The 144,179-nt window shown below is 42.2% G+C and overlaps 2 protein-coding genes across 3 annotated transcripts; both read right to left on the bottom strand.

Moving 5' to 3' along the window:
• Window positions 1-60,059: 60,059 nt before the first annotated feature.
• TRAPPC3 (trafficking protein particle complex 3) lies at window positions 60,060-71,189 on the bottom strand. Its single transcript, XM_032227594.1, has 5 exons — window positions 70,979-71,189; window positions 64,289-64,386; window positions 63,962-64,061; window positions 62,761-62,943; window positions 60,060-62,039 (listed from the first exon to the last, which is right to left on the bottom strand). The coding sequence occupies exons 1-5, from the start codon at window positions 71,021-71,023 to the stop codon at window positions 61,920-61,922; spliced, it is 546 nt and encodes a 181-aa protein (XP_032083485.1). The 5' UTR covers window positions 71,024-71,189; the 3' UTR covers window positions 60,060-61,919.
• A 12,114-nt stretch (window positions 71,190-83,303) lies between these two features.
• LOC116515853 (protein argonaute-3) lies at window positions 83,304-143,620 on the bottom strand. Of its 2 annotated transcripts, XM_032228131.1 has the most exons (19): window positions 143,115-143,620; window positions 128,968-129,139; window positions 124,799-124,919; window positions 116,300-116,508; window positions 113,315-113,451; window positions 111,411-111,545; window positions 108,432-108,519; window positions 107,768-107,915; window positions 101,996-102,115; window positions 101,695-101,817; window positions 101,385-101,518; window positions 92,452-92,636; window positions 91,034-91,193; window positions 89,970-90,060; window positions 88,414-88,608; window positions 87,060-87,194; window positions 86,350-86,451; window positions 85,015-85,214; window positions 83,304-83,875 (listed from the first exon to the last, which is right to left on the bottom strand). In XM_032228131.1, the coding sequence occupies exons 1-19, from the start codon at window positions 143,131-143,133 to the stop codon at window positions 83,767-83,769; spliced, it is 2,583 nt and encodes an 860-aa protein (XP_032084022.1). In that variant the 5' UTR covers window positions 143,134-143,620; the 3' UTR covers window positions 83,304-83,766. The 2 variants fall into 2 exon arrangements, 1 of the variants encoding a protein (XP_032084022.1); XR_004256280.1 differs by lacking the exons at window positions 83,304-83,875; window positions 85,015-85,214 and having other exon boundaries at window positions 86,421-86,451; window positions 87,060-87,262.
• Between the last annotated feature and the right edge of the window lie 559 nt (window positions 143,621-144,179).

Below are 144,179 nucleotides of genomic sequence, written 5' to 3'. Positions count from 1 at the left end.
CATAACCTTTGTGGACCTTGTCTTTAAGATGCCTCCAAGAATCCTTATGATTTTGACTAGTGGTAGTTCTTGACTACCAGTTACACGTCTAAGTCATGGCAGATTTAAAAAAAAAAACTACTTGCAATCCATCCTCGATGTTATAAATGTTGCATCAACCCTTTGATCAGGTGATCACATTTTAGGGTTTGGCGACCGGCTTGCATTTATGACTGGTTGCAGCATCCCATGGTCACATGACCATATTTGGGGAAGAACCCGGGCCCAGTCCTGGAGTCTGGGGAAGGCCCTGTTGATGGCTCTGTTGGAGGCAGAGAGGGGGCCAGGGCCATCTGACAGTTATCAGCTGCCTTCAGAGTCAGACATCAGTGAGGCAGACGAACAGCTGGAGCCTGTTCCCAGTGAGCGCAGGTGCAGAGTTGCCAGATGAAGGGAAGAGCTAAAGAACAGGGGTCGACTTGGGAGGAAGGCCACAGGTGGACGATGAATGGCCCCTCCCAGAGGAAATAAAAGAGGAGCAAAAGGGGAGTGGAGTTTGCAGGAAACCATTAGTTCACTTAATTGGTTCCTGACTCTCCGAGACTCCTGGCCAAGTTTTGCAGATATCGGCCTGGCAGCTCTCCAAGCCAGATAAGGTCTGTGACTGTAAATCTTCCCTTGAAAGACTTTGCTGGATGTGAATGAGCAGAATTCACAGTCAATTAATAAAAGGGTTTTTTTTTTTTGTCAGGACAAGGAGTTTGCTTCATGCCCTTGGGAAGCCTGGGTCAGAACAAACAGTTTTGAAGAGACCGGTTGTAAGTCAAGATTATCTGTACTGACTCGAGGCACAAATAACCAGGTTCAAATTATTCTACTTTGGACACATTATGGGAAGATCCTGATCCCTGAAGAAAGGCGTAACATTAGAAAAGGTGGAAGGCAAAATGAAGAGGGTGACCAGTAGTAAGGTGGGTGGACTCCGTTCCATGATGATGGGGGCACCATTGGAAGATCTAAAGGACTAGCTTAGGGATAGACTGTCATGGATAACATCCATCTATGTGGCTGCTAAGAGTTGACACAAGATCCAATGGTACACAATCTATTTTAAAAACCCGACAGTCATTTCCCATCCCTTTCAGAAAGAAAAGTGATAAAATATTTGTCACTTCAGCTAGGACAGCACCTCACTGACCTTGATAGATCTAAAACAGAGTTTCTCCAACTTGGTAACTTTAAGATGTGTGGATTTCAACTCCTGGAATTCCCCTGTCATTCTAAGGTGGTGAGGGAGAGAGAGAACAGGGGCCTCCAACCTTGGCAACTTTAAGCCTGGAGGACTCCCAGATTTCCCCAGCCAACAAACAGAAGGGGGGAGGGATTGGAAACAATTCCGTAAGTTTCTCTTCGTGGTCAACTCTGCACTGAAAAGGTTAATTTAGATTAAATGAACGAGCTGAAGCGCCATAACTCTGAAGAGGACCAAGCAAATCAGAGACTCTTGGATGACAAGTCTCTGCTCTCAGGGAGAGTTTAAAAAAAACAAACCAAAATGGCAGCCTTGACTGCATGCCTGAAGCTCCGTCCTCTTTTGGGGTATCTGTGATGCCTGCAAAAAGAGGTATTGCTACCATCAAGGTTTTTTTTATCCTTCCCTAGAAACTCCCTGTCTCTTTGTAGGTAGCATTGTCTGTATGCAAAGAGGCATTGGGAAGTAATCACTGGAGGACAGAAAAAGGCAAAAGAAATAATTGTCCCAGGCGCTGTTCCCTTATTGGCTGAAAAAAAAAATGGGGATAGGGAAAAAAATGAAAGACCTCCAGTGACAAAGGAATGGAGCCCCTTTCTGGCCTTGTGTCTAGCCGCAACTCCCTTATGTCCTGCTGAGACTTATTTTCTCCCTGAACTTTATGATGCCATCTTAAAACAATGTGCATCATGATGGCATCACAGAAATAGCATTATGATGTAAGTCATCCTTGGCTTAGATGTTCAAAGATTTCCCACTTTCCTCCCAGCATCATCCAAGGGCCATTACTGGAGGACAGAAAAAGGCAAAAGAAATAATTGCCCTAGACACTTTTTCCCCACTGGCTGAAAAAAATGGGGGTCGAAAGAAACCCACCACTGTTCTCCCCAGTGGTGAGTTGTAATGCTCTCCATCCATCTTTGACTCTGTAGAACAGGGATTCCCAATTTTGGCAACTTTTAGGATGGGTGGACTTCAACACTCAGAATTTCCCATTCTGGGAGTTGAAGTCCGCAAGTCTTAAAGTTGCTAAGGTTGGACACCCCCGTTCTTAAAAATCCTTCCAGCATGATGTTTACTGACCAGTCTCATCCTTCTCTTTTGCAGCAATTCCCCAATTTCCTCTAAGACAAGAGCTGATGAACCTCACAGATGTTAGACCTCTTGAGATGGCCCTTGGATGATGCTGGGAGAAAGTGGGAAATCTTTGAATATCTAAGCTAAGGATGACTTACATCATAATGCCATTTCTGTGATGCCATCATGATGCACATTGCGGGAGAAGGCGAGAGAGAGGAAGGGAGGGAGATAAAGGGAGAGGGAGGAGGCGAGAGAGAGGGAGGGGGAGGGATGGAGGAGGTGGAAGATGGGGGGAGGGAGAAAGAGAGGGGGAAGAAGAGAGGGGGAGAGAGAGGGGGAGAGAGATCCTCCATCAACAATTGCCAGTGGGAATGATGATGCTCAAGACCAAAATTCAGGGAGATCCAAACAGACTTTATTATAACTTAAACTATTTGTCCCAACTTAGCTCTGCCCAAATTTGCAGGACTATAGTTCCCATCATCCTAAGTAATCAGAACAGAATACACCTGGATGAACCAAGACTGAAAAATGCTGCTTTCAGCTAGTCATTCTATGCAAGCCAATGTCCTCATGCAGATTCCATTACTTACCAAGATGGGCTGTCTACACCTCATTAAACCCTCTGGCTACTCCAAGTTCCTGGCTCAAATTCCAGGTCTCCCTCCTGCTAAAACATTTCATCTGCTTAAAGACAGGCCAACTTTTCCAGACTGTCCTACCGAAGAATATCCATTTCCTTCGTGTAGTAGACTATTTTCAAATTTTTCTGACTGTCCTACAGTACTTACTGGCTGGATTCTGGCAACATATTAAATTAGGCTAAGCTGGGATTTGGTAGTTTGTGGTTTCACATGTTGTGGGAACCCAGGGAGTCTCTCAGCCTGTTGCATGAGCCATGCAAGTATGGAATTAAGCCATAGAATGGTTTGGCCATGACATAGTATGCAATTCTGGACTTATGACCACAACTGAGCCCAAAATGTGTTGCAAAGCATGTTCTGTCCCATTTTACGATCTTTCATGCCACAGTTGTTAAGTGAATCACTGCAGCTGTTAAATTAGTACCACGGTTGTTAAAGGAATCTGGCTTCCCCATCGACTTTGCTTGTCAGAAAGTTGCAAAAGGGGATCACATTGCCCCCCCCCCCCCAGGGCTCTGCAATCGTCATAAATACGAGTCACTTGCCAGGCGTCTGAATTTTGATCACACGATCGCGGAGATGTGCAACGGTCGAAATGTGAAAAATGGTCAAAAGACTCTTTTTTGTAGCTCTGTACAGTCACTCAACAAACTGTTATAAGTTGAGGACTATCTGTATTATAGCCTGTTACTTGCATTTAGGGTTTGGCACATTCCGTGAATCAGTGGTGGGTTGCTAACCGGTTCACTCACGCTCGCACGCATGCGCAGAAGCATCCGAACAGATGGGCGGAGGCTTCCACCGCCGCCACTACCAGTTTGGCCGAACTGGGCTGAACCGGGAGCAACCCAACTCTGCTGTGAATCTACCTCCTGTGTCACACATTTCTATTTCCAAATAACGAAGGATAAAGAGGCAACTTTTTCACAAATGACAAAGGGTACTTGAGAGACCGCCTGCTGCCAATTACCTCCCAAAGACCCATTAGATCACACAGGGTTGGCCTCCTCCGGGTTCCGTCTACCAGCCAATGCCATCTGGCTACTACCCGGGGGAGGGCCTTCTCTGTGGCAGCTCCGGCCCTTTGGAACGAACTCCCCGCTGAGATTCGGACCCTCACCTCTCTCCAGGCCTTCCGAAAAGCCGTTAAAACCTGGCTGTGTCAGCAGGCCTGGGGTTGATGAGTTCCCTTCCCCTCTCGATTGTGTGTCTGTTCGTTATTTTAAAGGCTTGTATTTGTAGTTCTTGTGTTTCCCTTCCCCTCTTGGGTTTGTGAGCCGCCCTGAGTCCCGCTGGGAATAGGGCGGCATATAAATAAAACGAAACCTGAAACCTGAAATGACAGTTTTGACACCTGCTAACCGACCATCTATTTTACAGAAGGAAAACTGAGGCCCTGGTGCATTTTATTGGGGAATAATGCCCAGGAAGTCCTTTTGTCTGTGTAAAATCACACTGCAATGTGACAGAGATGCCTATTGTAAAATCTGTTTGTCTCCCCCACCCCCAGAGTGAAACTTAGTTTCCTTCATTAGGATGACCATATCTGGTTTGTATAAAAGTCCAGACATCCACCAAGAGGCAACGGACGAAAGATGCAGAAAAACTCTTGTATCATTTTTTTCCACCGCTTCACTTGAATTTTGCATCCCAGGCCTGGCAATTCTCCCATTTTGAAACAAGGCCTTTAAAAAAACACCTGGCTAACCTTGGCTGATCTTGAAGAAGCTAAGCAAGATGAGGTCTTTGGGTTGGATCTCTGTTCACAGGAGCAACGAGCAGCCAAAAATGGGGAAATCCTTGGAAACAGATCCTTTGCTTTTGTTAATCTAATCTGCAGTTTTCCCAGACCGAGTCGCCATTCCTGAGAGGTGTAGAATTCCAATTTTCATTAGCTACTGCAGCATGCTGTCTGGAATGATGGGAAATATAGCCCAATGCCTCTGATAGAATTCTGCTGCTTAGCCTGATGTCTCACTCAATCTTTCCTGCGGTGAAATGAGATGCTGAGTTCCCATTGCACGTGGGAGCAGTTTTCCTCAATCTAGAAGCCTCCAGACACTTGAGATCATCTGGATCTCCAAACCATGGATGGATGGATGGATGGATGGATGGATGGATGGATGGATGGATGGATGGCATTAAGAGTTGTTAACCTAATTTTGCGAAGCTTCTTCTCCAGTAACATTGTACTGCAAACTAGGGCATACAAAACCTTTACCAGACCAATTCTCAAATACAGTTCATCTGCTTGGAATCCACACTGTAAACTAATACGATCAAGCAGGTCCAGAGGTACTTCACAAGAAGAGTCCTCCACTCCTCTACTCACAATAGTATTGCCTATGCCACCAGGCTTGAAATTTTGAACTTGGACAATCTGGAATTATGCTGCCTGCAGTATGATCTAACCACAGTACACAAAATCGATTGCTACAAGGTCTCACCCGTCAACTATTTCTTCAGCTTCAATCTCAATAATACAGAGGCAAACAATCAATACAAACTCAAGGTGAACCGCTCCAAACTCCATTGCAGAAAATACAACTTCAGCAACAGTGGTCACCTGGAATGCTCTACCTGACTCCATTGTTACATCCTCAAACCGCCACAGCTTCAACCTTAAACTGTCTACCGTGGACCTCACCCCATTCCTAAGAGCTCCGTAAAGGGGGCATGCATAAGCGCACCAGCGTGCCTACCGTCCTTGTCCTACTGTCCCCATCTATTTGTATTATTTCTTTTGTTTATATCCATGTTTATATTTATACCTGATATCTTGTACATGTTTGACAAATGAATAAATACAAATACAAACAAGCTGGCAAAGAAGCCCTCCTTCTTCTGGTGCTAACACTTCGACCAAATAGCATTAATGGTCCTTTGAGAAGTGCAGTACAGAAGCAAACAGACAGTTCATGGATATCTCAGGAGCCAAGTTTAGCAAATAAGGATTTTAGAGCATGTATCACGAGCCATGTTCCCTTCCCTGCCCCTGATTTATTTTCTGTCTGGTTTTCTGTTATTAGAGAGGTTCCTGGGGGGAATGAGGCCTTTTAAAAGTAATAACAGGCAGAATTTGTATGTCATCGTAACATGTCTATGGTTGTTAATAGCTTAAAGAGACTGAAAAACATACCAGAGATGCAAAACGGTGCTCCTTTTGAGAGGCAGAAAGCACTGGATTTCTGTCCTCACTTTTGACACCCTACGTTCCCTGCTTCTGAGGATCTCATTCCCTTCTCCCTTTCCTCCTCTTCCTCAATGGTATTTTTGGTGAATGAATGAATGAGTGAATGAATGGAATGAATATCTCTGGGAACTAAAACAGGTATTGAATCAACTGAAGACTTCTGAATTTACAACCAATACCTAACCCTAGTAATGACACTTGTCCCAAGGGTAAGATCAGAAAGTCCACATGAATCAGAACAATAGAGGTTTCTCAGCAAAATTTCTCTTTATGGCAAGAACAAACATTCTTGAGGTTACACAAGAACACAACATAATTAAAAGATGGCAAAAGGAGACCACTGAGCAAGGAATAACATTGAAGGAGGTTATAGCTAAAGGACCTGACCTCCCTTATACTATTTAGAGCAGGGGTCACCAACCTTTCGGACCTCAGGGACCACTAAATTCATAATTTTAAAACCTGTGGACCACTAATGATCTGTCTAATGAACGACTGGGTGGGCATGGCCAATTCAATGTCACTCACATCGAGGGGTACCTTGCTAGTTTCTACTCACCATTCCTCACCTGCCCACCTGAGCTAATTAGGGCCCCAACAGGAAGTAGTTGTTGGAGCTAAGTAACAACATGAGAAAGAGTAGGAAAAACAGCTCAGTTCAAATTGGATCTGACCGAGGAGGAGGCTCAGCAGAAGCACCTCTCTGAGGACTATAACCATAGGCTTTCCATGCAGAGGAAAGACCTGTGGATATCCAAGGCTGGATATCGGCGCCTGGAGGCTCAGCGGGCTGAGATGGTCAGCCAGTTCCAGACCATGATGCAGTCCCACTGGAACGAGGCCCTTCGCCACCAGCGGTGCTTCCCTCCAGCCTTCACCCAAAGCCCCACACCAGGAAGCTGAAGAAGACCCCAAGTTGGAATTTCTGCCCCCCCTTCTACCCACACAAAAAGACCCGAAGGGGGAAACTCTCTGCAGCAACACAAGCGTTCATTAAATGTATCCATCCCAGGGGTGTAGTTTGAGGACCCCTGATTTCGTGCAATATAAAAAATGCAAATAATTTTTCTGCGGACCACCAAAATTTTCTTGCAGATCACCAGTGGTCCATGGACCACCAATTGGTGACTGCTGCTATAGAGGACCCTGAATAGGTTGGAGTGCCTGTGTAAAACCAATATGCTCAAGGCTCTTATGAATAACAACACATGGTGTGAATGTGGAGAGACACATAGCCCGGCCCGGCCGGCTACTACCAAAAACATGTACCGATAATGACGTTGGTGAAGACAAAGCCAAGAAGGTAGCTTCATTCTGGCAATTTAAAGTTTGATCTAGGCATGAAAGAAGAAGAAAAAGAACAACGTTTCCCAAAGAAAAGCTTCTGTTTTGTCTTCCCCAAATGGATGACAGCCAAGTATTGCATAGAACTGGTTCGTTATTAGAGGGTTATGACAAATCTTTGCAAAGCAGGTAAATCATTTTCTTCGCACGTTGGGTGAACTAGGCCTACATATCAAGACAAAATGGGTTGACGGAGCAGAGCATGTGATGCAAACACAATTGTGTTGTCTAACTTGGGTTTACAAGGTTGCGTGAACCCAACCTATGATCCCAATTTGTAGATTTGTTCTGTGTGTTGAATTCTTAAGTTCACCTGGGCAATCAATATTCCTTGACAAGATACTTGAGGTTGATGAGGACAAAATAGTTTTCCTGTTGCTGGACTGTGTCTCCCAGAGTCCCTAGGGGCCAGGTTCTTATGCTCTGGCCTCCTCACTGATGGAGACCAACATTTATAAGGACTTGCCATGACCTGCAAAGTACTAAATCTATCAAATTTGGGCTGGTTCTTTTGTGTGACCCCAAAATAAACATGAAAATTCCAAGCACAACAGACTTACCAGTCTCATTCTGAGCCCTAGAGTCTTCTTCTTCCACAAACATTTTCACCCATGGCTGAAGAAGCGTTGGGATTCGCCTTTGCTTCATTCTCCAGATGCTTGCAAAATTCTTTGAACCTTGTTTTTGAGTTTCCTCTGTTCTTGCAAATTGATGAAAGAGCTGCACCTGCATTTTTTTTTCATCTGTTACATGTCTTTGCATTGTTTCACAGCTGTTCCTAATCTGGGGAAACTCCAAGAAAGAGACACAGAACTGCAAGGTATTAAAGAGTGATGGCACAATGAAAAACATGGTACAAATGCACCCCCTTCATTGAAGTCTTTCAAATGCATAGCAGTTTCCAGAATTAATCAACAACACTGCCGCTTCTATGGTCTGAACAACTACAGATAGTCCTCAATTTATGACTGCAACTGAGACCAAATTTTCCATTGCTAAACAAGGTGGTTATTAAGTGAGTCACATCTAATTATACCACCTATTTTGTCATGGTTGTTAAGCCAATCATTGTAGTTGTTAAGTGAATTACATGGTCATTAAGCAAATCTGACCTCCCCTACTGACCTTGCTTGCTGGAAGCCAGAGTTGCTTAATGACCATGTCACAAGTCACAAATGGCATTCACTTGACCCTGCGTAGTTTGGACCACTGTAACCATATGCAGGTTGCCAAGTGCCTAAATTTTGATCATATGACTGTGGAGATGCTGTAATGTTGGTAAGTGCAAAGAAGGGTCATAGGCCACTTTTTTTAGTGCCATTGTGATTCAAATGATTGTTAAACAAATGGTAGTAAGTTGAGGGTTAAGGTAAAAATAAAGGTTCCCCCGCACATATGTGCTAGTCGTTCCCGACTCTAGGGGGCAGTGCTCATCTCCGTTTCAAAGCCAAAGAACCAGCGCTGTCCGAAGACGTCTCCGTGGTCATGTGGCCGGCATGACTAAATGCCAAAGGCACACGGAACACTGTTACCTTCCCACCAAAGATGGTTCCTATCTTTCTACTTGCATTTTTACGTGCTTTCGAATTGCTAGGTTGGCAGAAGCTGGGACAAGTAACAGGAGTTCACCCTGTTACGTGGTGTTAGGGCTTCGAACCGCCGAATTGCCGACCTTTCTCATCGACAAGCTCAGCATCTTAGCCGCTGAGCCACCGCGTCCCCTTAAGGTTGAGGGTTACCTGTATACAGTACATAGATCAATGTTTCTCAACCTTGAAAAGTTTAAGATATGTGGACTTCAACTCCCAGAGTTCCCCAGCCAGCATATTGAGGCATTCTGGGAGTCGAAATCTACATACCTTAAAGTTGCCAAGGTTGAGAAGCAACTCAGTATGGATAGGTACTATCAAGGTCTGCATATCTTGAGAACACAGTGTTGGAGAAGATACATCTAGATGGATAATCAAATGTCCCATTCAGTAGAAGGTACTTAGATTTATACATGATGGGGGGAAACGCCACCCAGCCCTCTTGAGAAGTAAACAGAGAAATAATGATGAGTCTGTGGTTTTTCTGCTGATCTGATTATTTTTTTTAATTTACTTTGTTGAAGGGTGATGGATGTTTTCTGGATTGCTGATACTGCAGACTGAAGGGAGGAAATTGTTAACATTTCCATCTCTTTGCAAGAGTGTCAGAGATTTGGTTGATGTTGAGAATTATTGGCATCGCCTTCAAGTTTCGCTTTCCGTTTCTTTGCATCTGATTACTGGGGAATTTAAACTGTAATAACTCATAAAACCTGCCTCTGGTTTCAGCTTACAATATGCAGTTGGCTCCGACCACTCATAAATGGGAAAGAGATGGATTTATCCACAGGAGGAGCTGCCGTAGCTATTGAACCAGCCAAATTGGAAGATTTAGACGGTTAAGATTGATTGCAGAGGTGGCATGTGGTTGGGTCTGTGTGAGGCTGTCTTCCTCTGTGATAGAAAGGGAGGTTCCATCTTTGATGAAAGAAATATGCTGCTGCTTCTCCTGAAACCATTATGGGACCCATCAGTCCAGGATAACTTTCACCTAGACTGCTTTTTTCTAAGGAAGAGCCATGAGGGAAATGGATGACCTAGAACAGTGACGGCTAACCTTTTTTGGCTCTCGTGCCAAAAGGGGGGAGCGCAGGGGGATCATGAGCGGCCGTGCCACACCCATAATGCTATACGCGCACATCCCCCTGCGCACATGAGCCCGTCTCCTTTTGGCATGGTGTCCAGAGACTTTCTAGGAGCCTGAGGAGGGCGAAAAATGGCCCTACAGACAAACCAGAAGTTACTATTCGGCCCTTCAAAAGAAGGCCGAAGTCAGCATCTCATAGGTTCCCCATCACGGACCTAAAGCCATTTCAGACATGTTTCAGCCCTGAGATAGTATTGATAGTGTCCATTGATGACCTCTGAAGTAGCTAGGATGGAGGGAGGCGAGAGTACTGGCCAGGGCTGAAATGCTCTGAAGTCTGGTACCGGTTTGGTTCACGGGCACATGTGCGCCAAACGCATGCTTCAGGTGCATGCGCACTGCAGGTGCTAAGAAGCCTTTTCTGAGTCTGCAAAGGTAAGTAGAACAGCGAGAGGAGGGTGGACAGCTGTGCCGTGTGATTTAGATTCTCTAGGAAGCAGGATTTTCTGCTTTCTAGCAAATATAAAACCTGCGGCACAGCTGATTGTCACACAGCTGATTGACAGAACTTTTTAAAAACTTTTTAAAGCATTTTTTTACTATTTATTCACCCAAAACAGTAGTAAAAAAATGCTTTAGAAAAGTAAAAAAAAAAAAAGAGGTTCTGACGCTCGTGCGGCACAGCTGATTGTCACAGCTGATCACCGGAATCTTTTTTAAAAACTTTTTAAAAGCATTTTTTACTACTGGTTCGGGCGAATAGGTAGTAAAAAATGCTTTCAAGGGTTTTTAAAAGGTTCCGACGATCAGCTGTGACAATCAGCTGTGCTGCGCAATCATTGGAACGGTGTTTTAACTTTTTTAAAGCATTTTTTGCTAGCGGTTTGGGTGAACCGACCTGAACCGGTAGCATTTCACCCCTGGTACTGACCCTCCTTGATCTCACTGCATTCTTTCATAGTATCCTTCTGGACCAAACTATAGGGATTAGGAGGGGAAGGACATGGTATTGTAGTGATTTTCCTTCTCTGTAACCAAACTTCCAGTTAATTGTTGGAAGAAATATCCTTCTGGGTTCAGTTCCAAGTGGGGAGAAAGACACTGGAAACATGGAGGCTGATTGGAAAGTTGGTTTTGATGGTGAACAGGACCACATGGCTTCACGTTCTGGGCAAAAAGGCACATGGAGTGGAGAGAAAGAGAGATTTATACCCTCTGTTGGGATTTGAATTTGAGCTTGTATTCTGATTGGTTGTCAGACTCCTGTGAGCCATGCAGGGGTAACTTTGTAGGTTGTGTGTGTCCCAGGCTTGGTTGACCCTTGTTGGGTGATGATGTAATGAAGGGGCTTTGGGCAACTCCTCCTATGGCTCTGCCTGAAGGAGGTAGATTTTTGTTATGTAGAATAGACTGGCCCAGGCCTTAATGGTCCATTGACAAAGGTGGGGGCTGAGTTTCTGCCTCCCATTTAGGGGAAATATTTCCCAAAATATCTCATTTTCCTAGGAGAGGGGTGGGTGCTAACTTCCTACACTATGTTGATAGGAAGGGAAAGCTGGAGTCAAAACCTCTTGACCTGTGTGGGGGGGGGAGTCACAGGCTAATTACTCTTATGTAGCCTGTACTTGAAGTAATTGGGTGAGGTCACCTGCTAGCATGGGGTCAAGTATCCTCAATACACTGAGGATGCCCTATTAAGGGACTACTAGCACATAGATCCTCTGGATCCAAGGCTACCCTTGAAGACCTCTCGAAAGCTTCAGTTGATCTAGAATCCAATCACGTGGGCAGATATGGTCATGCCACAATATGCCCACGGGATTTCTCTGCTCTCTCAACTTCACCGGGAAATTAATTTTCAGATGGATTGAGCAGTTGAAGACAACATTGAGACATAAAGAAGGTGACCTTGCAGCATCTAGCTCACCGATCCATTGCACATTTTTTATCCGAACATTCCCATTGCAACCCTTGAATCTCAAGAAGTCAATGTTCCTTTTTTCACTTACACTCCTCTGTGAAGAGCAGAAGGGCAAGAGGTTACCTGAGGTCATCACTTATGAATATGTGTTACTGATGGATATGTATGCCTACCTCATTTTCCCTTCTTCCTGAAAGGCATAAGTAGACGTGCATCTCCTCATTTGCAGGAGATTTTCACTATACCAGTGTTTCTCAACCTTGGCAACTTGAAGATGTCTGGACTTCAACTCCCAGAATTCCCCAGCCAGCGAATGCTGGCTGGGGAATTCTGGGAGTTGAAGTCCGGACATCTTCAAGTTGCCAAGGTTGAGAAACACTGCACTATACTTTTAAAGAAGACAACTCCTTCCCCGATACATAAGGTAAAGGTTCCCCTTGCACATATGTGCTAGTCGTTCCTGACTCTAGGGGGCGGTGCTCATCTCCGTTTCAAAGCCAAAGAGCCAGCTCTGTCTGAAGACATCTCCGTGGTCATGTGGCCGGTATGATTAAACACTGAAGGCGCATGGAACACTGTTACCTTCCCACCAAAGGTGGTTCCTATTTTTCTACTTGCATTTTTTACATGCGTTCAAACTGCTAGGTTGGCAGAAGCCGGGACAAGTAATGGGAGCTCTCTCAATTACATGGTGCTAGGGATTCGAACCGCCGAACTGCCGACCTTCTGATTAATAAGCTCAGCATCTTAGCCACTGAGCCACCCTTACATATACTGTTTAATAAACACTGCAGTGAGCCTTGTTTATTTGATTTGGGTCCTGAGTTTTGATCCATGACTGAGAAACCTCTGGGTCCAAGATCATCTATTAATCCCAAACCACATAGAGCCTAACTATTTGAATTCTGTTCCTGTCACATTACTTCTGCCCATCATACATAATCAGATAAAGTTGGTAGACCTACTCTGGGTCTAGGCATGATATGTTAGCAGCCTTCCAAGTATTTTAGGGGCTGTCAGTTTTGGTTGCCATGATGTAAAAAAAAATGTGGAGACTCTAGAGAAGAGTGCAGAGAAGAGCAACAAAGATGATCAGGGAACTGGAGGCCAAAACATATGAAGAAAGGTTGCAGGAACTTGGTGTGTCTAGTTTAATGAAAAAAAAGGACTAGGGGAGACATGATAGCAGTCTTCCAATATCTCAGGAGCTGCCACAAAGAAGAGGGAGTCAATTTTACTCATCTGATATATTGGGTGATTACCTCTAATAAGTTTAAACTCTCTTGAGTGTGTGTGTGTGTGTGTGTGCGTGCGTGCGTGCGTGCACGCTTTATTGGCTTCTTTCATTGATCCTTGTTTCTTTCCTCCATCCACCTATACCATAAAAATAAGGAGGTTAAAAATGGTGAAACTCAAATGAAATATATTAGAAAGGGAAATAACATAAGGAGAATTGTACCCAGTTGAAACTGCTATTAGAAGGAACAGGAAGTTCCAATGTACTGTGTATATATAGTGTATGTCTAAGTTCTCTCTGTGTGTATTTTGTATGTTTGTAAATCATTTTTTTTTAAAAAAAAAAGAAGAGGGAGTCAAGCTATTCTCCAAAGCACCTGAGGGCAGGACAAGAATGGAAGATCATTCAAGAAAGAACTAATCTATAACGAAGGAGAAATGTCCTGACCGTGAGAACAATTAATCAATGGAACGGCTTGCCTTGAGACATAGTGGGTGCTCCACTGGAGGTTTTCAAGGACCAATATTTGTTCAGATCTCCTGCCATGGGCAAGGAGTTGGTCTGGAAGATCTCCAAGGCCCCTTCCAACTTTATTATTCTATGCTCTAATCTTCCAATGTATTAAACAGTGTCATCTAATGGGACTTAGGAAGCAGTCCCATCAGATGACGCTGTCTGGAACAGTTCTCTCCAGATATTTTGGACATTTTGCTCTTTATTACAAGACCCTACCTAGCTCTGTCTTCAGGCTTTGGGGCAGAGTAGGTTATGGTCTCTCCGTACCATCTTCCTTCTGTTGCCTGCTGTTGTTCTATTTCTTTGATTCTCCAGTTTGTTTGTCACCAGGAGTTATTGAGAAGTTGTGTTATTTCTCAACAATAGAAATATCTGGTAGAAATAGAGACGTAAGTAAAAATGGCTGCAGCCTGAGCATCTTCGAAAGAACCCTGGAAGGCCTCGGAAACTTTCAAACCTCCTTTTGTTCCCCATCTTCCTCACCCCTCTGCCTCAACCCATAATGATTCCCAATCATGGAGCCTTACACACCCCATAATTCAGGAAGCTGAGTAATGGAAGAAACAACAACCATTTAATCACTCAGCACTGGTGGTCTCTCCACAGAGAGGTAAGGGAGGGAAGCGTTTCTCAAAAGCTGCGGTTACCCCCCCTCCTGAATTTGGGGTAGAAAAAAAGGAAGCCTTGGGCAGAAGGAGGAGTTCCCTGCACGGAGAGTTGGGGGCATGGCGTGGGAGCAAGCAAAGGGGGTCTTCCCGTGGAAAAAAGGAGCTCCCATCGGCAATCAGCTCATAAGCCAGCTACTGTGGGAGATTGAAGGAATCATGCTAGGCAGGCTGAAACGCCGGGATTTTAATGAAACGCTGGAGCCAAAGAGGTTTTGGCAACCTGGAGCCTTTCAGATCCTGTTCCCAGAATTCCCCAGCCGGAATGACCACGAGGAGCTGAAGTTGCAAAGGAAGGCAGCTATTATGATTTTATATTCAGTAGCTGTATTTCATTGCAGTTTGCTTTTTAAAACAAAACAAGTAAGCCCTTTGTTGAAATGTCTTTGAATATTAGTAACTAAGTCTGGTCGTTATGTTGTTGGTTTGAACTTCAAGCTGGGCGATTTGGTGGCAAACGTTTCATCCCCATTCGAGGAGACATCTTCAGTGTGCTTTGGACAATCCATGTCTCCTCGAATGATGGATGAACGTTTGCCACCAAATTGCCAAGCTTGGACCTCAAACCAACAACCTAAGTCTTTTGGACCAAAGGTTGTCTTAGTGGACAACCAGCTAAATATGAGCCAGCAGTACTGAGCAGCAGCAGCCAAAAAAGCCAATGCAATCCTAAATTGCTTTAACAGAGGGATACACTCAAGATCAACTGAGGCACTAATACTACACTATAAAGCCCTAGTAAAGCCACACCCAGAGTATTGCAACCAGTTTTGGTCACCACATCATAACAAAGATGTTGAAACGCTAGAAAGAGTGCAGCGAAGAGCAACCAGGATGATTAGGGGACTGGAGGCTAAAACATATGAAGAACAGTTGCAGGAACTGGCCATGGCTAGTTTAGGGAAGAGAAGGACCAGGGGAGACATGATAGCAGTCTTCCAATATTTGAGGCGCTGCCACAGAGAGGAGGGGGTCAAGCTATTTTCCAAAGCACCCAAAGGCCAGACAAGAAATAATGGATGGAAAATGACCAAGGAGAGATTCAACCTAGAAACAAGGAGGAACTTTTCTCACAGTGAGAACAATCAACCAATGGAACAGAAGTTGCCTTCGGAAGTTGTGGGAGCTTCATCATTTAAAACTTTCAAGAAGAGATTGGACTGTCATTTATCAGAAATGGTGTAGGGTCTCTGCTTGGGCAGGGGGTTAGACTAGATGACCTACAAGGTACCTTCCAACTTTATTAATCTGTTTAGTTTATGGTCAGTAGCTGCAGGTAGTTCTTTACCTACGACCAAAATTGGGACCAGAATTGGCACTAAGCAAAAAGACAGATGTTAAATGAATCATTCCTGATTTTGCAACCTTTATTGCCACCATTGATAAGTGAGTTGCTGTAGTAGTTAAATGAATCACACGGTCCTTAAGCAAACCTGGCTTCCCCCATTGGCTTTGCTTGTTGGAAGGTCCCAAATGGTGACCAGGTGACCTCAGGATGCAGCAACCATTGTAAATACGTATATGCTGGTTGCCAAGCACCAAATTTTGGTCACATGACCGTGAGGATGCTGTGACAGTTGTAAGTGCAAGGACTGGTTGTAACTTTGAACAGTCACTAAATGAATAATTGTAGGTGGAAGACTACCTGCATATTTTACCGCAAACAAAACAGGTAAGTCCTTAGTGCAAAGAATTTAGGGAGAAGGGGAAAGTTTATTAAGTAACACAAGATGTTTACCTGCGTTATCATTGACCAGCATCAAAATCACTCTAGTAATTTAAAGGTGATTTGTTATTTTAATTTGGAGAGGTTTTTTGGGGGGATTCTTCCAGGTGTGAGATTCAGCCGGTTCAGATCGGTTCAGGTGACCCAGATGCTAATTATACATCTGGTTTGTCAAACTGGTAGTTGGAAGGACTGGCTGGCCCTGCCCACCCTGCCCCTCCTCTCCCAGGAGTCTCCATTCTCCTGGAGACTCCATTCTCCTGGCCCGTTCATCATGCCAGGTAAGTGCAGGGCCTGCGCGGAAGGTCTGGGAGGGCGAAAAACAGGCCTCCTTGAAGTCCGGAAACGGGCCCATTTCTGCCCTCCGGAAGGCCTCCGCAGCCCAAGGGAGAACATTTTCGCCCTCCCGGAGGCTCAAAGAAAGCATTCCAGAGCCTGGGGGGTGAAAACGGGCTCTCTCCACCATGGTGCAGAAGGCCAACTAGGCCACGCCCCCCAGCCATGCCCCCCCCCTCCTCCCAGCAACCGGGCAGAGATTTTTCAATCCCACCCCTGGGTGCTTCTAAGGTCAATCAGGTAGACCAAGATCAGGGTTTTATTTCTTTTTGTTTCTGTATCTGTTGTCCTGTTTTTTTCCCCCCTTGGGCTGAGTTCCAGCAGCTTCTGTCCTTTCCAATATTCAAAACTCCATCAAGAGAAATTTGAAATAAATCCTCCAACATCTGAAGAGTAAGGTTGGAAGGCAGTAATCTCTTTCCCAGCAGAAAAAAAAATATTCTGAGAGGTTTTCAAGGCAAGATTCCGCTAACGGGATTCCAAACTTGCAGAGTTCTTGGATTCCAATGGTTTCCTTTTCCAGGCAATTAAATATAAATTATACATTAAATATACATTAAAAAATATTTACAAATTGTTTCTAGCCCCCCACGCCCCAAATTCATTGCCTGGCTTCACCCAGTTTGAAGAGAGGATGTACCGTAACCCTTTATATACCTACAAAGGGGCAATCTTTGCCCTCACTTACCCCCACACACAAAGTGCTTATTCTCACAAAATATTCCTTTTCATTTTTATTTGTTTGGCTTGCTAATTTGATGGTTTGTGTGTGTGTGTGTGTGTGTGTGTGTGTGTGTGTGTGTCTGTCTGTCTGTCTGTCTGTCTGTCTGTCTGTCTGTCTGCGTACATATGCATGTGAGCAAAGGGGAAACGTATAGGAATAACTGTGCTGTGGAATAAATTATCATCATCAGTCTGGCTGAACCCATATTGTTAAAAATTTTCAAAAATAAATCTGGAAGAGATCTGTCTGGGATGATTTAGGGGTAATTAATTTCTACCTAGGGGGAAGTAAGGTAGATTTTAAAGCTCCCCCCCCCCAATTTCAGTTTCACCAACAGTTATGTTGGTGTCCCTGTTGCATCCTTGATTTCCTTCCTACATTGGCTCCAGGGGTAGTAGTAACTTACTTTCCAGTTTGCAAATGTGAGCGCACGCATCCATGCGTGCGCTCGACCTTCCACGCATGCACTTTGGCTTGAAAACGTGCCTAAATAGGACGACATACGGCTGGGGTGGGTGGGCAAGCCCACCCGTGATTTTCACTACCAGTTTGAGTAAACCAGTTCGAACTGGCTGAATACTCACTCTGATTGGCTCCCTTACACCGAAAGTGACTTGAGCAGTATAAAAACACCTGATGAAAACAAATGCTATTTTGGTTGATCTGGAGGGCGCCTGGTACATGTAGTCCTCGACTTACGACCACAACTGAGCCCAAATTTTATATGGCTAAGTGAGAAATTTGTTAAGCGAGTTTTGCTGCATTTTACAATTTTTCTTGCCACATTAAGGGAATCACTGCAGTTGTTAATATGGCTGTTAAATGAATCTGGCTTCCCCCTTGACTTTGCTTGCCAAAAGGTCATAAAAGGGGACCCACATGACGCAGGGACACTGTAACCATCATAAATATGAGTCAGTTGCCAAGCGTTCGAATTTTGATAATGTGACCATGAGGATGCTGCAACGGTCGTAAGTGTGAGAAATGGTCATAAGTCACTTTTTTCAGTGCTGTAGTAACTTTGAATGGTCACTAAGTGAACTGTTGTAAGTCAAGGACTACCTATACGCTACACGTAGTTATGATCTACGACAGTGTTACTCAACCTTGGTCACTTTAAGAGCTGTGGACTTCAACTCCCAGAATTCCCCAGCCAGCTATGCTGAGCCCAAGGGAGGGATCAAACACATAATCAGTCGTGAGGCATTTTGCACCCACGAGAGAGCTAGGTCCAGCCCACCTTGGATTCCTGGTTTACTGCCAAATTGCCTTGACTGTTAATAGTTCAGATTCTTAAAGAGAGTGTAAGCTTGCAATTAATCTTTATACCCATATGAGCAAGCAGTGTGCTGCGGTTGTCAAAAAAGGGAACACAGTTTTAGGCTGTATAAACAGAGGGATAGAATCAAGAAGTGTTAATACCACTTTATAATGCCTTGGTAAGGCCACCCTTGGAATACGGCATCCAGTTTTGGTTGCCACGATGTAAAAAAGATGTGGAGACTTTAGAAAGAGTGCAGAGAAGAACAACAAAGATGATTAAGGGATTGGAGGTTAAAACATATGAAGAATGGTTGCAGGAACTGGGTATGTCTAGTTTAATGAAAAGAAGGACCAGGGGAGACATGTTAGCAGTGTTCCAATATCTCAGGGGTTATCACAGAGAGGAGCGGGTCAAACTATTCTCGAAAGCACCTGAGCGCAGGAGAAGAAGCAATTGATGGAAACTAATCAAGGAGAGAAGCAATTTAGAACTAAAGAGAAATTTCCTGACAGTTAAAATGAATCAGTGAAACAACTTGCCTCCAGAAGTTGTGAATGCTCCAACACTGGAAGTTTTTAAGGAGAGATGGGACAACCGTTTGCCTGAAATGGTATAGGGTCTCCTGCCTGAGCAGAGGGTTGGACTAGAAGACCTCCAAAGCCTCTTCCAACTTTTCTATTCTATTCTATCTTTCCTAATTTCATTCTATTCTATTCTATTTTACTCTACTCTATTCCATTCCATTCCAACTGGCTGGATCTCTGATTTCCCTGGCGCTTGACAACCTGGCTTGCAATTGGCTGTCCCCAATATTAATCCCTTTCCTGCTTTTCATACTGCTTCCAAGCCATCGCTGAAGGCGTTGGTCCCAACTCGTCAGCATCCATGCCACTTGCTTTAATTAAGGGAATCTGTTTAGCAGATGGCAGGCAGTACAAGGGGAAGTACAAACCTGTTGAGATCCTCAACAGGAACACTGTGGGTGTCAGTCTGCCTGCCTGCCTGCCTGCCTTTTCTAGTGTGCCTTTATAGATAACAGATAACAGACAGAATAGCAGAGTTGGAAGGGACCTGGGAGGTCCTCTAGTCCAACCACCAGAAAACCCTATAGTATCATTTCAGGCAAATGGTTGACCAATCTCTTCTTAAAAACTTCCAGTGTTGGAGCATCCACAACTTCTGGAGGCAAGTTGTTCCACTGATTAATTGTTCTAACTGTCAGGAAATATCTCCTTAGTTCTAAGTTGCTGCTCTCCTTGATTAGTTTCCACCCATTGCTACTTGTCCTACCCTCAGGTGCTTTGGAGAATGGTTGGCAGCCACAACCACCCCTTCTTTGTGTTAGAATTCCCTCCCACCTCATCCCCTTTGAGCATCTCTCAAGTTAAAATCATGTGAAATAACAGATGGGATGACCTCGGGGTGGAAATAACCCCAGAAAACAAGGAGGCAGAGGCAGACCCTATCAGAATTACACAATCAGGTGGCCCTTGTAGAACAGGAATAGCTGTGGGGCAACCAGGTCTGTTCCTTCATAGGCAAAGAAGTCAGTGATTGAAAGTGACAAATAGACCCAAACACAGACACCAGGGTAAAAATTGCTCTACAGAGGCTGTCATAATTGTGCAGCCATTTCCTGTAGGATGGGAGAATTGAAATAGACTAGTTGGCAGGGCAACTAGTTTTTCTACTTCGCCATGAGGAGTGAAGAAGTGATGGAATTGACAAACACATAGGAACAAGCAAATCTGTAGTAAAAGATGTATTTGACGTTCCTTATTATTTTAGGGACACTGTAAGGGCAAATGAGGCGGCTGCAACAGAACATCAGAGCACCAAACCTCACCAACTTTATTTCAAAGTAGTGCTAATACACAAATGCCCTGATATACCCCTTCTTTTACAAGAGCCGAGGTGGCGCAGTGGTTAGGGTGCAGTATTGCAGGCCACTTCAGCTGACTGTTATCTGCAGTTCAGCGGTTCTAATCTCACCGGCTCAAGGTTGACTCAGCCTTCCATCCTTCCGAGGTGGGTGAAATGAGGACCCAGACTGTGGGGGCAATATGCTGACTCTGTAAACTGCTTAGAGAGGGCTGAAAGCCCTATGAAGCGGTATATAAGTCTAACTGCTATTGCTATTCTACTTTTGCTTTTTCTCCAAATTGTACTCCTTGGTAGGAATCCAGCGGGAAGGGGCGCTCAAAAATAAAGAGGGGAGATATTGAAGGTATGAAAGGAACTCAGGGGAGAGATAATAAAAAGATAATAAAATAAAATAATAAGTAAATAATATAAGAATAAATAAATAGATAAATAAAGTAATTCTGTATTTATTCTGTATTTAAACGCAGTCGCTCAGTGGCTAAGATGCTGAGCTTGTTGATAAGAAAGGTCAGCAGTTTGGCGTAACAGAGTGAGCTCCTGTGACTTGTCCCAGCTTCTGCCAACCTAGCAGTTCGAAAGTAGATAAATAATGCAAGTAGAAAAATAGGAACCATCTTTGGTGGGAGGGTAACAGCATTCCATGTGCCTTTGGCGTTCAGTCATGGTGGTAACATGACCACGGAGACATCTTCAGAAGCACTGGCTCTTCAGCTTTGAAACGGAGATGAGCACCACCACCCTAAAGTTAGGAATGATTAGCACATATGTGTGAGGGGAACATTTTACCTTTATCTAATTCTTGACTTACAACACTTCATTTAGTGACCGTTCAACGTTACAATGCCACTGAAAAAAGTGACTTATGACCAGTTTTCACACTTAAGATTGTTGCAGCATCCCCAGGGTCACATAATCAAAATTTAGGCACTTGGCAACTGAGCCATATTTATGACGGTTGCAATGTCCAGGGGTCTTCTGATCCCCTTTTGCAACCTTCTGACAAGCAAAGTCAATGGGGAAGCCAGATTCACTTAACAACCATGTTATTAACTTAATAACTACAGTGATTTACAACCGTGGCATAAAAGGTTGTAAAATGAGACAAAATTCACTTAACAAATGTTTCGCTGAGCAACAAACATTTTGGGCTTAATTGTGGTTGTAAGTCGAGGACTATCTGTAAATAAACAATAAAAAGGATAATTTAAAAAAGAGATAATAAAAAGGAGATAATAAAGGCAACAGAAATATCTCTTTAAAAAAATTGAGGATAGTCAACAATCTCATGTATACATGGCTTTATCTAAATGCCCTTATCTAGTACTAGTTGTGCCTCAGATAGATGGATGGATGGATGGATGGATGGATGGATGGATGGATGGATGGGTGGGTGGGTGGGTGGGTGGGTGGGTGGGTGGGTGGATGGATGGATGGATGGATGGATGGATGGATGGATGGATGGATGGATGGATGGATAGATAGATAGATAGATAGATAGATAGATAGATAGATAGATAGATAGATAGATAGATAGATAGATAGATAGATGATCGTTTGATCCCAGGTTTGATCCCAGGTGTGGTTGCAAGTAATAACACCTCCCTCCCTTATACTAGTTGGAGGGCCCTGAATAGTTGAGGGTTGGAGTGCCTGTGTAAAACCAATATGCTCAAGTGGAGGCTCTTAGAAGATAAACAACACCCTGTGTGAATGTGAAAAGACACAAAGACTGGTCCATCTGCTGGTATGTCGACTACTATCGGTATCAGACACATGCATCAATAATGATTTATTTTTGGCCAACAACAAAGCCAAGAAGGTGGCTTCATTCTTACAGTTCAAAGTTTGATCTAGACAAGGAAGGGGAAGGGGAAAGAAGAAGGAGAAGGAGAAGGAGAAGGAGAAGGAGAAATAATAATAATAATAAATCTGCACGCATCAGGCTAAAATTCCAGCATCGTGATTATTGTCAAAAACCAGGTTTGTTCCCTTTTTTTGATAAGAATTTGCCAGAAGGGGGCATCAGGGAGGCTCAAACATGATATGGGGGAGATGAGCAATTTGCTTATGAGTGTATTTTCCCCACTTCAGAATAGTTGCCAGCAAGGAAAAGGGCAAGGGGAGAGAACTTTCTCCTCTCCCATGTGTTCAACAGAATAAACAATCTGGGGGTGGGGGTGGTGTTCATTAACGATATAGTTGTAGATAGAAACATGGTCTTAGGGGAGAAGATGGAGGAAAGGAGGGCAAGGGATTGAATCACAACTGAATGTAAATCTTTAAAAAATGAGAAATCCCCCTTCCATACAATCTCAGGCAGAAAGGAGCAAAATTTTGATGGCCAAGTTCTATTTTGGTCCACACAGTCTCAACTGGGTTAGTTATAAACCCATTTGCACAATATGATTTATTTTTTAACCTTGGTTTATTGTGGTTTAGCCTGCTGTACAAACACAACCCATTTATCCAATCTCTAACCCACTGTTTTCATTACTAAAAGCAATCCCGGTGGCTTGATTTTTAAAGGAAGTTATGTGGCTTCCTCTAAAAATAGCTTAGTCAGGTCCCTTGCAAAGCTAATGTTTGTCTTTATATCACATGCTAAAGCAGGTCAGTTTTGTGCGGTTTAGCTTCTTTGGTCTGCTCTGTGAGTGCCTTATGCAAATACAGAATTTTGGTTTAATCTGGTAAGCAAGGCAAGCATGTTGCACACCAGGAAATCACCTCCACTAGAGGACTAGAATCAACTTTGTTGAGATTGGCTATAACAACAGCATTTGCTACACGCTTCTTCCTTCATATACTGGTAGTCCTTGACTTAAAACCGCAATGGAGCCCAAAGCCCAAATTTTTTGTTGTTAAGTGAGAGATTTGTTAAGTGAATTTTGCTCCATTTTATGACCTTTTTTTGCCATAGTAGTTAAGTGAACCACTGCAGTTGATTAGCTAGTAACCCTGTTGTTAAGTGAATCTGGTGTCCTGGGTGGGGGAAGGAAGGGAGAATACGGAAGAAAATAATAATATATAAGTAGATATTCAAAAGTAAGATACAAAGGGGAGAAACACAATCGGGATAGATTTGAGAAGGAAAGGGAATAAGAAATGATATTCAACTATTTTTGGGTCTGCGGAAATACCATCCCAAGAAAATAAAAATTAAGAGCTGGAAGAGACACCTACAATAATAGAAAAGAGAAAGGAAAAGAGGAAAGAAGGAGATGATAGGAAGAGGAGGGAAGGAAGAGGTGGAAGGAGAAGGAGAGAGGGCAGGAAGAGGAAGGGGAAGAGAAGAGTAGGGAAGAGGAAAGGGAAGAAGGAAGGGAAAGGAGAGAGGAAGGAAGATAGAGAGGTGAGGAGAGGAAGATGGAAGGGAGAAGGAGAGAAGGAGAGAAGGAGAGAGGGCAGGAAGGGGAAGAGGAAGAGGGGAGGAGGGGAGAGGTAAGGAAAGAAGGAAAGGAAAGAGGAAGGAAGAAAGTAGAGAAGGAAGGGAGGGAGAAAAGAAAGGGAAAAGAAGATGGTGTCAAAACAGGCGAGGGATGGTAAACAAAGCAACCCGAATGGTATATTATAACCCTGTAAATGGAATGACAAATTTATAAGAATGATGAATATAAAAAAGAATAATAGCTATGTGAATATATATCTATAATTGTATATAGAGAACAAAACATAAAAAAACTTTTCGAGAAAAAAGTGAATCCGGCGTCCCCATTGACTTTGCTTGTCAGAAGGTCGCAAAAGGGGACCATGTGACTCTGGGGACACAGCAACGGTCATAAATATGAACCAATTGCCAAGCACCTGAATTTTGATCCCATAATCACAAGGATGCTGCAAAGGTGGTAACTGTAAAAAATGGTCATGTCACTTTTTTCAGAGCCGTCGTAACTTTGAACGGTCACTAAACTAACTGTTGTAAGTTGAGGACTAACTGTAACATTTTTTGACAGCCTTGTGAGACCCTTGGAACAGTTCACTACCTGCAAGTCTCCCCCCCCCCACTTTACTAGCGTTCAATGTCTGACGTCTTTTACCACTTAAGCCTGTTTACCTGTAGTTCAATGAATCAGGAAGGCATCCTTGAATGAGATCCTGTTGGTTAAGCAAATCTTCTACAGCAGGGATGTCAAACTCCCAGCCCACAGGCCAGATGTGTCACATGCTGGCCACACCCACGGCAGGGGTAAAATCCATGTACCTTTGCTACAGGTTCGGTAGCAATGTGAGTGCATGTTCGCATGCACCACCCCTACCCCCGCATGAGCAGGACCTTCTGTGCCAGTGGTGGGATACGACCTGTATGCCCCAGTACGGGCGTACCAGTGCCTGCTGGGAGCACCAGGTACTGTTCTGGTACGGTGCTCTGGAGGGCCCACCCGCCGCCCACACTCCTTAACTGTATTTGAGCTATTCAGGGCTTCTGCACACGCAGATGGAGCGTACAGCACCTGACGACGCTCCACCGAGCAGCTGGAGTGTCGCGGAGGTGTTGCGGAGCCTCACAGGCAGTAATTACCCATTTACATGCTGCACGCGTTCACGTGGTGGACTCACGGTCCTGTTGCACCATACCAGTTGCACCGGCATCCGGAACCCACCACTGTTCTGCACATGTACAGAGTGTCAAAATGACGCCCGGGTGGGTGGACGGAGCCTGCTACTAAGCACACCTGAAAAGGTAAGCGGACAGAGAGGGAGGGGGAATCCACTGTGCCACGCAATTTAGATTAGCTAGAAAGCAGGAAATCCTGCAATTTTTTTTACTACTGGTTTGGGCAAACAGCTGGCATCTTTACAACCGGTTCGGGCACACTGGTCCGAACCAGTAGCATTTCACCTCTGGCCCATGCCCAGTTTAGCAAAGGTGGAAAAAGTCCCGATACATCATGTGATGATGCCGCCGTGACGATGTGAATTTGACACTCCTACAGATAGTTCTCAACTTAGAACCACAATTGAGCCCAAAATTTCCACCGCTAAGCAAAACATTTGTTAAGTGAGTTGCGTCCCATTTTACAACCTTTTTTTGTCATAAATACATGCCGGTTGCCAAGCACCCGAATTTTGATCATGTGACTATGGGGATGCTGTAATGGCTGTAAGTTTGAAAACTGGTTGTAAGTCATTCTTTTTTTAGTGCTATTGTAACTTTGAACAGTCACTAAGAAAATGATGGTCTGCACTTGGTTTCTGTGTCCTTGAGGAGCTACAAATGAACCAAGAATTACTGGGAAAATAACATGCCGAAAGTATTATCGGTTATGAAAGATCAATAAAATGTCTGGCAATAGTAAGTTTCTTTTAGAAGGAACAAACACCAGATGTTCTGAAAGTATCACATAAATATGATATCCAAGAAGGAAAACCCAGGCACACCAAAATAGAATCACTTTCCATGAGATGGGTGGCCATATAATTTAATTAATACAAAGATGATAGATAGATAGATAGATAGATAGATAGATAGATAGATAGATAGATAGATAGATAGATAGAAGATAGACAGACAGATAGATAGAAGGCAGACAGACAGACAGACAGACAGACAGACAGATAGACAGATGAGACAGAGGGGGGTGGCGATAACATATCTGTTGTTATTGATGTGAATATTCCAGGTTTTATTCTGAAGATTTATGAACTGATCATTACAAACGATTTGCTATAAATTCTAACATACTGCACATAGTGCTTCCAGAAGGAAAAATTATACTCTTCAGATAGAGTAATATTTTACTAACTATCTCACTCTTTTATCTTCTTTGAGGTTTCAGTGGCTATGAATTATCCATCATGTCTGGAGGGCACCAAGTTGGGGAAGCTTAAATTATAAAAGTGGCAGGCATTGTTTACTATGGAAAAGATGCCTCTTATTAAAAAAATGTTGTTGTTGTTGGTTGCAAAGTAGTGTCCGGCCGATCACGACCCCACGGACAACGTTCCTCCATGCCTTCCTGTCCTGTACCATCCTCTTGAGTCCATTTAAGTTCATGCCGACTGCTTTGGTGACTCCATCCAGCCACCTCATTCTCTGTTGTCCCCTTCTTCTTTTGCCTTCAATCGTTCCCAGCATTAGGCTCTTCTCCAGCGAGTCCTTTCTTCTTATTAGGTGGCCAAATAAAACTGAGGAAGGTGTATATTGCAAAAGCAATCATATATTAAAAACATCTGTTTAATTCAGTTGGGCTCGGACATTTTCACAGACTAGACAAATATTCCCATTCATTAGAATAAGATTACGTTAAAGGAAAATAAAAGATAAGCAGTATTGTTTATGATTTAGAGGTTTCTGGAATATTAACTGGAACTGTATTCAGCTTATTTCAGTTTTTCATTTCACTTGCTGTTCCTCATTTACTTGATAACTTTTTAATGGAATATGACAAGATGTAATTACAGGGCTTCTTCTTACAGCTTTAATACAGTTAGCATATTCTGCTTATTTTAAATAGATATTTAAACCAGATATTATACATTTATAATTTTGTTTTCAAGACAAATCTTTATCTTAAATTTCCTGGCCTGGGCAATGTGTCATTTTTCAAATGAAACGGAAGAGTTCAAAATGCTGAAGCCAGCAACGTGGCCATCAAAGGGAGCTGGAGAAGAAATATGTGAAGGAATTTTTGGGGGGTCACCCAACTCTCCATGACCCATAATTCTTAATGCCGGTTGCACTGGAAACAACGTGTGAGAATAATGCTCGGAATGCATTCTGGATTAATGGGGTATTAAACGGATAAAGATCAACCTAGAAAGATTCCAGCAAAAATATCAAGATTGAACATGTTCTCAGTGGAGGAAGAAACGGGGCAAATATTTCGTATCTGATCCATGGGAAATGGTGGGACGCCCCAGGGGAACTTTATTGATTTTGGATAACTCGTCCCCGACAGACTCAATGAACGCTAAGGGACACAAAGGCACAGTTGCCTTATCATCAAGCATTCCACTTGGTCTACAGAAGACACACCCTAAATTGTGAGCTGATGCCTTTGCCAACCTCACATCTGTCAAAGAACAGAAGGGCATTAAACAGCAGCCAGGGTCATTCCCGTCCCAAAACAATGCCTCTGCCTCAAACCGGATGAACTTTTCTGGGAAGTATGAGACTTCGTGCTATCCCAAGCAGAACAACTACTAGATTCTGTAATAGTTTTGTACCATATAGTATCAATATTATTCACTCTCAAGACTTTTTCCCCAATATGTATTCAAAATGGACTGTGTATTGTAGCCCACCAGCAGAGCTGACAGCAGATTCGGACAGTGAGGAGGTTGGGGAGGAACATGAGCCAGTCCTGGAGTCTGGGGAAGGTTCTGATGAGGGCTCTGTGTTGGAGGAGGAGAGGGGGCCAGGGCCGTCTGACAGTTATCAGCTGCCTTCAGAGTCAGACATCAGTGAGGCAGACAAAAAGCTGGAGCCTGTTCCCAGTGTGTGCATGCACAGAGTTGCCAAATGAAGGGAACAGCTAAAGAACAGGGGTCGACTTGGGAGTAAGGCCACAGGTGGACGATGAATGGCCCCTCCCAGAGGAAATAAAAGAGGAGCGAAAGGGGAGGGGAGTTTGCAAGAGACAATTAGTTCACTTAATTGGTACATGACTCTCCAAGACTCCTTGCCAAGTTTTGCAGATATCGGCCTGTCAGCTCTCCAAGCCAGATAAGGTCTGTGACTGTAAATCCTCCCTTGAAAGACTTTGCTGGATGTGACTGAGCAGAATTCACAGTAATAATAAATTACTAAAACACAATTAATAAAAGGGGGTTTTGTTGGGACAAGACCCCAGGATCAAATGAAGGACCTTGAATCTTACCATCCTTTTCCTTGTAGGAATAATTTTTCTAGGATTTTCAATAAAACATATTAAAAGCTAGGTTCTTAAATCTCTGATTACAGACAATCCTCAACTTACAGCTGATCCTTAGCAACTATTCAAAGTTACAACCGACCTTCCTGGAGGTACTTATGACCCAGATTCGGAGTTCTGATGGTTACCTCTGCCCCACTGTCCTGTGACCACACTTTGGGCACTTGGCAACATGGCCATATTCCGAGCTGTTACATGACCAGGTTTTAAGATGGTTTTGCCAAAAAAACGACATTCATTTTTGGCAAACCATTGATTCACTTAACAACCATAGTGTTCACTTAATGACTGCTGCAAAGAAGGTCTTAAAATCAAGGTCAGTCATGCACGTGACCTGATTTACAACAATCATGAATTATTACCATAACGGGCAGGCTCCATTACCATTGTAAGTTCAGAGCTGCCTGTATATAAACCTTCTAATTCTAGTACAGGGACTCCTGCTTGAGTAGGGGGTTGGGCTAGAAGACCTCCAAGGTCCCTCCCAACTCTTATTCTGCTAATTTAATATTGACTGAGGGATATTTGATACTTTCATTCCTTGTGGACAACCTACACATATGGAGCATTTATAGCCCTTCAGAGCAGGGGTGAAATCAACTTACCTTTGCTACCAGTTTGCAAATGTTAGAGCACGCACCAACTCCGCGCATGCTCAGGACCTTCTGCGCATGCACAGAGCATAAAAATGGGATGAGCCTGCTACTGGGCGTGCCTGCAAAGGTAAGTAGAACAGCGGGGGTGGGGGGGAATCCGCTGTACCAGGCGATTTAGATTAGCTAGAAAGCAGGAAATCCGACGATTCTAGCTAATATAAATCGCGCATCCCAGCTGATCGTCGGAAATACCGGTTTGCCCAAACTGGTAGCATTTTTATTACTACTAACTGGTTCGAACCGGTAGCAATTCACCCCTGCTTCAAAGGGTCAACTCCCATTGTCTTCTCTCCCTGAGCTACCAAATTTCAGTTTCCCATCACATGGAGCACAGTCACAAAAACCACGGCATCGCTCTAAAATAGGATTAACAGAGTTGTTTAAAATTAAGACCCACACTCCCTTCTCCAAAATTATACGGTGGAGATTGTTGCCAGCCAGCCTTTTTTACTCCTCCTGCCATATCTTGTCTTCGTTGCACTTATTACCATATTCCTATTACTAATCAGATCTGCCATGCTTGCTTCAATTCTGGCTGAAAAGGCTATATTTATTGCTTTGATTTCCAGCCAGTCTTGGATAATATTTCATGTGTTGCTGAGCCTCTGATATTGGACATCAGGGTAGCTACGTGGCTGAATGGATAGATTAACCGAGCTAAACTTGAGAGAGAAACAGAGCAGGAGCCAGTTGTACTTGGCAAGCTTGGGTCTTCAACTGGGTGGGAAAAGGGTAAGGAGCGGGGCAAGTTATTTAATTCTTTCATATTTGTTTCTCACATTCTTAGCAGAGAAAGGAGTTCTCTTCCTACTGATTAGCCAGACTCGACTCTAGCTGCTTTTTCAGTGAAAAGGAAACAGGAATAAATTATCAAGATACCCTCTGCAAGTTCTCTAAAGCAAAAAAATCTCCTAGAATCATAGGGCTGAAAGGGACCTTGGAGATCTTCTAGTCCAGTGGTCACCAACTGATGGTCTGTGGACCACAGATGGTCTGCAAGAAAATTTTGGTGGTCCGCAGAAAAATTATTTGCATTATTTTATATTGCACTAAATCAGGGGTCCTCAAACTACGGCCCCTGGGATGGATATGTGCAATGGACATTTGTGTTGCTGCAGAGAGTTTCCCCCTTCAGAGTCTTTTTGTGTGGATTGGAGGGGGGGAAGAAATTCCAACTTGAGGTCTGCTTCAGCCTCCTGGTGCAGGGCTTTGTGCAAAGGCTGGAGGGAAGCACTACTGGTGGCGAAGAGCCGGAGGGCCTCATTCCAGTGGGACTGCATCATGGCCTGGAACCAGGCGACCATCTCAGCCCGCTGAGCCTCCAGGCACCGGTATTAGGAATATAATCTAATGGTTGGGTTGGCAATATATAAATCATATAGCAATGTTATACCTGTTTCTTTAAATCATACTGTAAAACGTGATTGGTTGCTGTTTTCCTCAATCGGCCATAAGAGGGAGCCAGAATGACTGTTAGCTCTCTCTCTGTTTCGTTAGATGCTGGGTTGATCTGATCTGAGTGTTTTGGAAGCTGGCTGTTAGAAAGTGCCATGAGCTATTGTACGTTTTGCAACTGTTAGCAAACTTTGTGTACCGGACTGATTATATGATTACTGAACTAAGTTATTTGGATTATTCCTTAACTGAAAGACATTGATGATTGACTGTCTTATCCGTGTATGACTTGGACTGATTGATGGACTCTGATACCTCTATTTCCATGAAAGTAAAAGCCTATTTAAACTGCAGTGTCTCTGTATGCTGGTTTGTGTGTTCTCCAACACAATTCTCACAATGCTTCACTGAATGTACTCGCTCTCCCAATGGGGAGCTTACCTAACAACTGGTACCTGGTCTTGCACTCCCACAGGTCTTCCCTCTGCTTGGAAAGGCTATGCTTGTAGTCCTCAGTGAGGTGCTTCTATCGAGCCTCCTTCTCGGTCAGATCCAATTTGAACTGAGCTGTTTTGCCAACACTTTCTTGTGGTGGCTGCTTAGCTCCAGCAACTGCTTCCTGTTGGGGCCCTAAGGAGCTTGGGTGGGCAGACAAGGAGTAGCGAGGAAGGGAGGGGTGAGTAGAGGCTGGTGAGGCACCCCTTGATGTGAGTGGCATTGAGTTGGTCATGCCCACCCAGTAACATGACCACCTAGCTATGCCCAGCCAGCCAGTCATTAGGCAGATCATATTAGTGGTCCAGGGGATTTAAAGTTATGAATTTAGTGGTCCCTGAGGTCCGAAAGATTGGGGACCCTTGTTCTAGTCCACAACTCTGCCCAAGGCAGGAGTCCTTGTACCATCCCAGACAAATGGCTGTCCAATATTTTCCTGAAAACCTCCAGTGATGGGCCACCCACAACTCTATGAAATCAGCTGTTCCACTGCTTAAGAGTAGTTCTCAGGGAAGAAATTTTCCCCCGATTTCCAGTTTGGATCTCCTTCAGATGAGCTTCCACCTGCTGCTTCTTCTCCGGCTCTCAAATGCTTTAGAAAATAAAGCAATGCCTGTTTCCCTCTGACAGCCCATCTCGTATTGGAAGAATGCTATCATTGGGGGCTGTGCCTCGAACTGTTGCCAACAATGCAGCAGTAAGAAGGGATCTGCGGAAGAACAGTTCCATATGTTAAGATTCAATTAAACTGGTTCATTGCTAAAGACCTACGAACAGGAATCTTCTCAACTAATGGTCAGTATTTGTTTAGAGTTAGATAAGGGTCAAATATCAACAACCCCAGATATGAAGTTGATACCACTCTAATGGCAGAAATTGAAGAGGAACTAAAAGAGCCTCTTGATGCGGGTGAAGAAGGAGAGGGCAGAAGTTGGCTTGAAACTCAACATTAAGAAAACTAAGATCATGGCCTTCAACCCTCTCAATTCCTGGCAAACAGATGGGGAAGAAATGGAGGTAGTGACAGATTTTATTTTCCTGAGCTCCAAGATCACCGCAGATGGGGACTGCAGCCAAGAAATTAAAAGACGCTTGCTCCTGGGGAGGAAAGCTATGGCAAATCTAGACAGCATACAAAAAAGCAGAGACATCACCCTGCCAACAAAAGTGCCTATAGTCAAGACTATAGTTTTCCAAGTTGCAATGGATGGTTGTGAAGGTTGACCATAAGAAAGGCTGAGTGCAAAAGAATGGAGGCCTTTGAACTCTGGTGCTGGAGGAGACTCCTGCGAGTCCCTTGGACTGAAGGCAATCAAACTGGAGGAGATCGGAATCCGGGGGGAGGAGCCTGTCGCCGAGGAGGGCTCAACCGAGCTCCTCTCAGAGATCTGGTCTATATATCTAAATAAGATCATAGATATCACCCCTTTTTGGCATAAAGGGGCAGGGAGTAGCTCTGTGTGCTAGGGTCTATTCGTAATTCACAGCCTTTCTCTTTTTTTTTGGCTGTGGACAGAGATTAGATCCAGCGTGAGCGGAGCTTTTATCTCCAGCCAGTTCTTCTCAGCTGCCTTTTTTTTGCAGCCCTAGACAGGCGACCCCCCCCCCCCCAGGACAAAGCAAAGTTGTTTGAAGCTAAGATTAATACGGGCGGGTCCCACCCCTGTGAGATTTATGCTTTTATTACTATCGTAAATACCAGCACCATTTGTCTTAGAGGCTTCTTTGTTTAAACGGACTTCAAAATGGCGATTTCTCTCCGTTGGTGACTGATAGGGGATGTACGTAGCCGGTTTTGCCTTCCTGCAGACTGCTCCTTAACAAAATAATTTTGTTTTTTTGTTTTTTTGGAAACAGAGGGGAGCGAAAGCGCTGTTTATTTGTTTATTTATAATGGCACCCAGGTCAAAATCGAAGCGTCTCTCTACAAATGTGCCTAAAGAATCTGTGAATGAACTTAAAGAATTTACACTGGCATCGCAGCCCTTGTCTCCTACGCCCTCTACTGGAGAATTCTTAACACAGGAATTTTTTTTTCAAATGTTTAATGATTTTAAACAAGAAATTAAGGAATTTGTATTGGAGCTATATGGTGATTTAAAGTCTAAAATTGACCAAATGAAGGCGAATACATTTGCAGCCGTGTCTGCCCTGTCAGATTATACCGCTGAAATAGAGAATAAATTAGAAAGTTTGGAAGAGGCTAATTCTAATTTGATTACTAATATTCAAATATTACAACAAAAAATTAGAGACACTCAAGAACAGCTCGTTATGATAAACTTTAATAAGAAGGCATTCGCAATAAGAGTCAGAGGATTCCGCGAAAAGGAGCGAGAGAATCTGAAACAGACCTTTGTTGAAGCCCTCAGCCATGCGGTGGGAAGCCCGGGACTTAACTTTGATTGGCAGATTCGGAAAATTTATCGCCAGAATTCATTGGTAGCGGAACAGTGACAGCTCCCGAGGGACATAATTATATATTTCTCCACAAAAGAATCCAGAAACGCGATCATGCAAAAATTTTACAATAATAGTTTGAGAGTTGATGGCCAGAACTTGATTGTCTTCAAAGAAATACCTTTCCAGATGTTAAAGGCAAGAAGGGACTATACCTTTTTAACTAAAGAGCTTGGAAATCATCAGATTCAATATAAATGGGAGGCCCCAGCCGGCATTACGGTCACATTTGAGAATCAAAGACTTCGTCTCAATTCTGTTTCGGAGGCTCGAGATTTCTATTACAAGACTTTGAAGGCGGGACTTCCTGATTCACTTGGAAAAGAGGAGAGACAAGCCGAAGGAGAAGGCAAGCAACAGACCACATGGCTGCAAGATGGAGGGGGTAGCTCCCCCTCCCTCGGAGAAGCAGAAAAGCGGAGTTTGAGGATTTAGACATTCTAAAATATTCACTAAAGTTGTGGATTGAATGGGGGTTTGCGACCTCTCTCCGGCAGAAAAAGCGGAATTTATTGGTGGGGTGATATTGAATGTATATATGTAAAATGCATGCAGAATGATTTACGCTGTTTAAATCTTGTTAGAAGGGAAAGTTTGAAGAGATTATTTTAAAATAGAAGGTAAACTGATTCTTGCTGAAACTATTATTTGAATATGTGGAATGATCTATGCTATTTAATTTTTATTAGAAGGGAAAGCTTGGTGAAATTATTTTGAGCTAGATTTTAAACTAATGTTTGCATAAATTTGATAGTGGCAAATATTTGAGAAGCAAGGGATGAGGGTAAAATGCATGCGGAATGATTTACGTATATTGGTGGGGTGATACTGAATGTATATACTGAATGATTTACGTTGTTTAAATCCTATTAGAAGGGAAAGCTGGTCGGGATCATTTCAAAATAGAATGCAAACTGATTTTTGTGTAAAGTAATACTTGATCCACGCTGCTTAAATTTTACTAAGAAGGGAAAGTTTGGTCAGATTATTTTGAATTATTGTTTGAAATTAAGGTTAAGAAAGGGAAAGTTTGATTATTCTTCTGTAAAGTAATATTTGAATATGTGGAATGATCCACACTGCTTAAATTTTACTAGAAGGGATTATGTTTGAGTTAGATTGTATATTGATGTCTATACAAATTTGGATAAATGTTTATCTGAATACAAGGTTAAGGAAGAGGAATGGGAGAGTCTACAGGAGGTCGTGGTAAATAACAAAGAAGCAAGAGACGAGAATAAAATATAGATAGAATGACTTATACTATTTAAGCATAGATAAAGATGGGGGGCTGAGCTTAACACAAAGAGTTTCTTTTTTTTTTTTTTTATTTTTTGTTTGTTGTTTTATTTTTTTTATTTTTTATTTTTTGGTTTTTTTTTTCCTTTAATATATTACTTTTATTTTTAATCCATACGAACATAAGATACTTTAGATAGAAGGCAGTGCCAGGTGTGGGCCCTGGGAAGTCGGGAGGAGTAGGGATGGGGATTTATGGGGGGTGGGTGGGTGGGTGTTAACATAGTCGCAATAAGAACAAGAATGCACTTATATACGGTTGTTCTTTTTTTTCCCTTTTTTTCTCTTTTCTTTCTTTATATTTTTTTTTCCCTTGGTTTATTTTACTTTTTATCAGATTATAATAAACAACACTTGAATAAAGGAATACACCAAGGAGGGAGGTAGAGGGAAAGAGGAGGGAGGAGTAAGGAAGGAGTAAGGGGAATGCAAGGAGGGCGTGTTGGGAGTAAGGGGAGAAGGAAGGTTTGAGGGGAAAGGGAAGTAGGAGGGGAGCGTTAGAGGGAGGAAAGGAAAGTTGGAGGGGGTAGATGGGGTGTATGGAGGATGGAAGTGTCAGGTGGGGTTGTGAATGATGAGTTGTGTTTTCTTTTTTATTTTTTTTTATTTTTTTTTTATTTTATTTTTTCTTTTATAGCAAATACCCTGTATATAAGTGATTGTAAAATGGAATGTGAAAATGAATAAAATAGATTTAAAAAAAAAAAAAAACTGGAGGAGATCAACTCTGACTGCTCTTTAGAAGGCCAGATCCTGAAGAGGAAATTCAAATACTTTGGCCACCTAATGAGAAGGAAGGACTCCCTGGAGAAGAGCCTCATGCTGGGAAAGATTGAGGGCAAAAGAAGAAGGAGACAACAGAATGAGGTGGCTGGATGGAGTCACTGAAGTAGTCGGTGTGAGCTTAAATGGACTCCAGAGATGGTAGAGGACAGGAAGGCCTGGAGGGACATTGTCCATAGGGTCGTGATGGATCAGACACCACTTCACAACTAACAACAACAAAGGGTCAACAGCACTCAAGTGGCTGGACATAATTGTCTTGTGGCTATGTGGGGATTCTAGGCTGATGCCCCTTTTCACTCCTTCCTCCAGGTTCTGCCATTCCTTCTCTTAAAGAATCACACCTTCGACAGCCCCACAAGAAGCTGCCCTTGCCCTGACATCCTCAAATCTTATTTTGCCCCCCCCCCAAAAAAACCCTGCGATTCAGGAAAAGGACCCACCCTCTGCCCATTTCAACAAAAAGAAGGGAAGTCTTCCCCCAAGGTGGTTTACACCCACCACCTCCCAGGGGACAAAAGCTGTGTGGGCACGGTTAAGCAGGAGGGAGCTGGCTGCAAGCAGAAAGCAACCTTTCCAATCCGTTCATTGTTTGACATACTGGAAGGCGTTTTTGCCAAAACTACTGGATGTTTTCGTCTGGAGCTCCCTCCCTTTCCACCCAATTGGGTCCCTGGATAAACAGTGATTGAGCGCTTTGGGTTTGCCAGAAATACAACCGAGCTCCTCGGGGACGTAAGAAAGACGAAAAGAGCGAAAGGCCAACCTGATCCTTTTCTATGGAAAGCTGTTAGGCTGAGCTTGATGTTCATTGCCAACTCCTTCCCTTCAAGGCGAAGGAAAAAGGAGAGAAAAGCAGAAAATTATCCAGCTAATTATCTAAGTTTCACACGAGGAAAGTTTCATAATAGTGGATGAAATGTGTGTGCCGCCAACATCTCTGGGCAGTTCGGAACAATCAAAACAAAGACATTTCAATAATTTCCTTTGTTAGACAGCACTACGCGGTTATGCCTTTTAGAAGTTAAAGCTGAGAGCGAGGGTTAAACCCCGGTTAATCAGGGGACTGTTCCATACGTGTAGAATGGGAGCCCCAGCCTTTGAACCTTTCATGATCTGCCCTTCATTACAACCCCGCGGAAATGTACATTACTTAGGAACAGGTCCCACTGAATTCAGCCAGACGTCTGCAAATACCACTGACATCAGGAAACAATATGTATTTCCAAAAGATTCTGTGAGGTAAGATTACTAAAATTCTTCCAATTCCTATAAACTTTCAAAGCTGGCCTCATTAATACAGTTGACCTGAAAAACATCATGCAGATGTTCCCTCGGTGACTTCCAGAGCAGACCCAAGGAAGAAATTGGGGGGCATTAAGCACACTTGCCCCAAAGTTCTTGTGCAATGAACTGGAGAGCCCCACTTTTGAAATAACCTACTTATACTTACATGAAGTTCCAGCTCTCTGGGAGTGGCTCCAAATCAGTGATGGTATTCTGCTGGTTCTTACCGATTTGGGCAAACTGGTAGTGGCTGCTGCTGGAGGCTCTGCCCACCTGCCCCGATGTAATGCATGACCTTCTGCACATGCACGTGAGCACGCTCAGATTTGCAAACCTGTAGAGAAGATAAGTGAATCCCATCACTGCTCCAAATGCTGCAAAAAGCAGGAGGAATGAGAGGAGGATGATCAGCAGCAAGATGAATGGACTCAGTTATGGGGGTGAAGGATGCACCATCTGATAGACCAGGTGAGGGACAGATTGTTATGGAGAAAGCCTGTCTATGAGACAACAGTCGAAAACAACTTAATGGTACCTGCAGGTAGTCCTCAAGCTTTCAAAATTACAACAGAGCTACCTTGGGGCTACTTACAACCTGGATTCCAAATTCTGATGGTCACTGTTGTGTATTGAAATGAGTAGCTGAAACTAGTTGCTGAAGTTCTCACTCAGGTCCGATATTGAAGCGGAAAAATACTTTAATCTGATTGGTTGACTTCCTATAACAGGAGCACTGTTACCCAGGCTGTTGCTGTTCTTCTTATGAACTGATAAAAGGCACTTTGCTGAATTCATTCTCACCTCGTCTCCATTCTCACCACGAACTTAACAGTCACACAAACACACGCACGCACACACACACACACACACACACACACAGAGGAAGAGAGAGAGAGGAAGAGAGAAGCCATGGGATTGAACTTTGGGCACTTGGAAGCATGACTGCATTTACGGCCATTTGCACTGTCCTGCAGTCACATGATCAGGTTTTATGACAGTGTTGCTGAAAACCGGCAATTATACCCAGGTTTTGGCAAAATGGCAGCCTTAGCAAAACACTGGTTTGTTTTAACAACAAAATTGTAAAATCAGTTTTATGGTCATCACAACTTATGACCACAATGAGCCGCGGTGGCGTGGTGGTTAGAATGCAGTACTGCAGGCTACTTCTGCTGACTTCCGGGTGCCTGCAATTTGGCAGTTCAAATCTCACCATGTTCAAGGTTGATTCAGCTTTCCATCCTTCCGAGGTCAGTAAAATGAGGAGCCAGATTGTTGGGAGCAATAGGCTGACTCTGTAAACCGCTTAGAGAGGACTGTAAAAAGCACTGCGAAGCGGTATATAAGTCTATGACAGTGCTATTGCTCTGATGGAGAGGTTGCAAGTCAAAGACTAGCTGTAATCTTATCAATTTTTCCTTAGAATACGGGTTAGATTCTTTTCTCACTTTTGGGGAGTTCCAGATAATTAACTCTGAAGTTACTTCAGAAATCCGTTTCTTCCTAGGCAGCCTCTGAACCTCCCCCAGGGATGGACCCTCTCCCTGGTCCTCAAATACTACACAGCAGAGTTCCCAAATGTTTCTGGCTTTGTGGACTAGCAAGAGGGGAAGGGATGGTTTCTGCAAGTGGCTCGCAAGTGCATGCACAGCCCCATTTGCGCAAGTATGTGTGCCTGCCACTGACACAAATGGAGCTCAGACATCTGTGCAAGTGAGGATGCACAGGTGTATGCGTGTGCTCGCTCACCAGCTGTTTCCATGGCCCAGTTGCAAACCCCTCATGGCCCACTAGTGGGGTGTGGCCCACAGGTTGGGGACCCCTGCTGTACAGCTTTCATGCTGCTGGGAGCTGCAGGATGCTGTTTTTAGTTTCTATTCGGGTTTTTTTTTTAAATAAAAGGTCATTCTAGAGATTCAGCACTTGCTTTGCACGATGCCAACTTCCGATTCCTTTCTTATCTTCGACTTTTAAATAGTCCAAACAAGAAAACCGGGTGGCCCAAAGACGCAGAGTGGATATCCAGGGAGGTGTCTTTGGGCACAGTGACCTTTGCTGTTGTGCCTCATTCTAGATTTGTGGCTTTCAAACAGCAACGCTGGCAGAGCCTGTGCTCAGCCTGACATTTTATCTTGAAATACTTTTGCTTACAGCCGGGCAGCCCTTCCAACAGGAAGGAAGTGTCTGTCGGCATTGCAGCAATTAAGAAAGGGAAGGGCTGAAGCAACATTTCCTACTTCAGGGGCCAGCTTGATAAGGATAACATGTTAAGCACAGAGCCAGTAAGACATTTCCTTGTAAACTAAACATGTCTGGACTGACGGCCTGCTTGTTCTTCTGTTTAAAGCCAAGAATCTCTGGTCTATTTTCAAAGCTGGGAGTTTGTTTCGCTCTATCCAATACAGCCACGTGAATGTAGAATATCTCCAGCAATGAATAAGGCGGCAAAGGAATAAGCACAGCTCCTTGCAGACCAAAGTGTTTTGTTGATATTCTCCAGGTATCAACTAATCTCAAGGCCAGGAGATGAAAAGCCAAAAAGTCCACTGATTTGAGAAACAGAAGGAAGAGGCTGAAGATTTCAATCCTAGAGATGACATAGACAATCATATACACATCCCATGCAGAGTTTGGGTCCTCTGTTTATTTTTGGTTTACAATAAAAGAATGATGCTCGGATGTGGAGTGTCTGCCATATAATTTCTGAATTTCTGAGGAGGAGGAGAAATAGGAGGAGGAGAATTCGTGGCTTTGAGGTGAACAGCAAACATTTCTATTCACAGCTTCCAGCAGGAGTATTTTGCTTGAGAAGGGAAATGTGGGATTTGAAGTCCATCCACCTTAAAGTTGTCAAGTTTGAAAAATTGTTTTACTTTAGTTTGGTCACACTGCACTTTCAAATGCTTTGCCTGGTCTAAGTTAGTACCATGTGTGAATCCACTCATTGTGGTTTGAATTACATGTGAACCTGTAACTTTAGGAAAATGATAGTCCATACTATGGTCTGCAGGCTTTTTCCTTGTTAAGTGAACAAAGCTGTTGTAGATAGAAAACTGCAACTGTTATAAATGGTTGGAATTTGAGCAGGCAAATTTCTGTGGGATCATTGGTGCTCTCCAGGCTCGGCTGTTCTCTTGCAAACGTTTCCTTATAAATCTAAGTAATATCATTAGTGCATGATGTTGGGTAAAAACATCTACAACCAAGCTCAGAGACCAAGGACTTCAACGTTCAACCCTGAGCTACAAATATTCTGTTATAAAACAAATTTCTTTCCTCGTTTCCCTTCCTGCTGTCTTCGCCTCCACTTCTTCTTTACCAGCATATGCCATATATATTTCATTAATGAATGATTCTTGGTAGCCAAATAGAGGGGTTGCAATGGCTCATTGGCTAAGAAGCTGAGCTTGTCAGCTAAGATGACAACCCAGGTTTAAGAGCTGAGTGCCACAGAATGGGGCAAGCTCCCAATACTTGTCCCAACTCCTGCCCACCTAGCCATTCAAAAGCATGCAAATGAGAGTAGATAAACAGGTACCACTTTGGTGGGAAGATAACAGTGTTCTATCTTTCACTGCACTGTCTGCGCTGTGGAGTGATGTCATGCTAGCCACATGATCATGGAAACGTCATCGGACAACACTGGCTGTTTTGGCTAAGAAATAGAGATGGACACCATGGCGTAAAATTGGACACAATTGGACAGGGAAAACCTTTACCTTTAGTCAAGTAGAAAGATGGAATATAAGTGGTGACTCAATTCATCAAACTGAGTTCTGCAACTTTTTCCTGAATCTACGTACTATAATTATTACATAAATCCATACATTCATGAAAAATTCCTCATTGCTGGAAGAATGGAAGACCTATATTGGGGGCATTTTTCAAGTGATCAATATTGAGAGACACTGCTGTAAAAAAACCCATAAAACCGTCATTAGATCCCTGACATGATAAGGGTCAATGGCTAATAGAAACATCTGTCCAACCACACCTTTGGCATGTGTAGACATGTTCCTCTGCCAGGCATGACCAACTCATTGCATCTGCCACTTCCTTCCTGCTATGGGTGAGACCAGGACATTAGTTTCTCTTCCCACAGATCTTTGAATCTCTAGATGTTGCCAACACATCAGAGCAGATTCAGCTGAACCTCCATTTAGCCCAGCATCCTGTTTTCAACAATACCTGGACAAGTCAACCTACTATGAAGCCAACACTGCCTTCCCTGTTGAATAGGAGAGAGTCAGGGTCTAGCATCAAGAAGGTGCTTCTATCCACACAGGTTATGGGACATCCAGTCTGATAAACTATGGTCTCCATGTTCTGGGCTGCATCTTCCACCACACCCAACCAGATGTCCATCAGGATTGTGAGGACCATATTCCAAAGCTTCAGAATTGCCCAAGTGCCCTGTGTAGAGCACACTAGGTTACTGAAAAAACAAACAAAAAGTTACACCAGATATAATATCAGAAACCAGGAGTAAGCCCACCAGGGATTACTTGAGAACTCTGAACCATAACTGCTGGATTGATGGCAGACTCCATCTTTCCCCCTTCCTCTCTGGTCTCCACCCATCCATCTTTTGGGTTATCATATGTTGCATTCCTGTTTCATTGTTTATTTTATTGTTCTATCGTTTTACTTCCGCTCTGTTTACACTCCTTTCATTTTCTTCCTTCTTATTATTGTAAGCCACCTAGAGTAGCCCCATGGTGAGATACAGTACTCTAGGTGGGAAATAAATAAATAACATTTCTACAAAGGAACGTGGTGGCTCAGTGGCTAAGATGCTGAGCTTGTTGATCAGAAAGGTTGGCAGTTTGGTGGTTCGAATCCCTAGTGCCATGTAACGGAGTGAGCTCCCATTACTTGTCCCAGCTTCTGCCAACCTAGCAGTTTGAAAGCATGTAAAAATACAAGTAGAAAAATAGGAACCATCGAAAGAAAATATGCTTTTTGAGATTAAAAATGGAAAACAGTGCCTCTTTTCCTTTACAAATACAAATTTGTATTTTGGCATACTTGTTAGCCATTTGTCTTAAATGTGCAGCATTTTGCAGGCAACAACCTCTTTTTCTGTATTATTTTCATGACGGTGCACATTTTTTTGGGCAGACTTTTCCCCTAAAGTGCATGATTACTTTGACTGACAAAGTGCATGGCAAAATCCAGAGGAGCACAGATGTTGAAAGGACAATCTGTTCCAGTATGTGCTTTTGGTTCAAAAATGTAGAAGAGGTTAGCTTGGAACTTGAATGAGAATTAGATAAATTTTCCTCTTAGCTCTACAATATAGAACAATATCACAATATAATAGCTCCTGCCCCTTTAAGCAAACTGCACATATTTAGATGGTTTTATTTGTCTCCTCTTCTTTCCTAGACGTAAATATGAATGCATTTATCCATGAATACATCACTTTTGCTCATAATAACATTTTTCCCTTAGAGGAAGCTTCTCCACAATGTCGATGGCCAAAGTTTTTGTGGTAATGCCACAGGGAAGTGGGGGCTGTTCAAACTCGGATTTCCAGAGCCGATTCCCTTACTTGCTCATCCCCAAAATGCTTTTAGTTCTGGAGAAAAGGGAACTGTGTTTGGATTGAGTCCAGGGCCCAATGCTCAGAACTGTGGTGAACAAAGAAATGGATAACTTTATATGTACCTCCCAGAACATCTCAGGGAAAAAATTAGATTACCGCTATGGAAAAGGGATGCTTTCCACAACATCAATTTCAGGAGGAGACAGGGTCTCAGCTTCCCATGCAAATGGGTAGGATTGAAAAAATTTAGCAACCGGTTCTCTGCCCAGTTGCTGGGTGTGTGGCCATCGGAGCATGGCCTTCTTGGCCTCCTGTAGCATGCTGGCTGAGGAATTCTGGGAGTTGAAGTCCAGGGATCTTAAAGTTGCCAAGTTTGAGAAACATTGGTTTCAATGGTTGTCTCTCCTTTGGTAATGCCCCAATCAACTGTATTTCCTGCCCTCCATCCAAGGGCCAAAATATTCCCAGTTTGCATCCTAGCCACGAGGCTTGCCAGGGCTCTGCGGAGGAGGCATCCTGCCTTTTGCCATTTGTTTCTGATCAAGAGCACATGGGATCATTTAGCTCTGCGCTGAGAGTGCCGAATTCTGGGCACAGACTCCCTCATCTGCCATAAAGCTACTTGTGAGAAGAGACATTTAATTTGCTTAATGTGCTTTGGGATGCTTATATTCTCCTTCCAAGAGCTGCTTTTGACCCACAAATAAAGAATTCCGAAGGATGGGAATGGACGGGGAAAGCTGGCAGGTTTACCCTAAGCCCCAGAAGGAAGGAGTGTGTGTGTGTGTGTGTGTGCGCGCGCGCATGTGTGCAAATCCTGTTTTCCATGAGAGAATGGTGTAAACCCAAGGCTAGAAGAAGAAGAAAGTTTCCCTTGTGCCATCAGTCTGCTGAACACCTAATTCTCACAGTTCTAATGTCTATGTATAGTGTGGCTGTAATATTATTACTATTATGCAGAATCACCAAGACAAGACTACTGACCAATGTGTGGGACAGTGATGAAATTCAAACTTTTTTTTACTACCGGTTCTGTGGGTGTGTCTTGGTGTGTGTGGCAGGCGAAGGATACTGCAAAATCCCCATTCCCTCCCCACTCTGGGGCCAGCCAGAGGTGGCATTTGCTGGTTCTCCAAACTACTCAAAATGTCCGCTACTGGTTCTCCAGAACCTGTCAGAACCTGCTGGATTTCACCCCTGGTGTGGGACTGTCATGAAATAAGCCTTGCTACAAAGCTCACAGTCTACCAAGTGGCAGGGCTAACTACCCTGATGAATGCCAGTGAGACGACTTGGACCATATACAGGAGGCACACTAGGCATTTGAACCACTTCCACATGACCTGCTTCCGTAGACCTCTGAGGATCCGGTGGCAGGACAAGGCACCAGGCACAGAAGTCCTCTCCTGCTGATGAAAGCCTAGGCACACTGGGCAGGCCATGTTGCAAGGATGCCAGACTATCGCATCCCCAAACAGCTCCTCTATGGTGAGTTGTCTCAAGGAAAGTGATCGCACGGGGGACAAAGGAAGAGATGCAAAGACATATTGGAAGCCTCCTTCAAGTCCCTGGAAATCGACACCACCTCCTGGGAAACCCTGGCATGAGATCGATCCACATGGCGCATGCTGATCCACCAAGGCTGCCAGGCATCTGAGGACAGAAGGACAACCCTAGCACAAGAGAAGTGAGCACTCCACAAAGCCAGAGCTGCAAATACTGCAACAATGGTGCCCATGCATGTCGGCCCAACATGTGGCAGGACATTTCGTGCTCGTATAGGCATTACCAGCCACCTGTGGATACATCGTGGACAGCCCACAACCTGTTAGATGTCAAGGTCCTCTCCGAACACGATGGAAGAACATCATCAGTATTATTGTTTATCCTTTTTATTACATTCTTTACTTCCCCCTTTTATTATAGTTGTTGTTGTTATGGTTCATCACATGTTCAGATTGGATTTGTCATTATTGTTATTATTACTATTCTCTCGGTTGCTTTGCATATATACTGAGACCTTTTGCACCAGAGACAAATTTCTTGTATGTCTAATCACACATAGCCAAATAAAGAATTCCATTCCATTCCAGTAGATCAATGTTTGGAGACGTCTCTGCATGTCTCTTTCCTTGCTCTTGATCTTGCTCTGCTGCTAGCAGCAGACTTTGTTTGCAAATAGAAATAACAACAAGGTCAATTTGTGACAATAAGGCCCCATCAGCTTGAAATCTTGTGAGTTGAAGGTCCCTATCCTTGACATACTATTTGGTAGCTCACCTTTGCTTACTTACTAACTGGGCTTATTATTCCCAATTGTCTCTTTGACTAACAGCAGTTCTGAAGACCCAATTCAAAATATTCCTTATGTGCTGAGATTGTGTATCCTATATATAAAGGGGTCATTGAAACCACAATTCCTATCCTGTTATATTGTACCGTCTATAAGAATTCACGGACCCATTTTATAACACGTTATTTGGTAAAATAGCCTGGGAATCCTAATCTCTTATGTTAAATAACAATATGTTATGTACAATAATAAAAAAGGACGTGGTGGCTCAGTGGCTAAAACGCTGAGCTTGTCGATCAGAAAAGTCGGCAATTCGGTGGTTCAAATCACTAGCGCCGCGTAATGGAGTGAGCTCCCGTTACTTGTTCCAGCTTTTGCCAACCTAGCAGTTTGAAAGCATATAAAAGGCAAGTAGAAAAAATAGGGACCACCTTTGGTAAGAAGGTAACAGTGTTCAGTGTGCCTTTGGCATTTAGTGATGCTGGCCACATGACGTCTTCGGACAGTGCTGGCTGTTCGGCTTTGAAATGGAGATTACCGCCCCCTAGAGTCGGGAACGACTAGCACATATGTGCGAGGGGAACGTTTACCTTTATGTGCAATAGCTGTTACTATCAGACACTGTGATATGGTGTCTTTGAACAATGCTAAATTTTGCTATACTGTCAGCAAAAATTAAAGAGACTGTGGACACCCATTGATGGCATCACCACTATCTATAATACGCTATCTCGTTCAGTTGTGTTTTATTCTATTTTAATGCTTTAATTTTAAATTCTGTTCTGTGACCATAATAAAAGATTGATTATTCCCAATGGAAGGGAGGAAAGCTTTGCTTTATCATTTAATTGATCAATCAATCAATCAGAATAAAACTGGAAAATACCTTGGAGGCCTTCTAGTCCAACCCCCTGCTCAAGCAGGAGATAGTATACCATTTCAGACAAATGGTTGTCCAGTCTCTTCTTAAAAACCTCCAGTAATAGAGCACCCACGATTTCTGGAGGCAAAGCTGTTCCACTGGTTAATTGTCCTCACTGTTGGGAAGTTTCTCCTTGATTCCAGGTTGCTTCTGTCCTTGATTAGCATATAATCCAGAAGGGGTATTCTACCGGATCGGACTGGTTCACCTGAGCCAGTAGCAGAAATGACGGGTGGGCCTGCCACCCGCCCCGGCTCTATTTCGTCTTATTTAGGGATGTTTTTCAAGCAAAGCACATGCGTGGAAGGCCGGGTGCCTGAATGGATGCGCACACCCACATTTGCAAACCAGTAGCGAAGGGAAGTCAAAACCACCCCTGGTATAATCATATATACTATAAAGCTAAAATTATTTACTTATTCTCAATTCTTTGAGAATTCTAATGCAATTCTTTGCATTAGAGTTCAATCACTGTGCACATAAAGCTAAAGCTGGGATAATACTGCTCTATAATCACCTTGTAGAGGAGAGAGACAGCATAGAAATTTAATGAATAAATACTCTTCCTAAAATTAAACACACAACACTTACCAATACATCCCCATAATCAGGACACTCTTCTACCCAAAGTCAGTAATACAGGTAGTCAACGTACAATCCTAACTGAGCCTGAATTATGGTCATGAGTTCAGAAAGTCATTAAGTGAGTCACCACATAACCGTGCCTGATTTTATGACTTTTGTGGTGGCCATTAACAGAAATCGCTGTTTGTTATGGGGCCCTTTTTTCCCCCGCTAGAAACCAAAATGAAACACCAGCAAAACATAATACATTATGGTCACATGACTGACAAAATCCAGCACATGGACTAGCAGTTGAGTGTTAAGTTATACATAGATGGGTCCTCCAAGAGAGTGCCAGAAAAAGCAGGAAAAAAAGAAAGGTTTTCAGTTCATTGGATTTATAACTATCTCAATGCAATGTGAAGTATTTTATGCAGAGGCCTGGATAGGTGAATCTTCGTGTTCTGCTGACCATCCTCCCTTTTGAAGTTTTCCATTTTTGCACAGTGTTAAGCAGGGGTTGGTTGCTACCGGCATTACTGCCGGTTTGGGGCAAAAAAAATTGCACATGCGCGCTGGCTTCGCTCACATGCATGCCAGATGTGCGCTCTGTGCGCATGCTCATTTGTACCTAAAAAGGTCTGCGCATTAGAAAAGGGGAAAAAAATACATTTTTGCAATGAAGATTGTTCTGTGCATGCGCAGAACCAAAAGTCAAGATGACGCTGACGGTGATAGAACTGGTTCGGTGGTGTGGCAGGCCGAGTAACTACCTACTTGGCCGAATCAGGCCGAACCCACCTCTGGTGTTAAGTTAATAACACAATTGTTAGGTGAATCTGGCTTCCCCATCGACTTGGCTTGTCAGAATAGCAATAGCACTTAGACTTATATACCGCTTCATAGTACTTTCACAGCCCTCTCTAAGCAGTTTACAGAGTCAGCATATTGTCCCCAACAATCTGGGCCCTCATTTTACCCACCTTGGAAGGATGGAAGGCTGAGTCAACCTTGAGCCAGTCAGGATTGAACTGCTGTCAGTGAGCAGGGTCAGCTTGCAATACTGCATTCTAACCACTGCACCATCAAGAAGGAGAATGAGAAAGGGAAGAAGGAAGGAAGGAAGGAAGGAAGGAAGGAAGGAAGGAATAGCAATAGTAATAGCAGACTTATATACCACTTCATAGTGCTTTACAGCCCTCTCTACGCAGTTTACAGAGTCAGCATATTGCCCCACAACAATCTGGGCCCTCATTTTACCCACCTTAGAAGGATGAAAGGCTGAGTCAACCTTGAGCCTGAGGAGACTTGAACTGCCGAACTGCAGCTAGCAGTCAGCTGAAGTAGCCTGTAATCCTGCACTCTAACCACTGCGCCACCTCGGCTCAAAGAAGATCACAAAAGAGGATCATATGATACCAGAACACTGTAACAGTCATGAATATTAACCATGCACGGATGCACGTGTGATCAATCTGCATGCACATATACATAACCATGCGGATGCTACAATAGTCATACATGTGAGAAAATTGGCCATGCCTCTTTTTCAGTGCAGTTGTAATTTTGAACAGTCATTAAAGGAAAGGTTGCAAGTTGAGGACTATCTCTAATGAGCAACTTCATCGCAATAGGAAGACCTGATCCCTCAAGGCTTAGGCTGCTTCAAGAGGAGCCGAGCACAGGGAGGTGCTGCTGGCACTCTGGAGCTTTCCCTGTCCGAGTCAGACCGAGCTCTCCTTGTCTGCTCTGATAAGGCAACGGGAAGCCCTCCAAGCCAAGCAGCCAAGCAGCCAAGAGGAAGCAGGGCTGGTGATTTAGGAGGTGGCTCCAAAGCACAGCCAAACCAATGGACGGAACAGCTTTATCGCTCCATCCCACAGGAGCAATGGAGAAGATTTTTGGGAAAGCTTTGAAGGCGCTTTCTGGCCCAAGTAGCCAACGGTTGGCTCATCTGAAGCCTCGGCTCAGGGAGGAGAAACCTCAGCATCAGAATGGGCAGGGGAAAATCTACGAAGATTATGTTAATCTATATATCCCTATCCCTATCCCTATCCCTATCCCTATCCCTATCCCTATCCCTATCCCTATCCCTATCCCTATCCCTATCCCTATCCCTTATCTATCTATCTATCTATCTATCTATCTATCATCTATCTATCTATCTATCTATCTATCTATCTATCTATCTATCTATCTATCTATCTATCTATCTAAATGATTGTGTGTGTGTGTGTATGTTCCAGCATAACTCTGGAACGCCTCGAGCAATTTCAACCAAATTTGGTACACAGATGACCTACTCTCTGGAAAAAAATACCATGGGGGTAAGACACACCTAACAGCCCTCTGTGTGCATGTTTGTGTGTGTGTGTGTGTGTTTGGGTATTCCAGCATAACTCTGGAATGCCTGGCCCGTTAAGGAGAGCGAGTGCGGCATCCTAGAGCGACAATTGTTTGTGATGTCAGTTCCTTCGCAGCTTCCTCTGGAAAGCCAGCCGTGACTTTCGCCCTCGAAGCGCCTGATGGATTTGGGGCAATGTGCCAGGATCATAGACAGGGTGGGAAAGAAGAGCGGGAAGGGAGAGGGCAGGGATGATGGGGATGGGAGTAGGGGGAAGAAAGGCCCCTCTCAATGGCTCCCTGTCAGACAAACACTTCAAATTCTTTAAATACCTAGGCAATGCCGGGTTAACAGCTAGTCTTATAATAAAGTAGAATTAGTTCATCTGGTCCTGTTTTCTATCTGGACTATAGGTAGCCCTCGACCTATAACTACAACTGGACCCAGTGGACTCAAAATGTCCATTGCTAAACAAGACAGTTGTTAAGTGTGTTGTGTCCTGCTTTATCGCCTTTTGTGTAACAGCTGTTAAGTGAATCACAGCAGTAGCACGATTGTTCAGTGAATCTGGCTTGCCCATTGACTCTGATGATCAGAAGGTTACAAGAAGTGATTGCATGACCCCACAACACTGCAACCATCATATGCTAGCATCCTATGATCCTCTGATCAAAATTCAGATGCTTGGCAACTGGCATGTGTTTATGATGGTTGCAGTGTTGGTCATAAGTGTGAAAAAGGGTCACAAATCAATTTTTTCAGTACTGTTGTAACTTTGACTGGTCACTAAGTCAAGAATTACTTGTACCTTGTAAGGCTGACAGTAAATGGCAGATAATGTGGAAGGAAATCTGATTTAAACCCTTTTAACTCTTTCTGGCGCCAAAGAATGGTGGCCTTTGAACTCTGGTGCTGGAAAAGACTCCTGCCAGTCCCTTGGTCTGCAAGGCGATCAAACTGGTCAGTCCTAGAGGAGATCAACCCTGATTGCTCTTTAGAAGGCCAGATCCTGAAGAGGAAACTCAAATACTTTGGCCACTTAATGAGAAGGAAGGACTCATTGAAGAAGAGCCTGGGACTCATTGAAGAAGAGCCTGGGAAAGACTGAGGGCAAAAGAAGAATGGGATGGGAGAGAAGGAGGTGGTTGGATGGAGTCACCGAAGCAGTTGGTGTGAGCTTAAATGGACTCCAGAGGATGGTAGAGGACAGGAAGGCCTGGAGGAACATTGGCCATGGGGTCATGATGGCTCGGACACAACTTCGCAACTAACAACAACAAACTCTTCTTCAACACTCATCCATCCTCAATTCAAGTAGACCTGCTTAATTCAAAATATCGTAGCCCCAGCAACATTGAAAAGCCTGACAAAAATTGTCCCTTGCAATGTTTTGAGTTTTATGAGTGATGCTTCTGGCCATCCTATTTTTGAATTGGCTGACTTTGAAAGTTTCTGGGTGTTCGAGCAACTCTGAGCAGAGGGACCTATATCACAGACACGTTTCTTCTCACTGGACAGTGAATCATTCGCTTTATCTGCTGCAATGGCAGACGTTGTAAGGGCACCCCCTAATGTTCCAATGAATATGTAAGCCATGAACCTTTTTGGAGGAAATTATTTTCAGTGCAAAATGCTGCAGCAAAAGCTCAAAAAGATGAAGAGATGCTCAAACGACAGTCCAGATCTACCGCTTGGCAGAGTTTGAATGACGTGAAACGACTGCCCAATATTAGCCAGATACTTTTGCTATAGTAGTAGTATTTTAATGCCAGGAATGAGAAGAGGTGCTTGCAGGATATCTGTCTCATGGGCCTCAGTATCTCAATTGGAGCAGAGTTTGGACTACCTCAACTTCAGCAGTGGGTTAAGATCTAACTCTGGATCTGCCTGGGTCAGTAAATATATCTGGTCAGCCCTGTTTCTTGGTACAAACCCAAGGGTAAAAGGTAGTTTGTAGTGAAAAGCAATTTGATTTTTTAAAGTACATAGAAAACTATTTATGAAAAACATTACCGGCCACTGTATCTCACCCTTGGAATCTTGAAGATGTGTGAACTTCAACTCCCAGAATCCCTCAGCCAGCATAGCTCCACCACTGGAGGTTTTCAAGAAAGGACCGGAGAGTCATTTGTATGGAATGGTATAGGGCAGTGATGATTAACTTTTTTGGTGCCAAGTGCCCAAAGCGGACACGCATGTCCCAATCCACAAAACACAATGCAAGCACCCCACGCACATGCGCCATGCCCCGACTCATGTGCCCCCATCCTGTGCCCCATTTTGGCTTCCAGGTTGTTGCAGGAGGCTTTCTAGGCCCAAAATAGTCTGTGGGCGGCAGAAATGGAGGAGAAAGGTAGGGTACGCTTGGGGAGGGGGGAACCTGCGGCGATCGGGGAAGGGCCTGCCCCCTGCACATGCGCACCAGAGACCTGAAGACCATCTGACTGGCGCGGTGGAGCTGGACTGAGGTGACGGCTAGTGTGCTCGCAGAGAGGGCTCTGCATGCCACCTGTGGTATGCGTGCCATAGGTTTGCCATCACGGATATAGGGCAGAGGTGGGTTGCTCCCGGTTTAGCCTGGATCGGGCGAACCAGTAATAGCAGGGGGGGGAGGCTCCGGCCACCCGCCCAGACACTTCTGCGCAGGTGCATGCATGAGCGCCCCAAATTGGCAACCCACCACTGATATAGGGTCTCCTGCTCGAGCAGGAGGTTGGACTAGAAGACCTCCAAGGGCCCTTCCAGCTCTATTATTCTATGTTGCATCTCAAAACATTTAGGCCTAACCACTTTTGAGGGATTTAAAACAGTACTGGTTGCATCCAATCAGAGATACTTAGGGCGTGTATGTATGCATTCTTTTAACCCAGAACCAAGCAACCCAATCTACTCCAGAGGTTTTGAATCAATGTATAAGACTTATAAGTCAACAAATAAAGAAGACATCAAAGATAGTCCTTGACTTATGACTACAATTGGCACCAGAATAAGCAAGGTTCTTAAGTGAGTCACACCCGATTTTATGATTCTTTTTTGACATGGTTATTCAAATCACTGTGGTTGTTAAGGGAGTCAAGTAGTCATTAAACAAATCCAGCTTCCACCACTGACTTTGTTTGTTGGAAGCTGGCTGGGAAGGTCTCACATGGTCAGTGGTGGGTTTCAAATTTTTTTAGAACCTCTTCTGTATGTGTGGCCTACTTTGTGGGAGTGGCTTGCCGGCCATGTGACCAAGTGGGAATGGCTTGGCAGTCATGTGACTGGGTGGGCATAGCCAACTTGTAAAATGTGGTGAAACTCACTTAACAACGCTCTTGCTTAGCAACCAAAATGTTGGCTCAGAAACTCTGGCTTTTGAAGCACACAAGTCTTAAAGCTGTCAAGTTACAAGACCCTTGCACCCCTAACCCTTTAGAAAAAAACCCAGGGGTGTTCAAGCTTGACAGCTTTAAGATTTGTGGAGTTCAACTCCCAGAACTCCTCCTCCAGTCATGTTGGCTCAGGAACTCTGGCATTGAAGCACGCAAGTCTTAAAGCTGTCAACTTACAAGACGCTTTCACCCCAATCCTTTAGAAAAAAAAACCCCAGGGATATTCAAACTTGACAGCTTTAAGACTTTAAGGTTTAGATAGGACTCTTAGAGGCGGGCGGTGCGATTAGTGAGCCAGCCAATCAGTGAGCGGCGGACAGGGCAAGCGTGGTGAGGACAGGGGGGGAGGGAGCTGAAACCGGTTCTAAACAGCTTGGTAGATTTGTAGAACTTGTTCTATAGAAGAGATTAGAACTGGCAGGAACCCACCCCTGCACATGGTGATGACCTAATGACTTAACCCTGGGACATTGCAACCGTTCTAAATATATGCTGGTTGCCAAGTTCCCAGATACTGATCATGTGATCATGGGGACGCTGCGACAGTCATAAGTGCGAGGACCAGCTGTTCTGTATTGTGGTAACTTCAAATGGTTGCTAAACAAATGATGGTAAATCGAGGACCAGCTACATGATCACTTTAGTCGCCAAACAATCTTGCCAGAGATATAACCCATCATGATTTCCTACCTGACTATTTGAAATGAAGATGTTTTGGTCAACCCGCCCCCCCCCCCCCCAATTTTCTGTGCGTGAAGCCATGATCCATCCTGCAGGGTTCCTGGTGAGGAATAATGGGAGTTGTGTTTTAGCATCACCAACCATTCCTGGTAGCCATCTCAAGAGGCCAGCAACAAGGCAGAGGCAAATCAGAACCGGACCTTTTCTGCTCAAGTGATACAGTAGACCTTAGCCTCTGACCAGTGGTGAAATTCAATTTTTTTTACTGCCGGTTCTGTGGGCGTGGCTTGGTGGGCGTGGCTTGATGGGCATGGCAGGGGAAGAATACTGCAAAATCCCCATTCCCTCCCCACTCTGGGGCCAGCCTGAGGTGGCATTTGCCAGTTCTCCGGACTACTCAAAATTTCTGCTACTGGTTCTCCAGAACCTGTTAGAACCTGCTGGATTTCACCCTTGCCTATGACCCCAATTGAGCCCAACATTTCTGTTGTGAAGTGAACATTTGATAAGTGAGTTTTGCCCCATTTTATGATCTTTCTTGCCACAGTTGTCAAGTGAATCACCACAATTATTAAGTTAGTATTACATGGTTAAGTGAACCTTGCTTCCTCATTGATTTTGCTTGACCCTGGGACCCTGCAACCATCATAAACATCAGCCAGTTGCCAAGTGTCATTTTGACTACATGACCATAGGGATGGTACAATGGTTGTAAGTGTGAAAAACTATCATGTCCATTTTTTCAGTGCTGTTATAATTTTGAACGGTCACTAAATGAATGTCTGCATTCAGGTGGAAGGGAAGCCTTCCTTAGTGGCATTCTGTTCATGCAAAACCCCGTTCCACCCCAGAGAAAACTGGATGGAAGCCTTTTACTATAGGTAGTTCTCGACTTACAACAGTTCACTTAGTGACCGTTCAAAGTTACAACAGCATTGAAATGATTTATGACCATTTTTCACACTTATGACCATTGCAACATCCCCATGTTCATGTGATTTACATTCGGATGCTTGTGTCGTACCTGAGTCATGTGATCCCCTTTTGTGCCTTCTGACAGGCAAAGACAAAGGGGAAACCAGATTCACTTAACAATGGTGTTACTAATTTAACGACTGCAGTGATTAACTTAACAAATGTGGCAAGAAAAGTTGTAAAATGAGGCAAAACTCAATTAACAAAGAAACCTCTTAATAATGCCTGGGAAGGATGGACTTGAACAAGCACTAGCGTTGGGTGTGCAAGTTGACTGCCTTTTCTATGCCAGGAAATACTGCATTTTCTATGCCAGAATACGGCTTTTCCTCCCATTTTTCAACTTTCACAAAGGAGGCAAAATAGAAAGCAATTTTTTTTCCCAGCCGTCTTTGAATGTGGCGCTTCAGCAGTGGCAATGGCAGCTGCCTCGCCAGTGAAGCAATGATGACAGTTGAGCAACTGCTTTCTATCCTTTTCACAAGATCCCCACCAGAGCAATAAATCATGTCTGCTCCTCCTATCTGGAGCCCAATTCCGCCTCCCTTCCTCAATTACATTTGTTTTGTATTTAAAACTTGTCTCTCCCTTCCCCTATATGGCCTGACCTTGAATAACCCATGGCAGTGGGATTTTTTGAAATGTTGGTGCCTAAGTGCTGCCGAAATCCAACTTGTGCAACAATAACTTTTTTTTTGAGATCCCCATTTGATATGTGTACAAGAGACAGGTTTGACAGTTGTTGAAGCAAGGCCAGTGTAAAACAGACAAATCAATATGTTGCTCCCAAAACTGTTCCTTTCACACATATTGAGTAGATCCAGAGGTGGTATTCAGCCAGTTCTGACAGGTTCGGGAGAACTGGTAGCGGAAATTTTGAGTAGTTCAGAGAACTGGCAAATAGGCTGGCCCCGCCCCTGCTGCCTCCCAGCTGATCTTCTTTTGTTGCCCTGAACAGGAGAATGGAGCTGGAAAGCAGTTAGTGGGTTGGGGACAGAAAGGGGATTTTGCAGTAACATTCCCCCAGGAGTGGGGTGGGAATGGGGATTTTGCAGTACCCTTCTCCTGCCACGCCCACAAAGCCAGGCCCACAGAACTGGCAGTGAATTTTTTTTGAATCTCACCATTGAGTAGATCTTGCCACAAAGGATTGGTTGCACAGTTCAGACCTTCCTCTTCCATTAATTTGCAATATTCACCAAGTTTGTCGATGAAGATTCTCAGTTCTCTGGGTGGAGCTGTCTAGGAGTTGAGTCATGGCAATTGGAGCTTTCTTTTTGGTTTGAGAAAAAGAAAGGAAGCCGTGAAATGCTTCAAAACAAAAAGGAAAGGAGTCCAGTTGTCAGGACTCGACTTCTAGATTCACCAAGACAGTTTTCCAGCCCTTTACAAAACTGTCTTGCTTAAATTTCAGACATTCATACACTGACATGCAGTGGCATGAAAATTAATTATTAGTGTTTCATTACTGATAAGATAGTGTTGTGTTTCTGATAAGACAATAAATGTAGGTTTCTGAAATTGGGGTTAAGTTTGAGGCATGTTAGATGTTGTGCTCTGATGTTGTACTCTGTTCTAAAATAGCTTTCTGCTTCTTCTCCACTTTGCCAATAAGAGGATGGCAAGATTTCATCCTTGGCCCAAACTCGAAGGAATTAAAAAAAATGCAATTCTTTTTGAGAAATATGTCTATTTAGAACCAATGGGAGCCATTTGGCTCAGAATTCATTCCACTGAAATGTTTCACTTCTAAATGATAGGAAACTCTAAGGGGAAATACATCGAGAGGATCAGAGATGATGTGGGGAAGTTTTCTGTAAACAGTTGACTTATTAATTCATTAAAAGCTGAGCATGGGAAAGCAGAGAGGTCCCCAATAGGGTGTTCAATGTTTAAAACAGCATCAACCATTCAAAAATAAATAGCATATACTGTAATTGGACAATTCACCTCCCTCTTCTCAGTAAGCTACAAAGCACAGACTTCTGTCTCTATCACTGGACGTACAGGGAGTCTCTCCAGTCTATGCAGCCGGAACAAATTTGGTTACTATTAGCATCAACCATAAAAAGTTTAGTTATCCATCTTTATTAAGGAAACGTCTTCAACTACTAGCTGAAAACCCAGAGAAGAAACTCAACTTACTGCCACCACAAAATGTTAATTACAACGAAGAAAGCATCCTAGTATAAGACATCACATCACATGATGTTTCATAGAAAGTACAGTAGTGGTGGGAAACCTTTTCTTACCGGTTTTATGAGTGTGCTTTGCGCGCGTGCTCGTGCCTAACACACGCACTCAAAGACCACCCTTGGTGTCAGCACTGGTGAGCTGAACTGTTTTTTTAGCTCAGCTGGGGCACAGCAATCCACGCTGCAGCACGAATCAGCTGAGCTAAAAAACAAGGGAATATAGGACAGGGAATGGCAGGGGCAGGAGGGCGGGGCCAGTCAGAGGTGGTATTTGCCGGTTCTCTGAACTACTCAAAATTTCCGCTACCGGTATACCAGAACTTGTCTGAACTGGCTGAATACCACCTCTGCAGAGATCCATCTTGAAGCTAAATCATTTTACAAAATACATTTTCTATGGGGGAATTTCCAGAGCCAACAGAGATCACTTCTGGAAAGCCAAAATTAGACTGGTAACTATGAGATTATAAAATAAAACTTTAATGCTACAGTTTAAACGTCACCAAGCATCAGCAGTTAGAAGTTTAAGTTGGAAAAGAAATTATCTAAATTAGAAACATACTCTGATTTTTTGTTTTATGTTAATTGAGATAAGTGAAGGGAGGGGGTGAATCTGTTTTACAGTGATGTTTTTGTTGTCCTGGCACAATCCAGCATGGCAGGGTTTAGGTTTCTATGTTCCCCTGCTAAAAACTGGAATCTACAGAAGTATAAAACAAGAATACAGAAAAAAGACATGGCCCAATTCTTACTATCTGTTTCAGTGGTGGATTGCTAGCTGGTTTACTACCGGTTCGCTCGTGCGGGTGCTCATGCGCATGCGCAAAGCATCCGGGCAGGTGAGTGGAGCCTCCCACCGCCACCGGTTCTGCCTAATTTGGCAGAACCGGGGGCAACCCACCTCCGATCTGTTTTCATAAATAGCCACAGAGCTCTCTTTCCATCCTTTTCAAAGACAAGAAGACCAGCTAAAAGGTTTACAGTTAGCATTAGGGACAACTTTATATTAATTGAATGGACATGACCTCCTCAGTGGGAATTAGGCTTAGAATAATAGCCCTGAAACAATTTCTATGCACCTTGGCAAGTAACATCTCCCAAAGTTATCCCTCCATTATTTACGATCTCTGATTTGTATCTTTTAATTTTTAATGCATCTTAAATTTTAAATTGTGTAAAGAGGAGTACTGTAGAATGACAGATAGTATACAAATAATACATTCACCTTTCTACCATTACCAGTTTTTTGAAAAAGAAAAGTAAAACTTCTGTGGTGCAGAGAGCAGCCAGCCCTTCCTTCCAAGTGAATCCTTCTAGATAACTAGGGACATCTAGTGGAAGGCCTATACAATGAGAGAAAGAATTCTGCCACCGCTTACCCTAAGAATGAATTCACTTGGTAAATCATATTTTTGTGTTTTTGCCATCCCAATTATTAGAAGCAGCAGAATGGTGTGGTGCCACTGACCAACTTTTGGGATAACTAGCACACGGTTTCCACTTGTTTCCACAAAACCTGAGTGGCACAATCCAAAACTTGATTGTTCCCTGACTTTGGTCACCACTGTTTCTCAAACCCTCCCCAGGTTCTTGTACCCAATCAACTGAACTTCAGGGTGGCCTGGTTTCCTGCTTTTAAATGCCATGTCAGTCTGTAATAAAGCCTCCTTTGTGTGCAATCTAATCATTGATGAGAGGGCTAACTTGGCATGCGCTGCCAAGACCTGGCTGGATCCAGGTGGTTGTGATGGCTCTTTCAGATTCGTGCCCAGTTGGGTTTCGAGTATGGCATGATCCAAGACTAAGGTAGGAGTGCCAGTTTGATGATCATCATCCAGCAATCTCTTATGTCTTCCAGGGGACGCTCTCCACAGGTCGCTGGATGGGTTCACCGACAAAAGGGTGAACGACAAAACCGCGCCTGACTAAACCGCGGTGACAAAACTGTGTGTTCTAAAGCGCTCCGACGAATGAGCGCTGAATCGCGCCGACAACAGCGTGGCGACAGAAGCGCGCTGTAAAACTAAACCTAACCCTAAATCTAACCCTAACCCTAAACGTAACGCTAACCCTAATCGTAACCCTAAATGTAACGCTAACCCTAACCCTAACCCTAACCCTAAACGTAACGCTAAACCTAACCCTAAACGTAACGCTAAACCTAACCCTAAATCTAACCCTAAACCTAACCCTTACCTTAACTTAAATCACCCCCGTCGACTGAAATCGCCCTTCTGTCTCCGCGCTGTTGTCGCCACGTTGTTGTTGGCGCGTTGATGACGTCGCGGTTTTAGCGACATGGTTTAGTTGGCACGGTTTTGTTGTTCGCCCTTTTGTCGGCTCACGGCTGGATGTGGGATCTTGTTCATTAAGTTGGGCTCTAGGGATCCATTGAGATTGTGGTCATTGTACCAGCTCCCCTGCCATACACCACCTCCCTGCTTGAGCTCCATTTCTGCATTGGCAGTGGGATTCCCCAGTCTTATGGTCTTGGAGGCTTCAATCCGTTTGAGAAAGTGGTTGGGTGACAGCTTCAAAGGACCTTGGAGCAAGAAGATTATCTGGAATCTTGGATTCAGGAATAGCTGTAGGACAGAAACAGCACTGGTTTTACTTTTGGAAGATCTCGATGGCAAGCATGATGGTGGTAGTATGTTGATCCTTGCCCTACTTCACCTCTTGGTGGTTTTCGATCCCATTGGCCATGGTGTCCTTCTGGAATCGCTCAGAGGATTGAAAGTAGATGACATGAGGATGTGCTGATTTGCCTCCTTTCTCTGGAGTTGATTCCAATAGGTGGTGGTTGGAGAGGAGAGGTCCTGCTCTTGGGCCCCTATTTTATGGGGTGGCACAGGGTTTGGTGCTCTCCTCTCCTTTGTATCATCTCTCTGAGGCAACTGGGTGAGTCCATCTATTGCCATGGGGTGAGGTATCATCAGGACATTGATGACACCCAATTATGTAACAGTGTGTGAAGCATGCCTCCTTCAATATCCAAGAAAGGAAAGCCTCAACTCCATTTTAATAAAGTACTTTTACTAGATATGAAGTGAAAACAGCTAAAAGAAAGCAAGATCTGAGCCAGAAAGGCGGGAACATATACATATCAAACGTTTACCCAGTACCCTCCCCCCAATTCCCCAACCTATTGTCCAATCTGCAACTCCCTAAGATGTTGTGTGGGGTGCATCTTCAAACAGCCTCATCAAGTTGGTATGTGGAACGGTTGGCCTTGACCAAATCCAAACATCAGCCACCAGCATGCGCAGAAGATGGTGAGAACAAGACTCCTCCAGTACAATATTCCCTTCCCCATTACTATGCCCCCCTCCAGTTCCTCTGGCAGCCGATAGCAAGCAAGCGTGGCAAGCAAAACAGAGGCTGACACAGTGTCCCATCCAAATTAAGTAATACCATGAATGTCTTATCCTATGGCCTGGAGACTATGAGGGTCTGGAGAGGGAACAACAGTCTTCAGCTCTACACTGCAAGACTGAGTGGCTTTGGGTTTTGGGGCCTAGTGGTTCTAGGACTATTCAATCTTTCGTGGTAGATGGAGTTGCACTGCTCCAGACAGATCTGGTTCACCATCTGGTGGTCCTCAAAGAGCAGGTAGCAGTCATGGTTAGAAGGGTCTTTACAGAGCTTATCGGCTGCCAATTGTGCTATTCCTGATCAGGTGGCTTTGTTCAGCTACTCATGCCCTAATCACCTCCAAAATAGTAATGTGCTCTACATGAGGTTGCCCTTAAAGAGTATTCAGAAGTTTCAATTGTGCAGAATGCAGTTATGCGTGGCCCCAGGACAGCACGATACACATTGGCTGCCACTTTGCTTCTCCAACCAATTCATGGCACTGGTTTTAACTTTTAAAACCCTTTATGGTATGGGACCTCTCCCAATTATATCAGCCCATCCCACTAGACCCAACAGAGAAGACATGCAGCAGGTACCATCTGCTAGAGCAGAGGTGGGCCACTATGATTCCTTTATGACCTGTGGACTTCAACTCCCACTCACATGGCTGGCTGAGGAATTCTGGGAGTTGAAATCATAAAGGGGTCATATATGCCCACCCTCGTGCTAGGAATTTATAGGAGGAGAGAGCTTCTCTGCCGTGACATTTGCCTGGCTGGAATATTCTCCCATCCCTGAATTCAGGTTAGCTCCATCCCTCTTAGCACTCTGGAAGATCCTTAAGGTCTGTTATGTCAGCCAGAGAACCAGTAATATTATAGGATGGCTCCACTAATGTGGTTGATATATTTACTCTCTTTTACTCTGTTTTGTGGTTGTATATTTTAACTTTTAATAATGTTTAATTTTAATAATGATTTATATTTTTATAATGTTTATTTTTATATAGTTAATTTAATTGCTGTATACCATCCAGACATTCCTTGTGAGATAGATGGCCATAGAAATACAATCAATCAATCAAAAATCTATGTTGCTAAAGTGTGGAAAAAGAGAGGAGAGTGAAAATAGGATAAAATTTAATAAAATTAACTATGAATCTACTGCCATACACCTTAATTTAAGAGTGTATTTAATATAAGAGATTCAAAACAATACCTTCAAAAATGGAACATATGACATACCCCATATACAAATAAAAAGGTGTAAATCGCATCTAACTAATCAATATTCACCAATCAGCTGTAGATCAACGTAATTTTTCAAAACTATGAAAAATTACAAAAGAAACAAAAATGATTTTCTCAGGGCTAGACTCCTCCAACAGTCAGAATTAATTATTCCAAAGCAAGTATGCTCAAATTTTTATCCATTATGATGCAAAAAAGCATATTGTGTCTATGTTTCTGCAAAGCAACTGAGAAAAATCATAGAAGAGCGCCGGAAAATGTGACCAATATACCCTTAAAAATGGCCCCACTGTCTTGAGAAAGCAACTGTTTGGTTTTCATTTTCTTGCAATTAGGTAAGCCATTTCATTCTCCCGCTGCACATATTACCCAGAGCATTATTTACAAGACCAAGTCATCAAATAAGTACGGCTCCCTTTGCCAACTTTTAAAATACCATTCAGTTGATGCCCACACAAGTAAATCATAAAGCCTCCCAACCACCAATTAATTTCTCTAGCGAATGAAGTACTGCAATCTTTTCACCAACATCAGCATGGGATAATGGATTCCATTATGCTTTAAGAAGACAGAGATCACCAGAAGCCTCTTGTGCCTTTTCAAGCATTGCAGGCATTTCTATGTTTAAACCATACATTCTCCATGGGATCCTCAATTCAAGGGATTTCCGCCATTTAGTACAGATTTGTCCATAAAATGCAACTAAGGCTGTTCTGTCCAATAGAAAGCTTAGAACCTCATAAGATATACACTATGACGAACTCAATGAATGTTCACTTTTAAGCTCTGCCAAGATACTCTTCAAATTCCCTTCAATCATCCAGCATTTGATACACTGATCAATCTACCACGCAAGGCTGTTTATACCCTTCTCTCTGCAATCTTGAGAGCCCTTTTTCTTAAGAAAAACTTGAATGCACGTGAAACATGCTACTACCATCTCTATCTTCTCAGCACAGATGCCCAATGGTAATATTTTTGAAAACAAAGCTGGTGTGAACAACTCTTCAATTAGTTACCAAAATCAAAGATGTGCTAAAGAAGAGGCCCTGAGAGAGAATATCATTTTTCTGACACTATATAAACATTTGAAACTTGAGCCCTACATCATTGGTTCATTAAAACTATTTTGCCCAACCAACTAGGAAGACAGACGAAACTGGAAACAACCAACTAACTGGGATTCTGTTGAGTTTCAATGACCCACTTCCTTCAGGACTGTCAAAATGGATCCAGCTTTTGATTCAACATACATTTTAATTGTTTTGTTGAATGGCAAAACTAAAAGGACAAGTCCAAATCCATTAGGAGCTCTCAATTCTTTCAAATCATAGAATACATTCTGTGCTATCAGGAATGGCTTCCCCGTGAAGGAAAACTGACCAGCATACACAGAGGACAATAATGGCAGAATTCTTCACATACTGCAGAACGAAAGTGGCATCTGGAATTATTCCAAGGTTCAAAATTACAGTTTTAATATCCTGTATTTTTGCATGGAGCTAAGCGTGGTAACAAGGAAAAGGGTGCCTTGTGTTTCTGATGAATATGAAAAGAGTTCTACATCCTACAAAAGCTTTTAATAGAAATCTGTGGAAATAAAACAGACTATTTCAAATGAATTGACGTCTTAACCAGTCAGTGTCTCAAAGTACACAGGGTACTGTATGCGAATGAAGCTCCGATTCAGTGACTTCATCCCTTCCAGTCCAATATGAAGGCTGCTCAAGACTCACTCCTCTCCAACTGGGAGGTTGTCTTCAATCCGCCTGATAAACTTCATCCTTATTTCTGTGACTCCATCCCCTTTCAAGGTGTCCAGGAGAAATCTGACATCCACAGCCATCTGTACCTATGATGAGAGAGAGGGAAGTCCACACTTTTGAGATGTTTCCCTACAACAGCTCCATAAAGTGCCAAACCCCTTTGAAAAGGACAGGTATTCATGCCAAGATACATCCTGTTATTTATGAAAAGTCACCCTTCTTCCATATACAGTCTTTCTTGTACTGCCTTTATCGACCTTCCTGTCTTGTAAGCGATGTGATTTCCCCTGCTCTCTTTGTATTGAGGATTTGATGGACTCACGAATTGTTCTTAGGACATATCACGAAAGGTTCCAAAGTCATCCTCATTAATACCGTAGCTATCTGACTGTGAGCTACTTAGAATCCTTATAAGAGATGGCCCATGAATGCAATACAAAGAGTTGATCCAGTCCAGATAAATGAGAACACTATTTTGGCCTTCACAATACTACAGTGTTAACAGTCTGAAAACTAACCTTTTTATTAACACAAGTGCACTTGAATATATGGAGGAAATTTTAGAGACTTTTTTTTTAGATGGAAAAGTTGGAAAATACTTAAATTCTTTCAATTGATGTCCTCCGACTCACAGACCTAACGGAAATCTAATATTACCAAATGAATGCTATCCATTACTTTAACATACTGTTGATACTTTTTAACATAAACCCATGTACTTAATGTCCACAATTTATTTTGAATTTTGCATTTCATTAAAAGCAGCCACCAGGGCCATTGGTTCAACTGGTCTCCTCTTCTTCTCACCATTTCCAGGGCTCCCCGGAGCACCCCGCATAAGAGGTTAGAGTAAATAAGAGAGGAATGGTTGTCTGGTAATTCCACAAAATCCACCAGTGGATTGTTTTCCAAGATAAGGGAGAATTCGTCGCCTGCCGGACTCCAGTTTGTGATGCTTGGTGTGATACCCAAGTACATTTTAAATGCTACCTATTAAGAGAAACAGATATGAGAGAAGAACTGGGTTCAAAGAGGGAAAGATTTAGCAAGCCACTATTTTTTACACATCAACAAACAAACGACCACAAAGCAAACCCCAGCAATTCTTCAACGTAACATACTTAAGTAAGCTCTTTTCCACACACCAGATAAGACAATACTGAAGTTATCAGAATCCTGACAACTGATTTTGATAAGCAATTCTCTGCATTTTGTCTGATGCCTTCCCCTTCTAAAAACAGTGGTAACATTTAGACCAGGGGTGTCAAACTCAAGGTCTAGGGGCAGCATCCGGCCCGCAGGGCCGCCCTTGAAACAACAAAGGAACAGCCTGTGGTGCCTCTGCCAATGAAAACCGAGCTCCATTTTAGCTGGCAGAGGGTTGCAGGAGGCCATTGCAGCCAAAAACGGAGCTCGGGAGCCTGTTTTTGCTGGCAGAATGTTTGGGTCACCACAGGCACCCACGTACACAAGACATGTCGAGCTGACCATGCCCACCCTGGCCACATCCACCCCGGCCCCTCAAGGTCAAGCACAACCCTGATGAGGCCCTCAATGAAATCAAATTTGACACCCCTGATTTAGACCATTGTCTTACATGGGAATAGGAGAAATGCTGATCCTGTTTCCTTTTTTTTCCCTGTTACAAAATTATCTCATCTTACTTAACTTCTTGGTAAAAAGTCAGAGATATCCAGCTTTGATAATAAAAACACTTTTAATTTTTTTATTATTATTGATTCACTTCTGTTTTAGGTTAGGGACAATTTCAGAAAACAGCTGAAAACTAGCCTTGTTTTCAGCTGTTTTCTGGAATTGTCTCTATTTTTAAATAAAACAGAAGTGAAACAATACTAATAAACTAAGAGAGTGAAATTTGTTTTGTACTGAGAAAATTGTGTTCCTAATATATAGCTATAATAAGTTCAAAGAAAATAAGATTTAACAGCAACAGAAGCAAACAATAAACATGCAGAAACAAAGCCGAAGAGTCAAAAAGAGGCATCACCTTTGCAATCACATCTGCCGTTTCTCGAAAGTCATGACATCTCCCAACATTGGATCGTGCTAGAAAGTCTTCCACAAGTCGAACACCTATGTTGTAGCCCCTATTAAAGCAGCCAAAAGCAAGATGCCATGAAACTGTGGTCACACCAAGCAAGTCAGACTGGAGGGAAACACTCTGAGGCTTTAGGAAGGAAACCCATGCTCATTTATTTTCCCAAATTCCAAGGAATGGATAAAATTAGTTTTATTCTGCAAAGCAAATAACCCATGGAAAAGGGGTTTCAGGCATTTCTAACCTGAGAACACCCATGTTGTTTCTGTTACTTACATTTTGTCAAGCTGCTTGTTGACATCTTCATCATTCTCGTAGTCCTTACACAGCTGAGTGACCAAAGCCCCATACGTCAAAGTGAAGAGCTCCGAGCTCTAGACAAATTCATAACATATTTAGCATATACCAGACAAAAAAGGGTGCAAATATTTAGGGTCTGACCCAGCCACAGCTTAGTCTGTCACAAGAAAAAAAAATGAACAAGAAGACTTGCTTCACCAGAATAGTGAAGAGCATGAATACTGCAAGGGTCATACGTTTTGAATGAGGGTGAGAAGAATAAATAAAACAACTCTGTCCTAAAGATATGAAGAAGAAATAGAAAATGGGGAGAGACTTCTGCTTTTCCTTAGCATCAGTGATTCTTCTATGACTTGAAGATGGCTACCAACAGATAGCCCATAAATTCTAACCCAATCCCTTAATATTCTTGGCGTAACAACTGCTCCTGTGTTCATTAATCAATACTTGCTTGAGTGAGGATAGAATTTGGCACACAAAGTGATGCTTCCATAAAAGAGACAATTAAGCTATTGGAACAATGGAGTCACATACTCCCTGTGGCCAGACCTAATCAATAGTTTGGCCCAAACATTGGATCAGCAGAACTTTTCAGAGCAAACAATTTCACAAAATTGAATTCCTTGGTTTCAAGATGAAAATGGTCACTGAAAAAAAGAAAGGCATTTGACAGATTCCAAGTGTTCAGTTCTTATAAGAAGGATTTTTTTGACTTGCATTGTTTCAATAATATGCCACTTAAAAAGTCAAAGGAACCACAAAGCTAATAAACTTTCAGCAGAAATGTAGACACCATCAACAAAGACAAAAAATATACTTGCTGTATTTTTCACCCATCCCTAAAACTTAAAGTTGAATAACCAATCCATCAGTTATTGGCTACACAAATGCCTTCCTATTAAGAGCTGAAAATGTAAAGGTTTTAAAAGGTACGGCAGTATATATTGACAAACCCTGCTTAAGACTTTAAGATTTTATTAAAATCTCATTTCATACAGCAGAAATGTCTAGTCTCAGATTAAGAAACCTAAAACCTACCATGAGATGCATAGATGCAGAAGGTGAAATGAATGGCAAATACCAATACTACAGAATGAAAGCAGCAGGCAAGCAGAAAAGGAGAAAAAAAGACATCAGAGTTTAGTGAGACAATAGAAATCACACCACATTCTCACGTGCTGACACAAAGCAAAAACACAGAAGAGACAATCAAGTCATGTGTGAAGTTAAGGTTCATTCAACATGATGCTATTTCTACAGAGTAGCAATATTGAGGGCAGCAATCCAACAATCCACACCTCTTTTTCTGAGTGGTTGCATTTTGCATGGTTTTAGATGTTTTGCAACCAATGTCATCTGTCAAGGCAGCAAAAGGGATTCAGGCTGAGAAAAGTAGTGCATGGCAGAAGCCTCATTCACCCCCACCTTATTTTTTTGCATATGTCACAATAACCCACAGCGGTAGAGCTTGCACCACAATACTGCTTTTATTATAGTGGGGGGGGGGAAGCAAGATCCTCTGGAAGCTACGACTTGGAATCCTGGTATCAAATGGATCCAGAGACACCATAGCCATCAGTCAGCAGAGGATACAGAGAGTTGAAGGTTAATAGGAGATCCAGACTGGCCAAGCTGCTTTATAGAATTAGCATTATAAAGCTACATAAAGCTGTTTTGTAGAATTAGAAAGCTTGGAAAGGGAGCCTGAAGATTTCTGTAACCTAGCTGATAATTGCAGAGTGGAAAAAGAGAAAAAAGTAAAGGAAGAGTTAGTAACACCGCCACATATTTTAATAACTATTGACAAGGCAAATGGAAAAAAACAGTGCATGACAGAATGGAGAATGCTCAACAGCTAACAGTTCGTTTCTGAACATTTTGCCCATCTATAGCTATTAAAAAGAGAGGAATTGTGGCTATTGTTCATAAAGGTTCACTGTTTTGGAGTAAAACCAAACGGTGGCATTGACTTAGAAGCTGCCATTTAGGCTACTGATGTTTGTTCATTACAGGAATCCAAATCAAAGCATTTGACTGGATTTGAACACATCCAACAAAGGGAAGCTCACTCTTATGCAATGTTATTGGTTCCATGGAGAAACTGTTCTTACTGTTAGAAAGTTCTTCACTGCATTCAATTGCAATCTATCTTCCTGTAAATTAAATCTGTTAATCCATGACCTTGTTTAGAAATCTAAACAATTTGGACTTTGAACTAGACATGCTGAAACCATTTTCCAACAAGATGAAAATCTATCACAATTAGTAGCAAAGAAAGCAAAGGAAGCAGGTTACACATGCTTGAGAGATCTGGTTGATTCTTATATGTCCTAATCCCATTATTGTTGAAGTATAGAAACATTTAGATTTTTATAAAAATGCACCTAGGCTCAAGAGAGGAGTCAATAAAATCAGCATTACACCTTAATGTTAAAGAACTAGAACGATCCCAACTGGCAGGATTGCCCACCTCACAATGGAAATCTCCCAGAGTATCCCAGAATCCACCAAATCTATCAATTCTCTCTCTGGAATCCACTAGGTTTACCAACCCTCCCTCCCTCATCCATATCCATGCAGAGGAAGAAGGACCCACAGGCCCAAAGTAACCAAGAAATGATGTGACTTGGGAAAATGAGTTTTTACAAATCCCTGTTCAATCACCCTACAAAAATATGAAATCCATGTGGGCCCTTCAACATTTGTGTTGAGGCAATCTCAGGTCTTGAACTGAGATGTGGACATATCAATGACTAAGTAGGATCTGCCCAATTGTCTATCTAGTCCAACATTTCATAGACACAGTGGCTGACCAAATGCATTCATGAAACACACAGGCATGGACAGAAAGGAACAGTCCCAATATGTTTCCTCAGCTCCTATAATTTAAGTATACTGCTAGGATTCAGGAGGCACTACCCAATTCATAAGACTAGACGCTATTCATTACCTAAATTTGCAATGCATATGTCTAAAACAATCTGAATTGGTGTCCACTATCATATCTGATGGCCTAACTATGCATTACATATAGAAGTGTTTCCTTCTCCTGAATTCCTGATTTCTAATGCTGTAAGAGAGAAAAGCATATCTTGGTCTACATTTGCTACACCAAGCAAAAATGTTTATTCGTCTACAATGTCTACCTCAACTTGTCTTCACTCTGCAACATGTTAACACTTCCCCAGTATTATAGTTTTTGGATATGGGAAGCTGCCATATCTCATGCATTTTGATCACTCTTTTGCCCCAATCCAGATGGCATTTGACACTTGACTTCACCTCAGTTTGATTATAGTTTGGTTTTCTTAATTTTATTGCATTCTATGTTGTATTCTACTTATTGTTCCTTGCGCATTGTCTCTTGTAAACTATCAAGATGAAACATTTTATTTTATGCAGTCATACATCCTGCCAACATTTTCTTTCAGATTTGATATATCTGGTGAGTTTTATTTTGTAACACTTTATATTTTATAATTTTAAAAGTATTTCTGAAGCATTCAGACTGTTCATCTTTTCACTATTATGAAAATGATCTTGTAAACCAGAAAAGTTAGGGGAACCTGCCTATCACTTTAATCAACATTTCTAACTGTATAAACCAAGTCACTAGGTTTCCTAGTGAAATTTTTTGCTTGATTTTATTGTATTCTGTTTGCTTGTTTTTGTGAGATTCAGAGTTGTTGAGATTGAGGGGGAGGGCATGTAAGTTTAATAAATAATAAAATTAATAAATAAAATACCCTAATTACCAAGATGTGGAAAGGTATACAATATTAATATTTCATGTGCATCCATTAATAAGTGATAATGAAAATAATTGCAATTAAAAATAGGAAAGGGACCCCAATTCCATAAATAAGAAAAGGCAAAGGGAATCAAGAAGAAAAATGCAAAAGGTACTATTATTATTATTACATGTTTGTAACAGTATAATAGGATAATACCATAAAGGATAATAATATCATATAACTACATATTAATATATAAATACAGCATGTAAGTCAATCCTATATGATGAATACATGGTGTGTGTGTGTGTGTGTGTGTGCGCACACACGCACGCGCAGGGACAATATTATATATAAGGGATAATATAACATAATACATCATACAGGGCATTATTACTAAATATAATAATATATAATACAACATATAGGACAATATGATGATTACATAAAGCTTGATATTTTTCCTCTTGACCAAATATGCTTTTATCATCTATCTATCTATCTATCTATCTATCTATCATCTATCTATCTATCTATCTATCTATCTATCTATCTATCTATCTATCTATCATCTATCTATCTATCTATCTATCTATCTATCTATCTATCTATCTATCTATCATCTATCTATCTATTTATTTCATCAAGCATTTATTAGATAACATATATAAGTATAAACATGATTCTGAATACATGAAATGGATACCAATAAATGGGGTTGTTAGGACAGGGATGGTAGGCACATTCGTGCGCTTATGCACGTCCCCTTTATAGACCTCTTAGGAATGGGGTGACGTCAACATTAAACAGTCTAAGGTTAAAGCTACGGGGGTTTTGGGATGAAACCAGAGTGTCAGTTAGAGCAGTGGTCCCCAACCCCCGGTCCGCGGACCGGTGCCGGGCCGCGGAGTACCTGGCACCGGGCCGCGCAGCGGCCGGGGGCCATGATCGCTGCAGCGGCCGGGGGCCATGATCCCTGCTGCCTCTTCACCCACACGCGCAGCCTGAGATCAACCCCGGGACTCGAACCCGAGAGCCGCCTCTCCGGTCCAAACCCCACTCCCACCCCGGCCGCCCGCCTGGCCGCCTTGGCAGCCCGTGGAGACGGAGCGCGTTCGGTTCGCCGCTACCTGGGGGTGCCATCCCCATGACGTCACCGCGGAGTCCTCGCCTCCTTCCCTGGCGAGGCTTTCTCCCCGCCAGCCAATCAGAGGCCAGTCCCCGGGCAAGCGGGGACAAGTTGCTGGCCGGCCGAAGCAGAAGCGGGAGATTGGAGGGGGGGGGAGAGAGAGCGAGAGAGCGAGAGAGCGAGCGCTGGGCGGGTGGCAGCGCGTTCCACAGCGGACTAGGCGCGCCGCGGGCTGCCAACCCCCCCCCCCCACACACACACGTACACACACTGCCTCTCTGGCAATTGGCTGCCCAGGAAGGGAGCGGGGAGCTTTCACAGATAGGAACGTGATGGGGTTTGTTTTCTTCCCCCACTCCTGAGCCCCCCCTTTTTTTTTGCTTGCCTTCTGGGGTCTCCGCCGTGGAGCAGCCGAGGTCAGATGGGGAGGCGGAGAGAGAGAGAGAGAGAGAGAGAGAGAGAGATGGGCGGGTGGCAGCTGTCTGTGAAACATCTTCCCCTCCCCACCTCCTGGGCAGCCAATTGCCAGAGAGGCACGGTGGGGGTGGTGGGGGTGGAAGGAAATAAAAAGAGAAGTTGCCCTTTCATTTTGCAATCTCTCTCTACGACCTTGTTTCATTCTCTTCCCTTTTGTTTCGTCCTCATTTCTCAATCTCAGCAACTTTAACACTTTTGGACTTCAACTCCCCAAATTGCCCAGCCAGCTAGAATAGATAGATAGATGGTGGATAGGTGATTGATAGATAGAGAGGGATGGATGGATGGATGGATGGATAAATAGATAAATAGATAGATAGATAGATAGAGGATATATACACATACACGCATACACACATACATACACAGAGAGAGAGAGAGAGACAGAGACAGAGACAGACATGGATGGATAGATATCACAGAAGTGAGTATACCCCCTCACATTTTATCAATATTTAAGTATATCTTGCAGCAGTTTAGACATTAATGGCTGGGGGCCATGATCGCTGCAGAACAACGCCCCCCCACCCCTGCGCGCGCTCAGCGGGCCACGGTAAAATTATCAAAGGCTGACTGGTCCGCGGTGATAAAAAGGTTGGGGACCACTGAGTTAGAGCATTCCAGGCAATGACTTTGTTGCTGAAATGGTATTTTCTGCAATAGAGTTTGGAGAGGTTTACCTTGAGTTTGTATCTATTGTGTGCAATACAGTTGAAGCTGAAGTAGTCGTTGACAGGTAAGACATTGTAGCAGATAATTTTATGTACAACGCTTAGGTCAGACCGTAGGGAGCGTAGTTCTAAGTTGTCTAAGCCCAAAATTTCAAGCCTGGTGGCATAAGGGATTCTGTTGCGAGCAGGAGTGGAGGACTCTTCTCGTGAAATACCTCTGAACTCGCTCAATTGTATTAATGTCTGATATACAGTACAGATTCCAGGCAGATGAGCTGTATTCGAGAACTGGTCTAGCAAAGGTTTTGTATGCTCTGGTTAGTTACCAGAGAAGAAGCTATGCAGGATTAGGTTAACTCCTCTTGTTGCCTTTTTGAAAATAGGCTCTAATTAAGGTCCCTTTCTGACTTTTTAGGACCCTCTGGGCTTCCTCGGGGGCGGCCCGCCTGTCAGCCTCATCCCCACCACCTCTTTTACGTGCCTGCTTCTTTTCCGCCTGGCAAAGGCACCAACATTAGCAGGGAAACCATGACGCGCAGCATCTATTCATGGTGGCCATTACAAACATAGCATATTTCCCCCTCCTTCAAGGCCCGCCAGGCGAACGCCCAACGCCCGCCTTCCTTCGTGTCCCCGCCCCGCCACCGGCCTTTACCATTTTCTTGCTCTCGGAGCCTCCTCGGCTGCCCTGACGTGCCATTTTGCCGCCGCCGCTGCCGCCGCCGAGCCGCTCGCCCGGCAGGGAAGAGGAGCTCCGGGAGAAGCAAACCTCCCTGCCTCCGCCTTGTCGCTTTCCTGAGGCAGAGGACTACGACTCCCAGCATTCAGCTGGCGACAGGTAAACGCCCGCCAAAGAGTCTGCGCGAGAGGGAGGCGGAAGACGATTTGTTGAATTACGCCTGCGCGGGCTTCCTGCAGCCACGATTCCTTCCTACAATTCCTAGCATGCTTGCGCGAGCTTATTCCAAGGCAGCAGGGAATGTTATATTTAGGGGTCCCCCCCCATCGATGAGATCGACATGTTCCTTGTGTCCCAGTAGGTGTCAGCATTTAGCTGCTCTCAAAGATCTGTTTTATTGATCATAAAAGAATTAAATTGTTGATAAATTATTTATCTTAAATTATTAAAGATAGGGATATTAATATAAGATAAACATAAATTAAGATGAGATGGTATGCGAGCAGGGGAATTGGCAATATTATTTCCAAACCACTGGTGGCTGAGCAGAAATGTTTGTTGTCAGTGTTTCTCAATTTTTTTTAAGTTTGTCAAAAAGTTTAGGACGTACCCTCCAGATAGCAACCCACATGGACAATAACGCAATGGTAAAAATCAGACTCTTCACAGGATGTTTAATTTGTGGTTCAAGTATATGGCATCTATGAAAACATTAAAAATATGCTCCTTTTGAATGTGGAATGAACGGGGGTTGGGGTTGTATGTGTGGACTTCAGCTATAGTCTAGTTCACTAGTGTTCAAACTTGGCAACTTTAAGACTTGTGGATTTCCAACTCTCAGAATTCCCCAGGCCAGGGTGGGAATTCTGGAAGTTGAAAATCCACACATCCAAAAGATGCCAAGATTGGACATCCCTGCTCATTACAGAGTGCCGTCTTGCCAGTTTGGGCCACTCCCATAAGGACCCCACTATTCACAAACATCTAAAGGGGTCCATCATAGTTGCTTAACACAAGACCACCGCTGAAGGAAAAGGAGATGTAGATCTGATTAATATCCAAGTTATGGATGTGCATTTACTATGTTCATATGTGTGGACAGCTAGTTTGCAATCACCAATTTCTTTCTGGAAGGCAAATTGGAATATTTACTAATAGTTACTAATTCCCAAGTACAAGAATGCCTCCATTTTTACCCATCTTCAGTTCCCCATGTGATATAGAATTTTAGGCTTCATTATTAGCATTTTAATAAAAGTGACACCAGCGTTTTAGGATGGCATCCATGCAGCCTTTTGAAGTTTAGCACACCATGTTTTTCCTGAGCCAAAGTGAATTCCTTTGATGTGCAAAAACTAGCCCTCCCAGGAGCAATCAAACAAAACAGGGCTTATTCAGGAGTCCCTGATTAAAGTTGAAAGTATTGAGAAACAAATCCAGTTGCGAAAGTAGAAGATGCAACATATTTTAAGGATGTCTGTGTTTTTTCAAATCTAATAAAAAATCTTTATTATTTGATCTGTTGCTTTTCGATTCATCATATATATTGAATGTGTATATCTTTTGTGTCTGTACAAAGGTTTCATCCTGAATAAAATGCATTGTGCTTTGCCTGAAATTCTTGAGGGGGTGTTTGGGGAAAAAACACTTTGCATGGTTCTTTCCAGCTCTAGGCCAGGTTGGGTGCCTGAGTTTTATAAGCAAGACTCAAATTTCAAAGTATGATGAAATTCTGGGGGAAAAAGTGTAAGTATCTATGCAAGATATAAATAATGGCAATTGGGTCTGGAAATACAGAAACAAGCCAATTTTGCTTTAAACAACTAGAAGTGAGAAGATGGTCAGTCCATTTTTCTATACCTCAAAGCCAGATGCTTCTCCGCCTATCACTCTTCAAAGCAGGGGTGACAAACACAAGGCCTGCAATTTGGTCGGATCTGGCCCACAGGCCGTCCTGGAAAATATAAGGGGTCAGCCTGTGTCACTTCGACCCGGTCTATCCAATGAAGGAAACATGCCAGTAGTTTGGGGAGTGGCGTCAAACTGGTCACACCCACCCTGTCACCCATGCCCACCTGCCCCCCCCCCCCGTCAACCACAGCCCTGATGTGGTCCTCAATGAAATTGAGTTTGCACCCCTGCTCCAAAGGAAGCTTTCCAGATGGGATTAATTTTATCTTTTTTTTGGTCCCTTGCAAAAGATCAGATAGGAATAAAAGCTCAACATAACTTTCTTCAAGTATAACTTTCTGCAATTTGTGAGGAATGCTGGATGCTGCAGTCCAGCAACAATTAGAAGGTCAGCACCTACAAGTTAATTAAAAATATGCCCAATTAGAATACAGGTTTAGATATTCTTTTCAAATGTAATGCTTGTAATAATGTAGTAATTGTGGAATGACCCAACACGAGAGCAGCAACTAAAACCAGAAAAAAAGCTTCATGCTTCAGAAATTATTTTTAAACATACAAATTTGACTAAATGTGAATGTATTAAAATTTATTGGGTTGCAACCTTATTTTGACATGAGTTTGTCACTCAAATAGACACTGCACATTTAGAATTCTAATATTGCGAAATCACCCTTTTCTGTCAACTTGATTTAATAATACATTATTTCAACATCTTTATAAAAATTTGGACTTCACCATTTCATCACCGAGTAATGTGTGTTAGCATTTTGGTCCTTTGGATATTGTGATCAGAAAACACTTACGTTCATTTAATATAAAACCATATCCTACCTGCTATTAAATACCCAGCAATGAGTGATCATTGGGAAAGTATAGTAACAGACCCATTCACAACAATATATGATCGAATTACTCTGAACTCAGACATCACAGTGCATACTGAACAATTTATTATTAATACATTTTTTTTACATAAGGTTATTCAAAAAAAATGACAAAATAGCAGAAATTAATGGGCAACACACATGTGGATTAAGGCAACAGGCCAAAATGATACTTGCAATAGGCTCAAAGCTTCCATGACTCTGGAAAAAAAATTAGTGGAGCTGAGTTCATTTCTCCCAAGGGGAAGAAAATTGGCATTATGGGCATGGAGAAACATGGCTGAGCAGTAGGTAGATATACTTGCAGGCCACGACATTTACACTTGCTAAACGGTGGCATAATCATAAACAAAAGTAGGCTGCTTCACCAGAAATCCAAAAGTTTTCTGTTTTCTATGCTTAAGCATTTGCCAATGGCCCAAAGAATGAATTGGTCTCTTTTATAATTCAGTATTGCGCTGACAGAATCTGTTTCATCTTAACTGATGGCTGAATACAAAGATGTCCCAGAATGCCGAAAATTGATATTATATGGGCTTAGAACACAGGTAGTCCTTGACTTACGATCACAATTGAGCCCACAATTTCTGTTGTTGAGTGAGAAATTTGTGAAGCAGGTTTTACCCCATTTTGCGACTTTTCTTGCCACAGTTGTTAAGTGAATCATGATAGTTGTTATATCAGCAACACACTTAAGAGAATGTGGCTTCCCCATTGCCTTTGTTTGCCAGAAGGTCGCAAAAGGAGATCACATGAAAAATACCCCCCCCCCCTCCGGGACACTGCAACTGTCATAAAGATGAACCAGTTGTTAAGCACTGAAATGCCAATCATGGGGATGCTGCAATGGTCATAAGCCACTTTTTTCAGTGCTGTTGTAACTTTGAACGGTCACTAAATGAACTCTTGTAAGTCAAAGACTAACTGTACATTTTCCTTTGCCCTGGTAGCCTGTCCAAATAATCCTGGTTTGTAAAAGGGCAATTTCAACAAGACCAACCCCCAGCCTAGCTAAATTTCCGGCAAAAAAAATAAATTACAGCATAAACACACAACACTGATGGCCAATAATCTAAACAAAATAGAAGTCAAGATTTTTCTTGAAAAATATGCTCCTGATATCAAGATTGTTACTGGTTTGATTCGATTTTGAGGCATTTACAAGTAACTTTTAGAGTGTGACCACAATGTTGTTAACGGTTATTTCTGCAGAATTACACTGCTACTGAGATGCTTGGTATTAATTACTTCCCCATTAGTAGAAACCTCAAAAGTAAACAGTATTGGAAAAGTTTTTAAAAAAAGAGATAATGTCTCAGGGTTAATAGGCATACTCAGCACGAAAAGGCAATTTTTTTTGCCATATTATATCTGCTACTGCAATCATTAGAATAATTAAAAAAAACACTAAGTAAAAGCTGGAATTTCCAAAATTTTACCCGCTTTGAGGTACACAAAACTTCAGGAGTGTATCTGTTTACCCCCAATTTCACCATTGATGACTTTTGAAGTGACTTCCAGAGCTTACAGTACCTTGAGCTAACCTATCCTAAAATCTCTAAAGTATAATCCACACAGTGGAGGTTTAATCATCTAACAGTACCATTCCTTTTCCCAAACATTGTATGGTCCATGGTTATTTGGTCCTGGTTTAAGGGAAAACGCCATGTAGTGCCAAGCACCACGAGGGATATTATGAAGAACTTGGCATGTTTTCACTGAACATTTTGATTCTGCTGCCCCCCCTCCCACCCGCATATACAACTTTGGGAACAACAAAAATTCATCTACAGCACCATCTTCTAAAAAGGCACTTTGAGGACTGTTTTGCTTTCAATAAACCGACCGCTTCAAGATGGCGGAACTATCCTGCAAGGAAACAGGTCTTCGGAGTGATCTATAGGCCAGAGGTAATTCAGACATAGTTCTCATATGGATATGAACTAGCAGTACACTGGACAAACATCTCCTTTCTGTAAACTTTTTTTTTATTTACCTCCTATAGAAGTGGCTCTTCAATTTAGTTTAGTTTTTCCAAAGCTCTCCCACTCCATCTGTAAGCCTCGGTGATCTGCTCAGCAGATTCCCACCGGTTACTTAGTTCTAACTTCAGTATTATCAGCAAAACCAAGACCTCAGCATATCTAAGGAGAAGTGATAACAGAGGACCCCGAGTTATCCCTGTTTCATTTTTATCTGACGGTGGCATTTTATCTTTAGGTATTATTCATAAATACATATTAGTATATCTGCAAGTAGTCCAGGAGCTAATTGTCCAACTTTGCAGAAACGTTTAAGGTACACATTGCATATCTAAAAAGTAACTTGTGCCTAGTGCTTGACTTGGAATTTTTATACAGACCAGCCATTATTTGCATCAATCCAGCAAACACACACATGCTAACTGCTTATGGACAGGAAGCAGAAGTTATGGCAGGATTAGGTCCTGCCCTGAAACACCTCCCCTCCTGCATACAAACAGCTAGCCCTATTATCAATGTCAATTTAAAGTGCCATATTTGGAAAACTGAAGATGATAAACAAGAGCGCTTGGGGTTCGGATTGGGTTTACACAGATTAGAAATATAGCTTTCACATCAACGCGCACAAAAAATTAATTTCTAAAGCGACTTGTGGAAAAGACAACATAATCATAAAAAAGCAGTCCCCAGAAGAAAGTTACAAGGAGTTAAAGTTAAAATCTTATCCAATGCCTCATCCCTAAACACAAGAAACACAAGTTGTCCTCAACCTATGACCACAATTGGGACCAGAATTTAAATTGCTAATCAAGGCAGTTGTTAAGTGAATCACTGCAGTTAAGCGAATCTTAAGCAAATCCAACTTCCCCCATTTACCTGGGAAGATCACAAACAATGATCACATGTCTCTGACACTACAATTGCCATGAATGCATGCCTGTTGCCAAGTGCCTGAATTTTGATTATGGAAATGCTGAGATGATTATAAGTGCGAGGACCGGTCATAAGTTACTTTTTTCAGTGCTTCCCCCCCCCCCCCTTCCTCAGTGCCGTTGTAACTTTGAGCAGTTGCTAAATGAATGGCGGCAAGTTGAGGATTACCTGCATATTTATTACCTAGGCATTTATATTGCTCCAGTCAAACCATCTCCGAGCAGCGTAGATTTCCTCTATATAATATTTCATTAAAAAAAACACAAAAAAGAACAGTCTTCTCAACTTGCTTCCACAAGCTGGCCCTATGTCCTTTGGACAAATCAGCATTCCAGGATTCCCTTCGGAACCAGACTTCCCATTCTCATTGGAAAAGGAAATAGAGCTGTCTTTTATCTCTATTCCTAAGGAGGCTTGCCCCTCCTCAAGAAAGCTTATCCTCGGGACCCCTTTTAGGTTAACTGTGCTAGTCTAGAGTTAGAACTAGTAAATCCTGGATCTTATTGGACAGACAAGATTCTATACTGAGTAAGCAGTCTAAAAACTATACCCCCAGTTCCTAACCCCAACCCTAAAGTTAACCAACATCTTAAATTGCATCTGGAAAGTGACCGCAAACCAGGGAGTAACACCTTCAATAGATTTTAACATAGGCAAACCACGCTGTGTCTAATTATTACTCAATTGCCGCGTGGTAGATGGGCCTCAAGAGCAGCTCAGGTAGCTCCAATAGTTCTGAGAGAACTCTTGTTCCATATCCAATTGCAAGTAACACACAAGATGAAGTTAGGCAACATCTCTCCTGGCCACTGCTTCTAACTGCTCGTTGAGTAGAAGCCATGATTTCAAGGAACCACCCAAACTGAAAACCTGCTATCCTATATTGCTACACACTACTTCCAGAATCTGTTGGTTTCTCAATCAGCAGCCACTAATTTTTTTATGGGATAATGTCTAAGCCCATTTCTTTCTATTCAGATCTTAAAACCATCTAGGAACTAAGACAGAACCTCAACAGCACTGTGGGTAAATCTATTTTAAGTATTCTCTGGATATTGGATATTTCACCCAGTATTGATAGGTGATTCACCCACAGCTTCCTATAGATATGAAAAGAGAACTGAGCAGCGTAGTTCCCCACAGCTTAGGACCTGAATACTAAGCCTCCACTCCAAATCAACTGAACCAGCCAGAAGTTTATTACACCGTGCCCCCTACTCCTAACCTTCAAAGGAGATTGTGATGTTGCCGCCTCCTTCCCTAGTATCAGATCATCAAGGACCATCAGTGCAGTCTCTGTTCCATCCCCCGCCCTCTGCCCCATCTCCTGAACACAAACAAAAGAAGGAACATTGACTCCCCACCAATAGTTACACTATAGTGAGGTCAAATAATGGCTTTCCAAGGAGAAGTGGAAGTGAATGTATCCTTGAAAGATGGGGTGATGCCACTTCCTTTGGAAAGACAATGGTGCTCTTCTCCCAAGGATGAACTAGCCTTTACTCATACTTATTTCCGTGGTAGCCTTCACCAAATGAATTCAGCCCACAAGTGGCATCACAGAAGAGCTAGTCCACTTCTTTGGGATCAACAGGGTTGAACTGGCCCCAGATAACTTCACAAGACAATCTCCAAGTCATCGCTACTGGACATGGCCACTTGACACCAACCTTGACAAAATGTGATTTTTAACCTTCCAGATGCCTTGCAAATTCATCATAGCAGCCTACTAACTGATCATCCAGCCCATTTTCCCTTAAAAGACCCAGGGAATCTTAAAATAAGATTGCTGGAAGGAAACCACAGATTTGATAAGCACAGAGTATAGCTACGCTGTAGGTTTGAACCTAACCTGATAGCCGTGTTGATTCAGAACTGCTCCTCATTGCTTTTCAGTATTGTTCCAGGCATCTCTTCTGCTGCTTCATCTCCCAGAGGTACTCAACATTTCAGAGAAACCTACTAGATCAGCAGAGAAACTGTTGAGGCACAATCCCATCAAGGATCACTGCTACTGCCTTGTTCTAAAGATTGGCAGTGCAGTACCCCCTACCAGGTCAGCACAACGACCTCCCAAGTCCCTGAGGAAGTCCTCAAACATCCTCTGGAAACCAAGCAGATCCACCAGATCCACAGGGGTGATGATCCACAGAACAGGGACATACAAAAATAAAGACAAAGAACATCTTGAAACAGTTTCACTTGTAATTTTAATGCATTTTTTCAGGAAACTGTCTTGAGATGCAATCTAATAAAATAGACTTTAGCTGCATGAAATGCAAAAAAAAACAAAAAAAAAAAAACCCCACATTTGTTTCAAGCCTACAATAAACCCACACATTTTTTGAGTTTTGCCCAACCGTTTCAGGTCAGCCACAGTCAACAGAACCAAATCCCAAAATGCTTGGGTTACTATGGATTTGGGATGAAATTAACCAATTTTGTTGTATTTAAGTACAATGACAATAAAGATTATACTTATACTTAAATGGAATCTAGACAGGGCAAGTAGAGCATAGCTGGTGTGCATTATTCCCTCTTGTCCTTGGTCCCTCAGCAGGTCTCCCATCCCCACGTCCCCCCCCCCTTTGTGTCCCTCATCTCTCCATTGCAGGCTCTGTCTAGAATGGCCTATTTTACTGGCCTGAACTGTCCCCCAATCTTTTAATGCCCTCCCCTTCACCACTTTTTTAAATGAGCTGGGCTTTTCCTGTTCTTCCCTCTTACACACACTTCTGTCTGAATCAGCCCTGTTTCAGTCCACCCTCCATTCAGCCTCTTAGGATGGCTGCCCATCTTAAAACACAACTCTGGGAGGCTCAAGCAAAACAGTCCCATCTTGCTATGTGCAGAAACTAAAACACCTCAAATATGCATGCTTCAAGTTTGGACACAGACCACCCAAACCAGCTGATCCAGGTGCCCCTAAGGTGTTAGTAATATTATTCATCTACGTGGTTTTTTCTTCAATCACTCAACTTCACACAACCACCTATTTATCTCAAATTCCATGCCCAAAAGATCCTACAGAATGGAGCTTTAGGATGGATGTCTTTTGGTAGTACATCATTCAGTAACTCATGTTTAGGTAATATCATACTTGGCTGATGTGATCCTTTCTGCTTCTGACTTTTGGTCATCAGAAGGAAGGAAGGAAGGAAGGATCCCTTCTCATGCAGCCAAACTGGAATAAATGGACACTTTGCATGACCAATTGACCTATGGTACAGAGAGAAAACCCCTGTCCCCTATAGCATATTTCCTTAGCTATATTTTCTTGGTGGACCTTCCTTCTCAAGTATCTGGGTTGGGTTTGGGGAGAGGACAGGAGACAGAGGCACTTGCATATACAGGAAGGATCCACAGGATTCTAGAGCCACCATTTTCGGCAAAAAAATATGCATACTAAAAACAAAAGCCAAATAATGGATGTTGAAGACACTTACCCCTATGCTCCCAGTTGTACACAGATTGAACAGGCAGCTCTAAGACTCTATAGGCTAAGATTTCCATGAAAGCACATTAAATTCAAGAAAACTTTTAAAACTAAGAACATGTACAAAAATAAGTCCATATACTCCTGTGAAAAATATACTGGAAACTGTCACCACAGATGAGGTACCATTTATTCCCCACCCACCCACCCAGCTCCATTGCAACGTCAAAAAATATCTTAAATCTTTTAAAAACAAAAGAAAAATATCTGTCTGTTTTATAATCTTGGTTAAAACAGCACCCCTTGTTATATCATACCATTACAAAACAGAAAATCAGAATCTCACATCTTAAACACAAGCCTGAATTCCTGCTTTTCTCTGGCCTCATGCAGTCATTGTCCACCTCCGTTTAAATAAATATAGCAGCTATAGTATTGTAAGAAGTGTGGCACCCAATGCCAATACATTGATATTGTACTATGAATGTTTATCGGCACTTTACAAAGATAGTTTCACAACTCTAATGTTGCCAGGTTTGGTTCTTAAATTAACAGATCCTCTCCACATGAAAACCATTTCACTGCTTTAGCACTCTGCATGAATTGAAAAGATGCTTTCCCGGTAGCCTTTGACTTGGCAGGAAGGAGGAAACTTACAGGCAAGGTTTGCAAATTAATCTGCTTAGCAGTGGGAACACAGTAAGAAATACATATCATACTGCATCAAAATGTAAACAAGTTTTTTTTCAAAGGAAGCAAAACTCAAGTGTCTAAAATAACCTTTTAAAAGGGCTTCTAAAAAGCTAAGTTGGAAAATAGTTTAGGGCATGAATTCCCACTGAAGTGGCAATCCCTAAAACAGAAAAAAAAAGTTTAAAGTAAGCGTATATGAAAACATGCTATCGCTTTACCATACATTCACCCAGAACAATACAACTGTGAGGTCCTTGGTGTCCTCTGAGCTTGGCTGTTTCCTTGCAGATGTTTCATGAACCAACTAGGTAACATAGTCAGTGCTAGAGAGGGAGGGAACTAGATGTGATCTAGTTGCATCATGAAATGTCTGCAAGGAAACAACCAAGCTCAGAAAGCACTAAGGGCCCCACAGTTCAACCCTGAACTCCAGGGGTCCTCTTCTGTTGGTATAATAAAACTTACATTGAACTCCAGTGAGGTTGGACAGCCTGGGTTGATAAATGGGGCATGTTTTCTTTTGGACAAAGAGATAGACAAATGTGAAGGCATCTCCCAAAGCCTGAATTTCATAGGTTCTTCCCTGTGCTGACCTTCCCTGGAGTCATGCTGAGAATGCAAAGGTAAGCGCAGTAGGTAACACATCCTCAGCTAGGACACTTTTCAGGCCTGGGGTTTACTTGTACGTCAACTGAGCTGCTTCCCTAATCAAAATGATTTCAAGTGCATTCGTATTGTGCCCCTTTCCTGTGAGTTGGAATAAACTCTGCTAGACCAGATACATAGTAAATGCTCTTTGAGACACCATCCTACAGAAACCCAAACCTATCCTTTAAAACATGGCAGAAGGTTAAAGGATCGTGACTGGGGGAGCAAAATGGGCTCAGAATAATCGGCTCTCCATACAAGAGATTGGCAAAGAATGGGTTCTTTTAAACGCAACATGGAGGTCAGTAAACATTCTTCAACCAGTCAAATGGTTTTCACGTGGAGAGTGCTTGGTTTGTTTCAGCAGGGCTGGGTTATTTAACAATGCCCAGAGGAACCATCTGCAGTACGCATCTCTGCATATATAATATAAAACCAGTGCAAATAAAGCAGACAAAAATGCAGTTCACGTGTTTACAAAGTGCAAAACGTTTCCCCAAACCCTGCCATTGAGTCAAAAAGTTCACCTCCGACAATAAAATACTTTGCTTCGGATGTCAAGTGGAATGAAACAGAGAGAGGCCCACCTACCAGATTCACATCTAGTGATCTCGTTTCTAAAACGTATCCCACTAAACAAAATAGCATGCTCAATTTCAAAACAAAAAGCCTACACAATAAAAAAAATAGCTTCTTAAAGACTCCCTCCCACCCACCTGCATTTTAGGCTTGGCCTGATTTCATTGGGACAAGAGCTGAACTTCTGTAAAAGGCTTTGCTGTAGAAGGAAAATACTCATAAAATAAAGGTTCAGCAAACAGAAGTCCTGTATTACAAGGCAGCATTAAACGCTAGAGACAAAGAGCAGCACGAAGGAGCTTGCCTTTTTGATTTAAATAATAATAATACTCCCCTATTGTAAGGCTTTCCTTTCAAAATTGAGGGCTAATTTTGTCTATTTAAAACATACGCCCATTTTTCCATCATGAAAGGTGTAAAATGCTGCTGCAGCAAAAATGGACAGATTATTATTATTTTTTCCTTTAACAGCTTATTGCACTAAAAAGATAGCAAAAACTGGTTGTCAGTCCCTTAAACAAAATAGTTATGTCTCTAAACATAAAAAAACAGGTTGCTGATACACCCACTTAAATTAAAGCATTGTTATTTGTCTAATAAATATAAAAGAGAGGGGGGAAGTACTCATATAGATATGCACGGTCACATTAAAGTGAGAGGAAGCCACTCAACTCATCTGTCTCCTTTTTAAAAAAAATACCAAACAAAAATAACTCTCTACTTCATCACGACGTGCCACCTAGAGAAACGAAGGAACATATGATGTCGCCAGAAGCTCGGAAGATACAGGTAACAACACACAAGAGGGAAAATTAGCTGAAACCTCTGGACAAGCAGAAAGCAACATCATTATTAATCTGGCCAGCTTGTGTCAGTACTTCTGGGAGAAAAGTACATGGCGAATTTAGTTCCATGATGGAAAGCAAATGGAGTGGTGCGACTCCCAAGCTATGCAGACAGACATGAAAGGCAGCAGTTGGCTAAACTACACAGGGAAGTATTAAGTGCAAGTACGCACACTCTTTCCCACAATAGTGATGGGGCCCGTTCAAGCAAAGTAACACTTGTTCTGCTTGCATTCAAGCAGAGACAACCACGGAGGGGGAGCCAGATGCCACCCCCGCAAGGGTACAAAACAGACAAAAACACTTTTGCACACCCACCAACCCACTCCCACCTCAACATCACTTGCATTGCTCCTATAAGTTTTAATACCCTTTGTGTTGTTGTTGTGGGTTGTTTTTTTTTTTTTTTTTTTTTTTTTGCAGAAAGAGTTGTGCTGCTGAGCAACTTGAGGTAAAGGCATAAAAAGGATTAGACTACTCCTCCCTCCCTCCCAACCCCCCAAAAGAAACACAGAGATCCAAACGCACAAAGGAAAAGAGGATGACAACAGCACTTCCCATAGGAAGCTGCTCCGAAAGCAGTTGGCTGGTTTCGTATTGCATAATAAGTGGCGTGTTCTTGGTGAAGTAAACAATCTTCCTTGCATCAGGACAAGGATAAGGCCTGCTCCCCGTTCCCACAAAAACAGAAATCAGCTACAGCAAGGCAGAGCTGCTCCCTCCCCCATTCACCAATTGCTCTGGAAACATACACTGTATGTGACTTAATTCTACAGTTCTTTCTTTCGTGAACAGGTTCCATCTCATTTTTTTTAATATATATATCTATCTATCTCTATTTTATATTTAGCTAAGCAAAGTACATGGTGCGTAAGGTGTCTTGGTGAATCTGTACAGCCTTCGCGAGGGCTTGGGGATCTCTTCCGTTGCTCTGTCCAGAAACATGGCTTCCTTCGGCACTGTAGGAAGAGGAAAAAGGGAAGAGAGGATGAATACATTCCTGAGGCTCTGCAAGGCACCAGTTCTGCTCTCTTTCCTCTTGGGTTTCTCAATGAACAAGTTCTGGAATCAAATATCTCTAATATTTTGTCAAACAGACTTTAGATCCAGTGGCCAGCAAAAATAACATTTTTTATCCAATATCCCTTTTACTTCCCCCAAGTTGTCAAAGGTGGCATTTTAATATTAGAATTATTGATAGGTAGGTTAACAAATGCAAAATAAATCCCTAGAACCAGAGTTCTAAGTAATTCCTTGGGCTATATCTAATGTTTATCAAATTCTGTATCTAAGGTGGTTCTTTGCAGACATGGTGGGAAAACTTTTCATACTGTTGATATGAAGTGTAACATGGTGTTAACTATGTAACATGGTGTTAACTATGTAACACTAGCAATGTAAGTGTAACACCAGCAATGTGCTTTCCTTCCTCCCTACATTTACATGCATACACAATGCCTGTTTATGTATGTTGCAGATCTGTGCAAATACCTTGTGTTTGAAGGATCTGAAGCTTAAAACCAACTGTTCTGAACTTACATGAGTTTACAATGTGCAAACTTTACAAAAATGTTCTAATCTTGAAATGCCCCACTTTAAATAAACCTGACTTCAAGGCTGGGGCAGCACTGAAATAGTTCAAGGGAGACGAGAAGATGGCCTTTCAAAAGGGTTAGATGGAACCTGAAATGAATTTCAGAGTTACAAGTCTGCTATAATCTATAATTAATCATTTAATCCAGACTTCTTGTCATGAAAAAATAGTGTAATAGATGAAAGACCATGAGGGATCCTATGCATGCACACTGTGGAATGCCCCATGCTGGATGGGGAAATCTGGGAGTTGAAATCCACCCATCTTAAAGTTGCCAAGGTTGGTAAACATTGGTATATGGAAAACCTAATCTCTATTTCAGTACGGATTTCCCAAAGCCCACAGAACCCAACTAAAAGAATGTGCAATGAAGCTGAGCGACTTCTATCCCAAGAAATCCTTTAAAAAAGCCAATGTTGCTCAGAAAATTCTGGAAAACAGAACCAACCTTTGGCTTTTAGGTAGACAGTTTGCTGAGGGAGCAAGACAAGCATTCATTCTCACCTGTCATGTTCTTTGTCCACAAGGTGGTATCTTGCTCTGAATGCTACCAGGTGAGCATAATAAGCTGGTGCAGGTATAGACACAGATCGTGTGCAGCGTACATAGGTGTGGCAGAGCTGGTAAGTTAGCAGCTGAAGTTCATCTGCAGTGAAACAATTGTCATCCCACAAGACATGATAGTGTGAGGGGCGGCTGGTACCCTAAGAGAAAGAAAACACGACAGTATTCAACATTAATTTTTGACATCATATTTCTGTAACTATGTTTCTCAATCTCAGCAACTTTAAGCTGAGTGGACTTCAACTCACAAAATTTCCCTAGCCAGCAGAGTTGACGTCCAGATATCATAAAGTTGTCACGGTTATGGTTGAGGTACACTATTGTGTAGCATTCCAAAAGTGGAAAACTGTTTTTTAAATTTATTAGGACAGACATGGCAATTATAAATGATTCCGAGCCATCTGAGAAAGGGTTCTCATGATATATTTTAGCTGCTGTGATGCAGTCTGGGTCTCTTCTCATAAACTGGAACTTAAAAGAAGACTCAACAACTATCTAGAGCAGTGGTCCTCAACCTGTGGGTCGGGACCTCTTTGGGGGTCGAATGACCCTTTCACAGGGGTTGCCTAAGACCATCGGAAAACACCTATTTTCGATGGTCTTAGGAACCGAGACACCAATTTTATGGTTGGGAGTCACCACAACATGAGAAACTGTATTAAAGGGTCGCGGCATTGGGAAGGTTGAGAATCACTGATCTAAAGGGAAAGGTTTCCCCCTGCCCAGTCATTTCTGACTCTAGGGCCTTGTGTTCATCTCCACTTCTTAGTCAAAAGGAGCCAGTGTTGTCCGAAGATATTTCCATGGTCATGTGTCCAGAGTAACTATATGCCAAGATGCACGGAAAGCTGTTCAAAATCTATCTGCATCTCTAAGAAATGAAGGTGGTTTATTCTGTCTGTTATTTCAGAATAACCATTTAAGTAAAAACTTAAGACAACTGGATAGAGATACACGTGTTATGTTGAAATAACTATCTTTTTTCTTAGCGTTATTAGAGAATAGATTCCATTAGAGATCATCACTCTAGATAAGAGAAAGCTTCTGTTTTACAGCAAATCGAGGTTTTAATAGTTATTCTAATAAATGAATATGTATTTTTAAAAAGAACTATGATAAATTAGTAATTTTGCTTTAGGTCAGTCTTTGCTGATTTAATTTTTCTCAATCAAAAACTGGACAAATGTGATTTTGTTTTCATCTACTCAGTGACACCAAATTTGGATAGGCATGACCAGAAGCACTGGTCCAGGAACTGAATGCTTCATTTTTCACCTGTATTCCTGCATGGCTACAGAGGTAAAAATCAAATTCGTAAGGATGCGTGATATCCGTATCTACTGTTGTTCCAGCAGGGATGTTTCCACTTCTTCCAACCTGGAACATAAGTAAATTAAATATTAAATTAAAATGTGTTTTTTTAAAAAAAAAATAGGTATATTTCTCAATTCTTGATTCTAATGTCCACACTGCACAAAATCTCTTGAGAAGCATTAAGCCTTCCATGTAGCAGTCAGTTTTTAATGCACATTTTGTTTTTTAAAAAGTCAAACTTTAAGCTAACTCAAAGCTATTGATAAATTAATCATACAAACCAAAGAACTTCAGCTACATCCAGAGGTACCTGAGCCACCCACTAGCCAATGCTAGTTGGCAATTTGGGGTCCTGCATTTCCAATACAGATTGGGAAAAGATAACTTGAAGATGAGGGGCTAAAACCTTTTAACAGAACCTAACCAGGAAGCCTCTGCCAGAAATCCAGAAATCTTATTCCTGTCATTATTACAGTGTCTTTGATCCTTCCTCCCCCCCTCCAAGGATATATGGTAACAGCAATTATCTACTTTATACATCTGCTGCAAGAATGGCAACCAGTATGAAATGCTGCAAAGACTCAACTACTCTGTATCTGTACTAAGAATGACAACTACAATTCTTGTTTGGGGGGGGGGGGGAAACTGCTTGGAAATAGGACAAGTCTTACCCTTTCTGTCCTATCAGCACAAAACAGCCTCGTATGATGCCTCTTCTGAACCACGATGTATGTTATGCCAGGCTGATAGTCTTTTTCCAAGCTGATACAAGCCTCTCTAATTGCCAGCAGCTCATAATACAACACCTACACAGGAGGAATAAAAGGCTTGGCTCACTCGAACAGCGATAAGCATGGGAACGTAAATCAGATTTCTGTTCTGACAAACAAACACACAACATTTGTCATTTTTCAGCCACAACAAATTTAAATGGCACTATTATTCAACTTGGCAACTTTCAGATAGGTGGACTTTAACACCCATCTGAAAGTTGCCAAGTGTGAAAAACACTAAGCTAGCAGAGAACAGGATTAAACTTTCTGTGTTATAACTGGAACTTTAAAAACTTTTCTGCATATTATCCTTTTTACGTGTTTACCCCACCTTTTCCCCTCAAGGGTGAAATGCATACAGGATTACCATTTCATCCATGTGAAATACCGTATTTTTCAGACTATAAGACGCAACGGTGTATAAGATGCACCAAGATTTCAAAGAGGTAAGTCAGAAAAAACAGATTTTGTCCTCCCTGGTCCCCAGGAGCACCCTGCACTCAGCAGGGCTCGGGGAAGGCAAAAGTGCCCCCGTTTTTTGCCCCTTTTTCACCAAAATGGGGGCATTTTTCCATTCTCCCCAGCCCTGCTGAAGCCTGCAGAGTGCTTCTGCCGGGGGGGGGGGAGGCAAAAATGCCCTCGTTTTGTGGAAAATGGCCTGTTTTCGGGAGGTCAAAAATAGCTCTATTCGGTGTATAAAATGCACCAACGTTTCCACGCTTTTTTTTGGGGGGGGGGGGGAGGAAGGTGCATCTTATACTCCGAAAAATACAGTATTGGGTTAAAGGATAGGGACAGATCCGAAGTCACCCAGCGAGATTCATGCTCAAGTGGGACTTGAACCTGGGTCTTCTTGGATTCAATCCAAACATTTATAGCAAAGCAAATGGTAAAGATTTTCAAAAGGAAGTGATCCATGATCAATGGAAGGACGAGCCCTATTCAACAAGGTTCATAGTAGATTACGTAGAAATCATTCAAGCAATGCCCTTATTGACAGATTTTAAGGACCTTTTTGTGGCAGTGATGCTGATAATATTCTTATTCTGGTATCTGACCATCAACAGTAGGGGTCTTGATAATATTTAAGGGCTCATTATGATTTTCTTTTCTCTTCTTCTTGTTATGAACAGAAGATTTAAGTTCCTTGGCACTCTGCCACTGAATTAATGTTTGAATTTTATTGTTAGCTGGTTTGAAATACCCCGCTAACTATGCAGGACATAAGTGAGATATAAATAGATATTAAGACCTGTCGAAACTGTCCTTCTGAAACTCCGTCACGATAGAAGATGATTCGTGTGGGTTTGAACCGTGTTGATTTGTAGAACTGGATGAGAAGTTCTCTAACCATGGAAGCCAAATCTTGGATGATCTCCTGGCGGGGTTTCTGGACTCTCACTGTGGCACAGTACCTGCTTGGATGAGCATCCATGCTACCTACAACCTAACAGCGAAAAAGGGATACATGAAAATAAATGAAGATTCCATAGAGGCCATGTTTCAAATGTCCTTTCTTTATACCAACTGTTCTATTGCTGCTTTGCTAATAGTAAATAATATTTTATATGGCTGTTGCTTACATTTGTCACTTGTTGATTTTTTTAGAATGTTCTGTTAGATTTTGAATTTATCTTTTCTTTTATAATTAGCATAAAATCCTTCACAAGTTTATCCTTCCAACAATATCCCAGAGAGTGTTCTGACCCAGGCTTCCTTAAAAAGCATGAAGCAGAGTCTTGGTCCCGGCAAAACCGCTTTTATTTATAGACTGTGAATTCCTTTCATTCACAGTCAGCAAGACTTGTCAAACAGTCTTCCAGAGGAATATTTATCAACATGAACCTTATCTCGCTTGGAGAGCTGCCAGATAACTAGTTTCCAAATGCCGGGCAAGGCAACACTTGGCACAGAGGCTCTTATACTCACAAACAGAACTTTCCTCTCTTGAAACGACCGAAGGAACAAAATTCTTCCCTGCAAAAGCCCACTCCCCGTTCACTCCTCTTTTGATCCTATGGGAGGGGCCAATCACAATCACCTTTACTCTTAAGTCGATCCTGCTTTCTTAGTTGTTCTTGTCTTCTGGCAGTTCTGCACATGCGCACACTGGAAACAGGCTCCAGCTGTTCCTCTGCCTCACTGCTGTCTAGCTCCCTCTTTGCCTCCAATGCAGAGCCCTCATTTGAGCTTTCCTCAGCCCCCAGGACTGGCCCATGTTCCTCCCCAACCTCCTCACTGTCCAACTTTGCTGCCAGCTCTGGTGGTTGCCAGCGGGCCACAATCGTGAGAGAATTAAGACACAGGAACTGGCTTAAGTCAATGAATAACATTTAAGGCTTAAAAATAAGCTTGAATCTGGGATTTTCCAGTCTTAGTCTGGCAGTTTATAGGATTTATTTTCGAAGTGGAATATTTTTATTTATCTAAATAATTATCCATCAGAATTATTTTTGGGAAGAAGAACTACACACCTACCACGTGCTTCATCACCACATAACAAATGCCTTCTCTCCCTTAATAAGATAAATGGACAGCAAAGTTAAATCCAATGATTCACAGAACCCAGGTATGTAGAAACTACAAGTGACCATAAAAAACCATTCCCCTTTACCAGAGACGGTTTTAATTTGCACACAATGAAAAATTAAGCAGAAAGAATGGCTGATAAACCCATGAGACACAAAGAGCTGGATTAAAGCAACCAAAACAAATTCATTCTGTCTCAATCCAAGTTCCTCGGTTTTCTCATTCAAATTATTTAGGGAGGGGGAAGGTAGGGAGACCCATGAATACAACATAGCTTACAGCAGCAATGGAAGGCTTCTTTCCATCCCCAGCAGGTGGATGAGTAACATCGGCTCCCAAGAAGATCACTGGTTGTTGGAACACAGAAGGTCTTTTAAAAAAAAGGGACAAATCAACCCCAGTATTAATATCTAAGTGACGGTCAACAGGCCCTGGGTTACATGCACCTCACATTTGGAAGGAAAGAAAGGCAGATGCTTCTGGCATGTAGCCAGGAATGTAACAAATCTCATGACTAACTCCTGCATATTACAGAATTTATTTTCTTTGGGGGAAAAACACATTAAATTTACATGTGAAACAGAGAGCATAATCTGTCATTATAGAGAATGACCCTTGTGCTAAAGTAAACACCAATGTAGAGTATCCATTTCTTGCTTGAATGTGCATCTTCTCAGAACTGGAATCAGAATTTATAGCAGCATACAGGTAGTTTTCTATTTACGAAGAATTGCTTAGCAATCGTTCAAAGTTATAATGGACCCTCCATGGTATTTACGACCTGGTTCTAAAGTTTCGATGGCTGTTGCCAACCTCATGGTCATGTGACCACCTCAGGCACTCAGCAACTGGTCTGCATTTAAGGCCATTTGCAGCGTCCAACTGGGTTTTATGATGCCTTTGCCTGAAAACCAGCATTTATTTCCAGTTTTAGGCTAAAACACCCCATAATGAACGATGAGCTAACTTTACAATCACCAGGCTTGCTTTAAGCTCACCATATTCACTTAACAACTACCTCAAAAATCGGTCAAAAAATTAGGTTGGTCACATGAGTGACCCATTGTACAACTATCACAACGGTTAAAGGGCAAACTCTGTTACGGGCATAAATTAAGGACTATCTGTATCATTTTAATAATTCCTATTTGTTCACCAAAAAACACTTCAAAGCAACCAACATGATTTTGGCTATTAAGGTAACCAAGTATCGGAACCGTGTTTATTACATACAGAAAAATTTGTATGTAAAATATTGCCACATAAAAATGGCAACTCCACAGACTTTTGATGCATGTACTCTATATGCCAAATTCTGTGAAACGTTAAGGAAGGATTCTTACCGTTGATGAGGTACAAGGATATTGTTGATTCCTCCCAATTTTACATTAATCTTTAGGCACAAGTTTGAGAGAGTCTGAGGAGATGTTTTTATGACATTCTTGACTTGAACACACTGTGTAGCCATCCCTAGAAGTGTGTCCCCCACACGCTTCACCTCCGCTAAAAAAAAAGAGGATTAATATGAAGAATCTTCAAAGTTCTAAGGAACGGTTCTAAAATCTAACATTACAGTAGCTATCTGCTTACTGGAAATCATGCCCAGTTTTTCTGACCAGTCAACGTTAGCCTTTCCCAACTGATGCCCTCCAGATGGGCTGGATCATACTTTACATTATCTTCCTTTTAATCATGGGAATTTAAATACATGAATAAATAGACACATCTAGGGGACAGCAGGTTGGGAAGCATCTCGGTCTAAATGGGTGTCCAAAGTTGGCAATTTAAAAGCTATGAACATCAACTCCCAGAATTCCTTTGTCAGCAGGTTCTGCCTCTGCTGCTGTGCATTTTACCGGGACTACTCTTTCCTAGAGGTTTTGAGGAATAAGATGGAACAAAACCAAGGAACCTTAGCTCAATGAGGGAGATCAATAGCAGAAGAAAAATCCCAACCCAACCCTCTAGCCCTTATAAAGACATCCACTCAAAGTCAGAAGTCTTCAGAGGAACAAAGTCCTGAAAACACAGATTACTTTCCAATATTTATTCCTGTTGTTTTTTCCTTGCTTTTATCATCTATCCACACAATATTCTCTGAAAACATTAAAGAAATGTTGCCAGTTAGTATTTGAAAAAGTTTTACAACTTTTTTTACTATTATGTGATAGTAATAGCAATAGCAGTTAAGACTTATATACCGCTTCATAGGGCTTTCAGCCCTCTCTAAGCGGTTTACAGAGTCAGCATATTGCCCCCAACAACAATCCGGGTCCTCATTTTACCCACCTCGGGAGGATGGAAGGCTGAGTCAACATTGAGCCGGTGAGATTTGAACAGCCGACCTGCAGAACTGCAGTCAGCTGAAGTAGCCTGCAGTGCTGCATTTAACCACTGCGCCACCTCGGCTCTTGATGCGAGTAGAAATGGTGCCAAGAACAAAACATAGGAGAAAGCTTCACTTTCTCCCATATGATGCAAAGTCTTTACCACAGAGGGTCTTCTTCCAATCAAGAGGTATATTTCACTGACCTCCTGAAGAACTTTATCCCAAAGCCCCTCCTCTTCTCAGGTCCCAGAATGTAACAAGAAACATGAAAAGCTTGCATTTCTATTGTTACCCTGATTTGCCGTGCCCTCATTAACCCTAAGCTTCATACAAGAACCTACTATTCTAAGATTATTTACTTTTTTACTCAAGTCTTCTCAAACCATTTCAAAACAAGTAGAGCTCATACAAAGTGTTTGGATATTTATTTACCATACACTGGGGTCTTTCCTGGCAGGATGACGATGATGAGCTGGAGTCCTGAATATGTGTTTTTAAGGTGTCGAAACATGGGCTCCACACTGTCAGCACCTTGGGCATATTTACAGAAGCAAGGCTGGCCCTGGATTGGCATCCCTGCGTCCTTAGAAATTTTGCGCAGCTGGTCTGTGAAACCCCTGGCAACAAATAAAAACTGGATGAAAGGGGAATACTAGCATCCAAACACATAGAGGTCATTCATGTTTGTTCCCCTTTGCTCTAAAAGTGAGAGTTAATGGTACACCTAGCCAATGTTCCCTCTAATTTTTTTTCAGTGTGAGCGGAAAAGTATAGTGTTTGAGCAGCACATTTTCATACCTGAGCACCTGGATTTTTTTCATAGATGTCACCCAAGACAACGAAATTAGTGTTATTTGAAACTCAATTCTACCATGTAAATATCCATTAAGTAAAGAAATCTCCCTATACAGGTAGTCCTCAATCTACGACCATAATTGAGCCCAAAGTTTCTATTGCTAAATGAGACATTTGTTAAGTGAGTTTTGCCCCATTTTACAACCTTTCTTGCTACAGTTAAGTGAATCACTGCGGTTAAATCAGTAACCTGGTTGTTAAGTCAGTCTGACTTTCCTACTGACTTTCCTTGGCAGATGGTTGCAAAAGGTGACCCCAGGACACTGCAACCGTCATAAATATGAGGCAGTTGCCAAAGATCCAAATTTTGATCCTATGACCATGGGGATGCTGCAATGATCATGTGTGAAGAACAGCTGTAATTCACTTTTTTCAGTGCTGATGTAGCTTTAGTCATTAAGTGAACTGTTGTAAGTTGAGGACTATACTTTCCCCCTTACTATCCAATAGTCTGCAGTGATTTAGCAAGTTATGAATAAATTACCAACTGATGTAGATTAGCAATTGGAGCACTTAAAGAAGCAAACAAAGAGGGGAGAGGAAGGAAGGGAGGAAGGAAAGAAGGGAGAGGGAGAGAGAAACAGAGACAGAGGGAGAGACAAAAAAGGAAAGAGGAGAAAGAGAAAAAGAAAGGGGAGAGGAGGGTGGGAGGATAAGAAAAAGAGGCAGAAAAAAGAAAGAGAGAGAAAGAGGAAAGGAAGAAAGAAGGAAGGAAGGAAGGAAGGAAAGAAAAAAGGAAGAAAGAAAAGAGGAGAGTAGAGAAGGAATAGAGGCCAAAAAAGCAAACAAGGAAAAGTAGGGAAAAAACTTTCACTGGAAAACACTATTTTTCCATCAGTGCAAAACTTTCCTAAACAAGGTTAATTTTCTGGATTTTGACTTTCCGGTCCAGGTGGACCAAGAAGCCTTTATTTTCTTTTTCTAAAATCAAATAAAATCTGCAGAGCACCAGCACGCCATATGAAAAAGAATTTGTATTTGCAAGTAGGTTGATCACCAATCCATGACAAATAAGCTGAAATGCAATATTTAAAACATTCTTACTAAACAGCAGTCTGCCTTCGCTGGATGGCTTGGATCTCTCGCTGACTCTCCATGAAAGCACTGAGATAGAAACAGCCCTCCTGTGCGACATTGACAGTAGGGAGATGGGGGAGGGGTGCCTCGCCCTCTCCTGGGGAGCCCTGTCTGGGGAAGAACCCCCCTCCTCCGGCCTCGGGACCGTCGGTTTCTCCGACGGGTCTACCCCCCTCCTCTGCCCCCGACCGACTTCCTTTTCTGGGCTTTTTGCAAATGAGCCAGACGCAGCCGAATCTCTCTCTGTGTGTATGTGTGTATGTGTGTGTGTGAGCGTGGGTTGCCCAATCCAGTTCCTCCCTCCGTAGTTTTGAACCTGGGAGGAACTGGTTTGGGCAACCCGAGAGCTCCGCCTGACGCCCGAAGGGCTTTGCACGAAGAAACGCGGCTTGAGGCGCAAGGACGGTCCTGGCTGTGGGGCGCAGGCCCCTAAAATCCTCTCTTTGGTTCCCTCCTCCTCCCCCTCCTTCCACAGCCTGTGTGACGCCCTAGGCTGAGAGCTGCTGCTGCTGCACAGCTGAGGGAGGGAGAGCGAAAGCAGAGGCGGGGCGCCAAGCTTTGGTTAAGGCAGGCAAGGGAAACCGCGAGCCGAAAGGAAGTCTTGCTGGGAAGACGCGGCAGCAGGGCTTTAAAGAGCTCCCCCCTCCCCAGCCAGCCAGCCCAGCCAGCCCATTCTTCCCCCGCCACAACTGTATCCAACAGGCCAAGTTGCTGGGAGGAGAAAGTTTGGGCTGCAGGACATGAGATTCCTCTGGGGAGGTCCTTTGCGGGCGGCCAGTTCTAGCTGCCTGCAAAGGACTTCCCCATGTTTGCTATGAAAGAAATCTCTGCGCGGGAGTTGAAAAGTCCTGCGCGGGGATTTCTTTCCATGTGCGCGGCCGCGCAGGTGCGCACCTTAGAGGGAACAGTGCACCTAGCTAGTGTACTGAGTATGATAACCTGAATGACAATGAAGGCTATTATCATTAATATGGTACAGATAATCCTCAACTTACAACTGTTCATTTAGTGACCATTCAAAGCTACAACAGCACTGAAAAAAGTGACCAATGACCATGATTATTGCAGCATCCCCACAGTTACATGACCAAAATTCAGATGCTTGGTAACTGACTCATGTTTATGACAGTTGCAGTGTCCCAGGGTCATGTGATCAACCTTAGCCACCTTCTGACAAGCAAAGTCAATGGGGAAGCCAGATTCACTTAAACAACCGTGTTACTAACTTAACAATTGCAGTGATTCACTTAACAACTGCGCCAAGAAAGGTTGTAAAATGGGGCAAAACTACCTTAACTGTGTCACCGTAACAACATCCATTTTGGGCTTAAATGTGGTCAATAAGTCAAACACTATCTTTATTAATGCGTTTCAGCAAGTTTTGAAGTCAAATTCTGAATAACAAGAATAATATTAATTATAATATTATAATTATATATCATTATGCTTTTTAAAAGACTGGAATGAGAGAGTTGAAAGTATTAAGAAGGAAAATGCAGATGGATTATATGTTTTAGGAAACTGAAATGAAACAGGGGACTGACATCAATACTTCATAGCTTACACTGTTTTCAAACCAGCTAAAATGATGTCTGCATACCTGGATATCACCAGACAGAGAACACAGAAATAAAATTGACTACCGTATTTTCATGACCATAAGCCGCACCGGATTATAAGCCGCAGTATCAGTTAACGTTAATTTTTCAAACTTTTTTCATATATAAAGTGCACCGGGTTATAAGCCGCACGTTTTTTTTTTGCAATTACTAACGAAATCGCAACCTGCCACTCCTCGCACTCCGCACTACATGACACACCCCCCCACACCGTTCGTCCAGTAAGGTCGGGGAGGCGTTGGGCAGAATTGGGGGGGGGAGATTTTCAAAGAAGCGCACCAAATATCTCCCGCGAACTGAATCGGCTTTAATAAAGCAATTACCTGCTCAGCTTTAGTTCCCTTTGTGAAAGTTAGAATCTGCTGCTTGAACCCGAGAAACTATTAATCCTTCTCCCATTAAGCGCTATTCCATCGGACCTCCCCATTAAAACCAATCGGAGGAGAAAGTCTGGGCGCTGGAGAGGGAAACTGCTCAGACGGTGGAAGGGACGAACGGAGAAGAAAGCCTGGGCGCTGGAGAGGGAAACTGCTCAGACGGTGGAAGGGACGAACGGAGAAGAAAGCCTGGGCACTGGGGAGGGAAACTGCTCAGACGGTGGAAGGGACGAACGGAGAAGAAAGCCTGGGCGCTGGGGAGGGAAACTGCTCAGACGGTGGAAGGGACGAACGGAGAAGAAAGCCTGGGCGCTGGGGAGGGAAACTGCTCAGACGGTGGAAGGGACGAACGGAGAAGAAAGCCTGGGCGCTGGGGAGGGAAACTGCTCAGACGGTGGAAGGGACGGGAGGCGCGAACGGAGGAGAAAGCCTGGGCGCTGGGGAGGGAAACTGCTCAGACGGTGGAAGGGACGAACGGAGAAGAAAGGCTGGGCGCTGGGGAGGGAAACTGCTCAGACGGTGGAAGGGACGAACGGAGAAGAAAGCCTGGGCGCTGGAGAGGGAAACTGCTCAGACGGTGGAAGGGACGAACGGAGAAGAAAGCCTGGGCACTGGGGAGGGAAACTGCTCAGACGGTGGAAGGGACGAACGGAGAAGAAAGCCTGGGCGCTGGGGAGGGAAACTGCTCAGACGGTGGAAGGGACGAACGGAGAAGAAAGCCTGGGCGCTGGGGAGGGAAACTGCTCAGACGGTGGAAGGGACGAACGGAGAAGAAAGCCTGGGCGCTGGGGAGGGAAACTGCTCAGACGGTGGAAGGGACGAACGGAGAAGAAAGCCTGGGCGCTGGGGAGGGAAACTGCTCAGACGGTGGAAGGGACGGGAGGCGCGAACGGAGGAGAAAGCCTGGGCGCTGGGGAGGGAAACTGCTCAGACGGTGGAAGGGACGAACGGAGAAGAAAGGCTGGGCGCTGGGGAGGGAAACTGCTCAGACGGTGGAAGGGACGAACGGAGAAGAAAGCCTGGGCGCTGGAGAGGGAAACTGCTCAGACGGTGGAAGGGACGAACGGAGAAGAAAGCCTGGGCACTGGGGAGGGAAACTGCTCAGACGGTGGAAGGGACGAACGGAGAAGAAAGCCTGGGCGCTGGGGAGGGAAACTGCTCAGACGGTGGAAGGGACGAACGGAGAAGAAAGCCTGGGCGCTGGGGAGGGAAACTGCTCAGACGGTGGAAGGGACGAACGGAGAAGAAAGCCTGGGCGCTGGGGAGGGAAACTGCTCAGATGGTGGAAGGGACGAACGGAGAAGAAAGCCTGGGCACTGGGGAGGGAAACTGCTCAGACGGTGGAAGGGACGAACGGAGAAGAAAGCCTGGGCGCTGGGGAGGGAAACTGCTCAGACGGTGGAAGGGACGGGAGGCGCGAACGGAGGAGAAAGCCTGGGCGCTGGGGAGGGAAACTGCTCAGACGGTGGAAGGGACGAACGGAGAAGAAAGCCTGGGCGCTGGGGAGGGAAACTGCTCAGACGGTGGAAGGGACGAACGGAGAAGAAAGCCTGGGCGCTGGGGAGGGAAACTGCTCAGACGGTGGAAGGGACGGGAGGCGCGAACGGAGGAGAAAGCCTGGGCGCTGGGGAGGGAAACTGCTCAGATGGTGGAAGGGACGAACGGAGAAGAAAGCCTGGGCGCTGGGGAGGGAAACTGCTCAGACGGTGGAAGGGACGAACGGAGAAGAAAGCCTGGGCGCTGGGGAGGGAAACTGCTCAGACGGTGGAAGGGACGGGAGGCGCGAACGGAGGAGAAAGCCTGGGCGCTGGGGAGGGAAACTGCTCAGACGGTGGAAGGGACGAACGGAGAAGAAAGGCTGGGCGCTGGGGAGGGAAACTGCTCAGACGGTGGAAGGGACGAACGGAGAAGAAAGCCTGGGCGCTGGAGAGGGAAACTGCTCAGACGGTGGAAGGGACGAACGGAGAAGAAAGCCTGGGCACTGGGGAGGGAAACTGCTCAGACGGTGGAAGGGACGAACGGAGAAGAAAGCCTGGGCGCTGGGGAGGGAAACTGCTCAGACGGTGGAAGGGACGAACGGAGAAGAAAGCCTGGGCGCTGGGGAGGGAAACTGCTCAGATGGTGGAAGGGACGAACGGAGAAGAAAGCCTGGGCGCTGGGGAGGGAAACTGCTCAGACGGTGGAAGGGACGAACGGAGAAGAAAGCCTGGGCGCTGGGGAGGGAAACTGCTCAGACGGTGGAAGGGACGGGAGGCGCGAACGGAGGAGAAAGCCTGGGCGCTGGGGAGGGAAACTGCTCAGACGGTGGAAGGGACGAACGGAGAAGAAAGGCTGGGCGCTGGGGAGGGAAACTGCTCAGACGGTGGAAGGGACGAACGGAGAAGAAAGCCTGGGCGCTGGAGAGGGAAACTGCTCAGACGGTGGAAGGGACGAACGGAGAAGAAAGCCTGGGCACTGGGGAGGGAAACTGCTCAGACGGTGGAAGGGACGAACGGAGAAGAAAGCCTGGGCGCTGGGGAGGGAAACTGCTCAGACGGTGGAAGGGACGAACGGAGAAGAAAGCCTGGGCGCTGGAGAGGGAAACTGCTCAGACGGTGGAAGGGACGAACGGAGAAGAAAGCCTGGGCGCTGGGGAGGGAAACTGCTCAGATGGTGGAAGGGACGAACGGAGAAGAAAGCCTGGGCACTGGGGAGGGAAACTGCTCAGACGGTGGAAGGGACGAACGGAGAAGAAAGCCTGGGCGCTGGGGAGGGAAACTGCTCAGACGGTGGAAGGGACGGGAGGCGCGAACGGAGGAGAAAGCCTGGGCGCTGGGGAGGGAAACTGCTCAGACGGTGGAAGGGACGAACGGAGAAGAAAGCCTGGGCGCTGGGGAGGGAAACTGCTCAGACGGTGGAAGGGACGAACGGAGAAGAAAGCCTGGGCGCTGGGGAGGGAAACTGCTCAGATGGTGGAAGGGACGAACGGAGAAGAAAGCCTGGGCACTGGGGAGGGAAACTGCTCAGACGGTGGAAGGGACGAACGGAGAAGAAAGCCTGGGCGCTGGGGAGGGAAACTGCTCAGACGGTGGAAGGGACCAACGGAGAAGAAAGCCTGGGCGCCGGGGAGGGAAACTGCTCAGACGGTGGAAGGGACGGGAGGCGCGAACGGAGGAGAAAGCCTGGGCGCTGGGGAGGGAAACTGCTCCATATATAAAGCGCACCGGGTTATAAGCCGCACTGCCGTTTTTTGATCAAATTTTAGGATTTTCAGTGCGGCTTATAGTCGTGAAAATACGGTATATTGTTGGTTTAAAAAAAAAGGTGGAAAAGATCAATTATAGGATCAAAGAGATGGCTGTGTGCTGACCGTGGAACAGATCGTGACTGGCTCATATGTAAGTTCCAAATTAAGCTAAAGAAGAAGAAAACCAACTAGTTTACTCAATTAGATTTTGAGCATATAGACATAATTTTCAAGGAGGACACTTTGGATTCTCAAGCCTCATTGATAGAGAACCAGATAAATTGAGGAATGAACTGAAGGAAATTGTTATGGACGAATGTGAAAAATGATTGCCAAAGATGGAGAAACAGAAAACAGAAAACTGAATGTCAGAACAAACTGCAGAAATTGCGGGGAAAAGAAGCCAAGCCCAAAAGATTAAAAATTCAGGGGGGAAAAAAAACCTTTTGAGTTTTAGAGAGCTGTTAAAAAAGATAAGCAGCGATATAACAACATCTGTAAAAACACTGAAAATGGAAACAGGCATGGAAAAACAAGGAAAGACTTCCAAAATGTCTGTGAAATCAAAAGGAAATTCCAGACCTTAAATGGGTATGCTGAAGGAGTTAGAAGGAATACACTGAAATTATGAACAGTAGACGTGTCAACATTCAAGATAAGATAGAAGACATTTCCTATTTACAAGTATCTCCAATACTAAAAGCTTCTAACCAAACTATGCTTACAAATCTGGAAGCTAAAAGTGGCCAATTTACATTCCGATACCAAAACACAGAGACTTAATTGCCTGTGCAAACTAGTGTACAATTTCCTAGGCTAGCAAAGTAATGCTTAGGACCACAGGCTAGCAAAGTAATGCTTGGGATCATCCAATGCCGGATTAGAGCCCTACACACACACAAAAGTAACATCCAATGTTCAAGATGTTTTAGAAAAAGCCGAAGAACATGAGGCATTTCACATGTGTAGTGAATAACTGAGAAAGCCAAATAGTAACAAAAAGAAGTCAGTATGTGCTTCATAAATCATAGAAAAGCTTTTCATTTTATTAATTATGTCAAACAGTGGAATGTACTTAGAAAAAGGGCAGTCCCAGAATATCTCACTGTCCTTATGCAAAGTCTATATATAGATCAAGTATCCACAGTATATGTCTATGGAGATTCTCAGTCATCCAAGTCATGGTTGCCCCAAAGTTGCTTTTTTAAGAGGCAGCTGGACTTTCTGGTTTTTCTTTGAAGTTTTGCTTCTCATCCAAGAATCTTCTTCCTCTGAAAAGCTGAATAAGCTTCTTGGATGAGAAGCCAAACGTCTTCAAAGAAAAACCAGAAAGTCCAGTTGCATGAAAGAAATGGGAGTAAAATTAAATATAAAGACCAAACTAATGTTCACAGGCACAACGTTCAGCCATAGAATTGACAATAAAGATACTGAAGTGACTGACAGCTTCTGCTATTTAGGAGCAACCATCCACAGTATAGGAACAAAGAAATCGAGAAGTATGTCACAATTGCAAGCAGTTGACAGAATACCAAAGAAAACTGGACTTTGAAGAAGAAGGAAAAAAATACCATCAACTCTTTTGAACGTTAGTGTTGGAGAAGATTCTTGAGTATATCATGGTCAGCCAAGAAAACGAACTGATGGATCATCAAACAAATCAATTCAGAGTTCGTACTTGAACTCTGATTAGGCTCAAATTCTCTTACACTGAACTGGAAAAGACTCTGAGAAAGGTGAAACAGAAAAGGATGACCATCAGCTAAGTAGATAGACTCAGTTACAGCAGCAACAGGTGCACCACTGGAAGAGCTGAAAGAGCAGGTGAGGGACAGATCATCAGGGAGAAAATCTATCTATGTGGTCACCAGGAATGGCACATAATTTGATGGCACATAATCATGTTTTTTTTGAGCAGCAAACTATTTTTAGAGATCAAGTATAAACCAAAAAGCACAGAATCGGTAAAGTAGCCATGCTATGATTTGATTGCTTATTTAGTATCCTATGACTATCACTAACTGTTGTATCTTATGATTCTTGATGAATGTATTTCTTATGTACACTGAGAGCTTATGCACCGAAGACAAATTCCTTGTGTGTCCAATCACACTTGGCCAATAAAGAATTCAAATGAATTCTATTCTATTATCAAAATACATCCGTTTAAGGCCAAAGGGAAGCAACTCATATCTTGAACAATAGGCTTACTTTAGTATTTCTTCGCGACATTGCCTCTGTGTTGCAAAGCAAGCAATAGCCCACATCTTGATTTCCACACCTGTGTGAAACTGTTTCCCCCGCATATCCCATACTCCATGGCTTGGTGTCGCTACTGTTCGATTCTAAATAAACAAACAGAAATATCAATAGGCTTGCAGTTTACACAATGAGCACTAGATGTCATTATCAAAGATGCATAAACTTAAGATGGGGACTAGGGAAATGAACTCACTAACCAAGATAGTCCAAAGCTACAAATCCAATTATATGAGAATAAATCCAGAGAAGAGTTTCTTACCCGCCCTCCGTACTGCAACATGGGAGCTGGGAGCACACGCCCCGTCACATGAGCCATCTCATCACGTACTTTAAACTGGAATTCCTGAACAAATGGGTCAGCATCGTAATTTGCACTTCGCACCTGAGAAAAGAGGAGATAAAGAAGAGACAACATGATAACTCTACAGTAGCTGACTTCAGCACTTGCACAATAATAAACTGGTATGATTAAAAAAGAGAGGGGACATTTGGGATATGAGGACGCAAACAGGAAGAAGCACAATGGATCATCTATTTTTCTAATTCAGAGGCAAACTAACCAGTCTGCTGATTTCTTCTTGTCTGTCAGGTGCAGATCTGGCTGTTGCTTTTATCATTGTTGATGTTTGATTGTCTGTAAGCTTCTTAATACATCGCTGGCCAGCCACGATGTTACACACCTGCAAAAATATTATATGTTAATCTTATGAACAAATGATGGAGCTGTACAATTGTCAGCAGCATGCAATGTTTTTTATATACCAGGTGAAACTCCACTTCCTCCAAAATAACCTGCTATGATAATAATGCTGTCCAAATGGCACTCTGTGCAGATGTATGTTTAATTCCCAGAATTTCCCAGGGAATATGAAGACCTTGGCTGAGAAGTCTGGGAACTGAAGGTCACCCAATTTGAGAAGCATGTTCTACATGCATCAATAATACTTTTATCAATTGGTTGGATACTATTGCTTAATTGATTAAGTGCCATCAGGCCTGGTTCAATCCTTAACAACCATATACCCTATTTTTCGGAGTATAAGATGCACCAAGGTTTTGAAGAGGCAATTTTTTTAAAAAAGTAGGTAGGTAGAAAGAGGGAGAGGGAGAGAGGTAGGTAGGGAGACAGAGTGTGTATGTAGGTAGGTAGGTAGGTAGGTAGGTACAGGGATAGAGAGAGAGAAAGAGAAAGAGAGAGGGAGGGAGGGAGGGAGGGAGGAGGGAGGGAGAGAGAGAGAGAGAGAGAGAGAGAGAGAGAGAGAGAGAGAGAGAGAGAGAAGGTAGGTACATAAGTGGATAAAGGGGGGAAGAGAGAAATACAGTAGATACGTAGGGAAAGAGATAATGTTTCCAGGTGTATTTATCCATGTGCTGGAGAAGGAAATTGCTGACAATCTGCAGCATCTAAGACTTTGTTTCTGCTGGCAAGCACTTGATCAATTTAATTCTCATCAATCACTTTAACTAAAGAGCTTTCCAAAGGGGGGGGGAGATTTTGCACTTGGCAAACCTCCCGAAAACAGCCTGTTTTTCGTGAAAACAGGCCTGTTTTTTTAAAAAAAAATGGCCTGGGGGGCTTGCAGAGTGCTCCTGGCGAGGTGGGGGAGGGGCAAAATGAGCAATAAATGGCCCATTTTCGCAAAAAGGGGCTCATTTTTTTGTCAAAAAATTTACATGCATAGCCTTATGGAGGCTTATAGAGTGCTGCTCAGGGCTGGGGGGGGGAAATTGAGCCCATTTTTTGCTCATTTCTGCCCTCCCCAGCCCCCAGGAACTCTCTGAAAGCCTCCATAAGGCTCTGCACGGCCATTTTGGTGAAGGGGGCGGGACTTTGGGAGGCAAAAAATGCTGTATTCGATATATAAGACGCACCCAGATTTTCAGCCTCTTTTTTGAGGATAAAGGGTGCGTCTTATACTCCGAAAAATACGGTAGATTTCCTCCAGGATGATTAATCCCTAGTTTGATCTTTCAGGTCTGTTTTCTTCTTCTTGTTGTTGTCCCATATCCATCATCGGACATTGCTGATCATGTTGGCGATCCTATTTTTGTAAAGAGCCTCATGAAAAAGTGCTGTTGAGTCTAGTCCAAACCAGTCTCTTAGGTTTTGAAGCCATGATGTTCTTCTGCCTGAACCTCATTTGCCTTCAATTTTTCCTTGGAGGATTAAGTAAAGGATGCCATATTTTTCTGGGTGTCGCATCACATGTCCAAAATATTCTAACTTTAGCTTTTTAATGGCTTTGATGATTTCCCTTTGCTTTCCCAGGCAGCTTATCACCTCCTCATTTCTAATTTTGTCAACCAGCTTATACATAACAGCCATCTGCAAATCCACATCTCAAATGCTTCTAGTCTCTTCAAGTGGCTTACTCCATAGAGCAGGATAGAAAAGATATAGCATCTAACAAGCCTCATTTTCAATTTTAGGCTTATGTCGTGATTACAGAAGACCTTTTTCATTTTGAAGAATGCTGTTCGAGCTTTCTCTGTCCTTGACATTTCTTCACTGATCATGTCCCAGCTTTCATGTAAATTAAAAGTGAGGTACGTGATCCTTTCAACTTTTTCTAGTGGTATTCGTTCCGAATTTATCAGTGGTAAATTAATGGGTTGTTTGCTGATGACCATGATCTTGGTCTTTGAGTGGTGAGATACTATTACACTTAAAAACAAAATCCTGATCCGGCCGGCCGGGGGGGCGGAGCCTGTTGCCGAGGAGGGCTCAACCGAGCTCCTCTCAGAGATCTGGTCTGTATATCTAAATAAGATCATAGATATCACCCCTTTTTGGCTAAGAAAGGGGCAGGGAGTAGCTCTGTGTGCTAGGGTCTATTCGTAATCCACAGCCTTTCTCTTTTTTTTTGGCTGTGGACAGAGATTAGACCCAGCGTGAGCGGAGCTTTTATCTCCAGCCAGTTCTTCTCAGCTGCCTTTTTTGCAGCCCCAGACAGGCGAGCCCCCCCCCCAGGACAAAGCAAAGTTGTTTGAAGCTAGGATTAATACGGGCGGGTCCCACTGCTGTGAGATTTATGCTTTTATTACTATCTTAAATACCAGCACCATTTGTCTTAGAGGCTTCCTTGTTTAAACGGACTTCAAAATGGCGATTTCTCTCCGTTGGTGACTGATAGGGGATGTACTTAGCCGGTTTTACCTTCCTGCAGACCGCTCCTTAACAAAATAAATTTTTTTTTTTTTGGAAACAGAGGGGAGCGAAAGCGCTGTTTATTTGTTTATTTATAATAGCACCCAGGTCAAAATCGAAGCGTCTCTCTACAAATCTGCCTAAAGAATCTAAAGAATCTATACTGGAATCGCAGCCCTTGTCTCCTACGCCCTCTACTGGAGAATTTTTAACACAGGAATTTTTTTTTCAAATGCTTAATGATTTTAAACAAGAAATTAAGGAATTTGTATTGGAGCTATATGATGATTTAAAGTCTAAAATTGACCAAATGAAGGCGAATACGTTTGCAGCCGTGTCTGCCTTGTCAGATTATTCTGCTGAAATAGAGAATAAATTGGAAAGCTTGGAGGAGGCTAATTTTAATTTGACTACTAATATTCAAATATTACAACAAAAAATTAGAGACACTCAAGAACAGCTCGTGATGATAAATTTTAATAAGAAGGCATTCGCAATAAGAGTCAGAGGATTCCGCGAAAAGGAGCGAGAGAATCTGAAACAGACCTTTGTTGAAGCCTTCAGCCATGCGGTGGGAAGCCCGGGACTTAACTTTGATTGGCAGATTCGGAAAATCTATCGCCAGAACTCGTTGGTAGCGGAACAGCGACAGCTCCCGAGGGACATAATTATATATTTTTCCACAAAAGAATCCAGAAACGCGATTATGCAAAAGTTTCATAATAACACTCTGCGAGTTGATGACCAGGACTTGATTGTCTTCAAAGAAATACCTTTCCAGATGTTGAGAGCAAGAAGAGACTATGCATTTTTAACAAAAGAGCTTAGAAATCAACAGATTCAATATAGATGGGAGGCCCCAGCCGGCATTACGGTCACATTTGAGAATCAAAGACTTCGTCTTAACTCTGTTTCGGAGGCTCGAGATTTCTATTACAAGACTTTGAAGGCGGGACTTCCTGATTCACTTGGAAAAGAGGAGAGACAAGCTGAAGGAGAAGGCAAGCAACAGACCACATGGCTGCAAGATGGAGGGGGTAGCCTTTCCTCCCTTGGAGAAGCAGAAAAGCGGAGATCGAGGATTTAGACATTTTAAAATATTTGCCAAAGTTGTGGACTGAATAGGGGTTTGCGACCTCTCTCCGGTAGAAAAAGCGGAACTTATTGGTGGGGTGATACTGATTGTATATATGTAAAATGAATGCGGAATGATTTATGTTGTTTAAATTCTGTTAGAAGGGATTACTTTAAAACAGAAGGTAAACTGATTCTTGTTGAAAGTATTATTTGAATATGTGGAATGATCCATGCTATTTAATTTTTATTAGAAGGGAAAGCTTGGTGAAATTATTTTGAGTTAGATTTTAAATTAATGTTTGCATAAATTTGATAGTGGTAAATATCAGAGAAGCAAGGGATGAGGGTAAAATGCATGCGGAATGATTTACGTATATTGGTGGGGTGATATTGAATGTATATATGTAAAAGGATGCAAAATGATTTATGTTGTTTAAATTCTGTTAGAAGGGAAAGCTGGACGAGATTATTTTTTAAAACAGAAGGTTAACTGATTCTTGTTGAAAGTATTATTTGAATATGTGGAATGATCCATGCTATTTAATTCTTATTAGAAGGGAAAGTTTGGTGAAATTATTTTGAGCTAGATCTTAAACTAATGTCTGCATAAATTTGATAGTGGTAAATATCAGACAAGCAAGGGATGAGGGTAAAATGCATGCGGAATGATTTACGTTGTTTAAATCCTATTAGAAGGGAAAGCCGGTCGGGATCATCTTAAGATAGAATGTAAACTGATTTTTGTGTAAAGTAATACTTGATCCCCGCTGCTTAAATTTTACTAAGAAGGGAAGGTTTGGTTAGATTATTTTAAATTACTGTTTGAAAATAAGGTTAAGAAAGATTATTTACGCTGTTTAAATCCTATTAGAAGGGAAAGTTTGATTATTCTTCTGTAAAGTAATATTTGAATATGTGGAATGATCCACGCTGCTTAAATTTTACTGGTAGGGATTACTTTTGAGCTAGACTGTATATTGATGCCTATACAAATTTGTATAAATGTTTATCTGAATACAAGGTTAAGGAAGAGGAACGGGAGAGTCTACAGGAGGTTGGGGTAAATAACAAAGAAGCAAGAGACGAGAATAAAATATAGATAGAATGACTTACACTATTTAAGCATAGATAAAGATGGGGGGCTGAGCTTAACACAAAGAGTTCTTTTTCTTTTTTTTCCTTTTTCTTTTTTCTTTTTTCTTTTTTCTTTTCTTTCTTTTTTCTTGTTTTTCTTTCCTTTAATATATTACTTTTATTTTTAATCCATACGAACACAAGATACTTTAGATAGAAGGCAGTGCCAGGTGTGGGCCCTGGGAAGTCGGAAGGATTAGGGATGGGGATTTATGGGGGGTGGGTGGGTGGGTGTTAACATAGTCTCAATAAGAACAAGAATGCACTTATATACGGTTGGTTTTTTTTTTTCTTTTTCCTTTTTTTTTTTCTCTTTTCTTTCCTTATATTTTTTTTCCTTGGTTTATTTTACTTTTTATCAGATTAAACAACACTTGAATAAAGGCATACACCAAGGAGGGAGGTAGAGGGAAAGAAGAGGGAGGAGTAGGGAAGGAGTAAGGGGAATGTAAGGAGGGCGTGTTGGGAGTAAGGGGAGAAGGAAGGTTTGAGGGGAAAGGGAAGTAGGAGGGGAGTGTTAGAGGGAGGAAAGGAAAGTTGGAGGGGGTAGATGGGGTGTATGGAGGATGGAAGTGTCAGGTGGGGTTGTGAATGATGAGTTGTGTTTTCTTTTTTATTTTGTTTTATTTTTTTTATCCTTTTTTTTTTCTTATAGCAAATACCCTGTATATAAGTGATTGTAAAATGGAATGTGAAAATGAATAAAATATATTTTATAAAAAAACAAAAACAAAATCCTGAAAGCCTCTACAGCCAGTGTTTTTCAGCTTGACACTGGGCCCAAAGAATAGTGACTCCTCATAAAGTTTCAGGAGCAAAGACAGCTCTAGATTCGTGGTTATCTTTAGTTCACAGGAAAGCTTACATATACAAAATGAATGCATTGTTGAAAAAAAATTAAATTTTTCAAATCTGCAAATGAAAGATTCTGGGTCTTCAAATGTTTCAGAGATTATGATAATAAATACATTACTTCAAGAGGCAGATAGGTGTGTTTCTGCTCCTGTCCCACTTGTAGACAAGGAAGGTGAGGGTATTTCAGCTGTAGGTTGTACTTTTCTCTAAAATACTGTGCTACTGTTCTCTCCACAGTCTGACCATTTTCTAGCTGCAATGGAAATCTGAAAAGCAGAATTGAAAGAACAGTTAATTTGCACATCTGTGAATCTATTATCTTCTTCCTCCCATATTATATACAGGTAGTCCTTGAATTTCAACTGTACATTTAATGATGGTTTGAAGTTACAACAGTCTTGGAAAAAGTGATTTACAACGACCCATTCTCAAAGTTAAGACTGTAGCATCCCCTCCACTGGAGTCACATGATCACAATTGGCTAACATTTACAACAGCTGCAGCATCTTGCAATCACATGATCACGATGTGACCTTCCCAGCCAGCTTCTGAAAAGCAAAATCAATGAACAATGTGATTTGCTTAATGACCACTGGGATTCACTTAATGACCACAGTAAAAATGGTTGCAAAACTGGGCCTAGTCACGAGCATTTGCTTAACAACTGCATTGTTTAGCAACCAAATTTCTGGTCCCAGCTGGGGTTGTAAATCAAGAATGACCTGTAAATCAAGAATGACCTGTACACATACGTTAACTGTGTAGTTTAGCCATGTACTTACGTCTGATGACTAGCAGGTCTCCGTGTAACATTACAGACACGATATTTCCGCCTCATCGTTCCACAATGAGTCACTTCAACCTTCAGACCTGGATTAAAAGAGAAAGAAAATACTGACATCAGAGAATGCTTGTAAAGACACAAGATGTTTCGCAACAGAACTTATTCATACCTTCTCTAAGATTTGCTATAATTTCTATGTATACCGTTGGAAGAAAATAATAAGAATGGTTAAACATTCCTAATATAATCCCACAGATTTGTGGCCCCTAAACCTTCACACAAAACAGGACTAGGTGATATTTTACAGTGGTGCTTTGCTTTTTCAAAAATTTCCCTTTTGTATATTTTTTTCAGACTCAAGCGCTGATGTCACCCAAATGAAATAGAATGATGGTTTTTCCTCTTCTCTCTTAACTTTATGGGATTGCTATGTTATTGCTGCGATGACTGACATGTTGAGCCAAAGGATTTAACACACTAGTGTTATTCCTCTTATATTATAAATGAAAACTGTGCCACTATTTGGTGGTTTCTAAATTTCAATGACCCAATTTTGGAGGGCCCTTGGGTTTAAAAAAAAACATGGGGGGGGGGGTGTTAGCTTGATCAATAGCAACTTAAATGTATCTTTTCTAAGCATGCCAAATCCAAAAACCAATTTCATGAATGTTGATGTGTTAGCTTGAATTTTTCCAAAAGGTGGCCCAACTAAAGGCTCTGATATGTAGGAAAACCCAGTGGCCTGTGAAGACAAATTGATTTGGATGTCAGCAAATGGCATTTTCTTTCTCCCCCCCACACAAAGGACACAGACAGCACCTGAAGGCATTTTTCCCTGTTGATGCTTCCTTCCTGCTCGCCATATCTGGGAAAATAAAGCTCTACATATCCCCCTCCCCCCAAAAAAAATCAAGGCAAACATAGGCATCCTGTTATCTCCTATATGCAAGGACTACAACTTTTGGGAGATAACCATGTTTCATTGAGAGGTGTCTTTTCCTCCATTTTGTGAACATTCATATAATTTTTGATGAGTGAACATTGCGGAGAACAAGGATTTCCTTCTCAAAATCTGTCCATTTCCAGGGTGGAAGGAAGCCATAGCCTGTGAATGCTAAAAGGAAATGAAACAGCAAATGTGATCCAAATCAAAGAATCCGTATTTGTGCTTCCTCTTCCCATCGAGTAGAATTGGCCCAGACAACATTCACACCAGCCAAACGGACACATATCTTTAAAAAGGCTACACTTTTGCAAGATTTCAAGTAAGAATATACAAGACCTTGGAACGGTGGTACACTATCAAAAACATAAGATTATTCTGGATTTGCAACATTTGAGGGCCTTTTACTTTTTTTTTAATCCCTCTTCGTGCAAGATCACACCATGGCACACTGCCCAGGAAAAAAAACACTGCTGATGCTTGCCATAAAGGAACCACAGCTGCTACTCTGAATGCCATTGCGTAGTACCGATCATTAGAACTGAAATGGAGGCTAATCAGCAAATCTGCTTTGTCTGAAGCAGTGACACATATCAAAAAAACATGTCTCCCTTTACCTTCTTTTTTTGGGGGGGGAGGGGGGAAGCTACTTTGCACTACTGCTAATTTAAAATATGCATATGCATCCTTTGATTTAAAATAGGCAAAGTAGCTTCAGGTACACACAAAATGTATCTTCACAAGGGGTGTCTTTCTTCCAATTCAAATATGGCAATATTTTTATTTATTTATTTATTTATTGGTACTTCTTGCCTTTTCTCCAGGAGCTCAAGATTGCATACATGATATTCCCCCCGACTTCCATTTTTCAAACAACAATGTCCAATAAAGTTGGTTGGCTTGAGGGGAATAACTTGGCCAAAGCCATCCAATGTGCTTCCATGGCTGATATTGGATCTGAATCTAGATCCCAGTCTATAGACCAATATTTTAACCATGACAGGTAATCCTCAAGTTATGACCGTAACTAAACCTGACATTTACAGTTGTAAGTCATAATGGTCGTAAATCCGCTTATCACATGACTGATTTGATTTTAAAACTTTTTTTGTGATAGTTGTTAAGCGAGCCTGGCAGTTATTAAAGAAACCCATTGTTCACTATAGGCTGGGGTTTGCCAAAAACCAGAAGCAAATGCTAGTTTCTGGCAAAAACATCCTAAATTGTGGTCATAGGATCATGGGATGCTATAAACGGCCATAAACATGGGCCAGTTGCCAAATGCCCAAAATACAGTCACGTAACCCCAGAGGGGTTAACACTGGAGTTTCGGAAGTGTTAAGCAATCAGTTGTAAGTCGGCGACTACACAAGAATCAATATTTTGATACTGACTGAAGTCAGTAATAAATGAAACAAGTCGAAATACAAATGGGGGAGGGTCCTTGGTGCTCTCTGAGCTTGCTTGTTTTCTTGCAAACATTTCACTACCCTAACTAGGTAACATCTTCAGGGTTAGTAAGGAGTGTTATTTGCTGTCAGTTTACAAGTATAAATATCTAAAACAATACTATTTAAACATATTAATTCAATGCTCCCTATGTCTTACACTTGGTGCATTTGTAAGGTGACTGATTGGCTGGCACATAACCAACCTAGTTTTGTCAGGAAGCTGCACTACGGCAGCTGAAAGAATACAGTAGTAAAAGTCAATCAGAGATGATGCACAGCATGGCTAGAAGGCAAGAGATAAAGACGCAGCACACAATTCTGGCAATGGAGCCTTTTTGGAAACACAAACTGAAATCTCTACAGAACAGATAGCTGAAAAAAATCCCTTCATTGTTTATTACATTTCCAAGAATCCATTGCCCATCAAATAGATGCCACGCTAATGAATCACTATGTGGCACCAAAGATAATGTAGCATTGTATGTTTTTGATGAATGTAGATGTCTGAGATCTAAGCAAGCACCTCCTAAAGCAATAAGATTAGCACTGTGTGGATTAAATGTTACATTTTTTAAAAACTCACCCTTTATTTCTTTGGTGAATTTTACACGGTGAGAATCAGTAAGAGGTCGTGGCTGTTCATCAATGTTGTGTATATCAAGAACTTCACACATGAACTGAATTACAGGTTGTGCTTTGTAGAAGGCAGTGGCAGAAACTAGGGAGGGGAAAAAAGAAAATTTGTCTTCAACGCTGTCACACAATCACTACCTAAGATAAAGGATCCCATCAACTGGAGAGTCTACATTTCATCCCAGGGATTCTTTAGAAGCATTATGGTAACAAATACCTTTTCTGATTGACATGTTTTATTTAAAAGCTTAAGATTTCATGAGTTGCAGTTCATAAAAGCTCCTGCCTTTTAATCAAATCTGTTAGTCAGAAAAGGTGCTATCAGACTCCTCCTGACAGACTAACACTGCTGTCCTCCTCCAATGCCCAGGAGTTCTTTGTTTTTCCTCTGATTTATTCTGATTCAGATGCTGGTATCGAGACAAAATGCAGTTGAAAACATGACATCAGATAGGGCAAATCTGTGGCACTGGGAATTTTGAATATGTTTGGCTGCGAGAGAATGATTATAAACAAGATTCATATGCCAGTTAAACAGTTCCCTTCACTGACATAATCACCAAGTAGAAAACTTGTCTTATATCTGAAGTGGCAAACCCCGCACTTCAATTATGTCATGAATAAATATTGACTTTTCCAGTACTAAGCAGATTCCTCATTCTCTTATTAACAGTACAGACAAAATATTTGAGTGTACACACTGCATTCTTTCCAGCTCCAGCTCCAGCTCCAGGAGCTGGAAATAGTCCTCGACTTAGGACTGCAATTGAGTCCGGAATCATGGTCATAAGTCCCTGTGTTTCTTAAGCAAAGCACATGACCTGATCCAATTTTGACAATTTTTGTGGTGATCATTAAAAGAACACAGCAGACATTTTATGAATCCATTTTATTCAATGGAAAGTTTTTGCCAGAAACCGAAAGTAAAGGCCAGAAACCAGCAAAAACACATCAAAAATTGCATTCACATAACTGGGACGCTGCAAATAATTGCAATGGCAAGTCAACTACCAAGTGCCCAAATTGCAATCATGTTGCTGCATCGTAACTTTGAAACTGGATCATTTTTGAGAGTCAATCATAACTTGTCGCAAAGAAACCAGTCATAAGTCGAGGACTACCTGTATCTCTATTTCAGGCTGGCTGAAACAGTTTTATGCTTTAAAATATTCTTCAATTGATTTAAATGGATTCTGTTTTCATAAAATTTCTAAATAAATAGAATTAATTTAATCTGGAATCTCAGCAAAAGCTTGTGCTTAATATTTGGAAATACAAAATCATATACTCAACTCCTACTTAATCATGGAGCAACCTGGCAAATGTTTGACTAGTTGCTATATCTGAGCCTTTCTTCCATCACAAGAAGTTATGAAAATTATTGATTTAAATTTATTAACTACCAACCTCCAGTGGACTCTGGTTGGCTGCAAAATTAAAAATATTAAATCAATAGCAGGCTAAAGAAGGAACCCAGGCTAAAATAGTCTTGCTAACAAAATCCACAAAACAAAACAGAGGCCATTAAGCAATGGTAAAGATCAACACAAGCCTAAGACCAATACTGGCGAAAGGGGTGCCACATACTACGCCTTGAATTTTTGCTGGTAAGGTTAGACATAAACACAACCAATCAATAAAAACTATTTCCATAGGAATTTTAAATTTTGGAGTAATGTTAACCATTTTTCTTTGGAGAGAGCATTTTAAAGATTGATTACCCTGTGTGTTGGTTTTAATTTATGTTCAATTAAAAAGTTTTTTTTAAAAAAAATGCATTTTCATATCCATGCACAACATCAATATCTTTTACAAATCCTCCCTGCCATTTATCAAAACAGAACTGGGGGTTACCATCTATATTCAGCATCATTTTCCACATTGCCGGCCGAACAGACTGATGAAATCCAAACCAGACTTCCCTGCCACCTCCCAACGGATGATCATAGCCTTCAGGAGCAGAAAAAAAGGAACGGCCTACAGGTGTATACCTGTATGTAGAGAAGGAACTAAGTGTTTATTGATCTATTTCACATGTCACCATAATCTGGATTAATGCATTGTGGCTTATAATAATAATAAAACAATAATTAAAAAAAGAAAAACAATACAGGTAATTCTCGAGTTATGACCACAATTGGGATCAGAATGTTCATCACCAAGCATTGCAATTGTTAAGTGAGTCATGCTTGTTTTCACTACAATTTTTGCTACTTGATCGCAGGGATGGTGCAACAATGGTAACTTCTAGGATGAATCAGAAGTCATTTTTTCCAAGACCACTGTTAAGTTCCAAACATGATTAAACAAATGGTTAGTTAGGGGCATGCTGACCTAGCAGTTAAGATGCTGGGCTTGTCAAACCAAAAGTTGGCAGTTTGAGAGCCAAGTACCATGTGAAAGGGTGAGCTCCCGTTTCTACCCCACCTCCTGCCAAACTAGTAGTTTGAAAGTATGCAAATGCAAGTAGATGAATAGATACCACTTTGGTGGGAAGGTAACCACATTCTGTGCGCCTCAGCATATAGTCAGGCCAGCCACATAACCACAGATGCATTTTTGGACAACATTGGCTCTCTCAGCTAGCAAATGGAGATGAGCACCGCCTCCTAGAATCAGACACAGCTGGACAGGGGAAACCTTCTTTTTTTCAAGTTGAGGGCTACCTGCAGTTCTTCACTTATGACCATTCATTTACCAACCATTCAAAGTTACAAAGGTGCTGAAAAATATCCCTTAGGGACCAATTCTTGCACCTGCTTGCACCTACGACCATTCCCGCAGTCATGCGATTATGAACACGGTGCTTTGCAACTGGCTTGCATTTACAATAGTTACAGAATCCCAGGAACACATGAGTGCCACTTGTGACCTTTCTAGCTGGCTATAGAAGAGCAGACAGATCTTGGGGTGGGGAGGGTGGGGCAGTTAAACACATCATCAGTGTAGAGTGCTAGAATTGCCACAAGAGAAACACATCATAGTGTAGAGTGCTAGAATTGCCACAAGAGTCTCTCCTGAATTCCATTGACCCTTATCAAATACCAATTAAGTGCTGTCCGTTAGTTGACTAGGTTCTTGCGCATTGGTGTCAATCAATCATCTATGTTGCAACCTTATGAACAGTCCTGATTCTTTGCACCTGACACTAGCTTCCGTCAAGTAATGTCAATGGGAGAAACTAGATTAACTTAAAGACTGTGTAATTTGTTTAATAACTATGGTGAAAGTGGTCATAAAATTGGGACTAGTCATATTGACTTGCTTTATGACTGCATTGACTTATGACAGAAGTTCCAGTTCCAATTGTAATCTTAAGTCAAGAACTACCTGTACCTGCAAAGCAAAAGACAGCATTTCAAAATCCTCACTTAACTTAAAAGGGGTTGCTAATTGTAGGATCTCACTTTGAGTTTGCAAATAGAAAACAAACTTTTAGACAAGATCTTCTAATAGAGCTGTCCTCAGCTTGATGCTCTATGGTTGTACTGGAAATTATAACAGCTGAAATCTAATCTAATACAAATAGAATGAATCAGAAAAAATCAGGAATGAAAAATAGCTAGATTTAGCACCTTCAGTCTACACAAACAATTTATCACCCACTATTTATTATCTTTTTTTTTCAAAACGGAGAAAGAGAACATTCTAAGAGAAAATAGTTTGCTTGAATTATCTAATGAATTCATCACAGAATATTTTTTAAAAAAACAAGAACATTTTACACCTCACCTTCCCTAGTACCACTAAATCTGGAGTTTTACTTTCCTTCCAATTCCCACCTACAAGGGTCTGTCTCCTTTTTGGGGTAAGAGACTGTTGGGGTCCTGAAAACCAGGTTTGTAGGACATTTAACCTTGAAGGCACTAGGCTGAGGTTAAACAGGTTACCATATTTTTCAGAGTATAAGACGCACCTTCTTCCCTTAAAAAAGAGGCTGAAAATCTGGGTGCGTCTTAGACACCGAATACAGCATTTTTGCCTCCTGAAACCCCGCCCCCTTCATCAAAATGGCTGTGCATAGCCTTTAGGAAGCTTTTAGAGAGATCCTGGGGGCTGGAGAGGGCAGAAATGAGCAAAAAACGGCCATTTTGCTCAATTTTACACCCCCCAGGAGCACCCTATAAGCTTCCTAAAGGCTATCCATGCCTCCCCTTTTTTTACGAAAAACAGGCCCGTTTTTGCAAAAAATGGGCAGTTTTTTGCTCATCCCCCCCCCCCGGTACCTCCAGGAGCACTCTGCACGCTCCCTAAAGGCTATTCATGCCTTTGGGGGGGGGGGGGACGGGTCTGTTTTCGTGAAAAACGAGCTGTTTTTGGAGGTTTGCAGAGTGCAAAAACTTTTTTTTAATTTGCCTCTTCAAAACTTTAGTGCGTCTTATATTCCGGTGTGTCTTATACTCCAAAAAATATATAAGTGTTACTTCCTGAAAGTATATTTTCATATACAATTGCTTCAAAAACACATGTTTTGTAATGCCAAGAAACAGTCCTAAAATACAAGACAAGCAACACAGCTGGCATTTCTCCTGCTTTAGTGTCTGTCACTTGGTTTTATTGTCTGTCACTTGTCAAATTCACAAGTCTCCCATTGCCTTTGATCTTCACTTAATGACATCCTTGTGGAAAACCTTTCCAATGATTCAAGAATTTTCCTATTCATTTCTACCGGAACTAATCTGCTCAACAAACAGAACTGAGAAAGTTTCAGTTATCTCACTAATGCAAAATGCCCGCTCTCTTTTATCTCCCAAACCTTTGCATGCAAGTCTAAAAGCAAAACTCCAGGAAAAAATTATCTCTGGAAATAAATGGCACAGAGCCCATTAGGAAACTTACTTCATGGAGGGTAAATGTCGTAGCACCACATCAACAGCATGAACAGGGTTAGTGCTGATTGGCTTGTCCAATTCCAGAGGCTCAGGTAAGGTTCGTCCAGTCAGAACTTCATGCAATAGGTGCCAGCTTACCCGGGAAACAAATTTTATGGACACCTTGAAGGGACGATCTTTGCCACCTTCTCCTGGCAATGTTACATCCAAATCAACCTATTGGGAGAAAAAGGCATGGAAGAGGAAGTAAAAAAAGTTTTCAAGCTCAGTGTGAAAATTAAAGAGGTTTGCATACAAATTTTAATTTCATTTCTTTGCTAATCCATTTCAATTACATGACTTAAAGCAGCTTTAATTCCCTAGCTGTTAAATCTATGGCTATTCAAGGAAGAAATTCCACTATACTGAAGACAAGGAAATGGCAGCAAGTTAAATTCAAATATGGAAAAGAAATATTTAAAACACCATATTGAACTTAGGAATCTGGAATCCTCTTATAACCAAGCAGTCTCCCCTTTAAACTGCAAACTCGACATATATGAAAAAAAAAATCAAATATATCTGTATTTACACATCATTGAACTTGAAATCCATAATTTATCCTTACAAAAAAAGTAGCTTTATTTACTATGGCAAATGTTGAAAAGATTGTATAGGTTTAGGTAAGGTAGAATTGAGATAATTTATGTTTATTAATGTTTAATTAACTTGTCATTTATTTAATTGTCTATTTTATTGCACATCATGCAGATTCACATTTGTGAGAAGCGCAGCTATACAAATTTGCTAAATAAATAAATAAATATCAATTCATAATACAGATTTAGAACTGTTCTCAGTGGGAGCCTATTGCTACAGGTGCTAAATAGAAATTTAAAGCCTTTTCAACAACTGCTCCTATTCTCTGGAGCAATTGGGGAGAGGAGTTAATTCTCTTTGTTATTATACACTACCTAGAATCACACTGAGCTGGGCAGCTTCAACACTCTACTAAATAAATAAACTATGCCCCATGGTGGTTTTCTTCAAATTTTGCACTGTAGCCTGAGAAAGCTGTTTTAAAAGATTATTTAGGACTACATAAAGAATATAAAACATTTTGAAGTTAGAACATCTGAAAAACACTGTCAGGATCAGGCTTGGCAGATAAAAGTATCCCTTCCAGTATTTTGCAGTCACACAAAATACTACATAAAATATGCATCAGCATTTCATAACTTCATATTCTGTGCTTTTAAAGGGAGATCAGCATGCAGAAGGATGGTCCAAGAGATAGTGTAGAGTTAGAGAGACCATCCATATTGTTCCTATTTGCTGATTAAAATAATTAATTTGGAGCAAAAATGCACATTTGGATGTTGGGGCTTTAGGCAATGACTCTTCAGTGCTTCTTTACATTATCCTGTCTTCTGCAAACAGCCTGTGCTTAACTCCCCCACCCGCCTATCCCTTCCATCGCTGCCCTTTTGACTATTCTGTACTGAAATGCCTATCCCTACTGCCTACCCTCACTGCTGGCCTGGGATCTAGGCTCTGGGCAAAACTTTCCCATCCTGCCATACGCATCCTGGGGCCATGCCCTTGTCCAGTTCCTGGATCCCTGACCAGTAACAGGAATAAAAAGATGTTGGCAAATGTCAGCTGGGTGCAGTGGGGAAAGGCAGTGGACTGAAGGGCAGTCAAAAGGGCAGAGATGGTGGGAGGTAGGTGGAGGGGGATTTGAAGCAAAGGCAATTCATGCAGGGCAGGAGAAGCATGAGGTCTTTGCCTAACAATCACAATCAGGACTGCCAGAACTGCTGTCACTAAATGGCACAGTGATCTGGTGTTTTGTTTAACAACTGTTTCACTTCAATTCTGATTCTATTTAAGACATGGATTAACCGTCTATGTTCATACCAATATGTCAGGACCCACCCTGAAATTAAGAACTACATCCCCTGCCAAACCTTAAGAACTCAGCATCTCTTACAGAAACATGTGCGCAGTCCCTGCTTGACAGGTCAAAAAGTACACTTTTGCCAGGAAGTGGATTGAAGACTCATTAAAGCCTATCCAAATTTTATGTATTAAAGTTTAAGTCTGTGGATACTTCTGGAATGTCATTCTCCAAGAGGCCTGGGTGACCCTTCCTTGTGGCATTCAGAAAAGGCACTGAAAACCTGCCTTTTCAAACAAGCCGTGGTTTAATGTTTTGTGACTTCACCAAGGGGTAACTGATGAGGGAATGGCTGAAATGGATCTCACCGTTTGTAACAGGAGTTCAACTGGGTTGTGTAGTACTCCCTTATTTTTCCCAGAAAGAACGTTGGTCTTACCTGAATGTGTCTTTTCAGGGGAAGAGAGGGAGGGGTCACATGTGGGTATTCTCAAAGCCTGATTGGTCCAAAGACTGAGAGAAAATTTCTTAAATACTCCTTCCTTCCATTCCTGCCCAGTTTCCTCGATGGCGAACAATGGTTCTGAAATAAATACAACAACGAACCCCCGGGAACCCCCCCCCCGGTCCTCAACTTGGCCCCAACAACCAACCAGGGCGGGTTGTGACCCCTCCCTCTCTTCCCCTGAAAAAACACGTTCAGGTAACACCAATGTTCTTTTTCCAGTGGAAGAGAGGGAGGGGTCACGTGTGGGACATACCCAGGCTTAGTCCCAGGGAGGGAAAAAAACAACTATGGCCCAAGGGGAGTATCAACTGCCACCTCCTGCAGCCACACTCTGACCAAAGGAAGCATCCGCCGAGGCAAAAGTATCCAGGCGATAGTGCCGGATGAAAGGAGTCGGGGAAGCCCAAGTAGCGGCCCGACAAATGTCCTCAAATGGAGCCCCAGTATCCCACGTCGCCGTGGTCACAGCACTCCTAGTGGAATGGGCTGTTATAACCGACGGAACGGGACAACCCGCCGCCTCATAACCCCCAATGAAGGCTGGCCGCAGCCAACGGCCAATAGTAGCCAAAGACACCCTGGCTCCCAACGTCCCAAGCTGGAAAGAGACAAATAAAGCCTCCAACCTGTGGACCCCCACCATCCGGCTGAGATAAATGCGCAAAGCGCGACAAACATTCAAATGGTGCCAGAGTCTCTCCCTATTACTAGAGGGGCCCGGACAAAAATCGGGCAGAATGATTTCCTGCGCCCTATGGAGTGTTCACCTTAGGGAGAAAGGTAGGGTCAAGGCGCAGAACCACCCTATCCTGGTGAAAATGGCAAAGGTCATCCTTGGATGATAGGGTGTCCAGCTCTGAGATACGCAAGTCGAGGTAATCGCCACCAGAAATGCGACCTTAAGGGACAGGAATCTTGAATGAACAGATTGGAGCGGCTCGAACGGGGGTCCTATCAAAGCCCTAAGAACCAGGGGCAAATCCCAGGTAGGGAACCTGTGGATAGGAGGAGGCCTGAGATTGGCCACCCCCTTAAGGAAACGCTTGACCAGAGGACTTGAGAGAGGAAAGAAGTCCCCACACACCCCAAGACCGAAGACAGAGCCGCCACCTGCCGATGTAGGGTGTTGTGTGACAGACCCCCGTCCAGGCCATTCTGCAGAAAGTCCAGGACGTTAGGAATTGTGGCCCTGGCCAGGTCAATGCCTAGTGGGGCACATCACTTGACGAAGGCAAACCACTTGGAATTGTAAATTCTGGTTGCCAACGGGCATATAACCCTGGAGGACAGGTTAGCCTTCCTTAGGATTCGCCATTCAAGAGCCAGGGGGTCAGATGGAGCCACTGGGGCTCCAGGTGGATCAAGACCCCTTGGCGCAAGACGATCTCCTCCCGCGGAATCCTCCATGGAGGGGCCATTGATAGCTGGACTAGATCTGCGAACCAGGGTCTCTTGGGCCAATAAGGAGCTACGACAATTACTAGGGCCCTTTCCGCTACCACCTTCCTGAGGGTCCCAGTGATGAGGGGAATAGGAGGGAAGGCATAGAGAAGGCCCGAAGGCCACCTGCTCCGGAGGGGTCTGTGCCCTCCGTGTACTGGCTCTGGAATCGGATGAAGAATCTTGGCAAGTGTGAATTCGCAGGTGTGGCGAAGAGGTCCACCAGAGGGGTGCCAAACCTCCGACAGATCTCCCGAAACAGGTTCGGGTGGAGCTGCCACTCGCCATTGTCCACGGTCACCCGACTCAGCCAGTCCGCCTGGTGGTTGGACAGGCCGGAGATGTGTTCCGACACCAAGGACGACAGATGTCATTCCACCCAGGCGCCGAGCCTCAGGGCCTCCAGCCAGAGAGCCTGAAAGTGAGTCCCCCCTGACGATTTATGTGGGCCTTGGTGGCCACATTGTCCATCAGGAGAAGCACGTGATGGCCCTCCACAGACCTCCAGAAGTGTTGTAGGGCCAGGCGTGCTGCCTTCAGCACCGAAAACCCCAGGGACTGAATACTCCGAATGGTGAGCCGAAGGTCTGAGACTGCCTGAGGGAGGGACCCCGCCTGGACTAAGACGTCATCTAGGTAGCTTTGGAGTCTGACTTGGATGGAACGAAAATGAGCTGCCAAGGCCGCCAGCACCTTCGTGAATGTGCGAGGGGCCGAAGCCAATCTGAAGGGGAGAGCCCTGTATTGGTAATGATGGTCCCCGTGAGAGAACCTCAGAAACCTGCGATGAGCGGGGAGAATTGGAATGTGGAGGTAGGCCTCAGTCAGGTCTACCGATGCCAAAAAGTCCCCCCTCCAGATGCCCTGGAGAATGGACTTGAGGGAGGACATCTTGAAGCGTCTGTAAACCAAGAAGCAGTTCAGGCGCTTGAGGTCCAGAATTGCCTTCCAGCCCCCCGAACTCTTCGGAACCACAAACAGGTTGGAGTAGTGGCCCTGACCGTGTTCCAAATGGGGAACCGCCTCCACCGCCTGAATGTCGAGAAGGTGTTTTATAGCCTGATCCATCAGGCGGCGGTGCTCCAGGCTCCATGATGGAGGGAACGACTTGAAGAGATTCGGAGGGTTGGAGAGAAACTCTAGCCTGAGACTGTGACGAACTGTGGCTCTGACCCAAGCGTCCCATTGATTCGCATAGAGGGACAGATGGCCCCCTATGGGGGGACTCGGGTTTGAGTCACCTCCCCCTGCGGTAGGGGCGACCGCCTCCGCCTCAAAAGGGCCACCTGGACTGGTGCTGGAACCTGTTGTGGTCCTGGTAGGCCGGTTGTGGGAATTGCCTGTCAGATCTGAAAGAAGAGAAAAGCTGATGATGGTCAAAATCGGGGCCCTATATCACGACCTGCGATAAGGGTGAGCTCGGGACTCATTCTTTTTGGCATTAGATGGGAGGACATTTTTCTTATCTTTGTTCTTGACTAAAATTGGGTAAAGAGCCTCCCCAAAAAGGTGAGGACCCTTGAAAGGGGCAGCTGCCAGATTCCACTTGGCCTTATTATTCATCTGCCAGTTACACAGCCATAAAAGTCAGCGGGATGTAACCGAGGTGGCCAAGGCGCTGGAAGCAAATTTGACTGTGTCTATGATCGCATCAGGAGAGAACTGCGAAGCGGCTATGATTTTCATAAGGTCCTGGTGAATACACTCATCCTGGATTGGGATGCGATCCTGGAGCTGGCGGAGCCACATCACCGTAGTGCGATTAAAGTATGAGGCTGCCGCCACAGATTTTATGGCGCAGGCAGAGGCATTAAAATTTTTCCGCAAAGTAAGCTCTGCTCGCTTGTCCTCAGGTTTCGTTTATCAGCTGCATCCCCGGACACCACAGAGACGAGGAGACTAGGGTAGCAACTGAAGTGTCAATAGTAGGCAGCTGGAGGGCCTGAGTAAAAGCCTGCTCCACATTGTAGAAGCGGCGCTCATTACTTCCAGGGTTGGAAAAATTGGAAGGGCGGGCCCACTGGTTGGTCACAACTTCCATGAAGGGGGGGCGGAATCTACTCCTTTTTCGTGGCCGTGTTCGAAAACATGGCCATATCTGGGTCCCTAGGCGGGGGAACCGTGGGGTCCCCAGCCCCAATCTTGGTGGTCTTCCTTGCCTTGTTCAACAGGTCCTGAACATGGCCGGATGAAAGAGACCCGAAGAAGAGGGGGAATCAGGAGGAGCTGTGTCCTTGTCCTCTGAAAACCCCATGTCCTGGAGATTCTCTTCCCCCAGGACGGAACCCATGCTAACTATGGATGGAGAGGAAGCCCTATACTGCTGACGGCTATGGCCGCCTTGGGACCTAGAGGAGTGGGAGCTTCTGTCCTGCTGGGCAATGCCCCTAGAAATGGCTGCAGAAATAAGCCTTTTAATACCCTCGGGGAGACGGTCCAAGTCCTTGATGTCCTGATAGGCGGAACTTGGACCCTGCGGAGCCAATCTATGTGTAGAATGTAGAGCTTTAAAGGTCACTTCCAAGGGATCTGCAGGGACCCCCTCGCCAATCCTGAGGAAACCGAAGGGGAAGGGGACCCTCTGTGCCTGGAATAGCCACGGGATCTGACCGGGGAGGCCTAAGGAGAGGACGGACTGAAACCCCTAGGCGAAGTTGAATGATTAGAGGTGAGCCTGATATGGAACCTGGACCTGCTGGCCAAGCTAGGCCCGACTGTCCTGGCCTGCTTCTCGGCCCTGGCGAAGGTCTTTTCCAGGGCCTTGTATCTCCTGGCCTCCTCCCTCGTAGTGGCCCTAGAGGGGCGCTGAGCTGACAAGGGCTTGGCAGGGGGACCCCTGGGCCTGGTGTCTTGTCCCAGTTCCTCCCCCATAGGGGCCTCCGCCTGGCCTTGGGGAATCTTGGAACCTTCCTCCATCGCCCCACTTACGTGTCCTGGAGTACAGAAAATAACCAGGTCTCTATAGGCCCCGCTGGAGTCTGGGCCTTCGGAAGCAGGGCCAGCGCCGAATCCGACTGGTGTCCCCGGCCTGAGGGCCTCCAATCGGCCATGCGGCAGATCACGGCCTCGCGCACGTGGCGCTGGCCAAAATGGCTGCAGGAGCCTCGGAAAGTTGAGCACGGGCCAGCCGCAGTCTCAAAAGGCTCCAAGAGGATCCCTGATCGCTCTGGGGCTAGAACGGGCTCCTGAGGCCCTGGGCCCTCGCTGGCTTGCACCCCCCAAGCAGCCTCAGCTTCCAACAACGAAGAAAAGACGTGTCACACGGCAGCTGCCCGAATTTAAAGCAGCGGCTCCGGAGGTGCCTCGCACGCGCTTCCAGAAGCATCTGAGAAATAAGGCTCCAGTCGTTTACCCCTGAAAAATACGCTCCTGAAACTGTGCTTCGGAGCACGTCACCCCCGCTGGCCCAGGGATAGAAAGAAGGGCTCCAGGCCCGCGGAGGGTAGGGCGATCGCCCCACGGGGCTCTCCCCGACCGCACGAGGCAGAAAGTACTGTCTCTTGGGCCGCAGCTATAAATTACAATTTAATTTAATTTAGAATTGCCAATTGAGCCAAATATCAGAATCTGATCGAATAAAGGAAAATCTCCTACCTAAACCAACTCAAACAGTGCTTGGACCAAAAGACTGAGAGGAAACTGGGCAGGAATAGAAGGAAGGAGTATTTAAGAAGTTTTCTCTCAGTCTTTGGACCAATCAGGCTTTGAGAATACCCGTGACCCCTCCCTATCTTCCAATGGAAAACAACAGGTCTGTGAGACTGGTTGGGCCGACAAAAAGTAAGTGTCTGAAGTCACCTGGTGAACTTCTCTGGTCGAAGATGGACTAGAATCTGGGTCTCCTCACTTCAAATCTCTGCCCTGTGAGAAGCTGAAGGGGTGTGTGTGTGTGATCTTGACCACACCAAGCATCCCTAGGGAGGAGGCAGCACATTCCAGAGAAAAACCCAAAATAAGAGACTGTGTACTCTCTAGCTGGATGGGGGAAGTAAGGAAGAGGTTTGGGGTAGCCACTTCTTAGAATCTCTCTGAATATATAGTAGGTTAGAAGGTTATAGCTTTAGTCTGGCAGATTCTGTCCATTAAGTGCAAGCAAATAAAGGACTGGACTTGACTGATTTCACTATGTTGTCTTTGGGCTTGGACCTGACCCTGTTTGCTATATGCCTTATAAATGATAATGATGCTGATGACCAATCCACTTAATTGTAGTTGTTCAACTGTCCCATTATGTCTGCCTCTTCCCTACTCTCATCTTTCTGCTGCAACTCTCATTATCCAGAGGAAGCTTGTTAATTCCTAGTAAAGGCCTTCCTTCCTTCCTCTCTCTCTCTCTCTTATGCTTCTTTGCAAAATGTTTTAAATACATAGTTTTTATATTTTAAAATGAATTACTAATACTCTATAAATGTCTGTTGTCCTCATTTTTTAATTGTTTCTTACCCTTTTTTATGCCTTTGATGTAAACTGTTATCAATTTGCTGAAATTGGTGGCTGAAATTGCTGGTTGTCAGTCAAATTATTGGCATATATCACCAATGTCAAGCTAAATAAATGAATAAAATCCCCATGTATACGGAAGTAACTGAAATATATAACAAGCAATTGAAAATAACACTAAAGCAATTTCTTGTAGCTTTAGATCTGTCAAAAATAAGGAAACCATGTAACTATCTTACCCCAGTTGTTGCTACAGGGAGTGGATTGGCTGTATAAAGGCTTCTTTTACCATCATAAACTGGTCTACGGTCACCAAATATTGTCACCTTAAAATGTTGCACCATTGAATCTACTACCTCCCTAGGAAAATGAAAGAGGGAAATAAGTATATTTGCACATTTAAATTGGATGGCGTTCAGAGAGAAGAAAGAAAAGCTCATTACATTAAATGTAATTATTAAACAGAGTGAAGCAGTTCTATATCAATAATAACAACAACAACAACAACACCAATCTGATACCCACATAAGGGAGATGGAAGAGGCTTACAGGTATATTCTCAGTACCCTTATATAGCTTTTTAGTTTGAAAAGACACAATACAGTAAAGATAATAATTAAAAATAACTTGTAGCATGTGTTTAAATGCCAGACAAGCCTTACCGTATTTCTGTGTTTTCTAACTTTCAATTCCTTTATGCAAAGTGGTTATTTACATAAACCTTTATTTCCTATTACAGCCACTTCAGCTGACTGGCTTCCTCTAAACCACAAACTTCATATTTTTTTCAGATAAGAAACTATCTTCACCCTGATTTGATCATTCATTCATTCCCTTCCACATTAAAATTGCAGCTTTGTGCTTTAAATTCTTGGTACAGTATTGATTTTTTTTTTAAAAAAAACTATTTTAAAGTATTTTAAACACATTTTTAAAATAAATATTTACAATCTTTTTTAAATAACCTGTCAGAAGGAAAGGCAATTTTAATGCTTTGAATTTATTGAGCAGTGCATTTAACACATCAGAACAAAACAGGCCAGACTTCTAGTTAAAACTAGTGTTTTGATCCCACTTCAATCTACTTTGAATCAGATGGGGGAGTGGAGAGATCAAAAGTAATAGGTCTTTGGTGGTACATCACGTCATAAGTAGTCATATAAGAGAAACAGGGAACCTGTTCACCTTTTCATATTTATAACAAACACTATATTTTAGGATTAGGTAATATTAGTTAGTTCCAGTCATATTTGGCTATTAAACATTGGACATATCCAGTCCAGTTAGTTCCATTAGTTCCAATCATATTTGGCTATTAAATACTTCAAGGTAATTCTAGGAGACTCCCGTTCTGAATTTCCTAGCCACAAGTCTTAAAATGGCGAAATCTGGAGACCCCTATTATAAAGCAATGGCAATCCCCTTGTTAATCCTTGAAAGACAGTGATGAATATCTTTGCATGTCAGCTCTGAATTTATAATTCTCTTTCTAGGACAATGGCCTCAAAACCCATTTACCAAAACCCATTTAAAAATGTATAAGCCAACATGCCGTTTTCTTTAGAAAAGTGCCTTATTGGTGAAGCTTGAAAAATTAAATTGCGTGTTATAAAAAAAGAGACTTGCCAATTGGCTTTTGAAACAAACTGGAAGTTAACGAAGGTGTTAATACAAGCAAAACACTTGCAGTGGATTTTACTTAGCTAGACTACAGCAATGTGGACCATTTGATGCTTCTGAAACACCTCTGAAAAACAGTAATTTTTGAAATTAACAAGCTATGTTTAAAAAGGTATGTAACACTACCTTCACTTCAGCAACAAAAAATTGGATCTAAAACCTCTAACCTAGAGGTTCTGTGGGTTCCCATACTTATATACATCCTGACTTTTTCACTCAAGCCAGCAGCTTTTTCGAGGTTCTCCAGAGATGACATTCTTTGAATGTTTCCAATTATTGACACTAGGTGATGCAAAGTATGGTTTCTCAGGAGCTTAGAGAATTACAGGGGTGGAAAGTCCAACTCCTAGCTCACAGCAAGAATTCAAATTAAAGCATCCCTATCAGAAAGCTATCCAGAAGGAGCTTACCAACAATCTTGGTAATTGGTTCTACAGCTGAAGAACTCTTACGGTGATAATTTTTCTCTAACGCACAGGTAATTGCTTTGTGATGGATTCATGCCGACTTATATAATTACTGTACTGTTTTTCAAAATCACTTGAGATTAAGTGCTCTCTGAATCTCTCCACGTTCTAAGGTATTGATGACAGATAACCGGCCTACAGCTTTTGAAAGGGGAATATTCTAAGTCATTATGGAACAGCAAACAGACTTTTGAGTTTAATATTATTCACCTTGAAATATCAAGATATGATAAACAAATCATTGATCTGTTGTATAATGTCAAGAACTGTGATGGGAAAAATGGAGGGAGAGAGGTCAGTCTTGAATAGAAAGTGAATATAAAACTAACAATATAAATATTTTATATCATAGTTACATAGAATAATAGAGCTTAATGTTGCAAAAAGCCCTTTTATATAAAACTTTAAAATGTTACTTATCTAATTATACAGCAACCCCATTGCTTAAAATTAACAGGCCTCTGTTAAGATCTTATGATCTAAACACAAGTCTATCAATTTTTATTTGACACACCAAATTCACTAAAGTTGCAAAATGCATATTTTCATTATCTCTTAAAGACAAGTGTTTAAACAACACAGATAAATATTACAGCAAAAATAAAGGAAGCATTGTGGAAAATCTAGCCAAGGATACTTACTGCATAGCATATAAACAATAGCTGATGAAACTCCTGAGCAAGTATGAAGTCAGTCAGCTACAAGACCATGACTTCACGTCATATGGATATTGCAGAACCAAAAACAGTTTGAATTCCTTTTAATTTACCAAAACTAAATTACTTGCCTAATGGACAAATTACACAAACCTTCAATAGAAAGAATAACATACATATCTGGTATTAAAACTGAACAGGACATTCAAAGGACTTCAAAATTCTACTGAAGTCAAGCTAGAGTTAATTATCTATTCCCAGCATTTACAGATCAAGAGACAAGAGTTCTTACCTTTAATACATGAAAAAGCTACCCATGTTTATAGTTTCCAGTTGATATTAATGAATGGCTTAATAACATATAAATCCAGAACTAGAATTGCTTATAGAACACTGTGCTTAATTTTGTTTATTACATCTCAAATGAAACTGTAAGATTGAAGAAGATGCAGAAAGGAACAACAAAAAGGTCCAAATGGTTGGAACAATTCCCGTGTTTTGGTTTCCTTTGGTACAGAAAATAGTCAGGTTGGAATCACGGATAGCACAGTGAAAGTGAATGAAAAGTTCATGTATAAAACAGAGTAAGTTGTACAATGAAGGCAGAAGGTAATTGACTGAAGACAGGCATTGTGTTTTAACTGTATATTGTTGAGCACTGACATTTGCTATTCCAGAACTCAGTAACACCTACCAATCTGTACAGTTTCATTTGATGCAAAGCACTTCATGACCTTTAGTCAAGATGATTGCTGTATAGTATTGCTAGTAACTGTGGTAATTTGCCTCTAAAAGCCAATTGCTGAAAAATAAGGTTTTGAAGTTACTATTCTCTTATGTTCTGTTTTGGGCTTCTCAGAGGCATCTCTGTGACCCCTGTGGAAATAGAATACCAGTTTAAATATACCCTGGGCCTGATCCAGCAGAGCTTTCAGCCTATTCAAATCTAATCTGCAACCGGTTGATTTTGTTCTGATTAATGCATTAACAAGCATTTTTTGTGAGTAACAACACCCCAAAATTCCTGTCCTACCAAGAAATAAGAATCATCCAGTAAAACAATTATATGTTTTAAAAAATGTTGCTCTAATAACACTACTGTGAAAACTTGGCCTTTCTTGGAAACCCACAGTATAATTTCAGTATTAAAAAAAAAGAGTGCTATCTATAGAGACTAAAAATGATTCATGATGAATGTTAACTTTCAAAAGTTGTGTTTACTTTCAATTTGAATCCTACATATGCCCAAATTACTTAAAGTGCTAATCACTCTTAAAAACAAAGAAGTTACTCACTTTCATTGCATTCTACTTGTTCTGTCAATGCTAAAGACATATGCCATTTTTACAAATGAATTTTAATTTCTTTCCGGTATGTGGGTGTTCATGTAAAACAATGTATGTTCAAGTTACAAATTTACTCCTCGATCCAAGAATAAATAATATGCTCGCAGCATCAGCTATTTTTTAAAAAAATAAAAGGCTATCAAATGAAGTATTTTCTCCTCAAACAAAAACGCTGACCAGCACTAGCTATTGAAAGCATCTCACTCGATCAGCTAATCAATATTAGTAAGGTAAAATAATATTACCCATTATAACTTACCTGTTCACTCTCCTAGGACACTTATCTGGCTTAATATCCACCTCATAGAGGTAGACGTCAATCTTTGGGATTTCAACTTGGAAGCAGTTGGCCAGCAGTTTAATAGGTTTTCCCATGGTGCCATAGCCAGGTCGTCGGGGTACCATGAGTAGGGGCTGAGCCCCAACGGTTCCTGCCAAATAAAACAAGGGTACAACTTAGAGATGGAACCTGAACTTGTTTTAGTGATATTGGTGCAAAGAAACATCCATCCCCTACCATTACATTTGCACAAATACTGCGCTAATTTCCATCTGCAACAGATAGACTGAGCTAACCTTGGCTGATTTCCTAAAAACTAAGCAGTAAAAACTGGTTAGAAGTAAATTGAAAATCATCAGAAAATTCCAAGGCTGTAGCTTAAACTGAAAAGTTTTTTAAAAACCCACCATCCTGAAACAAGGCAGTATCAGGTCATAAGAGCCAAGGTGGCGCAGTGGTTAAATGCAGCACTGCAGGCTACTGCTAGATCAGCAGGTCAGCGGTTCAAATCTCACCGGCTCAGGGTTGACTCAGCCTTCCATCCTTCCGAGGTGGGTAAAATGAGGACCCAGATTGTTGGGGGCAATATGCTGACTCTCTGTAAACCGCTTAGAGAGGCCTGAAAGGCCTATGAAGCGGTATATAAGTCTACTGCTATTGCTATTGCTATTGCTATTTTGCATTGTTGACAAGAAAGCATTAATCAAGGGATTTTCCCCTTCTTTTATATTACAAGTAGTTCTCAACTTACAATCACAATTGAGCCCCAAATTTCTGTTGTCTAAGCAAGACAGTTTTCAAGCGAGTGATCTAATTTTACAATCTTTCTTGCCACAGTTGTTAAGCGAATCATTGCAGTTATTAAGTTAGTAACATGTCTGTTAAGTGAATCTGGTTTCCCCATTGACTTTGCTTGTCAGAAGATTGCAAAGGTGATTAAATGACCCTGGGACACAGCAACCATCATAAATACATGCCAGTTGCCAAGCATTCAAATTCTGTTCATGTGACCATGGGGATGCTGCAACAGTTGTGTAAAAAAATCATAAGTAACTTTTTTCAACGCTGTTGTAACTTCAAATAATTACTAAATGAATGGTTGTAAGTCGATGACTACCTATAGTTTTATTCCTCTCTAATTAGCCATGCCTTGAATTAATTCTGATCTGAATTCATTTTGTTGCTTATATTTTTCAGTCCAGCCGTTGCCATGCATATTAAAAATATTCATTGCTAATATGAATATTGAATTTTAAAATCTAAACCATATAAATCTATAAAACCATTTTTATAGTCCTTTTCTCCTAATTTATCAAAATTCTGGGCATACCTATCTCAGGAGTCCTACGGGATTGGGCGGCATATAAATTTATTAAAAGTTAAAGTTAAAAAGTTAAAGATTTAGGAAACCACAGCTTTTCCCTTATCACTCTATATTCACCCAAACCTATCTCCAGATCTTAGATCTGAAGCTCAGACATTCAAATGCTAATTTCAGATATCTTCTGCTCTTTAGATATTTGTTGTATTTTAATAATTCTACAGAATTTATAAATAAAGTAGTAGAAGTACATGTACAGTGCTACATAAATAGAAGGATACAAGGTCAGTTCTCAAGTCGTAAGAACAACCGATGGCTGCTAAAGAACACACAGCTGCCTTTATTAGAATACGAATATTAATTAGCCTCCCTTTTCCTCTTTTATAACCATGATCTAATCCAAACTACCCCGTTTTCCCAAAAATAAGACAGGGTATTATTTTCTTTTGACTCCTGAAATAAGCACTTGACCTTATTTTCGGGGAGGTCTTATTACTTTTGAGGTGCAGGAGGCAGTGAACGTGGTCACCTCATGGCTGCTGCTGTGTTGCAATATTTTGGGGGAGGGCTTATTTTTGGGGTAGGTCTTTTTTTAACACATGTGCTCAAAAGCCTGATTGGGCTTATTATCCGGGGAGGTCTTATTTTCAGGGAAACAGGGTAGTTTTCTAAAGCAGTTAACCATGAAAATGTTTAGACTCCCACTCTCAGTCCTACTGGTAACTGACTTAATCCAATTTGTATTTGTTTTGCCAGCACAAATATTTTTCAATTTAATTCATGCTATGTACAACTGCAATAGTAGTATCCATCTGCAAAAAAGATTGAGAAAATAATAGTAAATCAGATGTGAATTGAACCAGAAACTCCACTGCTTCAGAGGTGAGTTGCTCCCGGTTCAGCTGAACTGGTAGTGGAATTCAGGCCTGGGTCGCAGAACCGGCAGTGACCCAGGCCTGCTGTGCCCCTGAACCGGTTCTCTCACCGCCGCTGGGCCACTGCCATTTTGGTTTTCAGTGACTGCGGTGCACAGTTAATTTTAAATTGTTTTGCGTATGAGCAAAGCAAGCTCGCGTGTTGCACATGGGTTACAAACCGATAGTAAAACTGGCTGCAACCCATCCTGCATTGGTTGTTGTGGTCAATTTCAGCACTTTAAGAATTTCACTTAGAAAAATGGGATAGAGATAGGGAAGGATGGGATATAGAATATGGAATAGAATAGAAAATAGAATAGAACAGAATAGAACAGAACATTCTTTATTGGCCAAATGTGATTAGACACACAAGGAATTTGTCTCCTGAAATATTTTCTCTCTGCACAGTCAACACTCTCAATCTTGTGTTGCGTCCAAAGTTGCAGCAGTGCTTCTTATAAAGATCCCTTGCACCTGCTAGCTAGATAGTGACATTTTCATCCCTCTATCTGTGCCAGTCATTAATGAAAAAAAAAATAAAAAAAGAAAAGGTGAACATTACTCTGGGGTTTTTGGAATGATTCATAAGAAAAATGTCATCACTTGCAGACGCAACACAATCAACCACAACCACCACTTTTATACACCCACACATAATAGAACTTGTATATATTCCCACTTACTGATGTTTTCAGCTGTTAATATCACTGATGCAAGGTAACAAGCAATAACGTAAATAATGCAAAGGCTATTCTGCCCATAGTTTCACGAGCTTTCAGAAAATTCTAATAATCACAAGAGGTTAACAGATAAAACCAGCCATCAAGTCATTTGAGAAAATGTTTTTACAATATGAGTTCCTGTAATCCATTCTACAGATATTTATGTATTTATTTAAACTAAGCAATTTAAACTACCAGAGCTTTAAGCAGTTCTAACTGGAAGAAAAGTATCAACTCAAACAAACATGTCCTTTGTTAGTCTATGGCATGTGTTTATGAAATATTGAAGGAAGTAAAATTGCAAGGACTAAGTATTTTTTGTCTCTGCTTCTCCCCGAAAGAATGAAATCTCCTTGGAGGGAGCTCTTCTATAAATCACCCAAACTCCCTAGTGGAAGAGTAGATTGATCAATTTATTGGTTAAATTTAGTTTCATATTCACAATTTATCTGAAATTATCTAAATTATAAATTTATAATTATAAATCTAAATTATAAATCTAAAATGTCTGAGACAACAGGATTATTTAAAAACTACTGTTCCCGAAAGAAATTCAAAATGAAGCATATAAAGCAATTTCATTACAAATTATTACAATATAATGTATAACTATGGAGGCTGTACATGTTCAAGGAGTTGGGCACTCTTTGAAATGATTTGGGAAAAGTGCTTTGGAAGTTTCATGAGCACAGCATTTTTCGACTCCTAATTAAAACAGCCTGGGAGTTTTTCCATTTGAACCTGGAAAACATGCAGCTGCTTTAATTAGTATCAGGGAGATAGTAAGTTCCAACACAATTCTTTCAAATCATCTCAAAGAATACAATCCTCTAATAATTATAGAGAATATTCACGCTAAACAGAGTTGGTTCCATTTTTAGCAATCCAAAATTGAAATATGAAAATAATAGAACAAAATGCATACAAATCACATAAAGTAGCAATGAATGCTCAATATAAAAAAAAATTCCTTTGTATGGCGATGGTGCATGCTTCACCTATGAAAATAAATTACAGTGCAGAATTGAGTTAGAGTAAAGAATTGAGTTATGCTGAATACAGCCTTTTTCTATAGAAACCATTAAAGAATAGAATTTCTCAATTCTAAGTTGGATCTCTATTTAATGACCTCCCGTCCATTATTTCTTGTTTTGCTCTCTGGTGCTTTGGCGAATAGGTTGATCCCCTCTTATCTGAGACAGTCCTTCAAGTACTGGAAGTTATTCATGTCACCCCCAAGTCCTTCACTTTGTTGGACTACATATATCTAGTTCCCCACCTGTTTATACGATATAGCCTCCAGATCCTTTAATCATCTTTGTTGCTCTTCTCCACACTCTTTCTAGAATCTCAACATGTTTTTTTTATCATGGTGATAATGAGATTGATTCTCTCACGATATGAAACTCAGGGGCTGCAGATATACACTGGGACATATTTTCCTGGAAGCTATGCCAATGAACACTAAAGCACAGTGTTTTTCAACCTTGACAACTTTTAAGACTTGGGGATTTCAACTCCCACAATTTTCCCAGCCAGCAAAGAGAGGTAGAATTAGTTGATTACCACACCGCTTTAAACAGGGGTCCTATTTTGTCTTTTTCAAACCATCTAGGAATACTAAAACAGGATAAACTCTGATTAACAATCCCCAGGCTAATTTAGCAGCAACAAGTCAGAAATCATTCTTTGGATGGCACTCTGGTTGGGTTTGTCTAATTTTCTGAAATCCACAGAACCAGAAAATAATGAGACTGGGCTCAACATGCCGAGCCAACAAAAACAAAAGACAATTAAAATTAATGAAGTTTAACATACTATGTGAATGCAGCCACTATGTTTTTAACGTATTTGGCTAAGCATGCCAGCACACAAGTCATTTGGCTAACTAGACACTCTACAAAAGCAAACAATGTGCGGGGAGAAAAAACAACCAAAAAAAGTTAGGTTATGCAATCTTTGTTTTTGTCAACTTACAAGAGAGTTTATAAGCCACTGTAACTACACCAACTTTGTTCATCAAACTCTTGTGATTTTATTTTTAAATGAAGCTAATAAGCACCACTCAGTTCCACTCCTTTTCCAACATACAGTATGGTTTATTTGTTCAAGTCTTTTCATTTGCTACACCATTCCTTTAGATATGCCAAACTTAATACTCCTTGATCACTACTCTTTATTATTATTATTGTTGTTGTTGTTGTTGTACAATTGTATCACAGCGGCCAGTTGTTTCGCCGGATTTGGCATTGGTTACTAGTCGGGCCCCACCCAGGGGCCTAGGACGTCGTAACGTATTTTCGTAATATGCGTGCAGATCCAAGCAGTGCGGCTTTTTGCATTTGACTGATGGTGATTTTGTCAATTTTTAACTGTTTTAAATGTAATTCCAGTGCTTTTGGAATAGCACCCAGTGTGCCAATTACCACTGGAATTACCACTGCTGGTTTGTGCCATAGTCGTTGAATTTCGATTTTTAAGTCCTGGTATCTTGCGATTTTTTCATGTTCCTTCTCGGCGACCCTGCTATCACCTGGTATTGCGATGTCTATGATTGTGACCTTATTTTTCTCAACCAGTGTGATGTCTGGTGTATTATGCGCCAGTATTTTGTCGGTTTGTATACGGAAATCCCACAAGATCTTGACCATCTGATTTTCGGTGACTTTTTCAGGCTGATGTTCCCACCAGTTTGTTGCTGTTTTAATATTATAATTTTTGCACAAATTCCAATGGATCATTTGTGCTACTGAATTGTGCCGCAATTTATAATCAGTCTGCGTGATTTTTTTACAGCAGCTGAGTATGTGATCAACAGTTTCATCAGCTTCTTTGCAAAGTCTGCATTTGGCATCATCAGAGGATTTTTCGATTTTGGCCTTAATGGCATTTGTGCGGATAGCTTGTTCTTGCGCAGCCAGGATTAGTGACTCTGTTTCTTTCTTTAATGTACCTGTTTTTAACCATAACCAAGTTTGTTCACTGTCCACTTTATCTTTTATTTTTTCCAGAAATTGACCATGCAGTGTTTTGTTCTGCCAACTCTCCATTCTTGATTTTATCACATCTTTTCTGTATTCTTGTTTTGTCTGTTGGGCCTTCAGTAGATTTTTGTTCTTTACTTCGATTAATAGATGTTCTTGAGTGTCTTTTAAATAATCAGCCAGATTATTATTATTATTATTATTATTATTATTATTATTCTAAATAATATAAGCTGATCCGTATGAAGATGAGGGTGCTGAACATGTAGGGCATATTTTATAGGCTAACCATGTTTCAGCTATGGTTAAGCTGCAAAATGACAATTAATAAAGGAGTCATGCTGTAGATACACAAGGCATGATAGAAATATAGAAGGCAGCTTTTATCTTATTTTTTCCCATCTGCATAAACTAAGCAATGCTTGGATAACATTTATAATAACATTCTTTCACCATGGAAGAAAAGCTGGATACAAAGGTATAATAGCAGGAACCTGAAAATTAGTCAGCCTATTAAGCGAGCAGAAACAAGATCACAAAAGGCCAAATGACTCACAAGTCAAATTTATATGAATGACAATTCACATTTTGGGAGAAATAATAAAGGCACGGTTTAAAAAAATTTAAATTTAAAACCAATGTCCAATAGGAAAATTACTGTGTTGTCCTACTGCTCATACTATCATGTACAGCATTATATTTATTGAGAAAATACATTAAAATACATATAATTGTTAATTATTAATACAGTACTTTAATTATATAACCTATAATTAAACTCTATCTATCTATCTATCTATCTACCTATCTATCTATCTATCTATCTATCTACCAATCTACCTACCTACCTAATCTATAGACATACTTGTTTCAGAAGGCTAACTAGAGGGCCAAGAATGAACATAATAAATCTCATAGTCTAGATTTCCATACTATATGAAATCATTAATTATGGTTTACTGACTAAATCTCAGTTGATCAGGTTTAAACAGACCAACCCATGACTTCCAGCGGAGGCATAGCAAGCTAAATGTCTCTCCATGAAATGCAGAGGTGATGACCACTGCAAAGACCAAAGATACAGTGAGAAGACTGGTTCTTCAGACAGGACAGAAGATTGCGCACAAGTACTCTGGATGGCTATACCTCATAAGAAGATCACAGGATACCAGTCTCCAGCAAGTCAGAATGCCAGATGAAAGGATTAACCATCAAGCTCACATGTACAGCTGGCCCCTTTTAAAAGGCACTAAGATTGCTATCCTCCCTTCTAATCATTTTTGGAAATTGCTTATTTAAATATATTAAGACTATTTGGAATGACAAATTTGAAGTCTCCCAGTGACAATATCAACAATATCAGTAACAATGTGTTATTCTATGGACAGACTATGTTTAAAGGATGTTAACAAATAATAGATGTGAAAACTTTTTTGCTTAATACAGAAATAACAGGATCAGAAATACAGATTTTAAAAAAGTGGGAGGTTACAAAATAAACAAGGCATTCAATTGGAAATAAACATGACAAGAAAAAAATGTGGATTACAAGGTAGAGAAGAACCAAGAGAAGGATCCTGATAAGGAGTTTTTACTGGATAAACAAAAGAAGTTCATTAACGCTTTGAAAATCAAATGGGAAAATACAAAAGACAAACCAAGATTTGACACTAATGACTTTACACTAAAGAGGCATATTGCCTTTGGAATCTTTGTGATGGGAAAAAGACAACATCTAAATGAATTAAAAATCAAGATTGCTAGAAGTAAAAGAAAGGAATATCTTTTTACAAACTTTTTGCTGAAGCCAGCACTGAAAAGTTGATGGTTTCGCTTATAGAAGGGATGGGATATGGGGAGAAGAAATAGATGTTCGTAACTTTATAGGGGTGACTAGTTTTTTTTTACTTGTTCTAATTAAGATTGGAAGTCATTTCTTCAGATATTTTTTCATTATTCTATTTCTTTCCTTTTTTCTAGTTTTCTTTGCACTTTTTATTCTCTTTTTTCTTTTTGAGTTTAATTTGCATTTACTTTTACCATTTACTAAATACTATTGTGTTTAAAATCTTTAATTAAAAAAATCCCAGACAGACTAAGCCATTAACCATGGATTAATACTAGTAATTAAATTCCTAGAACAGATTAAACCAAAAAGCAACACATTTTGGCTTAGTATGATGAGTGTAGCCACTTATTTTGTAGATAATAAATACAGACTAACTGAGTGAAGGAAGTACAGACCTCAGGCGTATCCCAGGGTTATAAGTACAGATCTGATTTTAATAACACTTTTGTTCCATTTAACAGCAGCCACTTAGGAGGGGAAAGTTTCCCAATAACTCCAATAGAAAGCTAAAGTGTTCTAAAGAAAGAAGACAATGGAATACTGATAGATTTAAACATTATAGTTCTTTTTCCCTGGATATAATGTATATATTTACTTTTTAATATAAAAGCTTGAGAAACAGATTTCATCATGCTATGCCACTGTGTCCCCTGCCAAAGCATTGAATTGTTTACAGTTATATTTCAGGAAGCCAATTTTGATCCAGAAATAAAAATGTTCAGAAACAAGGAAATTACTTAACTGAGTTACTTAAGCAAAAGGAGATATTTAAATTCCTCTTAAATCTATCTTGGTTTTTGTTTGATTGATGTGTTTCTACATCTCTGCTATGTACACCTTTTATAAAAACACTTTTCTCCAAAACCTTTCAGGCACCAACCAAATTACTTTAAAATATACTATTAATACAGATTAGTAATTATATTAGTGACTCATAAAACTCCCCAGAAAGTTAAAATACAGACCCTTGCTTTGCAAACTACCCCAATAACAGTAGTGGTCATAAGCCCAGTGAATACTGCTTGGACTTGAATCCTTTGGTGGCTTCATCTTATATCCTGACTCCCTCTTCCTGGCAAGATCTTCTGACATGTTAGGTAGAAAACATCCTTATTTAAGATCCACAAAACTCAAGTATACACTTCAGTGCAACTAAATTTTTATCTCTCTGCAAATGGCATTTAATTATAGCCTCAAATGCACAGAAACACAATCCAATAACCAGGGAAAATATGGGGGAAGAGACGGAAACTCCATTATCACAATTTTACCAACCATTGCCCCAGATCAGATGTAAGTTCATTTCCAGATATTAGTTTCTGCAAACAAAGAATTTTTGTATACGTGATGAACAGAAGGTAAGAAATCCAAACATTATCTTTGGTGTTTGAAAACTCTAGCAAGGAGCTTGTACAACTCTTGTGCACAAGCTATTTTGAAATAAACAAACATTCATCTGAGAACTACTGCACATTATCAGTCATTAATTATCTTCCGTACTAATTTTACAGAGAATCCTCTACTCAGTGGCTGTTTAGAATCCAAACACTGAGCCATGAACTAGCCAATCACATTTAACTGCATCATACAAACGCAACCTGTGTGTGTACATTGTTGAAACTGGATTATCTGAAAAAACCATAATTAAGTTAATCACGGTACATAAGTCATGTGAATACAGTCAGATCCATTTACCTTTAAGGTTGAACCAATGCCAAGACATTTTAAAACATACTGTGATGTGTCAACCTAGTTCAGAGTGCAACTTTTGTAGATTTACTGGGAGCATTAAAGGCTATAATAATAATAGCTGAGTGCCCATTTATGCTGTGATTAAGACATCAGCTAGAAACTGGGAGACTGGGAGTTCTAGTCCTGCCTTGGGCACAAAGCCAGCTAGGGGACGGTAGGCCAACCACTTTCTTTCAGCCATAGGAGGCGGTAATGCAAACCACTTCTGAAAAACCTGGCCAAGGAAACTACGGGGACTTGCCCAAGCAGTCTCTGAGAATTGAACAGTAATAACAGCTAATAAGGATTTGAAAGAAATGATGGAAACTTCTGCAGAAAAAAAAATTGGATATAAAAACCCTTATAACTATTTATGTACAGTATATAAAATAAGCATAAAACTGGGGGGGGGGCTTCTAGTCACAGGTGGGTTGCAATTGCCTCTTAGTTAAGCAGCCTAAGAAACTCACTAGGATACAGAGTTACAATTTTAATAAAATTAAACAAACTGTTGATTTTCAAGATATATTAAGCATGTTTTATTACTATTTTTAATTTGTATAGGAGCTTTTAATCAGCTGTAACTTTTACACCCATATGCCATGATTCATACTTATGTGCAGTGGAGCCATTACTATGATTAGGCAGGGTCCATCACTGGTTATTTTAGGTTTCAGCCTCTACACTTCCTGACAAATCTATGTTTTTTCATCTATCTACATTTTTTGCAACATAGTTTTATAGACACAGTATTAAAATTTACCTTTGGAGTACCTGTACATTTTACTGTTTTATAGTGTTAAACATATTTATGACTATATGTACATTTTACTATTTTATATTGATTTATATATGTACATAATTCCAGTTGTACATATATATTATAAAATGACAGTTACTTATTAATCTTAATTATATTTGTAATCATATTCGCTGGCTGCCATCACTTTGGCAATTCGAGTCTCACCGGTTCAAGGTTGACTCAGCCTTCCATCCTTCCGAGGTGGGTAAAATGAGGACCCAGATTGTTGGGGGCAATATGCCAACTCTGTAAACCGCTTAGAGAGGGCTGTAAAGCAGTATATAAGTTTAAGTGCTATTGTTATATTGATGTTATATTTTTTATATTTATGTTAGCAGTTTACTTTTTTTTCTTATAGCATGTAGTTTGAATTGTTTGGCACAATGTTGTTTTAATTTTAGTATTGAAAAAAACTTTTTAAAACAGTCAATTGGACTCAGATGGACGGCTACAAAAATTGAATAAATGAATTTTGTTGGCCAATGAGCAAAATTATGCAAGAAGAAGAGGACTCCAGCTCTATTTCAACTATCCATGTGCATGAAAAAGTTGTGGGGATTTTTTTCTAAAAGTGCATTTTTTTAAAAAATAAAGCCAAAGTACAAATCTAGTTAGGAAATTAAGCAGCAAATTCTGGATGTGACCCAGCAATGTCCTAAAGCAGAGTGTCAAATTTTCGTCGTCATGTTGTCATCATGTGATGTATCGCAACTGTTTTCCCCTTTGCTAAAACAGGGGTGGGAGTGGCCAACATGTGACACATCCTGCCCACGGGCCAAGAGTTTGATACCCCTGTCCTACAGTATGAAAAAACAACAACACATATATAGTGCAAAGGTTATCCCTCTAGATGAGATCAATGGCTCCTCAATACAGTAGACCGTTGCCTGATTCATACAATTTGTTATGTTACATTATAATATGGATTGTTGGTTTTCATTTAGTGGTTTGTAAAACATTGTTTATGGATTAATGGGTTGAATTAGGTCATGCAATGTCACATTTTTTAAAATATGACTCCCAGTTAGCTGGAAATAGTTACACTAAATATGTATCGTATTGTAAGGAAAACTGACTTCAAAATAGTTTAACTGCTGTGAATGAACAAATATTAAAAAGCCGTCTCTTATTAAAGAAAAGGATAACATTGAAATCTATGATGAAGATAATGAATTGAAAACAAATGATGTGACTGATGATCACGACTGAAAATTGAAATATTTACTTCTATTAGTCAATGTTGCTTGTAACTAATCTGGACTATGTGATTAAAATAATACTAAATATTTGTAATTGCAGGAATAATTACAAAGTTTCAGTTTTTGTGCAACTACCAGTATATCAGCTGTCATGTTGATAACTTAAAAAGCTGCCACCTCTTCATTAAACAATTGATTTAAACAATGATAACTGAAGAAAGCAGTTGCCATCTTTTTCATTTATTCCATTATATCTTGAAATTTATACTGGTGTTAAAATCTTCAAAACTCACTCAACAAAAAGTCAAGTAGTTCTAGATATCCAATAATAGGTACATTATTTCTAAGCATGTTTGAGAAGCAGAAAGATAGAGAATAGATTTACTGTTACTTCAAAATCTCTCAAGTCAGCTAATCAAAATATTCCTAAATTTTGAGCTATCGTACCTAAAGCAATTAAGCAGATTTCTCCAGCTTATTTCAGTTAGGGAAGATTAGCTTTTATGTTTCCACAATATTTCAGCAACCTTTGTGTTTAGTATAGTACTGATGTTTAAATGTACTATACTGAGTTGGCCAATACCTATGCCTGCCAATATGTAACAGAAAATGCAATTTTCAGGGCGAATAAGTAGGTTTCTCCCAATGATCAACCACCTTATGCAATTTTTATATCAGAATGGGCAGTAAGAAGCTGTAGCCTATATTAGCGAATCTATTTCACAATAGAAATACAGTTTCTTCTGTAAATATTTCAATTCTCATCCTTTAGAATAATAATAAAATATTAAGTGCCCCACACCATAAAAATCCAGGGATGCTCACTGCCACAAAAATATCTCATCTTCATTCTACTGAAATGATGGACCAGACCTCTCACACACGTCAAGATTTACAATAATGATTGGTGTTTGGGTATACCAATGCTTTTCAACACTATACTGGAGGAGATACTGGCAATTGAACTCTATTGCCCACTTTTAAGTTGCAAGGTTGAAAAACAGTGCCCTCTACCAATCTACTTCCAAAGCACATAGAAACCCTGATCCCCTTCTTCATTCAACAGTTCCAAGTCAGCAGGTCCATAAGTACTGGAACATGCCATTGAATAAAAAGGTGTACAATAGTCATCTCTATTTCATGGCAATGCAATGTTCCTTTAACAAGATTACCTGTTCCACAAAGCCTGAACAGTCACCTTTTCTCCCAGTCCAAACATAAGTATGAAACTTTACCCCCTTCTCACCTGTTCTACAGTCCCCTATAAGACAACTCACCCAACATCCCATTTTATCCCTTTCCCCAACCTGTGACCTCTAGAAAGGGAGAAGGTTAGATCACAATTCCCATAGCTCTCAGCCAGCACAGTAAAGGTTTGTGAGACTGTGGAGAATTAGGGAAGCCGAAGCCCCAAACAGCTGGATGGCACCAGTTTGGGAGAATGTTTAGGTCAGGGCTCATCTCTTCAACCTCTTCATAAAGTTTCACATGGTTTCTTGACTCCCACACATACGAAAATAATTTTAAAAATGCTACTTTAATAGTACTAATTAATACTGGTAGTAATTAATAGACACTTCTTGCTGGAAGTTGTCTATCCAATCCTGGGTATCCCACTAGTAAGCACAGCATCTTCAAGACTAGTTGTTGTTGTTAGTCCATTTAGGCTCACACCTACTACTTCAGTTACTCCATCCAGCTCCTTCATTCTGCTGTCCCTTTCTTCTTTTGCCCTCAATATTTCCTAGCATTAGGCTCTTCTCCAGTTGAGTCCTTCCTTCTCATTAGGTGGCCAAAACATTTGAGTTTCATCTTCAGCATCTTCAGTCAGGGTTGACCTCCTCTAGGACTGAATGGTTGGATCGCCTTGCAGTCCAAGGGACTTGCAGGAGTCTTCTCCAGCACCAGAGTTCAAAGGCTCCATTCTCTGCTGTTCAGCATTCCTTATGGTCCAACCTTCACAGCCATACATTGCAACTGGGAAAACCATGGCCTTGGCTATACACACTTTTGTTGGAAGGGTGATGTCACTCCTTTTTAGTATATTGTCTAGATTTGCCAAGACTAGGGAGTGGTCCTTATGGGGAGACCCTAAAAGATTCACTGACCCCAATTATGTATTTATAACCCACCAATATATTTTTTATAAAATGACAACTTTTGACACTTTTGACTCCTGGTCAGACTGTCCCTTGGTAGTCGATACTGACCTATCTTGGACCCCTAATTGAAGCCAAAGGGCCCCACTTCTGTCTCGGTTCTGAAGAGCAGCCCAGACATGGAGGCAAATTCTGCCAGAAGCCAGAAGTAGAATTCTTTATTGGCCAAGTGTGATTGGACACACAAGGCATTTGTCTTTGGTGCATATGCTCTCAGTGTTGCTCTCAGACAAGATACATTCGTCAAGAATCATAAGGTACAAAACTTAATGACAGTCATAGGGGCTTCATGCGGCGGTTGATCAAAATCAGAATCGCCAACGTCCGATGACGGATATGGCACAAGAAGAAGAATGAATGAGGGTCTGGGAAAAGGCCTCCTCACCTCCTCGCCCACTTACCGAAGCCCCAAAATGGGCAACCCCCCCCCTCTTCGCCTCACCTGCGCTGCCGATTTCCATTCATGGACTCGGTGCGGCCACTTTGTGGGATGAGGGCCGCTCCGGTTCTTGCTCCTCGTCTTCGTCTTCTAGCGCCGTCCCGGTCCGGACCGGCCGGGCTTCAGGGGGCGGCGGCGGCGACGGAGGATTCTCCTCTTCCTCCTCTTCTTCTGCCTCGCAGTTTTTTTCTTCTTGCGCTGCTTGCCTCCTCAACCCAATCCGGCTTTTTCGGTCAGCTGTGGACTCCGGAGGTGGCCGAACAGGCGGAAATTGTGTGGCCGCCCGCAGCACAGCTCGCTCGCTGCTCCCGCCGCTCACCGACTAAGGGGACCCGAAGGAGCCCAGCTATGAGGAGAGCGGTCTCCGGTGTTTGAGGGGGCGCGCATGCGCCACCGCACTTTTCCCTGCTCGTTCCGGAAATTGCCCCCCCCCCTTTACTTCTCGACTCTTTGGTTAAGAGCCGTTCTTTAGTCTTCCTGAGCGCCTGGAGAAGACGGGGGACGGTCTATACGCCTTACGCTCACCGGCTCCCGCGCAGGCGTATTGTAACTTTTGTCCCGGGCGCCGGAAGTCCCACCCCAACTTCATAGACTTCTGCTCTCTATCATTCCTTCCTCCCGCGCAAGTTCGCGCTTTGCTCGCTTCACTCACCACGCAAGCGCGAGTGTGTTGCTGGGTCGCTCCTCCGAAGGCGACGAGCTCCTAGCAGAGGAGGATGAAATGGGTGGTTTTTTTTTAATCATTTGTTGCTTCTTAGGCGGAGGGATCTAGGGCTTGAGAGTTCCGAGTTCGAATCTAGTTTGCCCCTGAACTATTTACTGACAACCAACAATAACAAACGTTAAATGAGCAGCCGGATTAACTAATATTTGCTTTTTTATAATCCTGGCGATCTCTGCGAGAATTTAAGTTCTACAACCAGAATTGCTTCTCTTTTCTCACCTTAGCTGGATGGAATGTCAATTTAACACATTGCATGAACCAAGGAGCCTCTTGATAAGGGTCAAGGAGAGTGCGCATGACGCACACACCCCACACCCGCACGAAGGCATGCACGTCTCCCACAT

The sequence above is a fragment of the Thamnophis elegans genome, chromosome 12 (genome assembly GCF_009769535.1).
Source record: "Thamnophis elegans isolate rThaEle1 chromosome 12, rThaEle1.pri, whole genome shotgun sequence".
Classification (NCBI taxonomy): Eukaryota; Metazoa; Chordata; class Lepidosauria; order Squamata; family Colubridae; genus Thamnophis; species Thamnophis elegans.
Note: the sequence above shows the minus strand (reverse complement) of the source record. Positions and strands in the feature narration are given on the sequence as shown.

Coding starts and splice junctions, on each gene's coding strand:
- LOC116515853 (XM_032228131.1), bottom strand. Junction 124,920..128,967: donor TGTCCTAGGAGAGTGAACAG/GTAAGTTATAAT, acceptor TCATTTTCCTAG/GGAGGTAGTAGATTCAATGG. Junction 85,215..86,349: donor GTAGCCATGCAGGAATACAG/GTGAAAAATGAA, acceptor TCTTTCTCTTAG/GGTACCAGCCGCCCCTCACA.
- TRAPPC3 (XM_032227594.1), bottom strand. CDS start 71,023: ATGGCACGTCAGGGCAGCCGAGGAGGCTCCGAGAGCAAGAAAATG. Junction 62,944..63,961: donor CGGCAGATGTGATTGCAAAG/GTGATGCCTCTT, acceptor TTCTCTTAATAG/GTAGCATTTAAAATGTACTT. Junction 62,040..62,760: donor TCCGGGGAGCCCTGGAAATG/GTGAGAAGAAGA, acceptor CTCTCATCATAG/GTACAGATGGCTGTGGATGT.